Below are 134,858 nucleotides of genomic sequence, written 5' to 3'. Positions count from 1 at the left end.
CCCATTGTCATCACAACATCAAGAATATGCAGTATATCTTCTGCTTAATCTCCTTTTCCTTGAGGCTGCTCCATTCAGGTGTCGCCACAGCCAATTATCTGCCTCCATCTAACCCTCTCCTTTGCATCCTCTTCCATCACACCCACTAACTTAGTTACCCTGAGTAAGTTACCTTGGTCACCATCTCAGTAATGCCAGGCAGCTAGTGTGCGTATTACGTGCTACTTAACATCCATTTCAACTGTAATTTTGTAGCATATCTTATCACCTGTACATTTCTTCTTGTAAATGATGTCCATTGTTCCTGTCGATAGTCTACAATATTCAATGCATATATGCATGTCATATCTGTATAACATTTTTAATTGTATCCTATCAATGAATCATCTGTAAATTCATGACAAAACAAATTGCTTTTTATTTATGATATCTGCACCTTCTTTTGCACTTCTTGTTAAATGTATTGTATTTTGTTGTGTAATGATAATAAATGTATTCTAAGAGGAGTTAGACCCAAAGGTCCAATTCTCCTTCTAGATTGTGTTTTCCGGGTTCTGCGCCGGTCCCTCTGTTCCCATTGATGACCAACAGCTGCATCCCCCAGATATGATATAAACCATCCATCTTCTGCCACTTATCCTGCACTCAGGGTTGCGGAGGATGCTGAAGGCTATTCCGGCTGTCATCAGGCCAATGAGTCAATCACAGGGCCACATATATAGCCAAACAACCATTCAATCACTCAATCCTCTAAGGCAATTTTTTCCAATTAACCTGCATGTTTTTGGACTGTGGGAGCAAACCAGAGAACCCGGAGGAAATCCACGCAGACTCCAGAAAGGGATCAAACAAGGGTCTTTATGCGCTGTGAGGCCAAAGCGCCAACCATTGCGCCACCGTGCCGCCCATAGTATAAATTTGCACATGGCACAACAGTGGTGGGCCCCATCACGGACAACGATGACCTGGTCAACAGCCAGATCCTGAACGCGGATAAGAAAAAATACATTATTGTCGTTTCAGGAAGAACCAGCCCAGCCACACCCCAATTCTCATCAACAACACAGCTGTGGAGGTGGTCAGCGGCACAAAGTTCCTGGGGATGCACATCAGACAACCTCCCCGAGTCTGTGAATACTGCATCACTGGTCAAGAGGGTACAACAGCGGATGTAACTCCTGTTGAGGATGAGATGAGCCCACCTGCCCTCACCCAGCCTCACCACATTCTACAGGAGCACCATCGAGAGCATCCTAACCAACTGTTTCTATTTTGTGAGGCGGCTCCAGAGCCTCTGACTGCAAGGATGTGAGGATCATTGAGACCTCTCTCTCCGCCGTCCAGCACATTGCAGAGAAACGTCGTGTGTCTCGAGGTTGGAAGATCTGCACTCTCCTCACACCCACATATTGCACTGTTTCCACTGCTGGCCTCTAGAAAAAGCTCTCTGACCGAGATGGTTCGGTCATGTACAGAGGAGGGATAGAGAATATATTGGTAGACGGATGATGGAATTGGAGCTGCCAGGCAAGAGGTCTCGAGGAAGAACAAAGAGAAGATTTATGGACGTAGTGAGAGAGGATATGAAGGTAGTTGGTGTGAGAGAGGAGGATACAGAGAATAGGGTTAGATAGAGAAAGTTGATTCACTGTGGCAACCCCTGAAGGGAAAAGCCGAAAGAAGAAGAAGAAGAAGTATCTGATGCAGGACCACTAGGTTCTGTAATATCTTCGTCCCCCAAGCCATCCGACCGGTAAACAATTACGGACAATGCTCGCTGCTTCTGGACATAACTGCAATACTGCAGTAGAAATCATTCAGCTGCTGTACATATTCACCGTCACTGCTACACATACCCACTGTTCAGCTGCATGTGTTGCATATCTTTAGATTTAGATATGTAGATATTTAGTTACCCATAAATGCACATTTTACTGCTGTTACATGTTGTCATTGTACATACAGGTATGACCCACTGCTGCAATTTAACTTGCACTGCACTCTGACCTTATCCCCAAAATGTCTAACATCTCAACATCTCCATCTCTGCTACCTCCAGGTCTGCTTCCTATCTTATCAGCGCACAATTAAAATGAACATTCTTGTATCATTCAATTTCTGGAAATAGAGAAACTCTCGCAAAGTGGGTTGATGGCTGAAAATGAAGACCTGAGGTGTCCATTAAAACATCCTAAAACAACTCTGTATCACAGAAACAATAAAGTCAAGGAACAGTGCAGTGATGTAGTATTTCTGACAAACACAATATTCCGAAAACCCCAAACTCATCTCGGGTTAATGAATTAGCATTTAGTATAGATGAAACTATGGCTGTCGTGCTTCTGTTCCGACTTACACAACCTCTGTAAAGGCTGAGCTGTTTCCCTCAGACTTTCACCTCCTGCTGTCCAACCTCTTGGAAATCTCTGCTCTCCAACATCTCGATGTTATCTTAAACAAATCAGAGCGGACGCAGGGGTCCCAGACCCCGGCTGAATTCTGCAGCGCCTCCTGCTGGAAAGACACCGCACAGGTGCCAGGAGGTGGAGCCAGTTGTTTTCTCAAATTTGGATGGGAGACAGAAACTTTTAGAAATCCAGTTAGGACTAAGATTTTCAAACTGGTCGCATGATACTCAGAGTAACTGAAGCAGCCTCAATTTCTCGAAGAAAGTCTCCTAAAGGAACCAATAAAGGTCTATCCCATCCTATCCTACAGGCGAGAGGACTCGAGGACACCAGGACTCCATTTCAAGTCATTTAATTGGTAATAATCTTCCATCTTAAGCTGAGAGACAGAAAAACGTCCCATTCAACAGATTTCTCTCTGAGGCACAAATAGTTCAGGATACAGGATTAAGAGGACAGGAAAAAAAAAAAACAGTTAAAAAAAAAATCACAAACATGCAGAAAACAGGAGGAAAGCATAATAAAAGATAAACATTTGTTTACAAGAACGCAGGAACTGTAAAATAGGTCATCTGGAATGATCATGTTAAAAGAGCGCAGCGGGATTCAGCGTCATGTGTTGAAGCACCTGAAAGCTTCATGTGGAATATCAAACAGGTGCCATCCTTGTCCCTGGCAGGACCGATTCCACAGCCTCAAGACCTCATGAAAAGTGAGGAGAACCTTAGAGGCCCGGAGAACACAAGCTAACATAATTCATTCATCAGTTTATCTGCGCCTCCTATACAAAGAGACCTCTGGAAGGACAGAGCTGTTTAAAAAAAAAAAGACAAGGTTAAATTAAGAGAACCCTTTTATAAAGGGTTAAAACATCTGGCAGTTCCAGACATTTGATGCCATCCTCTGCAATGGTCCTCTTATTCAAACTCCATCTCATCCAAAAAGTACCATCACACTATTTAGTAAGGACAACTCAATCGTCGATGCCCCTTCTGGTATGACCAGGAGGTCGACACAGACGCCGCCATTGAAATGACATAATCCATGGGGCAAGAACACATAATCAGGCTTAGCCAATGAGAGGGCATGCTTTACAGTTCAAGTCTGTCTAGTGTTTGGTCTTGCAAGAGAGAAAAAAAATCCTCAAATAAAAAAAAAAACTCCCCAATTGTATTTTTTTGTTGACAGATACTGATTGCACCAGTGTTTCTTTTTCAAATATCTCGTTATTTTACCACATATCTGTAGCTATTGAAGCGCATCAAGTGAGACAGAAGGGACAAAAAACACCCGAGCATCCGCTAGAAGCACCCAGCAGAAAGAATGGCTAAACGCGAAATGATGGTTCCAATCTGGTGGCCAGGAGGATTTTCATGATTTTTGTTTTCCAGCAGTTGTTCTCTGTCAGTCCTTTTAGAATCAAATCCAGGGAGCTTTACTTTGAAAATGGAACAGGAGGCCGTTTGCGTCATATTACAACACAGTGTAGGACAAATCAGTCTCAGCACCCTTTGATTTTTACCACCTTTTTTTAAACAAATTTTCAATCGGTACGGGACTCTGCGTGTGTGTGTGTGTGTGTGTGTGTGTGTGTGTGTGTGTGTGCGTGCACGCTTCTGCACCTAGATTACCTAGGTGTCTGTGTGCATGGCGTGCATGTAGTGACTGATGGCCTGTTCCATGGAGCCTTTAAAGGCCTGATAAGTTGAGGTGACGGGCAGCAGAAGGAGGCTGGAGGCAGGTTGACTCTGAGGGAAAAGGCCCACCTCCCCTTCTTCTCCTCCCCACTTCCCCTCCTTTTCTACAGGGCCGAATGTCAGGGGATGGAGGAAGGAGATGGATGGATGGAGGTCAAGACCAATGGCTGGCAGGTCCTCTTTTCCTGTGGAGAAATGAATGAGGTCCTCCAGGGAGATAGAGCTCCTCCCAGCTGAGGAAAGATGAGGAGGGGAAACGTGACGAGAGAAGTACGGGGGACAAGGAGACAAGTGAGTGGGGGGGGGTAACAAGGGATGAGGAAATGACTTCAGAATTCAGAACGTCTGCTGAACACCACCTCACCTTCACAGTCAAACAGGAAGCGCCTCCAGAAGCCGATCACCGGCTCCTCCTTGCGTTTAAGCTTCTCCTGCTGGGAGAGGCTGATGGTGAAGATCCGAGAGAGGGCCCGGGCCGAGAGCTGGAGGGACGTCTCGCAGAAGGTGCTGTAGAACATGGATGGGAAGAGTTGCACCTGCAGGCCACATGATCACAGGTTAAACTGTGGGATCATTGATGTCGCCACTGGAGCGGTCCAAACACAGAGTATGATTTTCCAGGCCAGATGACCTCCAAGACTGTTACCTGCTCAAAGACGCCCAATGTCCGCAGTCCTTCCCGGAACCTGAGGAGACACACTGGCGTCAGACTTGACCCTCCTCTTCCTCATCGACCACACCGAGTCATCTAGTCCAAAACCGAACAGAGCAGAACCCCGCTGGTTGCATCTGCAGGTTTCTTATGTTTATACTTTTCCCTTCAGTGTCGTCTCCTCTGCCTCGTCCATAATGCTGCTCTCACTGTGCATCAGTAAAATCTGTACAGCTGGAACTCGAACTCTGAGAAATGTTTCATGGTGCAAATGAATGTGTGATTAAAATGCATTAATCAAAATAAACGTGTTTAAGTCCTGGCACTAGTACTTTTTCTGATGAACTCATTTCTACAAATACTTTAATTCTACTTTTTCTGTTTTATTTTTACAGCCTTTATTTTTCTGTATTTTTCCTTGGTGTTTCTCTGCTTCCTATATTTTAAGTACATACATTTCAGAAATTTCCAACTCCCTTTACTACTTAAAAGATATGTAATAACACCTAATAAAATGTGTATAAAACACAGATTTTCTTCTAAAACTGTGGATTATTAGATGGACTGTTATTGAAATCTTTCTAAATAGTTAGAAGCTCTGTTTCCAGGTTCTCACCTCTGCAGTGGCATCTGCATTCGGCCGATCAGGGTGAAACACACCAGGTTTTCCACCAGGGGGTCCCTCTCCTCCAGACTACTGATTGGTTGGTTGCAGCCAGCCACTTCCAGGAACTCCCAGCTTGCTGCTGCCGCCTCCTTCAGCTGGTCCAGAGAAGCCGCCTCTGCGATCTGGAAAACCAACTGTTATCAGCCCGGAGTGGCCGTTGCCGTGACAACAGCTATCATCTAGGGGACTCACCCGGGTGACTTGCCGGGCGAGGTGCGAGTCCGGCGTCATATGTGTGATGTCGAGCGGGTGATTCGGAGGGAAGTTGAAAAGACACTGGTAGAGACCCGGAGAGAAGAAGGACAACCCGGGAGGCCCGAGGACCAGTGCCATAGCCAGGAGACAGCCCAGGTCAAAGTACAGGTCCTCACGCAGAGCTGCATGCACACAGACAGAGAAACAGAAAACAGACAACATATGAACAGTAGACACACAAAAGACATAGCAGAAGCACAGTAAACAATTGCACAGCAGGCAGACATCATATAGACACACATACGCACAGCACAGACACACGCACAGCAGATGACAAACAGACCATAGTCACAGAATAGACATACAGACAACAAAGCAGACCCACAACACAACAGACCAAGGCACAACCCAGCAAACAGACACCCAGCAGGCAACAAATGTACAATAGACCCAGACATCATACACAAAAAAGATGGACAACACTGACAACAATTCCCAAAACACAGATGTACAACAAACAAGACACAACACCGAATGAAGAGGCCATTAGAACATCAGATCTGAGCAGGTGTCTACTGATTGTACTGAACATCAGGCGGGTGTTCTCAGTGACTTTGGATTGGTTCAAGATGTGTAAAACATTACATCACATCACAGAGGAAAAAATCCGATATAAATTAAATCTAGATTTCATTTCAGACAGAAGGAGGGCTGAAGTTGACATCACAATTTCACCCCCTTAGCCCCTCGTTGCATCAAAAATCTGAGTGACTAAACATATCCTGATTCCGAAGCATCATGCGATCGCCTCTGCCCTTCCTACCCTGCGAGTCCAGCGCCAGGTTCTTGCAGCCAGATGGACCCTCAAACACCACAGAGTCCTGGATCTGCTGTACTAGCAGTATCAGGAATTCCTGCAGGGGCTCGTCTTTGTGCCTCTGTGTTCTGACGGGCAAAGTCGGACTGGTATCTTTGAACCTGTATAAACACATAGGAACATCAAATATCAACATATCAGTCAGAATGTGATCATTAGCCTTGAAGACCCCAGGGTGCCTGGAGTGAAGAGCTCTGGTGTTCCTGGGTTAGAACAAATTAGCACTCAGTTCATTGGAACTTAATCAGTACCTGACAGAGAATGGGACCGAAGGGTCAAAGTTCGGATTCCTGACCATGTCTAGGGCGGCAATCAGAACTTGGTCCTCGATCACCTCCAAATGAAATTTTGCCGGGCTCCCCTGAGGTCGGGGCGGGGGGATTAGGGCCTGCAGGAGCTGCTCAGGTGACCCCGGGTTGTCATGTAACGGCGGCCTGGGAACATAAGACAGGGTTCCCCATTGTGTCCGTTTTTCGATGTTTTTTGATGGTGCTCATAAAAAATCATGAACCCTGAACTTTTTCCAAACCTTTATATGATTTTAAAGTAACTTCCTGGCATATGTTCAGCCCCCCTGTGGGAGAGAAATTAGGTTTCAGCGTTCGGTTTCCTGTTTGTGGAGTGTTTACCTCTTACAGGTGATTGAAGAGTGGATGGAGGGAAGGTGCCGTTTGGACAGTAGGCTCCTTCTCTGGCCTGCCTGAGGAGACGCCACCAGGGAGGCTGGAATCCAGCAGAACACCATCCAGTCAGAGAACCACAAAGATAGTTTTGTTTGCGGAGCATTGAAAGACTCGGCATATCAGACCCCTTCCATCTGTCGCCATGGTGCATTCGCTGCAGGCCCAGTCTGCGGTGTGCACCTTCAGACCAGAGCACTTCCTGTGAGTCCCCCGGGACCCACACAGGCGGCACCGGATCACCTCAAACCACCTGAGACCAGAGATAGCGGAGTCAAGTAAACACCACAAAATAAGAGAGTGCCACTTTGCTAAGACACACTTCAGTTTGGCAGTTTTCCCATCTTTGTCTGACAAGTGAGTAAAAACATTTGAGGGCTTTAAAAGCATATTAAACTAATGTATTACACAGATTTTTGAGAGGGGTTAATGCACAAAAGGCCAAACAAGAAAAAGAAAGAGAGAAAAGCAAACTATATTCTAAGACAATATATCATTATTTTAGACAGAAAATACCACGCCACAAGGACGTCTTAATAATAATAGAATAGTTTTAATGGTAAGAAGTCATTATTGAGACCAGGGCCTTTGCAAGCTCGACCCCATCGCTCCGATAGACCAGTTTAATAGAAAATGTGTACAAAGACAAAAACCACATGGTGTGTTACCCAGTCTTGGCCGAGTGTGTACGTCCGCTGTTGCACAGACACTCCTCGGCATCACAGTGACTGTAAACCTCCAGCAGCTCTGAGTAGGCATTCGCCTCCAGTTCCCATGATGCATCTCTGCAGGTAGAAGGCAGCTGGAGATCATATAGCTTTTATTCTGAAGGAGCAGAGTCTCTTCTGATAAGAGCTCTGATCTCTGACCTCTCTGGGATATAAATCCCCATCCGCAGCATCTCCTCCTGGTACTTCTCCTTGCTGTTACACAGAGTACACTTGAAGAAGAACAGGCCCGCACTGTGGGCCTGTCGCTAACACACACACACACACACACAAATCTGAATTAGCATTTGAAAAAAAAAACAGCTACCTGAAAGGAAATTGAATGTATGTGTTCAGACACAAACATTTTGCAAAAGGTTGTGTGTGTGTGTGTGTGTTTGTGTTTACCTGCACACAGTCGCGGTGAAACCAGCTGGCATGGCAAGATGGACACTTGAGGACAGAGAAGGACAGAACCGGGTCCAGAGAGTCCAGACACACAGAGCAGGTCTGAGGCAGGCTGAGATCAGAGGTCACACTGATAGACTGGGAGGGGCTATGGGCGGGACAGTAGGAGCTGGACAGACGGGCGGACACACACACACACACACACACACACACACACACACACACGCACGCACGCACACACACACACACACACACACGTGCGCACGCACGGACGCAGACAGACACACACACGCACGCACACGCACGGACGCAGATGCACACACGCACGCGCACACACACACACGCACACACACACACACCAGTCAAATCCTATGATCCTCTTGGATATATTGCTATTCATCCTTAAACGTCATCAATTTTCTGGGAAACAACTTCAGTCAAACTTAATTTGAAAAAAATTCACAATGTAAAGTACAAAATTTACAGAAATTTACTTCACTTTTTAATCTGAATTGTCTACCAGGTGCTCTGATATTGCTCAGAAGCAGTGTGTGAGTTTGTGAGTGTGTGTGTGTGTGTGTGTGTGTGTGTGTGTGTGTGTGACTCACGGGAAGAGACCTGTAAACTGAGAGATAAAGCTGAGTTTCCTTCCACAGGGAAAGTGAACCTTCCTCCTGCAGTTTTTCACACAACAACCAACACATGCGCCCTTCTTGTTACAGCCCAAACATGTCTGAAACACACACACACACACAGGATCTCTAGAAGCAATACTTTAACTTCAGCCCTCACTGGCGACTTCAGGCTACCAAAGGACATCCTTTCCTTCACACAAGGCATCCACAAGAAAAAGTGAATAAAGTCTCTCTCACCAGGCGGGAAGAGCGTTGGACTTCATGCTTAATGTCGTTCACCAGGAAGCCAAAAACGCCCTCATCATCCTCTCCTCGCTGGTAGATACCACAGGACGTCAGCTGGAACCAAGCGCATGTAATTATAGAATTATAGTTCATGGCTTGCATGTTAACACACAAGCATCAACACAACACAGTCAACACAGGAACCCCCAAACTCACCAAGCAGAAGTAGTGGACGGACATATTGTGTTCTTTAAGGAACACTTTTTCCCCAAACAAAGCAGGATCATCATCAGGAAGCCTGCAGAGGACACAATCTGCGCGCACACACACACACACACACACACACACACACACACACACACACACACACACACACACACACACACACACACACACACACAACCATAGTGACTGCCTGCCCCTCCTCTGATTGGTTGATGTCATAATGATGTCACAGGTGTGGTTCTGGGCTAAAACAAAAACCATATTGAGGCTACTGAAATCAAACTCTCACTCACAGGAGGCAGCATCCTCCAGCTTCACCCTTCTCACCTTCCTCTTCATCCTGAAGTGACACCACACACACATGGTCACGATTGATGCATCACATCGCCGTCAAAAGTGTTTGGTCATGTGATCGTCCCCCTCCATTACATCCAATTATAGTGAAGAATCTGGACGTTATATGACACAAGACTGTTGATTTAAAGTAACCAAAATACATTTTCTTCCAAATGTTCGGACATGAACATCTGCCCTTCCAGTTTTGAATGCCTAAACATCTCTGACATTAAAGTGACATCTTCAGTCAGCATGTTAAATTTTTTTTCAAACTCCAGCCATCCATCTGTCTTGACTCTTGACTGAACACGATCATTTCAATTTAAATAAGTCTTTCAGTTAAGGAGACCAAAGCAGTTTTTTCAGTCTGTTATCCTGTTTCTTTCAGGTGAGACGTCTTTAAAGGAATAAAAAAAAATCTACTTCCCACAATATTTAAATAGGGTGAACCATTACCTGTATGACAGCAACCCTTTATAGATATATATTTTTCTATTTGCACATTTTCTGAGCCTTCTTCTCTCTCTCCTTTCAGCTTTTCCCTTCAGGGGTCGCCACAGCGAATCAACCTTCCTGAGCCTAAAAACTTAATAATGTAGCTGATATTGCAACAAAGATTCATTAAAATAATTCAACACAATGAATCCGGTTGAAAGCAAAAAAAAAAAAAAAAACCAACACTCGTTTGAGTGAGTTTCTTGCTCATTTCCGGAAACCCAAAATGTGTGAAAGCCTCATTAACAAGAAAAAACACAAATACATTACATTACATTCACCCCGTTGAGTTTGAAATGATTTTCGCGAATGTGAAAGGGGTTTTCAGAAAAAAATAAGTGAAAAATAAATACGGGAAAATTTTGATGTTAAAGGGACGCCTTTCTCGACGATCTGACACGTCTGTGAATTTTCGTTGGAAACCGAAGAAAGGCTCCGTTAAAAAACGGCCGTAAAATAAAAGAAGCGATAAACCCATTAATTTCTTTCCATTTTCGGACTTACATTACAGCCGGTCAATTGTCAGTCATTTTATTCCTCTTTTTAAACTCGTCTCGCTGATCCTGTCAGATTCAGCCTTGTTTACTAACGTCGACGAAATTTTAAATTTCCCTCTTTCAAAACATAGAGCCTCATTTCCGCTTCCGGTTTCCATTCGCCCTCAGGAACATGGGCCTCGTCTTGATTGTCGCCCCCTTCAGGTCGGAGGAATTTCACCTCCTCAAGAGCTAAACAATTAATGACAATGAAATTTTATTTTCAGAAATTAGATACTGTAAAGGAAAAATTGAACAAGATCTCATCTGCCTCATCTGAAATAAATTACTGATCTGTTACAAAAATAATTAAAAAACGCCAAGTAGTGGAATCTACCCGGAACAGGTCAGCTGTCAATTATCTACCTATTCACGCTCTCATTCATACCCACCTACAATTAAGAGTCTTCAATGCAACTAACTAATAAGGAAACAGTTCTAAAATATCCACAGGCTGGGGATTGTACCACTGTATCTTTGGTTTTAGGAGGATAATTTATAGTTGAGATAGAAAACACTGTGCAACACCATTAATTGATTTATTTTCATTCATGAACCACTTTTATTACAATGTTGTCTATTTAATTGCACCTGGAATATTTGTCATTTTTTAAAATTCATTTTCATGATTACATTTCAAAATTCTGCTTCATTTGAAGGGAAACAAAAATCTGTGAGACCTTCAGTTTGTTTCAAATCATCTTTTTATTCCTTTTTTCAGTTAAACCTTATATACAAAAAAAATATATATATAATAATAATAGTAAAATAATTTAATTTAAAAAACAACATAGAGAAAACAATTTTCTGCCATTCCAAAGAGGAGGGACCGGTTAAGTTTTAATTTAAAAATTTGTTTGTTTACTGTGAAATTCGTAGTGTTCGAAAAAGGAACCAGTTTCTTGACTATAATATTGCTTCCTAACAGTCGGCCATCTTGTCGAGGGCAGCGAGGGGTGCCAGAATGCTTGTCCTGTTGGTCTCAACCACGTGCCCATTCTGGACCATCTCGTCCAGAATCACATGGACCCGATCCAGATTGAACATGATCTGACGGAGTGAGTCCAGGAACCCACACAGGCAATAGTAAGTTTTAATTTGCTTTCAAATCCTTGTGAAATATTTGGCGCTAATGTGCCCACACTAATTCCCCCTCTGGATTATGTATCAAAATCTTTCAAAATAAAAGCATCATGTGATCATCAACCAATAGGAGGCGAGCTTTCATTACATGTGGGATTATGATACAAAATGTACCTGATTTTAAATCACAGAAATGTAAAATATGTTTTTTAATAAGCTTTATATATTTTCCAAATAATCAACAAGTAATTTAGGACCTTTCTGAGGTTGTTTCTTTCTAGTAATGTTTTATTGTGAATTTTTTTATGTCAATCAGTGCAAGCTGCATTATTATTATTATAATTATTATTATTATCCATTTGATCAATCGTAGTGTTTCCGTGTCTCATGGAGAACAAACCAGAAGAGGACACCAGGAGTGTCAGGTGAAGGATACATCCAGTTCACTCTATGGGGGGCAGAGAGGAGGTGAGAGGTCAGACAATCCAGGTAAAAGCAAATGAGTCTTGGATGTTAAATAGAAAAAAAAAAAAAAACACTCACCACACGACTGAAATATTTATCCAGAACCTCCACAAAGTTATGGACCAGTTCGTAGATAGACAACTCATTCTGTAGGACATCAGAGAAAGACTCACTGGGATTTGTTGTTAAATGTGTAAATCTGTTTTTTTCATCTATATCGACTGGTCCAGGGTGCCCCGCCTCCCAGACAATAACAGCTGGGATAGGCTCCAGCATTTCTGCAAGCCTGATTGCAAGATAAGCCATTGATAATGGATGGAAGGATGGATGGATATTTTATCTACCGAACCCCACAGATTCAATGTTGTTTTCAGATTTTGTTAACTTTTGCAATTTAAATAGATGTTTCTTTGGAGAAGTCTAGACACAGGTCACTCCTGCAGGCTGGCAGGTGACCCACCTCCTCATCTGTGATTCCCACCACGATGAAGAGGGCAGCATACTGGCGGTAAACCAGTTTGAAGTCTTTATATTCCACAAAGGAGCACTAGGGAGGCAGAAACAGCCAAGCATCAGTGTTTGCAACATTATTATAGACTGTGAGTATGTGTACGTGTGTGTGTGTGCGCCGAAGATCACCTGGTCCTTAGTGCGGGTCAGGCAGCATCGAACCACGTCAGCCTCCAGCGCTGCCCTGCGACCCACTTCCACTGGTTGGTAATATCTGGACAAACGAGTCTGACCTTGTCGGTTTACCATTAGCACGAAGCTGATCATCCTGACCTGTCACACACACACACACACACACACCATCATTTACAGATTTCTTTCCTTTTCCCCCTTATTTTAATGTCATTTCTTGCTTTACAGGAACTTCTTTTATTCTTTACAATTGTTCCACATTTAACTGTTTTGTATTTTCTTGCAGATCTTTCTCTCGACCTCTTACCTGTGCTTTGCAGTCCTGCTGTCTGTGTGTCCGAGTGTGTGTGTGTGTGTGTGTATGTGTGATCTCTGTGGAAAGCCGATAGAATCAACTGAGTTTGGAAACAAACGTCCTGAGCTCTCGCAAATAGTTCTAACGAGCATAACATCACCGCCGAGCTCACACGTTACTGCTGTTTCTCCGGCGTCTTAAACCTTTAGTGCTGGAATAACACTGCGTCTTTATAACGGGTGTTTAACTCTCCGACAGCTGTTAGCATGTCAAGCATGACAAGCACGAGTTGCATTAGCTTACATATGCTAAAAACAACAGCAAGCTAACCCGTCAGCTGGCTGACTCTCAATTCAGTGTTAAAAAATAAGAGTTCTTGACAAACACTAAATTATAAAATTATATTCAAACAAATAAAATCTTTAAACAATGAAGAGACCACACAGTTCCAGGAAGCGTTTTGACAATCCCGCGCATGCCTAGTGAGCTTATGCCTGGTGCGTTCAGGTCCCCTTAAATTTTGTTCGCCCAGATCAGGGATGTCAAACTCATTTTTAACATTAAGTCCAAATTTTTTCTTTGTTTTGGTGTAAAGGAGGTGAACAGGTAAATTATAAAAATCTTTATATGTAATTATATACTCTAAAATAATAGACGATGAATTAATATTAAAATTGACTATTAAAAACGAATTAATGGAATTACACCCTAAAAATATTGTTGAGTTAAAAGAGAAAATCTTGTCACTGTGGGAAAATTTGGCACAAGAATTTATTAGAAAATAGATTGGTAGCATGTATAATAGGAAGTATACTGTTTACAAAGCTAATGGTGGCTATTCTGGTTATTAAGTCTTTTTAATTTTGCCCGTTTTTTGTTTTTTTTTTTGTTTTTGTTTTTTTTTTTTGCTATCGTTTTTGTGTTTTTTTATAGAAATAGGAAAAGAAAAGATTGTTTTACCAATGTCACTACATGTTTTTTCATCAAAAAAATATTTTGTTTTCAAATTTTGAAGCAAAAAATACATCGCAAAGTTATTTTTTCATTTTTCATTGCCGTTTTTTTTTTTTTTTTTTTTTTGAACCACTATAAAAACCCCAGATGCATGTGAGAAAAACCTGCCGGCTGCACTGACACAAAAATTTGATTTCAGGCACGGGGGCCACAAAAGATTGTTCTGAGGGCCGAAATTGGTCAGGGGGCGGCAAGTCTGAGACCCCTGTCCTAGATCTTTGGGGGTTCAGTCACTAAACAATTACTATAGACACCTGATATGCATCATGATACACAGCCAGGGATTTGTAATAAATAGCAAAATGTAGTGAATGCGTAACAATACGCCGGACTCCAATTATCAATTATCCTTTACTTTTGAGGATTATAATGAATAAGGGGATTGGTCTGTGATGTTTTTGGAGCTATGTAGGTTTTTATTTATCTGTGACACTCAGAGCATTTCACTTTACCTCCATATTTGTACCGATTCGCATTAGATGGTTTTTATGTTTCCCTTTTGCATTTGTGTTTGTTTTCTTGTTGTATCACAACTATTATCTGTTCTCTCTTCTTTGGACAATCAAACAAACATGCATCTTTCCTTTAAATAACTATGTATCTAATTTAAACTTATTTTTCATTCATTTATTTATTTTATATTCATTTATTTTTCATGTTTGTTTTCTTGTTGTATCACAACTATTATCTGATGTCTCTTCTTTGGACAATCAAACAAACATGCATCTTTCCTTTAAATAACTATGTATCTAATTTAAACTTATTTTTCATTCAATTCGTTTTTTCATACGAAGGCAGCAAAGTGATATGTTTGCAAAATATTTTGATGGATTAAGCAGTCATGTCTAAACTTTTGTGATGATTTTATTTCTCCTGAGACTCTTCCTCTCCTGCAATAGCAATTAATTTCATCATATATTTAACAATAATTTCCAAATGTTTCTGTGCTGTATATAACAATTGCTAAAACTGAACATATTAAGCTGGGCTCTATTGTGTGATGCCATTGTATTTTCATCTTGTTCTTGTAACTGTCTTGTATTCTAAACTGCATTATTTCTGTATATTGAGTGCAGAAAAGAGAAATAGAGTAGAACTTATGCACATGCACGTGCGTACACATACATAGCATAGATGAAAAACATTGTACAGAAGTAAGGCACAATAAAATATTTTCCAGATGTTATATATTTTGGTGAAGTATTGCACATGGAGATGGCTGGGCTATTGCATGTGTTGAGGTGGTTATTAAACATGAGGGTGTCAGAAAGACTAAACATGTAGAAGTTGTGGGATTTTATGATGATTTTATAATGAAATTATTATGCATGTTTGGTCGCAACGGAGACGTATTGCAACAGTCTTTTTACAATTTATGTAAATTTATTTATTTCATTTTAAGAGGTGAAGAGACAGGTTCGACCATGTTGGGATGGGTGGAGAAAGGTGTCAGGGGTATTATATGATAGAAGACTATCAGCCAGAATGAAAGGAAAGGTGTACTAGACAGTGGTGAGACCAGCGATGCTGTATGGCCTAGAAACTGTTCCAATGACAAAAAGATGGGAGGTAGAGCTAGAGGTCGCAGAGATGAAAATGCTAAGGTTCTCTTTGGTAGTGACCAGGATGGATAGGATCAGGAATGAGTCTATCAGAGGAACAGCACATGTTAGATGTTTTGGAGAGAAGGTCAGAAAAGCCAGACTGAGATGGTTGGGTCGTGTACAGAAGAGCGATAGTGAATACGTTGGTTGACCGATGCTGGAATTGGAGCTGACAGGCAGGAGGTCTCAAGGAAGACCAAGGAGAAGATTTATGGGTGTAGTGAGAGAGGATATGAAGATAGTTTGTGTGAGAGAGGACGATAGATAGAATAGGGTTAGATGGAGTAGGTTGATTCGCTGTTGCGACCCCTGAAGGGACAAGCCGAAAGGAAAAGAAGACATCATAAATTTATGTTAATCAAAAACACTGTCATATAATGAGTCACAACTAAGTAATGTGCATATTTGCAAAAACTCAGATTCATATTTAGTATAATGTTCTATGAAAAATAAAACAAAATTTCCCTATTTATTGTACTGATTTTTTATAACCCAAAATATGATATGACTTCCCAAGTGTCGTGAACGTCTCGCAGTGTTGATGGACAGTGTATCCCATCATGCATCGCGGGAGGTTTCTCCCTCTGCGATCCTCAGATCCAGAGAGAGAGCGAGAGAGAGAGAGAGAGAGAGATAGAGAGAGAGAGAGGGCAGTAATGGCGGCCGGCTAGATCCACCACAAACACTGCGTCCGCCATCAGCTGCACTCACCGCTGTCCTCCCGGGGCAAGCCAGCCTCACACACCGCGGCGGAGTTCTCGCGACCGACCCGGAGCGGACACGGGGGTCTCGGGGGGAGGGAGGGGGGACGGGGACCCTTAACCGGACGCGCTACTTTTTTTTTTTTTTTTTTTTTTTAAACACATAAATAAATAAATAAAATGGACGAGCACCCCGGCGGAGGAGGCGTCGGAGCCTCGCGTCAGCCTCCGCCGCCTCAGCAGCAGCAGCAGCAGCAGCAGCAGCAGGGGAACAACAGCGGCGGTCATCCGCCGATCGGAGGCGGCGGAGGGAGCGGGGGCGTCATGGTGCCGCACCAGCCGGACGAACTGCCTCGACCGCAGCAGCAATACACGATCCCCGGCATCCTGCACTACATCCAGCACGAGTGGGCCCGCTTCGAGATGGAGAGGGCGCACTGGGAGGTGGAGAGGGCCGAGCTCCAGGTTAGCCTGCTAGCTACCCGACACTCGGTCCGTCCCCGACGGAAAACCGTCCCACTGACCGCCGCTTCCCATAATTACTCTACAAAAACGAAGGCTTTTTATACCGGGTTGCTCCTAAAATCCAAGTTAAATGATAAATATGTCAAATATGTGCGTCGTCGCCCTACTTACTACTCAGCATAAATCACAACAATGCAAATTATCCCTGAGGAATTAAGTGTGTGACTCAGGTTCGGACAAAAACCAGTGTGGATCTAGAATATAGTTTGTAATCAAACATGGAAAGTGGATTTCAATGGAAATGCCAGTCGTAGCGGCTAGGATTCAATGATGTTCCGGGAACAACAACAAACGGGACAGGGTTCAAGTGGACGTCCTGACATGGGGACTGTTCCCGGCGGCCGAGTTTTAAGTGTGTAAATAAGATAGTATAACATTATAAAACTAGTTAAGATTCGGACCGTTGATTGAGATGTTAAACCCTAGACATGGACAGTGTCCCTCCGGGAGGGAGGGGGTTAGGCTAGGCTAACGCGCTGGGTCACCGTTAGCCCCGCAGCTCTGGCAGCCGCTTAGCCGTTAGCATGACTTCTTCCCGGCGTGGGCGCCCCGCGGGTACGAGAAGAGCTCCCCGTTGAGGAGAAGGAGTTTGTTGTTATCACTGGGTGATCCATGGGTTCAGCCTATGGATGGATCATGCGTGTCCGGGGCCGAGTCGCTGGTTACGCCGGCCCCAGACTTAGCCGAGCTGTTAGCCTGCGCTGCTACATAACAGCCGGGCCGAAGGAGGCTGCAGCGGCCGACCGGCGTCTGGGTTCGACCGCCCGGGGAGAAGCCTACGGAGAAAAGATCCACAATATTGAAATTCTAATATAACGGAAAAAGGAACTGAGAGAATGTAGCACTATTGGCGATATCCTCAGGCGGTTATTTAGATTTTCACATGTTTGTAACTTTATAATGCCCCACCACTTCCCCTATGAGAGGGTAATAATAGAATTTAGGGAATTTCTCGTTTGCTGCAATTGTTTCAGTAATTTCTCTATCACATCTTCAGAGGTTTGTTGGTATTTATCAGTAGTTTCTCTCGGATTGTAGAGCTTTTGTAATTTTTTTTGTCCATTCTCTCGGGTTCTTTTAAGTTATTACTCTCAGACTTTTAGGTTATTTATGTTCAAATTATGTCTAGTAGATTTTAGGCCATGTTTGCGTTTTTTTTCCCAGTATTTTTTGTTTTTACGATAATGTCTTGAAGCTGTCTCAAACAGTATCTTGCCAAGTTTTGTTTTCTTCTGGTCTTTTGTGTTCAGGAAGTATAGTTTTAGTTTGTCTGCATGCGTGGGAGTCTCATAGAGAAACAGTGGGCTGATGGAAATGATCCCAGTTGGATGATCCAGGATTTTGGTCTCTGGCAAAACCCTTCCAATCTGACTTGTGTTGACGTCCCACTGATGTTTGTAGGTTCCCCTCGTTTGACCAGTATTGTTTCGGGTGGTGGCCCATCTTTCCACACTTTGGTGTTTAAACACAGCTGTTTGTCTGGTGGAGGTGATAAATCACTGTTCCATCTGTGGAACCAAGAAGAGGGTAGACCCCCGAGTTTTTATTCACCCTGATTTTTATCTGAGCTTTCAACAACAGTCAGAAGTTTATTGATCAGTCAATAGTTATTGATTAAATGTGTGTGTGTGAGATGCTAGGGGAGCTGTCAGGGCAGAGGGAAGTCAACGTGATGGCGGAAGTGTAAGACCACAGTTTCATTCATTCCACTTAAAAGTTTAAAAAGAATGAGCTTTGGTTGTTTGTAATAAGATTTAAAAATGAAAGTACATCCCTTTTTTCCCAGTCTTCACCACGGACCTTAACCTTATTTTCTTTGATTTTCTGGGAAATCCTGGTGAAAATAAAGTCCATCCAGTCAGTGACCTTAGAGCCGGTCATGTGACTGTCAGGTTGGCTTTTACCTTGTTTGTATGTTTTTTTGTGAACCAGCCACAACCAGGGCCGCCTTCTGTTTGTCTCTGGGTGAGAAATTATTAAGAGTTAAAATTCAAGTCAAAATAATTAAATAATAATAAAAAAAACAGAAGTAAATTAATCATGATCTTGAAATAATTAAACATTTGGAAAATAACAAAAAAAAGGTCCAAAAAATTAGAAATTTGTCAGGAAACAATCTGAATCAGGATGTGCGGACTCTCAGGCTGTAGCTGACAATGAGGATATCAGATATTGTTGACAGCAGTGAGTCTGAGTGCCTTCCATTGGGAAGAGTTGACCTTCCTCTCTTCAGCTCCTAGGGCTTTTATTTTGACACAGCAGGGTAGGTAGTTTCCTGCAGACAGGGGACTGCAAACACCCAGAAAACATTTCAAATATGAACCAAGAAATGAGGAAGGAGAGAGCATGAAACCAAATAGAAACCAGTTTAAAATTATTCAAAAGGATAAATAAAGGAAAATAAGTTTCAATAAAGCCAAGTATCATCACGGTCATTTGTTTGAAGTGTATTGAGAAACAGAACAGGAAACAGAATAAAGGGAGCAGATAGAAAACAAGACTTAACTATTTAAAAAAAAAAAAAAAAACTATAAACATTCACTGTAGAAAATTTCAAAAAGGGAAAAAGTTACAAATGCAGTTTGTTCACTGTGCTTCATCCTGCACGAGCTGCTTCTCTTCCTCCCAAACCTTGTTGTCCGTTTTGAAAATATACTTTTGTCTTTCAGTTTCTTCCAGAAATTTGTCATTTTCTTGTGATTTCCCACTGAACAGACATGGTTTGTAGTTCAGGGGGCGGAGCCTATTGTCCCCCCCATACTAAAAGTAGAGCAACCTGAAATAACCACACACACACACAGAAAGCACACTTGACTTCTGACTCTCACATGCTGAAAAGACTTAATGACGCCGTTTGATATTTTCATTGATAGCGCGTGTGTGTGTGTGCCCGCGCACGCATGCGTACATACGTACGTGTACATGAGATGAATGGCCCCAGTGACACACACACGGCTGCCTTTTTATCCTGATCTGTCAGCTGTTATATCTGGGCCACTGAGCTCACTTTTCACACACACACACACACACACACTAAGCACCTGGCCTGCATGAATCAAATGCTCCTTGGAGAGCGTTAGGTCACATTGTGTGTGTGTGTGTTTGCGCGTCCGTGCATGTGTGTTCTGATAGAAACATGATCAGTCTGATGCAGCAGGTTTCATACACTCCTGGATTCAAGTGGGGGAATTTAAAAACTTCCTGGCCCGGTAGATTCAATGACAAGATGCAGCAGGAAATTAAACTCTCCTTTGCTAATTCTGCCCAATCCGGACAAACTGCTCGGAAAATTGCTGGAGAGGGGGATAATTAACCTCAAATGAGTTGATAACCACATGAAAAATTATAATGAAGGAAACTGAGTGGTCTGATTACCAATGTTTATTTTTGATTATGTCATCAGTGATGCTGCCTTTCTGTTGAAACAGACAGCCATGCTGACAGCGCCTGAACTTGTCATCAGTCACATGACCAGAAGGTCAAAAAGCAGAGACCTTAAACATTAATTAATAACATGAACCTAGTTTACCCACAGTCCCCCAAAGCTTCTCCAATTAGGGTCTATTTCAAGAACCACTGCCGGACTACCAGTTCTCTTGCAGTCCTTGAACTCATGGCATCAGGAAACATGTCTCAAACACGGCAACAGATGCCAAGATCATGCCACTCGTTGACATCTTCTCTCCTTCATTTCTCAATAATGCCTGATACAATCTGTCAGGTCATGGCATTTCCCAGCAGCTCAGCATCCACAAACACACCTTGTTTTACAGAGGAATGTTGGTATTTGCAGGACGCCTACTGGCCCCTCACCGTCTCTTCTCTGTCAGTAAATGATACTGACATATCCAGTCCTGGCCACCGCGGGTTCATCCTGCGATTTTTAAAACAAACAAAAAAAAATTGTTATTCATGTGATGCGGCTCCGTCTCCAACATGCATGTCTGACTAAGTCAGTAAGATGTGACTGTAGCAGAAGACATTGTCGCTTGTATGGTATATATAATTAAGACTGGAAAGTAACACAGTGCGTGTTATGCTTACATCAGTTTCCTGTAAATGACTCCCGCTGACGTCACTGTTCTACTTATAGATGAATCCTCCTCCAGTTCTGTTTTCTGTGTGTACAAGCATTCATACATTCACGCATTAATGCCTCTACACACACACACAACAAGAGTCCTTAGTACGTACATGTTGTGATTTGACGCAGTGACTATCAGTCACACATAAGACAATAGTACTGTAGATATTCCTAATGGATTATAACAACCCATGTGTCCATTATGACATGGTGCATATTATTATGTAATATGTTAAAAGTGTTTCACAAAGGCATTCTTACAACATTGTAGTTGTATGCTGTGATAAATGCTCTTGTGATGAATGAGATTGACGAATGAGTGTGTCACAATTAGTTGCCATGACATAACCCCTTGCTTTGACTGTATGGCCGGTCTGTGGCAGTCGGCAGTAGTTGTTTATCTTCGGATCAGGGCCCTTTGGTAAGTTTAGTCTGTTTGTGGCTGCCAGATCCAGTCTTAATGCACTGTAACCACACCTTGGATCTAAGGTTCCGGAACCGTTAACCAGGAGACTGTCCTCAGGGACATGGACCGCCCAGAGACGCAACAAGTTGTGGTTTCCTGTTGTCATGGTGACACAGAGTGTTGGATGCGGTGACCCCAGGGTTTCCTCAGAATCCCCCCGCCCGCTGTGTGTGTGTGTGTGTGTGTGTGTGTGTGTGTGTGTGTGTGTGTGTGTGTGTGTGTGTGTGTGTGTGTGTGTGTGTGTGTGTGTGTGTGTATAAATAGCTCCAGCCTGTCATCAGTGTTGGGTTTCAGCAGCAGCTGCTCAGACTGACAGGTGGACAGTATGATGAAGATGAGGATGAGTAGTTTGGGGACTTGTCTTTGTTGCTACGAATCAGTTTCTGTGTAGGTTTGGAAACACGTCACACAATCCCACCACAGTCCTCCAACTAGCATGTTGGAATGCCAACCAAGCTTCAGAATCAGACGGCGGGATGCATCTCCAGGATGCTTTTGTTTCCGAGACACTTTCCTGTTTGCGAACTTTGCACCCGGGGGGAGGGGAGAGTTGTCATCATCAAACGCCATTACATAATACATGTGACAAGCTAACGCCAGAACCAGCAAGGAAAAAGGTTTCAGCTAATATCTGCCGTTGGCCATCTTCCCCTAATGGTCAGACTCTTAATCTGCTCCTCGGCTGTATTGGCCGATATAACGGGCCCCGCTCTAAATACCCCCAACACCCTGGAGCGTATCACTACGGAGACGGGCAGCCGTGTTGACCCAAACAGTTCAGCGCTGATCGAGATCGAGCAGTAACCTGGAGCGAGGGGGTAAGGGGAGTGACGAAGATGATGGATTTTCTACGTGAATAAAGCATGTTGACGCTGTGACCCGGATGTCATGTTCAGAGATTGCAGCCCAATCACATCAGCACGGGAAGGCTAGCCCCTAATGGATGCTTTACCCTCATTATTCGAGTCACTGGAAGCTAAACATATACTGTGTTTTGTCCCAATTGTGGTCATTTGAAATAAGAGCTCTCCAATTTCCCATCTGTTTAATGAATGTCCAGCTGATTCTTCAAGCATCATCTTGGCTATTTTGATTTAAAGCAGATTCTTGTTAATTTTTAGATAATATTGTCCTCCATTTCCTTTATTAAAATCTTTTCATTTGGATTTAACGCTCTAATTCTGAAGTCGTTGAATTTTCCGAAAACAATTCATAATTTATCTATTTTAAATTTCACGTGAAAAACGTTGCTTGACCTTAATGCTGCTGCTCTCTGGGCCTCGGGGTTAACGTTGTTTCCATGACAGCTTTTACCTCGAGCACTTTTAGAATCCAAGTGTGTCGAGCAGGAAAGATAAATGGGACGTGAACCTCTCTGACTGGGATGCCCGAAATAACTCGTCCCACTTCAGTCACCCTCCTCGCGTATAAGGGTCAGTGCTGCCTCCGCCATCTTGGCGGTGGCATATCCAAGACAACAGCAAACCCCCTGAGCTCTGAACCTTGGTTTCCAGGTTTGGTGTGCATAAGTAAATTGGCCCTTTTTTTGGGGGGCTAGAGCAGTAGAACAACACCAAAGAAGGAATAGACTCCTGGGTATTTTTTTGTTTTGTTTTTTTTTTCAGCTGCTTTATCCTGCAGCTGGCCCAAAGGGTTCAGACCTGGAACAGCAGTCAGATGATGAGTGCCCCTTTGGCGGCACCCATACCAACTCAGGGCTACAGTCAGCTAACACTTTGATTTGGTTTGCTGCTTCCAGCATTTTTTGGTCTGATCAGTTTGATTGAACTCTTAGTCTGGCAGATTGAAATTGAAAAGGAATTCTGAACAACTCCAGATTTGACCGTCAACAACCAATTATCTTGATCAGTAATCTATCGGTATTCAAAGACAAAGTGATCAATGTGATGTACCCGTCAGACTGACGTCACTGTGCACTGTCATTGATGACCACTTACTAATAATGTTTATGTGTGTGTGTGCCCAGGCCAGGATAGCGTTCCTGCAGGGTGAGAGGAAAGGCCAAGAGAACCTGAAGAACGACCTTGTGCGGAGAATAAAAATGTTAGAATATGCTCTGAAGCAAGAACGGTAAGGAAATGCTGGTTCTGTTCACTAAATTGTGATGGGGCAGGGTGCATCCTGGGAAATGTTGGCTGCAGGTTTTTACGAGGAAAACAATAGAACCAAGCACAGGATCATCCCATTTGTGGCTCTAAACATTTGAATCATCTCAAAGTTAGAAAAAAAGGACTTGTAAAGGTTTAGAATATTTCCAGAATTTTGCCTAGGATCTACAAATGATTCAGTATTGATTGTTGAAAAAAAAAACACTAAAGCGAAGGTGTGCGTGCGTGTGTGTGTATCACAGTTAGAACATCATGTTGAAAAATCTGGCTGATGTTTCTGTCTGTTTTCTTTCCCAGAGCGAAATATCACAAGTTAAAATATGGAACGGAGTTGAACCAGGGAGACACGAAGATGCCAAGCTTTGAATCAGGTGAAGGACCTTCCTCTGTCTGGCCCTGTTCCTCGCCAACATGGGGTTCACCTTCATCCCGGAGTCCCCTTTAGCTCTGACCGTCAGCCCAAAGGAGAGGGTGTGACCCTCAAGAACCATGTGACCCCTGGACATGCGAGAACTCAGGGTCAGAGAGGCAGGTTGGGGCACCTGGCTGAGGGTCCGGTAGTATACAGATGCTCATCTGTCTGGACCTGATTTATGCAGCAGAAAGAGATAGTGGAAGAGCACCCCTCTGAGCACCCCTCTGTTGAACGATGGTTGTAGCAGATCAACAAAGATGGCTTCTCTCACCCTGCTGACACCACGAGCTATACGGGGAGCCGGCTCCTCTCTGGTGCTCTGCAGGTGGTCTGTTCTGGGGGTGCTAATGGACCCCCTTCGTAGGGCTGATATCCCTTAGACTCAGGCAGAATCGAGGAAGATTCTCGGATGAAGGTGATCCCACTCAATGAGAGTTATAAAAAAGTCCCATTTCCATGGTGAGATAAAGCAGTGAGAACCCCAGAACCATGGCGAGTGACGTGGAGCTTAAGACCTGCAGGAGTCTCCAGTGGTTCCCCCCTTCGGCATCGACTGTTTCACAGTGAAATCCTATAGAGACTTAGTTGCGTGTGCACAGGTGTTTCCATGGTAAACTTTGCTTAAACGCCTCCCTGTCAAAACACACGAGCAGCAGCAGTCAGAGGAAGTAGGTCTGATGTGACTTCCTGGCCGGAGACAGGTTGTGGACTGACTGATGTGTTTGTGTTCTTATGGTTCAGACACCAAAGACTCTGATGTCTCAGCCGTTCCCGCCAACAGTCAGCTGACCTGGAAACAAGGACGGCAGCTTCTCAGACAGTAAGACGCCTACACGCGTCCTGCGACCCCACACACACTCATACCCCGCCAGCGACACGAAACTACGACCCCTGTGTGTTCAGGTACCTTCAGGAGGTGGGCTACACGGATACAATCTTGGACGTGCGCACCCAGAGGGTTCGCTCCCTGCTGGGCCTCTCGGGCTCCGAGCAGAACGGATCCATGGAGAACAAGAACCTGCAGCACCTTATCAACGGAACAGAGCGCCGCAAGGACAGCAAGAGGTAAACATGAGCACAGGCAGGGTCAGAGGTTTCACAGCGGACACACACAACTCACCGGGGGGATGTGTGTGTGTGTGTGTGTCTGTCCAGGAGTCCTGGTGATGTTCTGGAGACATTTAACTTCCTGGAAAACGCAGAGGACAGTGATGAAGATGAGGATGAGGAGGGAGAGCTGTTGGATGACATCAGCGCCGACAAACACCACAGAGCCAAGAAACACAAGACCAAGGTATTCAGAGGCAGGCACATATGAACTAACACGCACTCACACACACGCACTCAATCACAATCGTACATAGGACGAAGGCAGACATACACTCATCTCTTCGTTTCACACTGTTCCCTGTCCTTGTGGCTGCATGCTCCTCTTCATCTGTCCTTCTCCTCCAGGTGGGGAACGAGGGCCTGGCATCAGAAGATGACCCTGACACCGAGGAGGCACTGAAGGAGTTTGACTTCCTGGTGACAGCAGAGGATGGGGAGGGGGCCGGCGAGGCTCGGAGCTCCGGAGATGGCACAGAGTGGGGTGAGCCGATCAGCCACCACTGTTCAGGGGACCAAGGGCCAAATTGGAAGACAGTTGTTTTTGTAAAGAAATCTCTTCATGGCATCAAATGTGAATGAGGGCATGTCTCCACTCCAGCCGAGCCGCTGCCCTTCCCGAGTGGCGGAGGGAAGTCCTTCCTGTTGGGGGGGTCCGACGACGTCCTGGAGAGCGTGCTAGGGCTGGGCGATCTCGCCGACCTCACAGTCACCAATGACGAAACGGACTACAGTTACGACGTGAGCCCTCCACCACTCTTAACCTGCCCCCAGGTGTCGGTCTGCATCATCACACTGACCGCCTGACTCCTCCCCCCCTCCAGCTGCCCTCCAATAAGGAGTCTTCGTTCAGGAAGACGTGGAACCCTAAGTACACGCTGCGCAGCCACTTCGATGGGGTGCGAGCGCTGGCGTTCCACCCGGTGGACCCATGCCTGGTCACCGTGTCAGAGGACCACACGCTCAAACTGTGGAATCTCACCAAGACCGTCCCCGCCAAGAAGTATGCCACCGCCACTTACTACCCACTTCCTCAGACTGAATATCCTGTTTACTTTCACTCTCACTTCCTGGTTCCTAGTGTCCTTTCACAATTGCTTCCTGTTTCTCCTCATCTCCTTCCATTCTGTTGATCAGTTTTTAATGACCAGCTTGAGGTTTGGTAGACAATGTGTTTTGGTTAGTTAACATGCCGATTAATGCATCAGCATCCTTTCCGGAATTGCCACTGGGTTTGAGATTCAGGAAGTTGTTGAGTTGGTCTAATATCCCAAGTCTCATGAGCATCTGTCAACAATTCATTTAAATCCTGCCTCTGAACCGCAATGTGTTTAATGACAGTCTGAACTTTGCTTTTTCAGAAGTGCCTCATTTGATGTGGAGCCCATCTACACATTCAGAGCCCACGTGTACGTATACACACGCGCACAAACGCTCACATCATTTCGTTGATTTAAATTCCCTTTGGTTTTTCTACTTATTTTTTTGGGATATGCTTTTATTCTGAAAACCCCAGAGAGGTGAGGTTAAGGTAGTGTTTCCTGTTGCAGGGGTCCTGTGTTATCGTTGGCGATGACCTCCAGTGGGGAGCAGTGTTTCAGTGGCGGTATCGACGCCACTGTCCAGTGGTGGAACATCCCAGGTTCAAACGTGGACCCCTACGACACCTACGGTACTCACTGCTTCTTCACTACTACTACGACACAATGTTTCCACATCTACTACTGTACAACATAAAGCAATGAAACAATCAAAAATACAGTAATCCAAAAACATCCCAGCCATATTGCATTACAAACCACACTCTTGAATCCCAGTATTCCCTGCCACCAATACAGTACAGTGTGCACAGTTACGTTACTGATTATGTTGCCATTGTGACACAGTACAAATACAGTGGTTCACCACAGTGTGGACATGTAGTGTTTGTCTAAGACTAACTTGTGTATTCAATATACTGTTTAACACTAGAACCGCCAGGTTCAGATGTTTACTTAAAGCTGCCCTCTGGGTCAAATCAAGCTGCTAATAGAATTCAGGGATTTTCAAGGTTTGTTTACTTGGCATTCCTCTACTTATCACACAGGTGGAAAAAACAGTACATTGATTTACTGTACATTATTAATGTTTGCTTCATTTTTTTCAAAAAGTATTGTCACCTTTAACAGACAATAGTAGTAAAGCACAAGTACCCAAATGTGTTATTTGCTTCAATTTTACTTCAAGTACAGTATGGGTATCATGTCGTAACTGTGTGATTAAAAGCACACATGTACTATTGATTTCACTTTGATATGAGTCTGACCTTACGCCCTCCGCCCTCCTGTCCAATCAGACTCCAGCGTCTTGGCAGGCTCATGGGCAGAGCACACGGACGCCGTGTGGGGATTGGCTTACAGCGGCATCAAAAACCGCCTCCTGTCCTGCTCTGCCGACGGAACCGTCAAACTGTGGAACCCACAGGAGAAGCAGCCCTGCATCAGCACTTTCAATGTCAATCAAGGTCAGCAAGCCACAGCCCCCTCTCCAAATGCCCCTGCACAATGCCAGAGTAACAACGGCTCAGACAGGATAACTGCTCACTGTGTGTTTGCGTGCACTCTCTCAGAACATGGCATCCCCACATCAGTGGACTTCAATGGCTGTGATCCCGCCCACATGGTGGCGTCCTTCAACAGCGGTGATGTGGTGATCTATGACTTAGAAACTTCCCAGAATGCACTGGTGCTGAAGGGCCAAGGAGATGGCAGTAAGGAGACTCACACACACACAAACACACACACACCTATGCTATATGGGTGTCCTGTATCAGACTAACTTTGCCCTCTCCAGCCCTGCCAGGATCAAATCACATCAACAAGGTGGTGAGTCACCCGACGTTGCCAGTCACCATCACCGCTCACGAAGACCGACACATTAAGTTCTTCGACAACAAGTCAGGTGTGTGTTTGTGCACGTACGTCCGTGCATGTGTCTTTGTCCGTCCAGCCGCCTATGCGTGCATGCATGAGTGCACGCGCATGTGTGCAATTCATTTCTTGTTTTAATGAGGACAGTTATCATGCAAACAGGCGAACAGGCTCTTAACTTCGAAAAACAAATGAAAATGTTACTTTTCACTGACTGTTTTTGATGTTTTAATTTTTTTTTTGCATGAAGTGTGATGTAACTATCTTCTGCTCCAGGTAGGCACAGGGCTGTACTGCTACTAGAAAGTTTTCAGATAGCTCTCAACTTTAGAAGGAAATAAAAATGTAATAAGAAAATAATAAAATATTAATTTCAGAAAATCAAAACTTATAATTATCTACTTCATATTTTTATACATTTGATGCTTTGAATATGGCTAATATGGCTATTAAAGTCATGTACGTTTGTTTGCTTGTGTGTTTCCGTGTGCAGGTAAAGTGATCCACGCTATGGTGGCTCACCTGGACGCAGTAACCAGTTTAGCAGTCGACCCGAACGGAATCTACCTGATGTCCGGCAGTAAGTTCAAACACACCCACACATACAAATGAACACGAGTTCAAAATGCTTGGGAGTACCAACACTTCCCCTGCATTCCCCAACACATCTGAGCACTCACACACCTTCACAATAGACGCACACATACAACCATAGTGACGGTGATGCTATGCACCCTCAGGTCATGACTGCTCTCTGCGTCTGTGGAATCTGGACACAAAGACATGCGTCCAGGAAATCACTGCTCACCGCAAGAAGAGCGAGGAGGCCATTTACGACGTGGCTTTCCACCCGTCCAAGGCCTTCATCGCCTCCGCCGGTGCTGACGCCCTGGCCAGGGTCTATGTGTAGGTGGGACTGGGGCGGAGAGGGACTGAGCCTCACGTCTCTTCAGGTCTGAACAGACTGGCGGCAAACGAAGCTGCTGTGACAAACGAACGCCCACACACACCCCGTCACACGGCGACACTCACGCTCTGACCCTCTGAGGACAGACAAGACATTTGGGGAGGTTGGAGCGTCCTGCCGGCTCTGTGATGTCATCCCCCCGATACCCAAACGACACTACGTGGCCCCACCCCTTTCTGTCAACACTAGACTTAAAGGGAAAATCCCCAGCAATCCAATGTCCTTGTTTGAGTCTGAAGACTCAGCAGCCAGAAGTACATTGATACTCTGAGAGATATGCTGTAAGAGTAAATTAACAGGTCTTAAAAGTACATCTGAGGTGTTTGAAATACTTGTTAAGAGAAAATCTTAAACCGCTTTGAAAAATAGATTTGTCTACGATGGACTCGGACTTCCCATTTGAAACACAGACGGAGGTGGCGCGTGCCAATTGTCCACTGCTGCTGTCCATCATGGCATTAAGCCGCCGGCCGACATCGAGGGGATTTTTCCTTTTAATAGAAACGTGATGGTCATTACCTTTCAATTTTTCAATCCAAGCTGTGCATCAGCCTCACATCCTCTCTGGAGGAATACCTCCAGAAATTCAACACAAAAAGGTTTCATCCTCCCCTTTTGAATTTTTCTGAATTCACAGCATGTCCTTTCAGTTTCCATGAAATTAACGCCTCCGCTTGTAAGCAGATTATTTTCTTCTGCTGAAATTTTTCCCTGAAAAAAGAAAAAAAAATTAAGTAATCAGGGAAGAAACCTGTCACCTCTATCAATCCGAACCAAAGCTTCAGGAAAACAAACCCCTTCTGACCTTTTCTTTCGGAGTCGGACCCTGGAGGGACTGAAGACTTCGCCTCTGCTGCTGCCGCTTGGAGCTGATTGGATATCCTCAGCCCCTGGTGGGCCAATCAGAGCCCTGCGTTACGGAACCAGCGACGGGAGCTTCTGTTTGTTTGTTTGTGTAAAATAAATCTAGTTTTTATAATCCTTTTTTATACGCGTGGAGATGCCTCGCACCCGTCCGGCCTCGTCTTAGACCCCACCCACCCAATTCCTGTCCCACCCGAGCCAGAGAGGAAGTCTGACTCCTTCACAACAAAAGGAGGAGGAGGAGGATGAATGCCTGACAGAGAAGTTTCTAAAGCAGAATGCGAATTATTTCTTTTGTTAAATTGATGACTTCACATTTTTCAAAAATACTTAAAATGTCCTTGAATATCCTCCAAATTTATAAAGATGAACTCAAAAAGATGTAAAGGCTTTTAAAAGAAAGTTCGAATTTTTCTAAATTTACAATGGTCATAAAAATTTGAAAAAAAAAAACAAACAACTAACTGGCGTTCAATGAAAAATTGAAATAACTGGCTCATAATTAATTTTGTTATAGTTTTATAGCCTGATCTTGACAGCTGGTCATAGGACATGCCCCCTTCTCTTGAGGCTCTGCCCCCTCCTCCACATCACCATAGTCCCTCCTCACCATCACAACCTCTGACCCTTGTCAGCCCGACAAGCGTCCGTCCGCTATATTTACTGGCAGGATTTAATTCTCCTTATTAGGGAAAAAAAAATCACACAGGAAGAAAAAGGTCCAATCAGAGCGAATCTGCCGCGTGATTAGCCCAATGTCCCGAATTGCGCTGGTTTGTTTAAATCAACCAGATTTTGTTTGGTTGGTTGGTTGTTTTTAAGGTTATTTTTGTAATGCAAGGGATTCGGAGCTCCTGATTGGTCGCCATCTTTCCGGTTGTTTTCAGCCGTGCTGCCACTTCCTGTGTAACTAAGGACTTTTGTTTGTGTACTGCATGATTAATATGATAAAAGTATTTTTTCTAGTCTTCCGAAAAAGGAAAAAAAAAAGTTCTGATCAGTTTGCGAGTTTTGATGAGTTTTGTAATTTTTTTTTTTTGATCTTCCAACAATGAAACGGCAGATTTTAAAGATTGTACCACAAAGCAGATACAACTGTTGAAATGTATATAAAATGTCTATAATAACTATTAAATGGTGTAACTGTACGTCTGGCTCCCCCTCTCTTTGCCACAATAAAAGACCAAAACAAAATACAATTAGAAATAAATAAAATAGTAAAAGCCCATAGTAAAAGCCCAATAATTTAAAGAGTGAAAGATAATTATGACACAACACTGTGTATAGAAATAGTAACGCAATGATTACCTTTAACCAAAATAAAAAGAAAGGTGTTCAAACGCAAAATGTTCTTTAGAACAAGACAATCAAACTTGGATTAATAAGTGACTAACAGGACACAATAATTCTTTCACCTGTCAAACTAATGATGAATGAATGAATGTGTTCATTTACAGCTTGATCAAAGGCTTCCTGTTCCACTGACGATCTTAAATCAGTATTTGACCTTTTCCCTTCTGAGGTCTAAAGGGTCAGCAAGATGGAGGTGTTTTCTCAGCAGGTTGCGTGGGCCGATTGTGAGGGTCTCATTGAATGACTCAGCATGTCTCCTCTCGAGGGAATGACAGTAAGCGGGCCTTGATCTCAGACTCCTGAATCAAAATCAGAAATGCTTGAATGACACAAATTCACCTTTGCGCTGTAAAATCTTGGGATGACGACTCAAAGGCCCACTGCGAGGAAATCAACAGAATCAGCTGACCTGGAGTGTCTTTCCTGTCACAGTGTGTGTTTGATCAAGTGAGCCGCCTCAAGGACTGTGTGACGCTCAGAGGAGCTGATGTTGGAAGCACCCCTGGCGTTGGGAGCGGGACCGATGGTGAGGAGGGCGTGGTTTCTGGGAGTACTGTCTCCGCTGACTGTCATGGCATCCAGGTGTTGGCGCAGCAGCAACTTCAATTGCTGATTGTCACGCCACTCGTCGTCTCTCTGCCTTCTCAGAGCCTCCCGGTGCAGCAGGGCTCCACTGTGGCGCTGCAGCAGCAGATGCAGCTCCTGACATGTCCCTGTCTGATGACATTGGGTTCATTCTATCTGAGACAACTGAGTCTTACTCTTAATGGAATGACATAATTTTGTGTTTTTTTTCCAGCTGAATTTTGAGGTTGGTTTCGCTAATCAGCTCAATTTCTGCTGTTTCTTCGATCAAATTTTCTTGAAAATGCTTCAGTTGTTTTCCAGAAAACCCTTCAGGTTTGACATATTTTGGACAATCTACCTGTGATGTTTCATCCTCATGTGTAGTCGATGAAGTAGTCATAAGCTGTGTCAGAAACACTTCCAGTTGAGTCTCCATCCTGCAACATGCGTCTGCAACCTGCAGGATTGTCTCCCCCTGGAGGTCAAAAAGAAGAAGAGTCAGACTCGACCTACAGCTTCTGTGCCAAGATGGCGGATGGCTGGAGTCTCACCTTGGTGATCACTCTCTGCAGCCTCTTGGTGGCAGTGTCACTGTTGACACTGAGGTCGGCAAGCTGCTTCTTGGCAGTGGCTCGATCTCGAGTCAGCTGATCTTGGAGCAGCCGGGTCTTCAACTTCATCTGGCGACTCGCTGCAATCAGGTCCTCATTCTCCAACACGTTCTCTGCCTCACTGGAGTTCAACTTGGCCCGCAGAGCAACCACGGCAGTCTGTGAACATGAGTACGAGTATGCCCTAGTCATATGAACTCTTCTTTAAACAGGTTTTTACGTCACGTCAAGAGAATGTTATAAAAGCGTTATAAGAAAGGTAGCCTGACCTAATTGTGACTTCATTGAGTTAAAACAAAGACCTGACAAGCAGGTAACAGTACCTGACGGCAGCTCGGGTCTGAGTGAAGCACCACCTGGCCTGCTAACTTCCTGTCTCTACTCTCAAGGTCTATCAGATCAAGCAGAACCTAAGTCTATGATTGCAGAGAGCAGCTGAATAATACCTGAGAAGTTTTTGAAATATCCTGAGAAAAGATTTGACATTTAATAAAACATCTCGTTAGAAGATCGGCAAAAATTCCGAAAACAAATATTTTCAGATAAAACTGATATTGTTTTAAAGGCTGTTTTATTAAACCAGATATTTAGAGAACTCCTTAACCCCAAGAGCAGCTTGCTGACCTGCAGCTGCTGGACATTCCTCATCTCGCCGTCCGTGGTCCTGACAAACCGCTGGCTTCGGGCGACCAGGCGTTCCGTGGCCTCTGCCTCATCACTCAGCTCCCGCAGGGCTTCCTGATTGCGGCTCTGTTTCTCAGCCAGCGTCTCAGCGTTCTCTCGGATCAGCATTGCCATCTGAGGACAGAGGGGGATGAGTCCATAGAGAGAGAAAGGTGGGGATTGAACAGCAACAGGAAGACGTACACGCTCTTGGTGGGCACTCTGCTGTGCCGCCATGCAGGCGCTGAATAGACGGGTGATATCACTCATGACTGCAGCGTCCTGCTGCTCCAGGGCGAAGGCGCCGTCGTCTAGGGCAGCGAGATGTACCCGGGACAGAGACTCCACATGCTTCCTGTGAAACATGGTTTAATCATGACTTGAAGGTTAGTTATGACAAAACCGTCCGCAAACTGTAGTTGCAGTGCAGCCCTTGGCCTGCGGGGGTACCATGTCTGACCTGTCGGTGATGTAAGAACTGCTGATGTCTCGCAGGCCTCCCTCCCAGCGCTGCTTCAGGATAGCCAGTCGTTGTTCTTGAAGGCTCCTCAGACGCTGGAGGTTCTGCAGGTGGAGCCTCTTCACCTGAGCCGTCTGATGCTCCGCCTCCTGTAGGTCGCGTGTCAGATTCTGCAGACCAGAAACAACGTGAATTGGAGGAACAAGGGGAAAAAAAGAACCTTATTAACCAATCCAAGAGAATCTATTGATTAATTTTGACCCCCTTGGAGATGGAGTCTGTCACCATAACAACAGCGTCCAGGCTGTCCAGCTGCCTCTCGAAGGTCCGTCGGAGGACAGCAAGGCACTGGCTCAACTGGGCAGTGCGAGCGCTACGCAGAAGGGCTCGCCAGCCTTCCGTGATCTTCAGCAGGTTGAGGGCAGAGTTGGTCTCCTCCCTCTGTAGCTTGTCCTATGAACATGGAACAAATTCCACTGAAATTCCCTCCATTCCTCTTGGATCATTTCTGATGATTTGGGGTATTTCCTCTGGAATTGTTATGTCTCAATTAAACATCCTGGTCTTGTCTTTGAGCATTAATATTACTATAAGTGGATCACAATATATTAACATTATTTATTTTCAGTTTATTTGCTCATTTTGTTTTTTTCTCTTTTTGTCATTTCATTTTAAAACGTGTTTGCAGCTTTACAACCCCTTGTCCTGAATTTCCCACTAAGTTCTGGGTGTTTGAGTTTTTGTGAAACTTATAAGTGATAATCTGATACTTCCTGACGTAGCAATCATTAATTTCTTAATGTTTTTCTGGAAATATCTTGATTATATTCATTCAGTGAATTCATTTTAAGAAATACTTTTTTTTAACTTATCGAATTAAATTTCTAACTTTTTTACATTTTTAAAATAAATTCTTATCATTTTTGTTACAGCTTTGCCAACTGTAAAAGCTTTATTTTTAACCACTTCTAGGGTTTCTGTGCAAATTTTTAGGTAAACTTCTGATCCCAGGATTTTGTTGTTTTTAATATATAAATATGTTAATATAAATATTATTTTTTCTATGCAGAGTTGTGTGAATAATGAATGTCAATATTAGATATTACAAGTCATTTCTGATAGCTTTCAACTCTTACAATATTACTTGTATAAGTTACATCTACTTCAGTGAATTTCTGACTCATTGAAAATAAAATGATCTCCACCTTCAAGAAGAGGGTCAGTATCTGCTCCATCCTCGTCACCTCTCCCTCTGCCTCAGCTCTTTGCCGCTGATGCTGCATCTTCTCTTTCTCCGTCCTTCCCCCGCCTTTCCTTGTCTTCTTTGGCATCTTCACTGTAGAATATTGACTGTGGACACAGTAATATTGAACAGTTAACCATATATGTTTACTTGCAATCTGCACGTGCGCAGACTCTGTAGGCGGGCTCATGTCTATTGGTACGAATTGCTATCATCACCTGTGCTCTGCTCTTCAGTAAAATAACCAAGTGCTACTCTAATATCTCCGGTCGCCTTTTTTTACGCAAAACACAACATTCACCCTCCTCCTAACCTGGCTGAATGACCAGCTGTATGAAACTCACAGGTGAAACCACAAAGACTTTTAGGAGCAAAATTAATTTCTTTGTAGAAAGATGGCAATGTTGAAATTATTTAAATTCATAAATAACGTTAAATACAATAATAAAAGCTTAAATCGGGGCAAAAGTCCATTTGTTTTAATCATTTGTGCATTACAGATATTACTTATCCTCACTTTGTCTCAATTTATTTCATTTAAGTAATTAACAGTGGAAGTTTTGTGGGGATTCTTCGTCTCTGGCACTGTGTATTGAATAGAATAAAATGAAATAATGACTGAAATCAATACGTAGTAAAACTATCTTGTTTTGTTCGACGACACGACAAAAGAAATCTCTTTTTTTGTAAACGTTAAGTTTGATAAGTTAATTCGTCAACCGAGCTTTTCCAATGAAGCTGCTGTGGCCATCCAAGCTAGTGTTGCTAACGAAGATCTCTCAGCTAAAGAAGCTAACACAGCTGCGACAAACAAACTTAGAACGTTATGAAAGCAATGTAAGAACCTTCGAGAAAGTGTTTTCCACCTGAAAGGTACTTCCTTGTAGCCTCACCTGCGAGAAAACACGATTAAATCAAATTGTCTTTCAGCTGGCCAACATACGAACAGGCTCACAGCCGGTCTGGGGACTGTTTCAATCACGTCTCCATGGTAACAGGTGTTTCAGTAAAGGTCATCACTTCAGGTAACCGCGATGAAGTCGAGCTTCAAGTCCTTCTGGAACTGAACATAATCCCAAGGACTGAGAAAAGCCGGGGACCTTTGTTTTATTTGATTTTTATTTTGATTTGATTGTTTCTACGTTTTACTTCATGGTATTTAATTTCATTCTTTTGTGTTTATGTTATTTAGTTATTTTTATTTTTTTGTTTTATTGTATCTATTTTACTTTGTACTGTTTTTAAAATGTTGTCGTATTTTATTTTATTCTTTTATTTATTTTTGTTATTTTACCTGTTTATCTTATTTTTAATTCACCTTCCGTTGGACTATGAGTATGGATCACTGGTTATTGATCTGATTGGCTGATTCCTCAACGTCTTCTTCTGTTATGTTTGTTTGCTTACGTCATCAACAGATTTTAATTTTTCCAAAATCTACCTTTGCAAGGAATTGATTGCCACGGTGCAAACTATGGCAAGGCAAAAGAGACCCGTTTCAAAATTATGAATGACATCCACCCATCTAAGGAATTACTGAGGGTACGCTTTAATATTGAATATAATATTTGTACCTTTTGTGAAGAAAACATTGAAACCATTGACCATATATTTTTCTCATGCAAAAAAGTAGAGGGTTTTTGGGCTAAAACTCAAAAATGGGTTAAAAACAATTTTCCATTGTCACCACTTTCCTTCTCAAGAGATGACATACCATTTGGTTTACTTTTAAGCGACAAAAGAGATGAATTATGTGTCAATGTTATTTTAGGCCTGGCAAAGTTCTTCATTCACAAAAAACAAATCCAAAAGTGTTCCCCCAAGTGTTTTACATTGTTTATAAACGATTTTGAATTCTATAAAAAAATCCTTAAAACTTATGGAAAAATCCAAAAACAAAAAATTATACAGTTTGATGTCTGAGATTCCTTGTGAACCACCAAGTTAATACATGTTATACTCCCCTTGCAGGTTTTTTTTTCCTCTAATTTTATCTATTTATTTATTAAATCATTTTCTTTTAATTTCGTTTTTGTCTAAAATTAAACATTTCTCACAAACCTTTAACAATGTTAACCTCTGATTACATACAGAACGCATGTCCTTATGTCCTTTGCTTCCTCATCCACGGTTGTTTCATTGACATTTGATTCTACCTTCCCATGTTTATTTGTACATTTGTCTATTTTTTTACGCTATTTGTGTTCAATAGTAAAAAAAAAAAAAACTCAAAAAAAAAAGAAAACAAAATAAAAAGACCTTTGCAGTTTCTCCTGAGATAGATAGATAGATAGATAGATAGATAGATAGATAGATAGATAGATAGATAGATAGATAGATAGATAGATAGATAGATAGATAGATAGATAGATAGATAGATAGATAGATAGATAGATAGATAGATAGAAAAAACGCATGTGGTCAAACAGGCTGTAAAAAACAACTAACATTTATTGGAAACACCAGAAAAAAACAGGCAATAAATACAGAAAAGGACAGAAAAGCCACTTTATTCCCCCAAATCCCATCAGAGCTCCAGTTTATACAAAAAGGTTTCCATCTATTTCCAACTAGGACGAAATACCGCAAGACTTTTTTACCGCCGATGAGACCGACGTTCCTTCTGACCCGAAATGTCTGAGAACCACACAACGTGAGTTTGAAAGGGATTTGTAACTGGTCATGTTATTCGACTCCAGGTTGTTCTTAGATTTCTCAACTTAATTTCGACAGAAAAAATATGATGAAAATCAAACATCTCTGTAATATCACATTGTTGACTTATTAAAAAATATTTTTCTTTTGATCATTACAATTTTCATCTGATTTCGTTTTTCATGTTCAGGGGATTTTTTTTTTCTTTAATTTTACTTTTAAGGTCTCTTGCCGCTGAAATTATTTATAATTTTTATGTCAAATAATTTAAAAATATATTATCACATCTTATTTATTGTCCAAAATAACCTGAAAGACATGAAGATATATAGTCTAATGTATCTAAAAAGTTTCATGTCATTAGTTACAGGAATTTATTTTAGTGAGAAAACACACAGAAATGAGAAAAAAATGTTTAAAAAAGGTTTATTTTTCAAGTTTGATATCTAAAATTCAGATTTTCTTGAAATTAACTTATTGTTATTAATTTTGATTTTTGAAATAAAAAGCATTTCACTTTACACATTTCTTTCTTTTCTTGAACCAGCTTTGTTCCTTCCTCAGTAAAATCACACTTAATTTCATGCAGGCACCTGAAAAGAGTAACATACAAATAAAAACAGAAATTGACCGTATAAAAGAGAAAAGTCAAGATTGAGAATATTTTGAAAAAAGCACAAATCCAGATCATGTGAAAGCTTTGTGAGAAGACTGATACTGAATTTGCCTTTTTTGTCGTATTTATTTTAAAGTCTTTTTTTACTACCGTTCAAAGTCATTAAAGGTTTGTTGAGTTTCCAATTGGTATATTACATTTTCACTTATTTCAGGTTCAGATTCTGACGTTTCCAGTGACCATCTGGACACCTGGCTTTGAGTTAGCCTGTTAGAATTGCATTTAAATGTTGCACGTGTTACTGTGGCGGACTGTCGTGAGTAGGGACAAGCGCGTGCTCAATCGTTGCTAAACAGAAAACATGTGACCCTGTTTCTGGTGTGTGTGTGTGTGTGTGTGTGAAAGAGAGAGAGCGTGCATGCAAGCGTGTGCGTGTCGCTGGATACATGTGAACACAGATATATACAAAGCGTGTGTGAGGTCGCACCTCATTTTTAGCTGAGACTCATTTAAACCCCTTGAACCCCAAAACACACAAGCTGGTCTGAAGTTTTTCAATCTGATTTAAGCACCGGAAGCTGCAAAAATAAAACCCATACTTGCAAAACAAAATATGAGATGTTTGTCAGCCAAACTAGAGATACCATCAAAATGTCCCTCTTTTAAAAATACCAAGAAAATAAAAACTTTGCCAAAAATAGGAGGTCAAAATAGCAAAAAATGGATTGTAATTTCCTGCATATTTTAAGGCCCTCTAATCCCACTCCACCTCGCCACCCCCCTTGCGAAAATTCTGAAAAGACCTGTTTGAACATCAGCGATTAGGAAAGACCAGATCCTGTGTTTGGAAAAAATCAAAAACACTTGCTGACAATCTTGAACGCTTCACTTGCAATTTCAGAGACAGAAGGACACAGATCTAAAGTTAAAGCCATGATTTCAGAGGAAACTAGCGAGTCGGGAAAAAGTGCGCGTTGGAAACACATACGACGTCTCAGGGTTCAGAAGGTAAAAGGTGATGTGTCAGAGAACACTTCCGGTTAGCTCCATCTGTGTTTGCTTCGACCGGCCGCGGGGCCGCGTGCGCCCTCAGTTGTTCTCGGTGTAGTCTCGGCAAATCCCGCGGACCAGAGGGACGATGAACTCGGAAAGACCGCTGAACTCTCGCGTGAAGAAGGTGTGACTTTCCTTGGGCTCTGACGACATGGATTTCAGTTCGTCCTGTGGCGCCCAGGCCACGCCCACTGAGTAGATGATGATATCTGGCGGTTGATGGAGAAGGATAAGGGAGGGGTTAGATGGTGACATCGCACCTGCTACTGCTGAAACATTTTCTTTGCATAATTACTGTTCCTCTGAACAGATAAAGACCAACCTTACAAGATGTAAAACCTTCCTGACCTTACCTAAAGAAGCTCCAGCACCCCCAAAAAACAATACGCCTGATGGAAACTCAAGAAACCAATACTTTGCAGATCTCTAATGCCACAGTCCTGGCTTCCATCAACTTCTCTGGAATGTGACCAGGAACTTCCAAGCAGAATTAAAACAAAACACATTAACCATAACCAATGACACCAACGTTGTAGAATTCAACTTGGCTGAATTCCTGAATTTACACAGACTGGGCCCAATTGCTACTAACTGCCCTCGACAGATCCTTATACCTTCCACAGGAATCATTTACAGGGATAAACTCCGGAGAAGAACCAAACACCAGCCCTTCTGCAGTGGCCTCAACGTCCGATTTTGCCGAAGAGTTCAGCAAAAGAGATGGAAAGGCAAGGTGAGCGGTCTGGCCATAAGCAGGACAGGTGAGGAAACAAGGTCCAGACAGTGTTAAAAAGTCACTATTCCCTCATAAAGGGTTAAAGTCACACCATAGCACAGCCGATCCACACAGATTACCCAATTACACAGTGGGGGACAACAAGTATTTGATACACTGCTGATTTTTCAGCTTTACCCACTTACAAAGCATGAAGAGGTCTGTAATTTTTATCAGATAGTCTTCAACTGTGAGTAACGGAATCTAAAACAAACAACTACTCATCCTTCTTCCTCCAAACATGGCGAGAGGCGTTTAGAACAAAAAGCTCTATTTTTGTCTCATCAGATCGCATGACCTTCTTCCATTCCTCCTCTGGATAATCCAGATGGTCATTGGCAAACTTCAAATGGACCCGAACACGTGCTAGCTTGAGCTGGGGGACCTTGTGTGCGCTGCAGCATTTTAATCCATGATGGCGTAGTGTGTTACAAATTGTTTTCTTTAAGACAGCTCTCCTGTGGTCCAGCCGTAGTTCTGGGCTGATCCCTCATCTTCCTCATAATCATTGATGCCCAGCCAGGTGAGATCTTGCGTGGAGCCCCAGACTGAGGGAGATTGGCCGTCATCTTGAACTACTTCCATTTTCTAATAATCGTGCCAACAGTTGTTGCCTTCTCACCAAGCTGCTTGCCTATTGTCCTGTAGCCCATCCCAGCCTTGTGCAGGTCTACAATTTTATCCCTGATGTCCTTACACAGAGGTTAGAGTTTGTTTGATTGCGTGTGTGGACAGGTGTCTTTTATACAGGTAAGGAGTTAAAACTAGTGCAGTTAATTCAGGTAATGAGTGGAGAAGAGGAGGGCTTCTTAAAGAAGAACTAATAGGTCTGTGAGAGCTGCAGTTCTTACTGTTTGGTAGGTGATCAAATACTTGTGTAAATGAATTATTTAAAAATCATACAATGTGATTTTTCGGATTTTTGTTTTAGATTCTGTCACACAGTTCAAGAGTACCTATGATAAGAATTTCCAAGTAGGAAAAGCTGAAAGATCAGCAGTGTATCAAATACTTGTTCTCCCCAATGTACATATGCAGGGTTTTGGTACCACATCCTTTAATTTGATGAATAACCTGTGAGAAGCCCACTGGTTGATCCTTATCATATAGTATTGACAATTTGAAATTAATTTTGGTTCACATGTCTACGATTGCATCAGAGAACAATTAGCACATCTGAAACTATCAGACTCAACTGAAATTAACAGAATAGGCAGGAATTTTAACCTGGCTCAAGATGGAAGCTGTGATAAACATCCCTCAAAATATCTCTGAAGTCCCCCTATTACAGTATTCAATTACTTCTGCAACAACTGTATCTAGTTTATAGTATCTCATGAATTAGTCCTAATTGTAATCCGAAATTAAGACATAAGTGCTATTTGCTCTCTACATTAATGTGGAAGAATAATGCACTGCACCACAACCAATGTTTTTATTATAAAGACTGGTTTGAGAAAAATATAAGGTGTATAACTAAACTGATGGATGATGATGGTAACATAGATTACAAATAATTCTGCACCAAGCACAGTTTCTACCCTCCCCAATTTGACTCAGGTATGTGATTCACTTCTCAGAGAGTTTGTATTTCTTACTTCAAACACAAGAAAACATCAAGTACGAACGCAGCTTCCCTCACTATCAGTCAAGGGATTTCGGATTAAACCGTTTTTTTTTTTTTTTCATCGGCGATTTATGTTTATTTGTATCTTCTTCTTCTTCTCCTTTCAGCTTTTTCCTTCAGGGATCGCCACAGTAAATCAACCTCCTCCATCTAACCCTATTCTCTGTATCCTCCACTCTCACACCAACTACCTTCATATCCTCTCTCACTACGTCCATAAATCTTCTCTTTGGTCTTCCTCTAGTCCTACAGCCTGGCAGCTCCAATTCCAGTATCCGTCTACCAATATATTTACTACCTCTCTTCTGGACATGACCGCACCATCTCAGTCTGGCTTCTCTGACCTTCTCTCCAAAACATCTAACATGTGCCATTAGACTGAGACTCATTCCTGATCCTATCCATCCTATCCCAGAGAGAACCATGGCATCTTCATCTCTGCGACCTCTAACTCTCCCTCCTGTCTTTTTGTCAATGGAACTGTTTCTCGACCATACAGCATCGCTGGTCTCACCACTGTCTTTTACACCTTTCCTTTCATTCTGGCTGATAGTCTTCTATCATCTCGTAACCCTGACACCTTTCTCCACCCATCCTAACCTGGTTGAACCCGTCTCTTCACGTCTCCGTTGCTCTGTATTGTTGGCCCCAAGTACCTAAAATCTTCCAACTTCTTGATCTCCACTCCCTGTAGCCTCACCGTTCCACCCGCGTTCTCTTATTCACACACATACACTCTGTCTTGCTGCGACTAACTTTCTTTCCTCTCCTTTCCAGAGCATACCTCCACCTCTCTAGATTTTCCTCAACCTGTTCTCTGCTCTCACTACAGATCACAATGTCATTTGCAACCGTCATGGTCCATGGAGATTCATGTCTATTATGTTTATTTGTATCTAAGCTGCCAAAAATAAAAGCGAAAAAAAAAGGAAGAACTCACCTTTAGAATGAGCATTCAGCGCAGGATGTCTTACATCATCGTAAGACTGGCCATCTGTCACCACAATCAGGAAGTTGCGGCCACGTCCAGCCTGCCTGCATAACAAGAGTCTTCATGGTAAAACTGTGACCGTCATCAGTGACGCCAGTGGGATATCAAAAGGTCCTTGATTACTGCAGAAAGCATCTTGATATGGTTTTATTTCTTTTTGATTTTTCAAGATTCACATTATTTCCTCCTTGTCTACAGTTATTTATTACTGAGCTTGTTGTTGTTTTTACAGAAAATGCATTTTTTTTCTTTCAAAATAACACATTTTGAAAATAGATAGCAACCATAACAATATTGCTAATTCTTAAAGAATCAAATTCTTTCTAAGTAGCAATTATGATGACAATGATAATAGAAAAAAAAAAGGATTATTCATTATTATGGTTGTTTTATGACTTAATATAGATTATTAAATCTTCCTTTTGGCTGGTTTGTATTTAACTTTAGACTTTGAAATAAGAAAAATGTTTTAGTTGAAATCGTAAAGCAATGATTCAGTGACATTTCAAAGAAGAAATAAAGCTTCAGAACTGATGAAGCCTCTCGGATGAGGGTTGAAACGTCTTCAAGTGAAGCAACTGAAGTCCAGTTGCCACAACAAGAAGATTTCAACCAAAATTCACCATGACCTGGATGACTGAGAAGCTCCACTTTCAATCTCTAATCTGTTTTGTGAATTAAAATCCTCCAGATTATCTGTTCTTTTATTTATTTATTAATTAGTAATGTTGAAAATGTTGGTATTGTATTCTTTTTTAAATTGATTTATATTTTAACAATCATAATTCATTTTGTTTGGCTTGGCATTACCTGTCTGAGTGTGTTTGTGTTATTTATCTATGTATTTACACATATTGCAGCCTCAGGGCGGCACTGGCCGGTGTCTCTCCAAGCCAGCCTCGGGGAGGCATGGGCCAGTGTCTCCCTGAGCCGGTCCCAAGCCCGGTTAAATGCAGAGGGTTGCGTCAACGTACAACTTTTGCAAAAAACAAACATGCCAATCAACAATAATAACGAGATCATACCGGATCGGTCAAGGCCCGGGCTAACAACGACCGCCATTGGTACCGATGACCTACAGGGAACCAATGGAAACTGGGCTATTGTAGGCCAAAGAAGGAGAGGAGGAAGGCATGTTCGGAAGCAGAGAGAGAAGAGGAAAGGCAAGAGCCTGGGACTGAGAGTAGGGACTTTGAATATTGGGACTATGACAGGAAAAGGTAGAGAGTTGGTTGATATGATCCAGAGAAGGAAGGTGGATATACTGTGTGTCCAGGAGACCAAGTGGAAAGGTAGTAAGGCTAGAAGCTTAGGAGCAGGCTTTAAGTTGTATTATCATGGTACTGACAAGAAGAGGACTTGAGTAGGAGTTATCTTGGAGGAGTTTGTTAGGAATGTTCTGGAGGTGAAAAGAATGTCAGATAGTCTTATGAGTCTGAAACTGGAAATTGAAGCTGTGATGCTCAATGTTGTTAGTGGCTATGCCCTGCAGGTGGGATGTGAGTTTGAGGAGAATGAGAAGTTCTGGAATGAGTTGGATGAAGTGATGCAGAATATCCCCAGAAATGAGAGAGTAGTAATTGGCGCAGACTTCAATGGACATGTTGGTGAGGCAATAGAGGGGATGAAGAAGTGATGGGCAGATATGGTTAACAGGATAGGAACGCAGAGGGACAGATGGTGGTAGATTTTGTAAAAAGGATGGAAATGGCTGTAGTGAATACCTTTTTCCAGAAAAAACAGGAACAAAGGGTAACTTATAAGAGCGGAGGTAGACTACATCTGGCATAGACAAGGTAACCTGAAAGAGATCAGTGACTGCAAAGTAGTTGTAGGTGAGAGTGTAGCCAGACAGCATAGGATGGTGGTTTGTAGGATGACTCTGGTGACAAGGAAGATCAAGAGGACAAAGGCAGAGCAGAGGACAAAGTGGTGGAAGCTGAAAAGGGAGGAGTGTAGCATGGTTTTAGGGGAGGAGTTGAGAAAGGGTCTGGGTGGTCAGGGAGAGCTTCCAGATGATTGTACTACCACAGCTAATGTTATCATGTAGACAGGTAGGAGAGTACTTGGTATGTCATCTGGAAGGAAAGTAGATAAGGAAACCTGGTGGTGGAATGAGGAAGTGAAGGAGTATATACAGAGGAAGTGGGCAGCAAAGAAGAAATGGGATACTGAGATACTAGTCGCAGGAAGACAGAATATGTGTGTGTGAATGAGAGGAACTCGGGTGGAACAGTGAGGCTACAGGGAGTGGAGATCAAGAAGTTGGAGGATTTCTAGCACTTAGGGTCAACAGTCCAGAGCAACGGTGTGTCTGGAAAAGAGGAGAAGAGACGGGTTAAAGCAGGTTGGAATGGTTGGAGAAAAGTGTCAGGGTTACTGAACGATAGAAGACTATCAGCCAGAATGAAAGAAAAGGTGTGCAAGACAGTGGTGAGACCAGCGATGCCGTATGGCCTAGAAACAGATCCAATGACAAAAAGACAGGAGACAGAGATGAAGATGTTGAGGTTCTATTTGGGAGTGACCAGGATGGATAGGATCAGGAATGAGTCTATCAGAGGAACAGCACATGTTAGATGTTTTGGAGAGAAGGTCAGAAAAGCCAGACTGAGACTATTCAGTCATGTACAGAGGAGGGATAGTGAATATATTGGTAGACGGATGCTGGAATTGGAGCTGCCAGGCAGGAGGTCTCAAGGAAGACCAAAGAGAAGATTTATGGACGTAGTGAGAGAGGATATGAAGGTAGTTTGTGTGGGAGAGGAGGATACAGAGAATAGGGTTAGATGGAGAAAGTTGACTCGCTGTGGTGATCCCTGAAAGGAAAAGCCGAAAGGAGAAGAAGAAGATTTATCCATACTATTCTTCAGAGGAAATTTGACTTGATTCACAAGGAACAAGATTCCCAGAGAACGTCTGGTAGGTGAGAGAACGTCTCCATGATTAAGTGATCATCTCTGGTAAGAGAAGTGATTCTCATCCTTGTGGTTTAACCTCAATTGAATGTTTATCCGGAACCTTCTAAGGAGGACTGGACCAGTGAGGCGAGGCCATGGTACCTGAAAAGGTTCTGGGTGGTGTAGGTGATGGCACCACCTGTGGCTGTCCCTCCACTCATGTAAGGGATTCTCCTCAAGGCGTTGATGACAGTGTCCTTGTTGTTGTAGTCGGACAAACCAAACTCCAGACGCTGGTCGTAGGTGAACTGGACTGCACCTGCAGCACAAGCACACACACGGCAACTAGTCAGGGTGCCAATTAACCAATCAATCAATCAATTAATCAATCAATTGTGTAGCTAACCAATACGAGCGCCCACGTCTGAGATGTCAAATTTGCTGGCAATTCCCGCCAGGAAGTCCAGGACCAGTCGGAAGTTTCCCTCGCCGACGCTGGATGAGCCGTCAATCAGGAAGCCAATGTTGACCGAGTTGTAGCAAGTTCTACCTTTGAGATACACACACACACATACACACATACAAATTGTCAGCTTCCCTTCCCTTGGGGTCAGGAGTCCCTCAAGGTTCACAACCAGGGCCGTTTTAATTGCTCTGTTGTTTCTGAAACAAGGAGAGGTCATCTTTTGGGCCATCTGACTATTTGTTTGACAGCCGGTCAGCAGTAAGACCCCCGACCCGAGTCTCTGCCCTCCTCCTGCTCAACAACAAGTGTTTTTACCTGGATGACCTGATGAGGTCACTGCTCTGCCATAAACTGGTGTTTTCATTGGTCAGTTTGGAATTTCAATTAATATCTCAGGGTGAAAATGAACCCTATAACTTTGTGCTTTTGATTGAGAACATCCAGGGTGAATGATAGTTTCTCATTAAGTGATGAACCACGCATCATTTTGTTCAAAGCGCTCTGTTATTCTTGGATAAGTCTGTAGTTTTCTGTCATTTTTTTTTTTAATTTGATTTTTTATCATTTTCATGATTTTCCTAACTGTTTGATAGGATAGAACAGATAGGACTGCATCACTGATGTGTCCCATACCTGGAAAAATCAAAGATTGTGCGTGCGCGCATGTGTGTGTGTGTGTGTGTGTGTGTGTGTGTGTGTGTGTGCGTGTGTGTGTCTCACTGCATAGCAGGCCGTCCAGGGAGCAGAGCCTCTGGCTAAGGGGCTTGACGTGTTTTGTTGTGCTAAACCAGCTGGGAATCATGTAGGAAAAGAAACCGTTGTCTTTACAAACCGCCTGCAGGGGGAGAGACCAAGTCATAACTACAAAATATACAATACACATACTACAATACTACATACAACATAAAATACAAACAAATACAAACTTTCAATATTAGTTTAAAGAAAATGTTAAAAATAAAAAAAGTTAAGTGATATGAAAAAATTACAGGAAAAAAAAAAAATTGAATTATTGCTGACTTAATAACACCAAACTCTGAAAAGTAACCAAATCCAAGTAACTAAATCCATCAAAGTCTGCTTTGAAAAAAATCCCTCTAATCCTTAAATTCTGCACGAGACGCTGTCTCCTGATGAAGAGACACGGGAGTGCACCTTCTTTACGAAATCCTTGTCAGGCACCATGACGAGCTCCTCAGGTGCCGGCTTGGCCACTGACACCACAAAAACATTGACGCCGGCCTCCCGTGCCATCATGGCTGAGCGCTCCAAGTCATCGGACGGCCAGCCGTCAATCAACACCACCATGACGCGGGGGTGTCCCCGCCTCCCGCCGCTTTCCGAGGAGAACATGGTGTTGGCTGTGTGCTGGATGGCTTTACCTGTGGAAAGGCTATATTGAATCGTCATGACAACTCAGCTCATTTCTTGCCAGCTTTGCAGCAGCTCTTGGAGTTTTACATTATCAGTAAAAAATGATTAAATGGTCTTCAAACACAGATGAAAACTTACTGTCTCCAAAGCCAAGATTGACACGTGTGTGTGTGTGTGTGTGTGTGTGTGTGTGTGTGTGTGATTAGCACATGTGTAACCTGTGTTTGTGTTTCCTCCCAGGTGTACCAGCTCCTTCATGGCAAAGAGCAACTCCTTTGGCTGTGTGTAGTTGGTCAGTAAGAACTCGGTCTTGGGAGAATCACTGCGCGCGCACACACACACACACACACACACACACACACACACACACACACACACACATACACACACACACACGCAGAGGAAATGAATCAATAACATATTAAAAACATTTAAATGAAGGGCTTCATGAGCTGCTATTACCTCCTGCTCGTTTCACTTTTCAGGAGTGTGTGTATTTGTGTGTGTGTAAGTGTGTGTGTGTGTGTACCTGGCCTGCACCAGACCAACATGAGGTCCCATTGGTCCAACTCTCAATATGGCGGCCAGTTTGGTTACAAAATTCTTCTGCAGGTTGAAGCGACGCTGACCGATGTTGTTGCTGCTGTCCATCACCATGACAATGTCCATCTGACAATCTATACGTACAGCCGTGCGGGTACACACACACACACACACACACACACACACACACACACGTAATATTGTTTTTAAAGTTCTTTGATTTCAGTTATTTTATTTACCCTCACGGTTAACTGACTGAAGACTAAAATTCTCAAAAAATATTTAAGTCATTTTGATTTAACACAATGGACTTGAGTCACTGGTCTAAAAGAAGGGAAATTCATCAGACATCTCTTTTATATTGGCAGGATATTATTTAAAAATTACCAGGATATTGACCAAGGACGAGGTCAAGAAAAACAAAACAAAACAAATAAAAATGACAGAGAATCCCCTAAACTCAGACACATATAAAAAGTTTTTAAACAGCTATTTGAAGAATTTTTCCCTCCAAGAAATAAAATCCCTGACCTCAGATTGAACATTGAAAAATGAATCTCTTAGTGCTGTTCCAGCATGAAGTACCTTTATTTCCTCCTTGTAGAGCCTTTTTAACTGATGGCTTCTTCAGTGGCTTCTTTGCTACAACTCACACACACATACACACACACACACACACACACACACACACACACACACACACACACACACACACACACAACAGGCAGTGAGTGTCTAGGAGCAATGTATGTGTTAAAGTTGCCTGATCAAGTTGAAAGTCACCGGGTTGTGCAGCTGCTGGCAGGGCAGTAGCACTAGTTTCCCCAATCAATTCCAGCGGAGTATTAACTGGCTCTGAAAACACACAAACACACACACACACACACGCGAACACACACTTTGTCATTTAACATCAGGCACCAACTTTCAACTAAAAGCTCATATGAGACATCCCTCAACTAATCAATCACATTCTTTGTTAAAACTGAGGTGACATTCTGCTTATCTTGTTTGTGTGTGCTAGTGCTAGTGTGTGTGTGTGTGTGTGTGTGTGTGTGTGTGTGTGTGTGTGTGCAGCTGCCTGCCATGTCCCAAGTACCTTGTGTTCCTATATTTAACAAAATCTCCTCAAAAAGCTGTTGGAAAAACAAACAAACAAAGCTCCTATACAAATTTAGAGTTATCTGCACGTGAAGTTTATATCTTTAAAAGTAACCAATGCTAATTAACTGACATTGTACTTTTGATTATCAATTGTTTGAGGACATGTTTACTGGCAACGCCTACTGCTGAGGCTGAAGGAGGCAGTCCAGTGGGACAGGGCCTGGGAGTGGACGCCGTTTGCATAGGAGCTCAGGTAGCTTTGTCGTCCCTGTTGCCGCTGGACCCGGACGGCTCCGCCGGACGGACCAACGATGCCCCTGCAGACACACAAGATCGGTTAACGCTCCCTGCAGGTCTGGGACGTTTAGCATTACTTTAGAAAAACAATCCCGTGAGTTTAATCCATCACCGATGGAGAACAAGAATTATCTTTCTGTCACTTCCTATCAAGTTTCATCTCCTCATTCTTACGTGACCATGAATCTCGTTTTAAAATCCAACAGATCGTGTATATTCTTTGTGAGCGACTTCCTGTCCTGCTCCATCTGTTCTGTGCACACTGAGGCCACCTAGTGGAGCAACATCACACTGTTCATTTTTACAGGACATGTTTGCAGTATTTTTCCAACATGTTGTTTATCTTCTAACCCCCGTACTTGTAACCTGCGTTAGTAGTTTGAGAGTGTGTGTTTGTAGGGTGTCTGACAGAGAGCTTGCATTAGTGGGTTAGTTAAACCTACCGACGTAGAAGGCAGGCTGACACCCGCCCGTGTCTGAGAGCCTGCCCGGAAATCAGAAGAGCACTTCCTGTTTTGAAGGAACACACCGTTTCTTTAAACGTGTTTGTTACCATGAAAATTTAATGAAAAATATATGAACTATCTCAACAGTGGTTTACTATGATAGCCGACCTCAGACGGTCAGAGGTCAGAACCGTCTCCTCACAGCAAGGAGGTTCCTGGTTATGTTCCAGCGACGGACCAGGTTCTCCCCTTGTGTTCTCGGCAGATTCTCTGTCCTACTCAGTAGTATGACTGGCAGCTTACACCCCAGCCCCCCCAGAATATGTTCATCTTGGCGACGTCCAATATGAGAACATGAATCACTGGATTTTGAAATCGGTTCCATAGCGCTCGCCATCCGCCACCCCCCACCGGGACCAGAGGGCTCAGCCCGCTCCTCCCCCCTTCTCCGAGGCCGTTGGAGCCGTGCTGTTTTTCCTCTCGGGGCCCCGGACATCCTTGGCGGAGGAACAGGAGGTCACCTGGGGTTAATCCTCGGCCCGTTCGCATTCCTGGGTGCGGAGGGGGGGGGGGGTTCTGCTGAGGTCTATTGGGCGGCAGGACCAAATATTAAGTCACACAGAACAGAAGCTATGGGAATGGGAAAACAAACTTGGAATCGCTCCTGTAGGCTGGAGAGCTTGAAGCTCCAAAGCCCTCCAGGGCTTCACAGGGGAAGTGAGCGCTTTCTTTTAGGACACATTTAACCAATGAAATCCCTTGGTGTCATGTCTCCGGTTCGTGTTTGGGTCTGTTCAGACGCCTGACAATTGGGTTCGGGGTGACGGTTTCAGGAGGCTAAAGTAGCGCTAACACTTGTCAGGCTAGCTGCTGGCATTAGTATCAAGGTTGCTGTGACCCTGGAATTGTATTTCACCTTAGCCTGGCTGACATTCTCAAACTACAGCACAAACATAACTATGCTAAATGTTCAGAAATATAATGTTCTTCACATCAAAACAAAAAAAATACTGTCAAAAACTTACAACATTTTCCTCAATACCTGAATGTAATTTGCGTTTGTATTTGAAAATATTAAGCCTCGGACATCTTGGTGGAACACATCAGCAGATCAAGACTCCTGATTATACAACTATCAGAGTGCTGCAAGCTTTGTTCACAAATTTAACCAAAAATAGAGGAACGCAAACGCACAGGTAGAATAAAAGTGGCAGAACCCATGAAGGCTACCTGTGCAGGGCAGCTCCACAGATGGAGGAGATGGAGGCATAGATTCCTGTCCCGAACACTGACAACCTCCAGCGGCCACATTCGGGCGGACAAAGGACGAAGTTAGGGTCTCCGGTCAGGTCGGCTCCTCGGGTCATGCACGTCACCGGGACTGGAACTGAAGAACAACATCAGACATTCTCGTCTGTGGAGGTCCTGGGTTATTCCAGATCATGGTAAATTCTTGTCAAAATGTTTTTGAGCTTGATTTTCTATTCTACTTATTTTTGTTCTCTTTGTTCTCACTTGTTTATGTCTGTTTTTTCACTTCTTAAACTCTGCTAAAAGCAGAGTCTCTGAGTCTTGGTGTCCTTCAGGGCTCTGAACTTGAGCCCCTGCTTTTTTTTTCAGTGACCCTCCAGCAGTCTTTTTTTTTTTTAAACTGAAATTGAACCTTAAACCTTAAATATCCAAATTTATGAAATCATTCTACTTTTTTACTTTGGAATAGAAGCTAGTTGTACTGTCCATAAGCATTACTAACTCCCAGATAAATTGTAACATAATAATTATAATGAATGATAATTATCTCACACGAGAAAACATTTCCAATCTGTGAAAATCATCAAATTGAAGCTTGAAATTCTAAGACTTTACTGTAAAATGATGAGGTTAACCAGAAGAAAAAAAAGGATGAAAACCATTCCTTTTGTGTGTTTTCATCTCTCCTGTTTTTTTGTCATTCAGCCACAGCAGGGTTTCTATGACGACACTGTCAGTAAACATGATTTTGAGCCTGGATGTTTGTTTTTTTTCTCGCTGAAGCTAACATGCAACGAAGCTAACAGGCTATCAACAATGGATTGGGATTTTACATCATTATTTTAAAGATCTGATTCAATAAAATAGGCCTTTGACCTCCAAAAATAGGTAAATAAAAGGACTCTGTCCTATGATCCGCCAGATCAAATGATCCTTTCATCTGTTTCATCTATTAAAGAGTTTAAGATTTCAGATGTTTTTTCTTTTTTTTTTTTTTTTTTTTATGATTCAGGCTGAATATAAAGGGGGTCAACAGACAGAAAAGAGACAAAGAGCTCCTGTCTGCCGAGGAGTCATCAAAGGGCCGAGAGATTTGGACTAGCCCCCACCTCCGCTGCCTCCCCTGAACCCCGCCGCCACCTCCCCCGATTCCCCCAACTACCCCCTGCCCTCGGACCAGGAACATCCTGCTTCTCCATCGCAGTTTACCGACACCTCATCTCTTCACAATGCTATAGTTGTGAAATCAATCTCATCCATCGCTGCGGCGACGGTGAAGACCGGAGATGTTTGTATTGGCAGCGTCTCCTAGGCGGAAGATGGAAAGATTTTGAAAATAAATTTTGAAAAGTGAAGCTGCTGCCCCTGCTTCACCTGCCATCCCTGATTCAGATGTCTCCCCCTGTTTCACCCTGCTTGCCTTGCCATCCCAGCTTTACCCTGCCATCCCTGCTGCCGCGGCTTCACCCTGCTCCCCCTGCCATCCCTGTTGCAAACCCCCCGCCCAACCCTCCGCCCCGGTTTACGGTCTCTGATTATCTGTTCTTTAACTGTCCCGTCCGTCCGTCCCCCCATTGACGACAGGTTATACTGACCACCAGCTTCTGAACCAAAGGTCGAGGATAGGAAGAGGAGGAGTCCTGAGGAAGAAGAGAGCAAACATCTGAAAATTTAAAACATTTCAAAGATAAGAGGTTTAAAACCAAAAAAAAAAAAATATAAGTACTTATAAGGCAAAAGTGAAGGATATGAGAGAACCAGGGAGGAGAACGAAGGAAACGGCCGTACCTGTCGGAAGCAGCAACATGTTCCTGAAGCTGGAACACAGAGAACGTTGTCGTTAATAATAAAAACCAACTTCTGTGGATGAGAAGAAGAAGCAGCTTTAATGAAGGGTCTGTGTTTTTATTGAGTTTTAATGAATGAAAACAAACAGTCGGAAGCTGAAAGTAATAAGATTGTTAAGTAACTACCACCCCCCCCACCCCACCCCCCACCCCTAAACCCCCAGATCCCGGTGGCGGCGGCGAGGATCAGCTGACCCACAGTTCCGCCCCCCGTCTGCTGTCAGATCTGCAGTTCCCAAGAAAGTAAACGCAACATTGGGGGACAGGGGGGACGGGGGGGGGGGGGGGGGGGGGGGGGCTGTTGTAACAAAAAAAAAAAAAAAAAAAAAAACATCGATCAACAATTACTGACCTTAATCCACTGTAAGATTGAAAATGTGATCTGAAATAATGAAATGAAGTGTTGTGATTGGAATCCATCTTCATCCATTAAACTCCTTTGACTTTTATCGATCAGCAGGTTAATTAGCAGCGGTGAAACTAATCAATTTCCACAAACTGGATGAACCACCGCAATGAACAAGTAAAGGGACCGTAGACCAGTTAACCAGCCAACAAATCACCCAGGTAACAACTCAACTCATCAACTAGTAAACAACTACTTCACAAGTGTTTGACCCGTAAATTTTAACCACTCTACCAGTTGATAAGTAATCTGATCCCGTCAGTTAACTAATCACCAAACTGACCCACCACAAAACAAATCAGCCAGTCAGGTGGCTCAGTAACAAGTTTGAAATCAGTTGATAAACAGAGTTGGAAAAAAAGGGCTGAACGGCAAGTAACCAGACTTACCAGTAAACCAGTCACGAACCAGACAGCAACTTTAAACTGGGAAACAGTCGGCCAATCAGTCAACGAATCGGCGAAACAAATGGAGGGGGGAGCACAGAAACAGTCGACGGGTTCTAACCAGCCGTTAATCCCGCCATTCAGCTTACTTACCTGGTAAAGCAGTCAGTAAATCGGCCAGCAGGGGGCGCAGCTCCTCGCACAGTCAGACAGGAAGGAAAACAGACTGACTGTTTCTGCAGCAGCTTCACTTTGGACGCATCTATTCCCTGGAAGCAGCAGGATGCTGCCGAGCAAGAGCGCCAGCTCTTTAAATAAGCTCTCTCACACACACACACACACACACACACACACACACACAAACAGATGAACACACATGCTCACACGCAGTCACCCACACACACACCTTGCAGTAGGCAGTGGGAGGGGCCTCGTTGGAAGAAAGAAAAACCTCCCTTCACAGATTTATACTTCATCAAAGTTCATGGAGGAAAGCGTATCTTCCACTTTATTAACATATTATAAACAACGTATTTAGAACAAATGATGGACGGAGAATGTTAAAAGTTAAATTGACTGATCTGACCAGAGAGACTCCAGCATTCAGATGTCTGTCTGGGTGTTTCATACCTGGAGTGGTAGAATCACCCGCTGAGATAGTTGTGCTTCACGTATGAAGTAAACGTGATGACATCTGTGGATCTGAAGGTCAAACAGGGACGAATCGGGGCGAAGTGAAGAAACGACACACTCTTGTGTGGAATACCCCTGTTTTATTTTTTGGTATTTCCCTTGATTTCCTATCGATTTAGATGTAAATCTAATATTCATAGACTGGTGCTAATGGCTAGCGTCTAGAAATTTCAGAGGTCATTTCCTGGCACCAGGACGTCCGCAGGTGAGGTCAACAGACCTTTTCATCTATCTGACAGAAGTTCTTCATCACTTTCATCGCTTTCAGGTTCTCTGAAATTACTGTCCTTCTGGTCCTCCACTCCAGTGTCAGGAGAACCAACCATCTCCTTCATTCTCCAGGATTCTCTTGCAGCTGCTGCAACAAACTAAAAATGATATATTTGGGTTAAGTCCATGGATTCCGCATCTCCGACCGACAGAGTCCAAAGTTCTCATGCAACCTGGACCACTTTGGTCCGCTGATCCGTCTCAAGCCTCGGTTCTTACACAGAGGGTTCCACTGTCTACTACTGATCTTTGACCTCAAGGTTCTCTGGGATCTGTAAAAGTTTGTATATATTGTAGATGTTGGGTTCAGAGATCGAACGGCCTGATGAATCATAACGGGGCGGGGTTTCATCCGAGGGTCGACAGTTAAAACCGAGTAGTAAGAAAATTCCCCTGGAAACACCTGATGTTCCGTCTGGAACGTTTCAGAAGTAATGACGCAAGAATGGTTTCCCAGGAACAAACAGACCTGTCCGATGGACCTCGGGGAAACTTTGCGACAACTGATTGATCGTCATCAGCCTTCTCCTTTGCTCTGATTGACTGCAGGCAGTGCTTTGTCCGCCTGTCACTAGAGTCCAATTCCAACCCCGCTGTAGAACTGCGGGGTGGCTGAGGTTGGGCAAGAGGGTGAAAGCAATGGTTCTGCCAACCTAGACCTGGTGGAGATCCAATGGTGAGTCCGGTTCCACGCGCATCACATGGAACCCGGCTTCTCCCCCGGTTCTAGCTGACGTCTCCCCCTCCTGCCGGCGTTCCCGCCGAGACGGTTCTAACGTTCCTCGAAGCTTTAAATCAGGCATCGCAATAATGGATCCATCAGATTTTTTACTTGGAAACATAAACCATATGTGAAATGTAGGATTTCATGGAAAAGATTATTCTGAAAAGAAAATATTTGGACCAAGAAGAAGTAATAGTGGAGGAAGATGAAGATGAAGATGACGCAGTGGGTGGCAAAGATTCGTTCCTCAACCCCTGCATGAGGCGCATTGCCATGGAAACTTAAAGCAGAAACATCTGCATTTACAGAGGTTTTAAACAACAGCTCATTTTGGGAGCAAAATGAAAAAAAAAAAAAAAGAATCAAATCAACAAAGGAAACTCAGAATCTTCCAGATCTCAGCAGAAGATCAGCAGAACGTCTGGCTTTGGAACCAAAAGAACAACAAAACGGAACGACAAACCGCACCACGTCAGGGAGAGAGCGCTCAAGAAAAACATGCTCAGAAGATGCTCTAAAGACGAACGCAACCTGAACGCGTGTTTATCACCTTTCGTCTTAAATAACAAAATAAAAAATGGCTATTAAAAAAACATCCCAAAGTCTCAGACCAGCATATTTTGGTTTCAAAACAAATTCATGAATTCATCCTTCTGCTCACAGGTTCAGGGGATGGAGCCACCCATTGCTGTCACCAGGGTGAGAGGTGGGGCTTCACCTGGACAGATCAGCTGTCAGTCACCAAACCATTAATTCTCATTCACAACTGCAGACAGTTTGGAGTCTTCATTGAACCTACTGACTGTTTTTGAGTCTGGGAGGAAGACGGAGAACCTGGAAAGACCTGGTCCACCACAGGCATGCGGAACGCCATCTGTTTTGAAGTCTCGTCTCTTTCACTGACAACGACGTGTTTTCGGTGTTCCCATTGTTGGGGCGAAGTTATACATCATGTGACCAATGTTGGTCGGAAGCCTGAGAGCACAACATCATTTCAGTTTTACTTCTTAATTGAAAATGAAACCGGAGAATAAAAGTTCCTCAGTGCCGGCAGTACGTTTGAGAGACGAACACCTCATGCTTAAAGTTCTTCCACTTTTCTTTTGAAAAGACACATTCTTCCCATAAAGAACCAAGAAATTGCCAATGTTTCCATCCTGTTCTTGTCTCCTGGGCCCATGTTGTCCCGGTGTCCTCGCACGGGGAGGGAACCGACAAACAGGTGGAGAAACGAACCGATAAGATCTTGTTTTCTGTTTTGGGTGGGTTCTGGACGCATTCCGACCCGGACGCCGAGGCCAGGATGTTCCGCCGCTGCTCATAAAGGTGCTTTTGTGGAGAAGAAAAAGACGACATGCTGTGACAGAGAACCTGAGTGGCTCGTCTTTCAGAGAAGACGACCCTCGCCAGCTGCTGGAACGCTCCGCGTCAAACCCCGACATATCGTCTTCCCCCGATCCCAATCACTCGGAGACACTTGATCCGCCAACAAATGGCCCTTTGTTCGACTCGTCGCCACCGAATGCTCATCCTGCACGAGCAGCCACTCATGAGGTGGGAGCCAATCAGATGCTGTAAATACAGGGGACGGAGCCTCCACACCCAGAATCACCTGCTGGTAGATTTCACTGGATTGTTCTAGAACTCACTGGACAAACATAGGAAGCTCTGAGAACTACTGAGGACCTTAAGAGCAACTGAGCAGAAATTATATAAAAACCATCATAATAAAACATCCAGAAAATGAAGACATCTGGAAAATCAGCTCAAAAAATGGGGTCGATTCTAGAAAAATGCAAATCTAACTATAAAGATCCAAAAAAAGTTCAGGAAATATCAGCAACAGATAAAAATACAGATTCAAGGATCAGATCTGGAAAAAATATAACTCCAGAAAAGGGTACAAATATGATAGTGGTTATGGGAAGGTTAAAAACTTCTAAAATATTCTAAAATGCAGCTATTTTCAAAAGACATCTCTTTTTGAGTTTTTCCATGACCAAAGGCCGATTGTCCCTAATGAGATGTCCAGGTTAGCTTAGCTTAGCTTAGCACAGAGAGTGGGAGTAGAGGGAAACTGCTAGTATGCTGTTCTGCATCAAGATCAATTTCATTGACTCTTTGAAAACATCATCTTTTCAGACACACAACTATTAGAATTGGAAAAAAAAAAAGTTTCCAATGTATCTCCGTTTATTATTTTGTGTGAAGGTTCCATTGGTGGGTACAAACTTGCATAAGTGTTTTACGATGTTGTCAGACCTTCATCCATTTCGCTCAGAAGAATAGCACCTCCAGGTTCCCGCTCCTCTCCGTCGCCAGGCGATCGTGTCCCGGTGGGCCGAGTCGATTTATTGACCCGCTCGCAACTTCTGGAGCCGGCTCCCCCTGCAAATCTGAGAACGATCTGAGAATCCGCCACAAACGCACCTGTGAATAAATCTCACTTGCAGTTCTGGAGAAAAAAAATAGTTGCAGAACATTGAATGATGACCATTCAAGATTTTCCTACAGTTTTGTCTCCAGATTACAGAAGATCCAATCAGAAGGAAGACATTTGTCTTCCCACCTGCCAGACAGGTTCTCTGGAAGAGAACAAGTGGAACCGCAGGAAGCTGGGCAGAACCAGGCAATCAGAGAAAAAATGGCTAACGGCTGGCCGGAACCAGTTCCAGCGAGTCGACCATTTGTAAACAGGCTAATTCGCCTGTCAGCTTCGGGTTGTGATCGCGTTTCTGTATGTTCTTGTGGTTCTGTGTGATGCTTTTTCACTTTCAGTTGTTGAGAGGGAACCGCCAGATTTTCATGTTCTTGATGACAGAACTGAAGATCGGAATTCCGATAAAGATTTGAATCTTTAAACGGTTTCTTGGCCCAGTACTTTTTCAATTCGCAAAATGAAATTTTTGGCAAAATGTGAAGTACCGCCACCGCAGTGCTGGAGAGACACCTTTGACCCCCTTGACAATGATGACATCGGCGTGACGTCACATCGAGGTCCCATGATGAGATTACAGCTGTAAAATCATCAAGGTGGAACTGAGGGGATTTATGAATTTTCCAGAAGGTCCCCTTCAAAGATGTGCAAATACAGGTGAAGAGCAATAATCCTAATAGGTTGTCATGACAATGGGGGGGTAATCTACAAGGAGATGCGGATGATTTACAGTGTTTCGGCCAGACGTTCATTTCCCAGCCTGGTTACCAAACACTGTGCAGATTAAAATGCCTCGATGACTTAATCCTCTCATTGATCTCCTTGTTTTTGCAGCGACGGCGCGGCAGCAGGAACATGGCAGCGGTGCAGCAGTCCCATGTGGTGCCAGGCTGCCACGAGCATGATGAATGATGATGATGGTGTGTGTGTGTGTGTGTGTGTGTGTGTGTGTGTGTGTGTGTGTGTGTGTGTGTGAAATACCACGCTGGCGTCCGGTTAAAAAAAACTTTCCAGGCTGAAGGAAAAACAGTTAATGAGAGTTAAATGAGGCAGAGATTCCAACCTGCTGGAAGATGTGTGTGTGTGTGTGTGTGTGTGTGTGTGTGTGTGTGTGTGTGTGTGTGTGTGTGTGTGTGTATATATACACTCCTCTCAAAGTTACTTCTCATTTTATAAAAACTCAAACTTTTCTGACAACATTTTTGAGAAAACACTAAACATTTTTTAGGTCTGAAATCATAAGGAGAAGCTCCACATTTGATCAATAGCCGGGACTGCGTGTTTAATCGAAAGGTACCAGTGAGAAGATGTGGAGAGTCTGGGTTTGATTGACAGGCCTGATACGCGTTTTACAGTTTATTGGTGCAGAGACAGTGAGATGTTGATAGAAAACACAGGTCACATGATGGCGGCGTCTTCCTTCGCGACGGGCAGCATCTATGATGGGGGGGGAGTCACTTCTGTCCAAGTTGGGCGAGCTATAAATACGCAAACACACACACGCACTCATAAGAGAGCCATGCACAGCAGTGATGTGTGTGTGTATGTGTGTATCCTTACCTGTTTGATGAATTGAGCAGCGTTGAAGAGTTCACTGCAACCATAAACCACTTTCTTCCCCTGTTTGGACTGAACACACCCATGCACAACACACATGCGCGCGCACACACACATGCACACACACATCTGTTGAGTTTGACTGGATGCAACTCAGCAGGAACTACTACAGGAACTACTTAGTACTGGCAATAGAAGTTGGAGTACCTTGGCGTAGTCCACCAAGTTCTGGTACTCGATGTAGTTTCCCCCTCCGACCACAAACACAATGGCCTGAAAAGCAACCGATTACCCGATGAAGCTGCAACGTCACACAACTTCTCTTACGGTGGACCTGATTTTCAAGTAGAACAAATAATGGAGGCTTTTTTCCATCTCACCTCCTGGAATGGATACTTGTTCCTGGGAATGGAGCTGAGGAAGAGGAGGAGAAGATAAGGTGCCTTACAGCTTCTCTGACACTGACCCTTGTGACCCCACAGTGATGTCAAGGTCATGGTCCTACCTCTCACTGCCTCGCAGCATCTTGGGATCGAAGTACCGATAGTCATCTGTTTCCTGGCGAGAGAAACGTCATAAAAACATCACAACAACCTTCGACCATTCTTTAAAATAGCCTTATTCTCCACACATTCATTAATTTATTCATTATCTATCACTTATCCTACATTTATGGTTACAGGGATGCTGGATCTTATCCCAGCAGGAAACCAGAGGATCCGGAGGAAGACTGCATAGACACGTGTAGAACAGGCAAATTCCACACAGAGAGGATCGCTGTGGGAATCCAACCAGGGTCCTATGCTGCACTCATTTATTCATTTTTTTCGGAGATTATCTATAATGAATTATTCTTATTTGGTCTGTTCTTTAAACTTCCAGTTTCTTTGTTAAATTCTTTATTTAATTTTTTTTCAGTATATTTAATAAGATAATAAACATTCTATTCATGATACACCAGGTGAAACAGTGACCACACATAAACACACACAAGGTCACTGTCTACTTCCTGAGCCTCTGCAGACTCACTGGATGAGACTTCATCTCCATCAGGTTGTCCAGGATTCGAGTCACTGGGAGGTTCTGGAAGGACACACACACACACACACACACACACACACACAAATAAACACGTTGATAGTGGGTGGACTAGAGGTCATAACAAGGCAAGTATTAACATTCTCTAAACAATGTTGGATTCTAACCTCACATTCTCAACTGTGAAATTATGTTCAAACATCAAGCTAGTCCTTGCTTCAAAAGATAAATAACTCATGGAACTAAAGATGATCAACACAGAGATTAACTAATAAACTGATAGCTGAACATCGCCTGTTCGATCCATCAGTTTTACTCTTCTGTCATTCTTCCTCACCATCCTTCTCCATAACTATCACTCATTATTATCATCAATCTTCACAATCATGCTTCTCTATCAAGATCACTCTCCATCATCACTTTTCACCATCAGCACTCTTCATCACTAACACTCCTCACCGTCATTCTTGTCACTATCACCCTTCAACACTGTTACTCTCCGGGGTGGGTAGAATAATAATCAGTGTGTGTGCGTGCGTGCATGTGTTTGTCATGTAAGCAGAGCTACATCTCTTAACTCCAGTTGCTAACAGTAACTGAGGCCAGCTGGACTCACATGCTGCTTGAGAACCAGGTTCTTCACGCCCTCCATCACAAACTGGGAACCTGTATTCATCACTCTGGAGAACAGCCTGTGGTTGGGGGAGGAGGAGGCAGAGGAGGACAGGGTCAGACTGGGGTCTGACAGAAGGAACATTTAGACCTTTTTCCACAGTGTCATTTGTGAAGGTTCCTCTTGGACTTTGCTCTCAGAACCGTTCCACAGGGGAAGAGAGCCAAACATCAGTTCCATAGGGTATAATCGTTCGCTGCCATATTTCAACCGAGCTTCACTCACTCACTCACTCACTCACACGCGAGCGCAAAAGAACTCACCCCATGGGTTTGACGCCGCTGTTGCCATAGTTGGCAGGCGTAGCAGCCATCTTGGTGAAGGCCCTGTGGAGAATAAGTCATCTTAATCAGTTGATTCAACATCAAACATACAAAGGGAGGCTAGGGAGTTGGGGGAGTACTAAGGGGGGGTTCTATCCCACTCACTTCCACTGCTTGATGTAGTTGAGGGGTGAAAGGTCACAGCCGGCGTCCCTCAGGGCGCTCCTGTACTGCTCCAAGTCTGACTGCAAACACAAGGACAATGTTCAGACGACACACAGAAAATAGTTCAGTTTGACAGACAATTTTAAGGTCAGCCATTGATTGGGTTTTACATCCATTTTTTGAGGGTTTTAAGTTGAATGGTTTCCTTTCAGGCATTTTGCTGAACTACGTGTTTGTAATACTCAAGGATATAATTTGCTGGTCTTATGGATTTACTGGCTTATATGTTGATTTTTATTTCCATTTACCACTTCGGGAAACCTCCGGCCTATTATTTTTTCCAGTTATTCTAAAAAAAAAATGTTTCACATTGAGAGAAAACTTCTAAAAATGCCAAGATTCTTCCAGGAGGAACCTTTCAACAGTTCTCTGGGAGTTAAGGCGGGGAACTCAAGCTGGTTCCGATGCTGCAGTTTGTCTCCCTGCGTGAAGACAGAAGCACCCCGAGGACAGCGGCCCCTTGATTTACCGGCGGGCGCTAGATCAAGTCGAGCCTGCGTTAGCAAGGCTGTGATCTTCATCACGGCTGGAAACACAACCCTCTGATCCATGTCCTCAACTCAGAGTTTCAGAAAAACAGATGCTTCAATCTCTGACTGCAGCGAAGGGAAATCATAGCATGAACTTAGTGATCAATCTAGCAGCATGACTCGCTGAAGCCCAACGTGGTCCTGTAGAGTGTTACCATTGGATGAGACAACGAGCGGACCATCTCAGGGCTTCGAGCTGGAACCACAAACTCCTTTGTCGGTTGATGATAATTACAATGGAACAACATGCATTCACCTTTCTTCTAAAGAGACACGAGATATTTCAGTTCGACACCTTATAATTACCTGAAACCCCAGAAACAACTAGGAAGGATCATTGAGAAGGAGCCTAGAAGATTACTTGATCAGGACTTCAACAGAAATGGTCTTTTCTGCAAGTGTTCTCAAAACAAACAAGTCAAAGCAGATCTTTTTTTTTTGGGCCCATTGTTCCACACCATGTTTGTAGTGCCATTAGGGATATTTGTATCAATGCTCTGCCCCATGTTGATGGTTTGTGTCCTTGCCATGAAGTGATGCCCGTTGATTCGTTCAATGATCAGCCTTTTCTTAAGTGGTTTGAGGAACAAAATAGTTCTGCGGCCAAGTTCTTCTAAAACAAGAACTCAAGGCAGGGAGGTGCCCCTTTCTCACCTCTGGACACCTCTGACAATCGCTGGGCAAGAACGAAGATGGCATCTAGTTGTTTCAGTGTATGTCTAATCACCAATCAGGAAGAAAAACATGGTCGGGAGATGGAACCATCCCCACCAGATGTCAAAGCGGAACACGATCAGTCCAGGTTCCATGTTCCACCACCAAAGTGTCAATACGAGACATCAATGTAGAAAAAAACAAATCAAATTGAAAACAGTTGATGTAATGTGACCATCAGGTTCGTGTTACAGTGTCAGAGGAGAACAAGGTTCTATCCGCCGTAACTCAGTGAGAGAACTAACTCCAGGACATCTAGTGCGGCAGGTTCCTGGAAAAGCAATGGTGGGAAGTCAAGCGCCTGATGCAAACTTCCTGCGTAGGGTGAAGACCAAGCAGCGAATAAGATCCAGGGAGGTCGAAGGTTTTAGCGCCGCTGGGACTCAAGAACGACCACGTCTGATTAACGGGAGGAAGAGGAGGGTGGGCGTGGAACCATGATGTCAGGGCGATGAGGAGGGAAGCGTCAATGAAGAAGCTCCTCTTCTGACAAATGTCCTGGAACAGTCTATCCGTCAAACTCAAGTCGCACTGTGATTGGTCTGAGGGTCACATGACTGTCCACCAGGGGTTGGACTTCAAGTGGCTGCTCTTGTACTTAAAATCCTAGTTGTTCCAATTCCAATGCCAGAATGTTACGTTCGAGAAACCGAATACGGTTTCTGAGCATCGGACGGGAAGCTTGGAAACACAACAGAAAGCCAAAATAAACCGCCAGTGGACGCAGATGAGCGGCCAAACAGCAAGCAATTTGTTGCTCACATTTGGATGAATCTGTGGCCACCAGGTATGATATGTTCCCGGTCAAATGAGTGGAACCGCTGATGAATCTTCCAGATTAAGGGGGGGCTACAGTAGGCGACCTCTAACTGATGGCCAATGTTATAGAAACAGAGCTTGTTGCAATGTATTTTAGGCATCCGGCGTGGTCGGTTTCAGACATGGTGGAGGTCTGGAGGTCTAGACACTTAAAGACGGAAAATGGTGGGTGATGGAGACGGTCTGTGTGCTGCTAGTCAATTACATCACTCTCTAAAGTGAGGTGCTAAGGTTCTAAGGCCCTTTGCCGCAAGATCAACACCTGAACACACCGCTGTGGCTTCTGGGCTGAAATTCCTTCTATTTTCTTTACAGGAGAAACAAGAGCAAGGGGAAATTAGGAAACGGGAGAGGAGAAAAACAAAGGAGGTCGAGAAAAAGAATCAACTGGCTACGTTTGTCTCCGACTGAAACATGATCGAGAACCGAGGCGACGAAGATGGAAAAGGGTTCCTTCAAAACAAAGGGTCAATGTGTCAGTCAAACTAAGACACCGATCAGGGAATCAGGGTTCTGATTGGTTCCAATTCCATCAAGGACTATTGGAACAGAAGATTTAAGGACAGGGTTTTTTCCTGATTTAAAATTGACAACACCGATAAATCGACATTAAGTTTCGTGCCACTCAAGTTGTAACAGGCTCCAGAAATGCTTGCCATGGAAACACTGGGTGTCAGTAACTGAATAGTCGGCAGGTGTTTTTCATTTCGGCATTCGTTTTCCAGGTGAAATGTTCAGGTAGATCAATGATTCATATCACACCTACAAAATGAGCAGCGCCAAGAGGGATTATTTTAGCAACAGGATTAATTTTGTGTATCAATGCAGTTTGAGGGACATACAGGCAAGCAGCATCCAGGTACCTACAATATTTCACCTCCTTGATGACAATCAGAGGAGCTTTTTCTTTTTTCTCAAAAATTTGAGTATCTCATGAATTGAAGTCAGCTTCTTCCGGAGAACGTCGTAACCAGGTCAGCGAGAAGGAGAATCAATGACGCTCAGTTCAGACTCAGGCGGGAATAAAATACAAATGTTATTAAGAACATAAATATTAGAATAAATTAAGAAGGTAATAAATATGTGTGTATGTGTGTGTGTGTCAGGGGGACGATTTGTCCAGAAGCCTTAGTGACTGAGTTCCTGTCATCAGAACTGACGATCCAAAACATATTTGAGGAGCTGAAACTGGAGAAACCAGGGCAAGTTCTGCTGTGAAGGTTGCAGCTGTATCTGGTTCAGTTTGTCATCCAAGGGCCTCAAACCCTCCTTTGTGTCTGTGTTGGCGCCAATGCAGGGGGACTTCCTGTGGTTTCTGGTCCGGGGTCGTCCACACGCCACCCATTTATTTAGCCGCCAAGCCCAACATTTGGTGGTTAATTCTGGCTCTTCCTGTTTGGCCCGGCTGAGTTTTCCCTGGCGGTTCTGGAAGTGATGGATGAAACTCTGTATTGTTGTGTTTGACAAAGGTTTGCCAGAATCATCCGGGCAGCAGACGGACCACAGCTCCATGACGGAACATTGGAGGTGTCGAGGGCACCTGGCCTTCTCGGGAAGGTGAGGTCCACTGGTCCTTCAGTTGAAACCTGCACTGAATTCTGGTGAAACCCCAGAACCCCGTCCCTTCCTTGTTCTTTGGGGAGCATCGAGAACTTTCTGCTTCCCGAGTGTCTTAGGGAGGAACTTCCGGAGCTTCGGATTCAACGACTTCCCTCTCAAAAGAGAAGCATCACAATGCTCATTGTTGTTCCAACCTCCATCATCTCCACCCACTATTTAGAATGTTGATTTGTTCTAGCATGTTCTTTCATTCCAGTCTTTGTGAAGACAATGATGATAATACTGGTTTCCATAAATGCACGATGACCCACTGTGTCTGTGGTTACGACTGTTAGCAAAGCAACAACGGTCCAAGTTCTTTGTTTGTTCTGTCTTCCTCCCACAGTCCAAAAACATTCAGTAGGTTCAGTGAAAACTCTAAATTGTCCGCAGGTGGGAATGAGAGGACGCATGGTTGGATGATTGAGAACTGACCCATCCAGGCTAAACCCCGCCCCTCGGATGAATTCACTTATTTGTTATTTTACTTTGAGGGCCGTGACTTGGGCTGTTTAACTTCCGGCAAGGACAGCTGGAGAGCATCTTTCATTTTTGAGCGAATTTTAATTTTCCTTTGTTTTCAGAGTGAAGTCAGAGCTCCTGGTTGAGACTATTCTCTTCATAAGACAAATAATACAACCTTTGACATTTGACAGAAGAGCTGTCCTGAACTCAACCTGCTGGCAAACATCACTTTGTTGCTGCTTTGTTGTAAATAAAGTTGTTGTTCTGGTTACATCTGGTTCCTAAACAGACGATTGACCACTTCTGCCTGACCATCAATTTGGTCACCAGTGTGGTGACCTGCTCCAGACAGAAGGTTCAGACCGATCTCTCAGTAAGTTTCAGGTTCCATGCTGTTTGATCCCCGAAGATATGAAAATGGAACGAACCAGTGAGCAGGAGAGGAAGGTTCTGCTCAGAGAAAATGCTGGAACATGATTTGTTTGCTTGGTTCTCAGGCTGTTTGGTTAGAACCAGAAAGTTCTGCAGGCTCTGTCTTGTTGTTGTTTGTCTCCTCACTTTTTACTCCATTCCAACTTTCTGACAAACTGGAGGAAATTCCCTCCCGGCGTTCCAGAGAGATTGTCTCCACCACACGGAAAACCCCTGGATTGAGTCTCCCATTGGGAGGTGTAAACACATCCAGAAGCCACCCTGACCTTTGAACCCAGTGGTGTCAGCGTCACTGTATTTTGTTTTTATTTCTCAGACTTTGGTTCCTGGAAGTTAACAGTCTCAGAATCCTCTGAGTCTCACTGTGTCTGTCACCGTGTGTGTATGTGTGTGTGTCAGTGTGTGTGTGTGTGTGTGTGTGCATGTGTCTTGGCTTCACAATGTGTGGATCTCATCGATGTGTGAGTGAGGAATGTGGTTGTTGGAGGTGAAGATGAAGATCATGTTTCGGCCCCTCACACCACTCCCGTTAGCTCTTCTTCATATTATTCCTTTGACACCTGACAGGCCTGGAGCTGCAGCCAGCCACTTTCCCTACCCAAACTTCCACCCTGTTATTGTGTTATAACCTTGACATGGAGCCATTTTTCGAAACATTATGGAGGGAAGGAAATCCCTAATGATCAATCATAAGTCATCAAAAATGATAAATACATGACCTGATATTGATCAGCAGCAGAAGACATGTAACCCAATTACAAAACGTGAAAGGTCAGACAGGTGAGTAATGTGAAGTCTTACCTCAGAGGGTGCCTGCTGAGCTGTGATGTAGAAAATAAGAAACAACCTCATCTTGTCTTCAGGAGTCCCAGCTGACACACACACACACACACACAATAAATCAAACTCAGATTAAATTTTTCTATTGCCAATCCTCTGTATTGATCTAAGTTATTCATCCAGTCTCTGCCTGTACTTCTTCTGTTGACCACAAGGGGCTTCAGCGTGTGTGTGTGTGTGTGTGTGTGTGTGTGTGTGTGTGTGTGTGTGTGTGTTGGTGTGTTTGTACCATCGGGGTCACTGATGATGTCCAGCAGTGACTTGTCCAAGGTCGACTTGCTCATCAGTTTCTCTTCATACTCAAAATAAACATCCAGTTTACGACTCTGAGGAGAGAAATTCACACACGAGCACGCACGCAGGAACGCACGCACGCACGCACGCACGCACGCACGCACGCACGCACGCACGCACGCACGCACATATTGTGGTCTCAGTAAACAAGCACTGTTGTTTTGTGTTTCAATTGTTTTTTGTCTTGAAGAGTCTGTTTCTACTCTCTTTTTAAAGTCATGTCTTCTGGTAATGCCCCCCCAACACACACACACACACACACACACACACACACACACACACACACACACACACACACAACTCTCTGAGCCCCCGTCTTCATTTAATTGGTCACAGACATTATAAACATCCACTTTCATTGCAGGAGGGAATATTTCTGCTACTGAGGGTTTTTATAACCTACTGTGTGTTACCACAACCCCCCCCACACACACACACACACCTTAATGTGGTCAAGGACGGCCGTTGCCACATTGGTATGAAGGTCTATCAGACGCTTCTTCTCCAGCAGCTCTGGAAGTGAACTACACACACAGAAAAGCACACATCGTGATACAAGTGATAGATTACATACACACACATGCACAGCACGTAGCCTAAGTGGGCGGGGCTTGGTGTCCAGTGGAAGTGTCAGGCAACATTCTACAGGTACTCTGATAACTTGACTTCTGTTTTTCCCCAAAAACCAGCTGGTCTAAGTTTCTTATAATATGTCTTGGTGTTGACATAAACACACAAACAAAGTAACTTAGTGTGTGTGTATGTGTGTTTGTGTTACCTGACAGCGGAGGTGAGTTTGGCTGTGTTGTCTGACAACATGCTGATGGCACCTTCATCCTCTCCCTCTAAACCCTGATCACACACACACACAAGCACGCACGCATGCACACACACACACACACACACACATACACAGTTGGACTGTAAGGACAATTGATAACTAAACCTCAATATCTGGTCAGCTGAAGTCTGGAGCACCTGGGGGCATTGCAGGCTCTCACTGACCCTCTGCTTCAGGTTTTTCAAACTCAAACATGAAAATGCCCCAGTGAATAATCATCAGAAAAGGCCTAGAAACTCCTTTTAAAATTATTTCCAAAAACCCACAATGTCTCACCATAATGCTCTTCAACCGTTTGACTTCATCCTCCTGGGCTCGGTAGGAGTCCAGCTCCTCCTGCACCGACTCCGCCACCTCTGGGAATGGACTACAGAACAGCCAATCATACCATAGTGCACAAATAGCAGCTCACTGGCAGCCAATCAAAGCGCTGTTCTCACCTGCCCTTGAGTTTCTGCCAGAACTTGTCGGCACCTGTGAGGTCATATGTCTTCCTGCTCTTTCTCTTCGGACGGGCGCCAGCAGGTGAAGGCTCCACCCCAGCGCCCTCCTCCATCATCACCCGGTTCAGGTGGAAGTCCTAAGGACACAGGTGGTAAAGAAGGGGGGGGGGGGTGTCACATCCTTGACCTTTGACCCCAAGGCTACTAAATATAACTAATGCAATAAAACGGATACTCTGTACCTCCTTTGTAACTGTTTCTAACTATTTTCACATTTACTCCTGATAGTAGTGAAATGTTACATTTCTATTCACATTGACAAAACTTGAACAGCTGAAGCCAATCTAATAATAACTGTGCTTTCTCATTTGATTTGATATATTAAATTAGAGATTTAAGGGAAAGAGGAACATTCAGAGTAATGCATTTTAAGTAATCAGACAATGGAGTGTCCTATTGTGACTGCAGATATAGAACGAACTAACTAACTAACTTACTAACTACAAGCAAAATAATTAATCTTTATATATAATTGGTCAAGAACTTCAACTGAAGTGGTTTCTGGTCAAAATGAAAAATACATGACTTTTCACTCTGTTGCTCTGGACTGTTGACCCTGAGTACTTGAAATCCTCCAAGATCAAGAAGTTGGAGGATTTCAAGTACTTCGTCCAGAGCAATGGAGCATGTGGAAAGCAGGTAAAGAAATGGGTTAAAGCAGGTTGGAATGGGTGGAGGAAAGTGTCAGGGGTACTATTCAATAGAAGACTATCAGCAAGAATGAAAGGAAAGGTATACAAGACAGTGGTGAGACCACTGATGTTGTATGGTTTAGAAACAGTGATAATAACAAAGGACAGGAGGCAGAGCTGGAGGTCGCAGATATAAAAATGTTGAGTTTCTCTTTCAGAGTGACATGGATGGGTAGGATCAGGGACTAGAGGGACAGCATATATTAGATGTTTTGGAGAGAAAGTAAGAGAAGCCAGACTGAGATGGTTCGGTCATTTACAGAGGAGGGATAGTAAATATACTGGTAGACGGATGCTGGAATTGGAGCTGCCAGGTAAGAGTAGCTTTATGAATGAAGTGAGAGATGATGTGAAGGTAGTTGGTGTGAGAGAGGAGGATACAGAGAATAGGGTTAGATGGAGAAGGTTGATTCTTTGTGGCGACCCCTGAAGGGAAAATTCAAAGTGAAAAAAAGAACCGACAATAAACCGGAATGCTATTAACATCAAAGAGAATAAAAGCTGTACTTATAGTTTACTTGTTAAACAAAGTCTGTTTTGTGTGTGTGTGTGTCTGACAGCTCACCAAAACATCATGGATCAATGCCTGATAGGTCCAGGTGTGGTGGAGGGGCGTGGCCATGTCCACATTTCGATCCGCCAGAACAAAGAGGGGCCTCTGGAAGCTAGAGGGGAGGAGAGAGGAGGAAAAGGAGGAGTAAGTGAGAGGACAGAGGGGAGAATAGGCAAATAGAAACCAGTTATTAAGGTAGTAAATTAGGACAAAAACAGTAAGTGAAAAGAGTGAAGGAAAGAGATGGAAAACAGGAGAGAGGGACAGAGTTCAGTTCAGGATCATAAACATCAGTCCTGCATGTCACAAAGAGCAAAGCATCCTAGGAAGCTGAGTCAGTTTCTACCTGAACTGTCCAGCGGCCATGTTGTCTCCGGTGAAGAGGCTGTTTCTGGCATCACGTAGGTTCTCACGCAATTTCTTATCTAGCTTCTGTAACCGACATAAACACACACAATCAATTAGGTATTATATATGAAGTTAAAGCCTCCATGGTGACTGACTTGATAAGGTAAAACTGACACTTTGACAGAATTCATGGAAGTGAACTCACCACAGCAACCATCTCTGCTGCATTTCCACGATTACAGCGGATTATGGGAACTGCGCCTGCAACAGAACACAATATACATTGTCATCCATGCAAACTTTATACACACACTTCAAGCGGAGGCAGTGGATGAAGGCAGACTGACCGAGAGTGACAAAGAAGCAAAAGAGGCTGTCGACAATGGTGTCCATGATGGCCTCCATGTCTGTGTCCTGGATGTCCCCTCTGTTTATGGCTCCACAACACAAACACACACACACAGTTAGCCGACACACACTGGCCCTTCATCATGGTGATCCCACAAGTGTGTGTTGGAGTGTATGTTACCATGGTAGGAGATAAGCTCCTTGTTCTGGTGACAGAGGATGAACATGTCGTCCTCGAGAGTGATGAAGTTCAGGTACTGATCATATACCTAAAAAACACAAATACACACTGAATGTTGCTAAAATGAAGTTAAATAGTCTTACAGTTAATTCGATAGATTCTTGTATGATCTTTCAAATTTTACCTTTATTGGTTGACTATATTTAGATTTATCATCAGTTTTGGGTTTCTAGGATTTTAAGAATACTCATCCTCTCAATTTTTTTGTATTTCCTTAGTAACATAGAGTTAATAAAAGAGTGTTTCTTTCTCAACAGTTATGAACCATTTGAGTTCACAACTGTTGACTTACATTTCTGTTGATCATGTGACGAAGTTGGAGCGCTAGGATTGGTGTTTCTGACTAAATGTATTCTGGGAGCTTAAGTTCACTTTTGGCTAAAGATCCAGAAGTAGGTCTTAAGTCTTGATCAGTAACTTGGGATCAAGTGGGTAGTGTGACCTCTGGGAATCACGTGAGAACTGTAACCATGGTAACCTTGGTGACTTGGCTGACAGCGTTGGCGGCAAGAGCAGCACTGGCAATGTCCTCCAGTTTACTACGGCTGATGGCTGAGATAAAGTTCAGGTAATAAGACTCGTACAGCTGATTCCGCAGGTCCTGCGAATGTAAGCATACACACACAAACAAAAAAAAATGGCTCTGAGAAGATTTCCAAAAATTAATTGAAGAGCAAACCATTTACATAACAACTGCTGTGACCTTTGACCCCAGCAGCAAAAGCAGAACCTGATAATATCACTGTCTCCAGATAAAAGAGGGAACCTCACCTGACAGATCCGGTCAATGTTCTCCTCTGTGGGCATTATGAAGTAGATGGCTGGAACATCGGGGATTGGATCTCTGTCCGAGTGAAGCAGCCTGGCACGCGCACGCACACACACAAACACGCGCGCGCGCGCACACACACACACACACACACACACACACACACACACACACACACACACACACACACACACACACAGGTCAGGTGGGAAGAGGTAAAGCCTGCACCTGTATGTGTGTGTGTGTGTGTGTGTGTGTGTGTGTGTGTGTGTGTGTGTGTGTGTGTGTGTTAGTGTCTCACAGGTGCAGTGTGATGCCCATGTCCCTCAGCTCCTTGACTGACAGCAGGGGGGAGATGATGTCCTGACCAAAGCGATCGTAAATCAATACCTTCAGATCAACAAAAACAGAGGTTAGGGGTGGGAGCTGCGCCCCTACTGGAGGATCCACCAAACTGCATCCACCTGTTTTGGACCTGTCCTGTTCTTTTGATCAGTGAATTAATTATCATTTACAATTATGTGACATCTTAATGACAGTTTCCACGTTGAAATTAATCGATCCGTGTGCATGTTACCTTCCATACTGGTTCAGCAGCTGAGTTCTTCAGAGGAGGAGCATTGAAATTCAGCATACGCCTCAGAGCGACTGAAACACACACGCACACACACACAGACACGCACACACACACACACGCACACACACACACACACAGACCTGAACATCTTGATAGGAGATGACATTCCTGCCAGAGATTACTTGTTAATCAGACTATAATTTCATGAGTAAATGAATTGCCTTCTTTGTCTTTGCTTTTACCCCTTTTAAAAAGGGACGTTTTGTGTCAATGATGCCATGATGGGACCCTTTATTTTGACCCAATAAACCTATGTGTGAACATTGCATGCTCGTGTGTGTCTGTATGTATTTCACATCAGCTTTTCCTAAAAAAGAAAGCAATTTTTTTAAACATAAATTTTATAATTGTATCAATTTCCGATGGATTGATTGATTGGTCAGTGAGTCAGTCGATATTTACTCTACTAGATATAACATGAATTGAAAGACGACACAGTTCCTCCAAAATTTTTGAATAATTTGTGAGACGATATCAAAATAAGAGGAAATATTTGTATGAGTACAAATACTGCGATCGCCGCCTGATACTGTGAATTACAACTGCCAAAACTAATATGAGAACAGATCGATATCTCAGTCACTGATCAGCTGATCATCAGATTATCCACCGATCTGTGAATTGGAGACTGGGCTCCTGAGGAGTTCCAGGCCGTTGGCATCCGGTTAGCTCAGCCGGGGAAACCGGAACTTCATGGACAAATAGAGCTTTTAAGTCTTAAGCTGAACGTCGTCATTTCACGGTTTCCATCGTTCACAATCAACGTGAACCGTTTCCACGGTCCCGCGGAGCCGCTGTGTTGGAGCCGCTCGCCGGGGAAAGGGACGGGAGGGCGGCGGCCGGTTCGAGCCGCGGGAGCCCTGAACAAACACGTCCCGTCACAGCGGCGGACGTGTAGACAGCCGAAGACCCGGTAGTGCCGAGAGCCGACCGTAAACCAGAGAAAACCGAGGGAAAAAAGTGAGTTCGACGGACCTGCCTGCTTCTCCCGTACAGACGCCGCCATGTTGGATGTTGTTGGTGACGGAGCCACTGATGACGTGGCAGCACGGTGACGTAGCTGCGTCATAGAAACAAAAGACGTCTCACTTTGAGCAGAATTTTAGGAACCAAACTCCAAGTAAGTATGGGTGATATCTCCTCCAAGTATGGGAGGAGATATCACTCTGACGGTGTTGTCAGGGTGTGAAATGAAAGAGGGTGATGACAGTTTTCAAACTCTGAAATATAAGAAAATTATCGTCGCCCTCTTAAAATAAGAGCTTAAGTCATTTTTTCATACTTTTCAGGAAACACAAAAAACTGAACCATTTGACACATTCTTGACATAGGCAATTTCTACTAAAGGGGTAGAATGGCACAATCTGTTCAACTGAGGATGTAGGCAATTTTGCCAGTGGTAGTCAGCATTATGAGGAGATGATTTAGGCAAAAAAAACATTTTAGTAAAAAAATGACTCAAGCGATTGTTATAAGAGGGTGACATTATGTTTGAGTCTTGATTTAAAATTGTTCTTACGAAACATCAAGTGTTGAATTCATCTCATTTATACTTGGATCAATTATAGAATATATATATGTCTTTATTAATGCTGTCTTTATTAATCCCTTGTGGAAAGTAGTGATCCTATGGATTGACCCAACATGTCTCAGCATCTTGCTTAACAACACTTCCAAAGGCTAACTTGGGAATCCAACCAGACCCAAAATGACCACGCCACCATCTGATCCCCATTACCTAAAATTTAACTTTTAAAGAAGGAACTACATGTACAAAAGAACATAACAATACAAAAGTATTGTTCTGAGGCTTTTATGTCACACACTCACTTCAATTTATTGAAGTCCCTCATCCTTCTAATCCTAAACTGGATTAGAAACTAGAACGTTATTAGTATGAAACAGGTGTACCCTGACCACAGAGTAGGAGGTGTATGTGAGTTTGTTTTCCGGAGGTGAATCCTGAGTGTTTGATAAATGAAAAATAGACCTTATGATTAGTGTGCCAGGCTCCAGGGGAGGGGACTGTTCTCCTGCTCGTTCCAGATTCTCCCCCACATAGAAACCAGCAGCGACAGGAGCAACATAAGGTAAGTTTACCTGCGTTCAGTGACAAATATCTGGACTTGGGAATAAAATGAGTAAAAAAAATAGTCAGAAAACTCAATGATCAAAACACTACTTATTTTTCTCCTTTCGGCTTTTCCCTTCAGGGTTCGCCACAACGAATCGACCTTCTCCATCTAACCCTATTCACTGTATCCTCCTCTCTCACTATGTCCATAAATCTACTCTTTGGTCTTTCCCTCACTACATTGTATATTAAACAGTAAGGCATTCAGGATGAATCAAAAATCGAAATAAATGACATGTTTTGTGTCTCATCTTCTTACGGATTCCTCACAAAATTCTTTACATAAAGTAATTAGAGCAGACATTTCATTGTCCCTCTGTGACATCAGTAAGAACAGGAGAACTCCGGTGCCCCCCACTGGCACCCCGGCTTCCACCACAGACCACAGGAAACTGCTGTCACTTCATACTTTGCAAACATTTTAATGATTATTCTCAGAGCATTACACATTTGAAAATATCTGTTTACCTCAACTGCAACTTGAGTTAAATAAATGTTTATAATATACAAAGAAAATACAGGAGAGCAGAGCTTTTCTCTTCAATGTGCCTCCACAACAGTGTCTGCCTCTACAGCTTCATTGGAGAATACACGGTGACCTCTGACCTCTCAGCCGCCAGACAACCTGGAAAGTCTCTCACGCAGATGTGCACAGGTTGAGCGCGCGCACGCACACACACACACACACACACACACACACACACACACACACACACACACACACACACACACACACACACACACACACACACACACACAGAAAGCAATAAAACAAAATAAAAACAAAGAATAAGAAGCACGATTGTTTGCCAAGAAGTAACTGAAAACAGAAGCTACAAATCAAACCAGGAGCTCAGAAATGAGGAGCGCGCGCGCGCACACGCACACACACATGCACACACACACACACACTCACACACACACACACACACCAGGTGAGGGTGATGAAGAGGAGACGAGGAGGTGAGGGAAGGAGGGAGCACAGCTTTTCTTGGATCTGGTTTCTTCCTCACGATCGTTGCCCGGTGGCTGCAGACTGAGCCTGTCGATTGCACGGCGAGCAGACAGACGGAGCATGCTTGGTGCGGTGGCGGAGGGTCAGTTGAGATGGAAGCCTTTCTCCATAGTGGCGGCCAGCAGACGCTCCCGCATGATGTCTTCGGAGGAATATTCCGGCAACTTTAGGTAGTGAACGCAGGTGTTTACTGAAGGGTAGCTGGAGTCTGTGGCGTCCACCTGGGGGGGGGGGGTTAAGGAGCAGCTTTTCAGATTCAAGAGATCAGGACCATCAGCTGGAAGAAACTACATTCCTAATCTTTGAAGCAAATGAAAAAAACTGAATGAAAGGTGAATAAAATCAGAGGCAGCCAATCGAGCCATACCTTCCTGACGATGGTGAGGCGGGGGTGCAGGTTGGCCAGGCCTCCGGGGGGCAGAGTTGAGCAGCCGGTGGTGAACTGAAGGAAGGCCTTCCTCTCGTCTGACGACATGCCACACAAAACCCTGACAAAGCGCAGGAAGCCGGCGCTGTGGGAGGAAGGGGAGTTACCACCACAGGAGAAAATGGGGAGGAGTGACAGGCACTACAGAAGGAGAAGGCACCTGTCTCTTGTGTAGCCCAGCTTGGGCTCCGTGTAGTTGATGATGTCATCAGCAGTCCAGGACGGTGACTGGTTCCCACAGAGAATCATCTGAACCTCCTTGTGACTGAAGGAGCTCAACTTCTCCATTGGAAAGACCCGGTTAAAACCCTCTGGGGGGGCGGGATAGGGGGCAGAGAGTCAAATGACTTAATTCAGAACATGTAACAGGTATATTATGTTTGTGCGTGTGAGTTACCTCTGAAGGCCTCCATCTGTTTCTGGATACCAGTATGCATGCAGAAGTCGAACATCAGCTCCACATACTCCTCAGCGTTCTCCATGGTAACCATCTACATAAAACACACATGTGGACACAAAGTCAGTGACGATGAGATCTTTCCTGCAGGATGAAAGTGTCTGCGGTCAGAAGGTACCTCGTCGTCTCCGTTGGGCTTCAGGTCCACAGCTGAGAACCCATGGACCTTGGAGGAAGGACAGAACTGGAAGTTCAACCTGGACAAAGTGTGTGGAGGTTAGAGACACACAAACAGGAAGTGACAAAAGGACAAAAGAAAAGGAGACGCGGACACCAACCCGAGGTCCTCGATGCTGAGAGGGGGTCCTGAGCCCAGTGGGTTCCTGAGCATCAGATCCTGCAGTCTGGTGTTCTTTTCATCCTCCGACAGACTCTTACTGGACACAATCTGGCGTCGCTTCACCGCCAAATCCTTGACCTCCTTCAGGAAACTTGCCCTGTCACCAGAACCAGCAACGTTTATCAGCACCTGATCTCTCACTGTTCCCCTACAGCTCAACAACTTGATTAAAATAAACCCACTAAATATAAAGAGCAGAGACAAGAATCTTTTCTTTCCTGTTCTAATTTTCTTGACTGTTCAGGATTTTTATCTTTTATTTATGAAAAAAAAAAAAGGGCCAGCAGTCCAGGCCTCCACCTGTGGGGGTTGACCAGCTGGAAGTCATCCCAGGTGAGAAGGCCGTGGTACCAGGCAGGGGGCTTAGGCTTGGGGGGGTCCATGATGAACTCGGACTTGGAGTCCTCATCGAAGCTGCCCAGGGAGTAGGTCTCTTGGCTCTCCTCGGTTGAGGCCTCTGACAGCAGCAAGGCAGGGTGGGGGGGCTGGGGGTCGCGCCCCTGGCGGTAGAGCAGCTTGCTCATGTTGGATTTTATGTCCCCCATGCAGAGCAGCTTAAAGAAAGGCCGGGACACCGGCAGGTCCACCAGCCGGTTGTCCTGGATGCACTTGGCAAGAAAGACGCCCAGGAAGTGGAAGAGTTTGCTGATCCGCTCTAGCTCTTCGCTGTCCTGGGGGAAGGGTGCCGGGAACAGGCCACACGAACGTTGCACATAGTAGCCAGGCGGCTTCAGGCCACCGCCAAGGTCCACCTGCAGGACAAAAGTTTAAGTCCAGAAACCAGGATTCTGCAGCTGGGTTCAGGTTCTCATCTCTTCCCAAATATTTGTGATCTTTTCTTGGATTGTGTACAAACCTCTGACTGATCCCATATTTTAACTCAATTTCCTGTCAACTTCTTGATTACTTTGATTGTTACCCAGTCTGAGTGTGTTTGTGTGTGTGTGTGTTACCTGTCGGGACTCGTCATCAGGAAAGTCATCGTCACATAGCCAGATCCCTAGCGATGTCCTCTGGAACTCTGCAGCCACCAGGGCATAAAACTCAAGGGTGGGACCCAGACCTGTTCCCTCCTCACCCTGGAACTCCACCTGCGCACACAGGAAGTGATGTCACACCATCTCAACATTTGACTTGAATGTATTCATTTTTTCATTATCTACAGTATACCGCTTCTCCTGCACACAGGGTGCATGAAGGTTGCAACGGTGCTGGCGCACATCCCAGCTATCACTGGGCAAGAGGTGGGGTTCACCCTGGACCAGTTGCCAGTTGATCACAGGGTCACATATAGAAACATACAACCACTCACATGTCTGGGAACTTTAGTCTCAGATGAAACTAATGCATGTTTTTGGACAGTTGGAAGAATCCCGAAACCCAGAGAAAACCCAAGCAGACATAGAGGGAACAAGCAAAGAGATCCCTGTTGGAAACGAACCGGGACGTTCTTGCTGTGCGGTAGAAGCATTAGATACAGCTCCATTGTGCCAACTTGAATATGAATTATTATTTATATTTTCAATTTATTTTAATTTATTTTTCTTTTCAGACATTTTAATCATCACCAGGGCAAACAGACGTGAACAGGTCATATGATCGAACATGTGACGGGGGGGGCTATCATGCTTTGGACAGATACTCAGAAATCATGGCAGTATCAACAACGTTAAGATAAAAGGCATGCAGGCATGCAATAAATATCAATAAGAACATGGTATAACAAAAAAAGGTCAACTGAACAACATGGAAAATAAAGGTAGGATACACCAGTAGGAGGAGCCATCTAGGCATCACTCACCTCAAGCACAGACTTCCTGTCAGCGTGCACTTGCATGACGGACTCGGCCCATTCCATCATGGCTTCTCCTCGCGGGACCTTGACGCGCTCATGTTTGAGGCGTCCCACCCTAAACTCCCCGGGGTCGTCCCTCCGCACCGTAGTGGATGGGCGGGACCGCTCCATTGTGGCCTCTCGTCGGTTCTGAAGCCATACGATTGCCCTGCAGTCAGAGGTCAAATGGTCATGAATTATCATTGCGCTTCACAATTAAAATGGGTGAAAACTTCAAAGTGATGCAAAGACAGGGATCGAGTCTGCATGAGTATGCACCTGGAGGCTCCAAAGGCGGTGCAGGTGAAGTAAAGCTGTCTGGTCTCAAAGGGGATGAGGAAAGGACACTTGGAGGTTAGCTGTTCACACCAGTCAGGCAGAGCAGCGCTGGCCAGAGCAAGAGGCTCCTGGGACACAACAACAGGCGTTACACACCTTTCATCCTCATACACACGACACACAACCCACAAACACACACCTCTATCTGCTGCAGGATCTTGGTGGTGATCTTCTTGCTGGTAAACTCTTCTGGAGAGGCGTTGAATTGCAACTCATCTACATATGAGAAAACAGAGGCAGCTGAGTGTGTGCTTGTCCACCAGTGAGGACATTCACTGCTGACTTTTGAGGGGGTATGTGCGAGGGTTTGTGTGTGTGCACGTACCCTCCTGCAGCGTACGTGTATTGGAGGCAGAGTCTCCTCCAATGATGTAAAGGATTCGCAGCAGCTGCAGAACATCCTCCACTCCACATGCATTCTGGCTGCAGCCCGCCTTGGCCTGCGCCACCTCACGGCTACAGCCCAGGATCTCACTGCTCTGATTGGCTGACAGGGAGCTGGGGCTGAGCCCCCCTGAGCGCCCGCCACCGATGCCATGTTCGCAGAAGTCCTGAGGGGGAAGCAGTCCTGAGGTGAGTGACACAGTGGTTGTCTGGTGCAAGCAGAGTGGGGACTTTCGAATTTTGTGGACCATAAGGCGCATTATAAGGTGCAATATCAATAAACGGGTCTATTTTTATACATAAGGTGCACCGCATGATAAAACATACGGTATATAAAGCAAAACAAAATAGTTTAGTCAAACTTTATTCAACTCATTCACTCGTTCAATAACCCACAATTCCATTTTGTCCTCTAACTGTGGCCATCTTGCTTTGTTCCTTCGGAAAATGTTTGGTCTTCTTTACCTTGCACAGTTAATCAGCTTGCTCCCTCCACTTCCATACCATTGATTCATTAATGTTGAATTTTTCCACAGCTGCTCTATTCCCATGATGTCCCTTAACAGGTGGCATTTTTGGGGGTCCTCACACACACACAAATGTACAGTAATATTCTGTTGAAGCACAGCACATACCTGGTATTTAAAAAAGTGGTGGAGGCAAGTGTACTACGTACTGTTCTCTGATTGTTTTATTGTTGCCAGTGATAGTGGACACCTTAAGTTAGTGTGAGGTTGGAACAACGTTGAATCCAAGCACTACATAATTAGTTATCTAACATTGTCTGACGTGGCAACCCATACTCAACTAAAGAAAGACTTTATTCAACGTCCCTGCGTCAGGTGGGAATAGTCCGACAAACAATCAAGTGGAACGGCTTCGTCACTCAAAGTCGCACGAAAACATTTTGACAGATTTTTGAGAGCAGTGTACCACATTAAATTGTTTTGAGGTCAATAGGCACAACAAGAATTCATACATAAAGGTGCACCGGATTATAAGGCATACAGCTGATTTCAGAGAAAATGAAAGGCTTTAAAGTCTGCCTTATAGTGCGAAAAATATGATACACTGTCCTTCATATAGAGGGGCTGGGACAACGCAGGTGAAGGCCAATAATATTTCAGGATTCATAAACAGGTGACCTTCATCAGACTCACCATCTTGTCACTTTCCTTCTCCTTGTCAGAGTCCTTCAGCTCTCGATACATGATCCTATAAGACGAGACGACAGACCCAAACATCAGATAAACTGACATTGTCCTCTGCCTCTGCCGTCCTACCTGGCCCAGCTTCAGGTGCACGTCTCCATCTCCTAAGTGTCTTGTGTCAGTCTTACGTGTACGTAGGCTCCCAGATGCGGCGCAGCTTGTCTGTCTTCACAGCCCCGTTGCAGGAAAGCTGCAGGAGCCGTTGAACGTAGAAGAAGATGGTGGACTTGTAGTTGGACAGAGGAAGCTCAACCTCTCGTGTCGTCCCCAGACCTGCCACCTGCTCACACACACACACGCGCAAAATTGGCATCATTCATGTCTAACTCTTTTTTTTGTTCCAGGTGTAAATAGCAGACATTGTGATAAGATGAAAAGCGTTTGTGTGTGTACCTTAAGGGTGAGGGCAAGATGGGGAGAAGGAGCACACTCCACCTCCTCCTGCACCTCTGAGAATGGAGTTCCTGAAGAAGAGAAAGATAAATGTGGCGGCAACCCCACAGTGATGTTTTCTGCTGTGACTCAACATCAATATGATTTCGAGGAGTGAAGATGCCCTTTCTTTTTGATTATCCAAGTGTGTTTTGTAGTATATCAAGAGCTTGTTCTAAGATGGTCCACCCTAATGATGCCAGGATGACAAGCTTCTCTGAATGCTTATGTTACCTGGTGTGGGGATCTCCAGGTCGGTGGTCTGCTGGACATTAGTTCTTCCAGGTCGGGGATCGAAGGCAGGCACCAGAGCTGAGAACTGCCTCTTCAGAACAAAGTCATCATCCCACGTCCTCCTGCGACCTCCTTTGGTCTCGTACTCCTCCTCCTCCTGCAGGGCACCGCCACAGCATTCAATACCACTTCCTGTTCCTGCCTGCCTGTCTATCACTCAGAGTAAAGGGCCATGTCCTTACCAGGACCTCCTCATACTCTTGGTCCTCCTGATTGTCATCCTCGTTCTCATCATCGTCATCATCTGGCTCGGGGAGGTCCTCCTCATCGTCCAGCTCGGCCAACAGGGTGTTAGCGCGGCAGCTGTCCAGGAAGTCTAAAGAAAGTTGTGAGGGAGCCAAGAGGAACCAATGACTCACTCAGAGGAGGAAACTTCTATCAGGTAATAACAGGTAAGAAAAGCGGAAAACTGTTTTTTCTTTGTTGATTGAAAAGCTGATTGAGAATCAGGTAGTAAAAATAATCAGCTGCTGGAAAAAAAAAAAAGACCAGGACTCCGTTCGACGATTTTAATGACAAGGTCGCAATGACCGATGTATATAATGAACGAACAATCCAGATTACGTTCTGATTTATTTTATCTTTTTAAGCTTGACTAAATTTGGATGCAAGAGTTAGGAGGCAGGTTAGCTGAAGCAGGCGGAGTGTGAATCTGTGTGTGTGAGTTAGTGTGCGTCTGTGTGAGTTTCCATCAACCAACCGTAGAGTGAGAACTCTGCCTCCTGACCCGTGTCGCTCTCACTGGATGTAGATGTCAAGCTAGTTGTCAGGGTGTTGCTTAGCAACTGGCCCACTGATAGCCCAGTGGTTGCTGTGGCGACGTTGCTGCTGCTGGTGACAATGGAGGTGGACATGGTGACGGTGGACGTGGTGCCAGTGGTGGTGAGGTTAGGGAAGCTCTGAGCCCCCATCAGAGGAGAGGCTGCAACAAACAAACAAAGCTTGTTAGGCTGCGGTCAGCTGGCAGGAAGCGGCTGCAGAATGGCTGGGCGGGCTGTTGCTCAAAACGCTGACACACTCAGTTTATCACCAGGTTTCCGCTTTACAGATATCAGATCGATGTCCAGTCAGTTTGTGTCGACATGCAGCCAAGCGTTTGTGAGACATTTGGAAAAATGGGGGTTGTGACGTCATGTGATTCAGATCCTGACGACACCTGATGTCGATGTTGTTTTGTTTATTAAAACAACATCTTCCTTTTTCATCACCCCATTTGTAACATGTGTGCAATGTTCAACCGACGTCTTTCAGCATTTGGCTATGATTGAGGATCCAACAGCACTGCTGAATTAATAACTGTACATATTTTTACTTCACATTCCTCACACCCATTGTTGTTTTAATATATATATATATATATATATATATATATATATATATATATATATATATATATATATATATATATATATATATATATATATATATATGTATCGCAGATGTCTCAGTGTCATAGTACTACAGCAAACTGCAGTAGTATTAAGTTGTGTTAGTGTTGCTGTAGAGTGTGGTATTAATACAGCACAGTAGCAGTAGTAGAATTGTGGAGTACTACAGCAAAGCAATGCGCTCATGAATCTGCAGTCCAGCCGGTTGCTGGGATTAACGGTGCAACATACTACATACAGTCCCCATAGTACAGTATGGGTACTGTAGTACTGCAGTGGTACTCACTGGCGGTGCTCATGACGTTACGTCCCAATGTGTTGGTGTTGTTGTCACTGCTGCTGCGGCTAAGGTTCATGTTGTTGGTGGCGTTGGTGCGGGACATATTAGGTGCCCGCCGCACAAAGGACTCCATGAGACTGGCCTCACGGGACGACAGGTTGGGGACGCTGGCACTGGAGCTCATGGGGGCACCGGCGGCAAGCAATGAGCTGACCGACAGCCGGGCATTAGCGGCTGAGCAGAGGGGTCTCTGGGATGGCGCATCCTTGCTGGAGGACTCAGAAACTGAGCTGACATCCGGTGAACTGACGCTCACCAGTCCCATTGAGATGGCGGTTGCTGGGTCGGTCACCACCGACGAGTCTCTGTTCCTGGCGTCATCGCCAGTAGTAGGTGCATCAGCTGTGATGGTACCGGAGCTGGACGCCGAGCCAGAGCCACCCTCTATTGTGGATGACAGCACAACAATGGGCTCCTGTGGCTGGCCATCTGGGCCGGCCCCACCCCCCGCGACTCCACCCGGCCCGTGGCCCTGATCAAGCAGCAGCCCCTCGGCCCGCCTCTCTAGCCGTAGCCCCCCGCCGGGCAGCCCCACCGACGAGCTCAAGCTGATGTCAGAGGAGGAGGCGACGCTACAGACGGAGCTGCTGCTGCCCTTCCTGCTGGATGAGCCGGCGCCGCCCAACGACACGGCCCCGCCTTTGTCAGGACAGTTATTTTTCACCAGGCTGCTCCACGACGGCTGCTGCGAGGAAGACGAGGTGGTGGTGGCGCCGCCGCTGGCCGCCAGGGTCGCGGAGGGTCCCACCGCGGAGGAGGCGGGGCCTGAAACAGTGGATGAGACAGGTTTGGGTGACGGCGCTGTGGCAGCCGACTCAGGGTCGTACCCTGGAGCCAGCTTCAGGTCAAACTTCCCCTCAGCGCCCATACGGTAAGAGTTAGAGCCGCCAGCATCCCAGGTTACATCAATCCAGCCTGGATGGACAGAGAGACAGGAGGGAGACGGACGGATGGATGTCAGAGACCCGGCAGAGACGGACGGAGGGGCAGGGGAAGGGGCAGGAAGCAGAGCAACTCCAACCTGGACCTCCAGTATTTTAAGGTTCCTGTCAGGAACTGATGGCATCTATAGTTTCTTATGTCAACAAAGTCAGTTTGCAGAGAAAAAAAAAAAAACTTTCCAAATAAAGAGATTTCCATAAAAATCCCAGAATCAAGGGTTTAATCACCAGACAAGTTACTGAAAAAGTTCATTCTGGATAAATTTTCTTTTGTTCACTTTTACTGACAATGGGAACCCAAGAATGGAATCTGGAATTAATCTTGGTTTTGATGAAACAGATAATGTCAGTGGTTGGGTTTATCAATCCTGATGATTGGAATCTATGGGCAACCTGAGCAGATTGGTCTGGGTTAAAGTCCAGGTGGAGCAGCGAGAGGAACATTTGAACAAACACTGAGAATGACAATAAAGCAAAAGTAGAAACAAACTCTCAAGGAAAAAAAAACTACTATTGATATTTGGTCAAATCAATAGATCAATGAAGCAACAGTGACATTATGTGATCAGGTCATTGGTCAGGTGGACCAGGAGAAACAGAGGAAGGGGAAGATAACAAATTTCCCCACAGGGATTAATGACGGATAAATTATTATTAAAGAGTTGCTTCTTGCTAAATGACACCAGGAAAAACAAAGGTTACTGGGAAAATTTTCAAAATTAAAACCCAAGAACATCTCGAGATTTGTGTTTTTATTTTGACAGTTAGAAGAAGATTAGGCTTAATCTTAAGAGGCTACAACAAACTAGGGGCTTAAATGATGATCAGCAGTGGAAACATCTAAAAGCCACAACAAGAGCTAAAGGAAAAAGAACTAAAAGAAACAAGGATAAGCTATGATGAAGAAAAAGAGGCGGCGTAATTTTGCGCTTCAGGGCCTCAGTGGGGAGGGGACACTGTGTTCTGTGTCAGAGTCACTGGCTTCAGAGAACAACAGAACTTATTGTGGCTGAACAAACAGTCCCACCATCATCTCCTCTGATATCACAAGGGTCAAAGGTCACAGACTGGAGGGTTCCAATTGATCATTCCACTTTTAAACTTGACCCGAGTTAATTTCTGGGCCTGAGAACCTTAAGTTTACCATTTCAAAATCAAACTGAGTCCAGAGGCTTCGATCATCAAACCCTTTCAGAGAAAAAACTAACATTGCTGCCTCTGACTGGCTGGTCCGTCTTACCGTTGTGGGCCTCCCCAGTGACTGTTCCCTCGCCTGCCGGGTTTCCATCCTGGTCACGCCACTTCCAGTCGATGCCCCGGACAACTCTCGCCCCAGGAACAATATACTTCATCACCTGAGAGCGGAACAGGCGCCGCTGACGGCGAAGGTTTGCCTCTGCTTCCTTCACGGCTTTGCCTGACACAAAGTCACAGTTTCTCTTGGTCACTTATTAAATCTTTTGGTTGTTATTTCAAGGTTTAACTACAATAAATTTGACTAAATGTTAACGTGAAAATTTAGGCTGAGCGCTTTTTTTGTTTGACTATCTGATAATGTGTGCTTGCTGATTTTCAGTGGATTTATTTTGCCGGAGCATGCTCACCCAGCTGGTCCTCACAGACGGCGGTGACAGTGCCGTACAGCTCCAGGCCTGACAGAGACAGATAGTGGGTCTGACCGCTGGCGTTCTTCCCCATCTGCTTGATCCTGATGTGTCTCCAGCCCTGCTTCTCCTCCTTTGATGGATCCAAGGGCCATGTGGCCGTCGACCTACAGAAGGAACAGCAGCTTTACCAGGCTGTGGACAGCTTTAATTTAAAAAAAAAAATTACATGACTCATTTCTGGGTTTGGTGGGTCGTACCCCGGTTCATTGAGGCTGCAGTCATCCACATGGGTGTACAGTGTGGTCCAGTTCTGACCATCCTTCGACACCTGGAACACCCAGTTCCTCAAGGCTGAGCGCCCATAACCTCTACAAGATAAGAAAGAGGGAGGAATGGGCAAATGAGAAGGTGAACTGACATAGCAGACACTCTAGCCCAGAGTTTATGAGTTTTGAGTTTATTACCTGGCGTGTCTGAGAGTGTAGGCAGAGGGAATGACCCAGAGGCCGAGGTCAACAGCGAACCAGGCGTTCTTGTCATCATTGGTGTGACAGTTGAGGGCAGAACTATCCCGACTCAGGATGTCCTCCAAGCGCCCATAGGGGAGGTTCCGCCCCTCCGATGATGTCACCACCACCAAGCCGTACGCTGCGGGATTCACCCATTCATAGGCTGTCCTGAAGGTGGCAAACGTTAGAATAGAAGCCTGACCCCCAGGTGGGACTTAGACACTCAGAACTGTAAGCTGTACTTACTTAGCGTTGGTTCCGACCCAATAGATGATACCATTTTCGTCAAAATCGTGTTGATGTCTGAAAGTGAAGGTCTGTCCTTCCCTCAGTTTCCTCACAAATACAAAGGAGGAGCGCTCAAAGTCGTACCACTGCTTGGCCACCTGCAGATTACGGAGTCTTTAGGTCTCTCTATCTGTGAGAATCATTCTACGTCCTTGATCTCTAATCCCAGAAAAAGAACCTTGAGCACAGACACCTTCAGATCCAAATTGTCTATTGGATAGTTTTACTGCCCAAGGCTCCTTTAACTGTGTGTGTGTGTGTGTGTGTGTGTGTGTGTGTTCTTGCTCACGCACCATCTTCAGCAGGTACTGCTCAAGAGACTCCACGGTGGCCAGTGGCTCCATCTTCAACATGCGGCCCGTTCGGTCAATCAGGGCAGTCTCTCCCGGGGCTCGCTCCAGGCGGAAACGCAGTCTCCGGGTCAAAATCTGACACAAACACGTCACTGCAAACAATGCAACACACAGCCCAGGGAGACACACACCTGTGAACCACAAACTAACCTGTAGGTTGTAGGAGGAGCCCGGTGTGTCATACAGGTGCAGAGGTAGACGCTCTATCGACTCCAGCACAGCTATCAGTTTACGGATTAAGGCAACAGCTGGTCGGCTGCACGCACACACAAACACACACAACATGAAGAACAGACTGCAAACTTTTTACAGTTTATCAGTGACAGAGCGCCAACTCCTGGTAAGGGATCGGGGTTCAGAACGGAGACTTGCTCCTTCATTAGATTTGAGTGAGAATAGGCTCGGTGATGTGCCGGCGGACAGCCGCCAAATGGATCTCCGGAGCTCGGGGAACCCAAATTATTAAAGAAAAACAAATTAAAGTCTATTTTATCTTCCCACATAATTCAATTGTGTTTTAATCAACTTTTGTTCCCAGTAATCATGAAAGTGAACAGTGAATCTGTCCTGTGGCACAAACAACGCTGGGCCAGCCAGGGTTCGGGCTCGGGCCTGTTTGCAGAGCCTTATGAAACCACTCTGCTTTCTGCTTATATGGGTTGGTTTCTTTCTTTCTTAGTGTTTTAATAAAATCGGACTTTATCCTTCTGAGTCTCAGAGTTGGTCTTCATCGGCCCGACAGACCCTGAACCCAAGGACAGGAAGATGGACTGACAAGGCCCTCACCTTTCGTCATCTTCATTCTCGCTGAAAGCCGCCTTGAAGACATTGATCCTCTCCATTAAAGGCTTGCAGTTGTGTTTCAGGTCCACTTCCACACTCTGTACACACACAAACACACACACAGTTTACATCTCATTCATGCACCACCTACCGTGGCGTTGTGAGTGGAGACTCACGTTGTTGAGGACGGTGAAAAGCGCCTGGACGAGCCCACTGCTGCACATCTCATATGGGGAGATGGTGTTCTCATCCTTTAACACCACAATCAGGTTCTCCAGGGCCGTCTTCATCAGGTCCCTCCATGTGTTCTCACCCTCGATACACTGGAATACAATGGACACACAACATGTGAGTGGTGGCAGGAATCCCCCAGGCGTCTCAGGTGAGTGATGGGCCAGTGTGTGTCACCTGTCTCTTGGTGTGCAGCTCCCAGGCAGACTCCAGCTGGGTGGAGATGTTCCTCAGGGTCACCACCACCCCCCGGGGCATACTCTCCACTGCTTTGAAGTGGTCATCGTACAGCTCCCTGGCCATGCTCTTCACCTTCTGCTTTGTCTTCTCCAGTTTCGATTTTAGCTTCCTGCCCCGCTTCCCTGTCCAGCCTGTCACAAATTCAGACCCTGCAAACACATTACAACACACAAACACATCACCACATGGCCCACCACTGACCTGAGACAAGACTATCCTTCCTTAACAGGAGTTCATGCAAGAAACTTTTCCAACTAGTTTGAGGTCATTGCTTTCAATGTATACATGGTATTAACTTTATAAATTCAAAATCAAGCAATAATTCTGGGATCAAACTACTGGTTCTGCTGACTCACCCAGTGATGTCTCTGCAGTGAAGGAGTGCTTAGTTCCCCGGTTAGACTCAAATACGAAGCCCGGCAGGTCCTCCTTCAGGATGGTGGCCTGCTGGCCATCAGAGTTGTGGATGGCGATCTCCCCATCCTTGAGGCACGTCAGGGACCAATTCCCCACGGTCAGCTTGGTTGGGCCCACGCTGGACAGGACAGGTTGGCTGGCCGTAACTGGTTTCACCTGACTCCGGGCCCGCTGGAGCTTCTCCAGGAACTCACTGCGAGATTCTGTGGATCCAAAGGTGTGTCAGAGAACACAAACGCCTCGACTTCCACAGCAGCATCTTCACTGTGTGCCGCAATACTGAGTGAGAGCCAGAGGCAGGGTTGTGTGTGTGTGTGTGTGTGTGTGTGTGTGTGTGTGTGTGTGTGTGTGTGTGTGTCAACCACCTATCTACGGCATCTTTACAAGCAGTACTTCATAATAAGATCTTCAAACCTAAAACCAAAGTGACGGACCGTCAGATCAATCACCACTTACAATGGAACTGGAAACATTGAGTGACAGAGCCATTTCCAGAACCCTTGGTTCATAAGATGGTTCATGTAATCATCCAGGGTTTTTTTCCTGACCAGAAGACCAACCTCTAAATAAATAAAATTCAATTTTAGCAGGGCTAAACATCTTTTACAGGATGTTTCTGTGTAACAAACCATCAAAGTCTGGCACAGGAAAATCACTTGCCCCCTACTAACAAGTGGGCCAGGAGGTTCTACAATTGATGCAAAGATATCCATCAAACTACCTCCAAAGAACTGAAGAACACTTTGCAACCAGTGACTAAACATTCAAAGAAAGAAAAAAAAAAACATCGGTCAGCGGTGTGCGTTTGTGTACCTGAGCTGTCGGACCCCCCCTCTGGGCTACCACTTGAGTACATGGTGGCCAGCTTCCCATCCAGGATGAAGCGGAACCATCCATTGGAGCCATTAGAAAGCTCCAGGGCTGCAGCGTCTGACCAGATGTATAGACAGTCTCGCCCCCTGATAATGGACCAGTCTCTCCAATGGTATGGCTTTCCCTGCTGGATCTCCCGGGCATCCTCCTGCACCTCCTCCTCCTGCACTCACACACATGTAAACAAACAGTTTACAGTCACACCCAGCTGAGCATTACAGCTCACTGTGACTATTCTACATATTTCATGTCACTTCTGCTTGTTTTCCCAATGATTTCCAGCAGAATTTCACAAATTCGTCTCCATTTTAGGAAACCTTTTAGTAGGCGGTTCTCATGGAAGCTCTTCTCTTTGTATGATTAAAGTACATTTCCAGTTGGATTCTCTGAACTCCTAACAGACTTCAGAATACTGCACCTTCTCTGGCTTGGCCTCATCCTCGTTCTCGTCGTCCGATGCCGGTCCGGCAAGAGTGGACACCTTGTTGATGACCCCCAGCCGGGCCAGTTGATCAAGGAAGACATCCCCTCCTTTGTCCACCAGGTCTCTGATGATCTGTAGCGCCAATAGGTGACCGTCGTCGTCGTCCTGATGGGACAGTTCATATCGCACATATTTAAAGAACACAGCACACACTCTGTTCCACTAGCACAATCCACAAAGATATTGCATTGAGACACCTATCACAGGAACCACTCCTTTGGCTAGTGAATATACTCAGATTGTTTTTTAAACCAGTATACCCTGAGATTTCCAGTATTTAAATGCATAAATAAATAAAATTCAATTTTTAGCAGGGCTAGCATGTCAACGTGTTAGATTAATTACAGAAAAATGAATGAGTTGAAAAAAATAAAATCAACACAGGTTGATAAGGTCTACTTGTGCTGCAAAGGTAGCAGCTTTGGTAATACGAGCAAGTAGTGTTAACTGTCTGACAAGACAATGTCAAAGCAAATCCAGCAGCTATATGCAGATGGAAAGGAAGTTAAACAGTTCATTTTGAAAAGAACCAGAAATGTGTTTTCTGCACTCATCTACTAGTCTGTATCTTAGACTGATGGGAAAATTAACACAAAGCTCATGTAAATCAGTTCATGCATCAAGCCAAGTTGAATTTCATTTTTCACCTCTGACATATTCAAATGTGATTACTTTCAATTGACTAAAGACAGCGCCCCTAAGCAACAATATTAATTTCTTAAATAGAGTCCAAACCCTACTTTTTAGCAAAACCAAAAAAAAATGGCAACAAAAAGAATCGTTGGAGCTAACTTTGTATCAGAACCGTAGAAATGCTGAACAATGTGTGCAAAACTCCAGAAATAAAAAATGTACAGTGGGGAGAACCAGTATTTGATACGCTGCTAATTTTTCAGCTTTCCCCACTTGCAAAGCATGTAGAGGTCTGTAACTTTTATCATAGGTACTCTTGAACTGTGATTGACGGAATCTATAACAATAAATAAATAAATAAATAGATAAATAAATCTAGAAAAACACATTCTATGATTTCTAAGTAATTAATTTGCATTTATTGCATGACAAGTATTTGATACATCAGAAAAACAGAGCTTAATATTTGGTTGGTAATTAGAGGGATCAGAGGTTTCCTGTGGTTCTTGACCAGGTTTACACACACACACACACTGCTGCAGGGATTTTGGCCCACTCCTTCATAAAGATCGTCTCCAGATCCTTCAGGTTACAGGGCAGTCACTGGAGAATATGGACTTTCCCCTCCAAAGATTTCCTATTGGGTTCAGGTCAGGATACTGGCTAGGCCACTCCAATACTTTGAGATGCTTCTTACGGAGCAGCTCTTTAGTTGCTCCTGGCTCTGTTTTCCAGGTCGTCGTCATGCTGGAAGTCCCAGCCACGACCCATCTTCATGGATCTTACTGAGGGAAGGAGGTTGTTGGCCAAGATCTTGCAATACATGGCCCCATCCATCCTCCCCTCAATACAGTGCAGTCATGCAGTCCCCGCTGCAGAAAAGCATCTCCAAAAACTAATGTTTCCACCTCTGCTTCACGGTTGGGATGGTGTTCTTAGGGTTATACTTAGACAAAAAAGTTCTATTTTTGTCTCATCAGATCACATGACCTTATTCCATTCCACCTCTGGATAATGCAGATGGTCATTGGCAAACTTCAAAAGGACCTTGACATGGGCTAGCTTGAGCAAGGGGACCTTGCGTGCGCTGCAGCATTTTAATCCATGACGGCGTACTGCATTACTAATGGTTTTCTTTGAGACTGCGATCCCAGCTCTCTGCAGGTCATTGGCCAGGTCCAGTCGTATAGTTCTGGGCCGATCCCTTATTTTCCTCATTAACATCCTACGAGGGGAGATCTTACGTGGAGCCCCAGACTGAGGGAGATAGACCATCATCTTGAACTTCTTCAATTTTCTAATAATTGTGCCAACAGTTGTTGCCTTCTCACCAAGCTGCTTGCCTATTGTCCTGTAGCCCATCCCAGCCTTGTGCAGGTCTACAATTTTATCCCTGATGTCCTTACACAGATCTCGGGTTTTGGCCATTGTGAAGAGGTTAGAGTTTGTTTGAGTGTGTGGACAGGTGTCTTTTATACAGGTAACAAGATCAGACTGGTCAAGTTAATACAGGTACTGAGTGGAGAATAGGAGGGCTTCTTAAAGAACTACTAGGTCTGTGAGAGCTGCAATTCTTACTTAAAAATCATACAATGTGTTTTTCTGTTCTTTGTTTTGGATTCCATCATTCACAGGTGAAGAGTATCTATGAGAAGAATTACATACCTCTACATGCTTTGCAAATGGGAAAAGCGAAAACATCAGCAATGTATCAAATACTTGTTCTCCCCACTATGTGTATATTATATTTTGGACAAGAGTACAGAAACCTTGTTCAACCATTGGGACTGACCTCCTGGTCCAGGACAGTGGCGGTGATCTCCACCAGCACAGTAGGCAGGTTGTGTCCTGCTTCACTGTCACACACCTCCTTCAGCAGGACCTCACCGCTGTAGTGGACCATCTTTCTGATCAGAGCCAGACTGGCTTTCCTGCAGGAGAGAGAGGAACGTTGTATCAGCTCTGACTCCACAGAACCAGGCTCAGAAAGTGAGCAGAGTCAATACCTAATAGAAGGCAGCATGGTTTGCTGGAAGGTTTGTGCAAAAACAGGCAGGAGCCTCTTCAGGTAGATCGGGGCCATCTCAGGGTCACCTTTTGGCTCACTTCCCTCCTCCTCCTCTTTGTTCACATCCTTCTTCTTCTTGTCATCTCCTTTGTTGACAGGACACATCCAGTCTCCTGCAACACACAACATTCATCAACGTCTACCTCAAGGATCCCCTCAACACACAAAGGAAAGGTGGAGAAAAAAAAAAAAAAAATCACTCCAGTACACTGGGTGGCACTAGTAGGCAAATGTTGACAAATGCTGACTCCAAAATAAACTCAATAAGAAGACTTTCCTGTTGATAGATATAATACGACAACCATCACCAACTTGCTAAATGCTAAGGTAGATACAGATATAGACCAATATCATCCTCTTTGCGGTTAGAAAACCTGCTAGGATGCTGAGAACTACAGGGTGCCCTGGAGAGCAGTGACACTGGAAGAGAGGATAGTGGTGTGAAATGCTACAGCGTTTCAGGGAGAAGGTTTTGCTGATTCTCCACTAATTCATTGTCCATTTTCAGCTGTTTCAACAACAGCCAATTTCTGTGGAACATCTCATTATAATGTTGGAAAAAAAGGTTTTAAAAAACTAAGTCCATTACTAACAATATTTTCTGGGAAAAAAAAATTAATCATGACTACTGTCAACACATAAATAGAAACAGTTAGTCAAATTATTTATGTTTTCTTAGTAACTTAACGGAAGAAGATAAAACAAAGCTTCTAATGAACTTTCCCCTCCAATCATCTCTGCCCCCCTTCCCTTGGGATATGAGGACCCCTGCAGCCTGAGAGGGGATCTAAAGAAATAACAGAGTTCAAGTTATTTAGCGGAATCACGGGGGGACAGACTTGTCCACTCACCGGGCGACTGCAAGATGGCCACCACTTCACTGTGGCCTCTCTCCCGGGCCTTGTCCAAAGGGGTCTTACCATCCTCATCCCTCAGGTCAGGGTTCGCCCCGTGACGTAGCAGTGTCTACACACAAGCACACACAGATTCAAGATTCAAAGTGTATATGTCAAATGAACCTTCTGGAAACGTGTTTTCCTGTACAATGCAATTCATACTTTGCTGTCCACAATGCATCCAAATACATGTGACAGGGCATTGTAAACATGGCTAACCACTTAGCTGCTACCTGACTGATAGTAAATCAGAGTGACAGGGATGGCTGACACTACTCAGACTCCATGCCCAATCCCCGAGGGTCAGCAAGTGCTGAGGAGGTAGTTAACCCTAAGGAAGCTGAAACCTTTGGCCAAGAGAAACCTTACAATGCTAGTGGGTTTAAGTGGCTGTTGATGTCACATTGATTTGATGAGTTTGGCTCTTTTTTTTTTTTTTTTTAACGTATGAATGTATTTTTTACGTATGACGTTTTAACAAGTATTAAAATGTTGCTACATCAATGAATGTTGTGAAAAGAAGACACCAAGGACTTTGGATTTTATCAGACATCGGAACCCAAGCTTCCTCTTCTTACCTTGGCGACCTGTGGACGTCCGAAGCAGGCAGCATAATGAAGTGAGGATGACCTCTGACCCCTGTTGACATCGGCCCCCCTCTCACACAGGAACTCCACCTGGAACAACATACACTCAGTCAGACAAGAAACAATCAGGCCACCCACCCCGATGCTTTGTGTTCCGTTTCCTACCATTTCCTGTGTTCCAAAGGCCGATGCCCAGTTCAGCAGCGTCTGTCCAACATCGTCCATGAAGTTCACCTCAAATGCTGGAATGCAATGACTCGTGTGACCAAATCACCAAAAACCTGACTTCAGAATGCAATTAATCCCAGTAATCTGAGCTGGACCTATTTCTTATTTCAATCATTTGGAATATTAGTCAAAGTATTTTCTTTCCCAATCTGTTGGACTTCCTACCAGTTCTGAATTGCTTTGACAAAAAGATGAGATAGAGTACATTTTGATCAAACTATTAAGTTTTTCAAAAACACAGTCATCAATATTAACTAGTAAAAAAAAGGAAAGATTGATTCCGTCAACATGTGACTGCAAAGAATCTCAAATCAATGATCTGATATGGCGGTGGCGCACCTCCGGTGTCGATTGCATCGATCAGGGCATCTGTGTCTTTGCTGCGGATACAGTCAATGAGCTGCCGGTGCGACCTCTCTCCGGAGCTGTCCAAGCGCCTCAGGCCCGGGATGCGGCCTGTGGAGCCGGCGGTGGACTTGGGCAGCGCCTTGCGGCCCTCGAACAGCAGCACCAGCAACAGGTCCACCAGCCTCATGGTGTCCAGCACGCAGCGCTCATCCCCACCCAGCGCTGCTTCCATGGAGTCAGGCAGCGCAGAGCGCAGCAGGTCCTGAGGGGGACAGCCAGAAAAATTTAACCAACGAAAGAAATCTTACCGTTCCAGTTGGAATGACGGTGGCCACCTACGTGTGTGACGAGCGGTGAACCGCGGCACAGCGTGGACAGCAGGCTGACAATGGTTGAAACCTGATTGCTCAGCTTGGAGTCAGATGCCGAGGGGGCAGCACCAGCCGAGGTCCGGCCTGGCTTGCAGGCAGAGGCGGGGCCCGACGCAGTGCCACCGGCCGCAGCCATGCGGGATAGCAGCTCCTCCGTCAGGCCATGTTTTGCCAGTGGGGCAGGGTCGACGCCGCGGCGGGTGAAGCGGTCAGCCAGGGAAGCGAAGCAGCGGAGAGCACCATCAGACACCTGGAATACAGGAAGCTATCATTCACATGCGCTTTGTCTTCAACCATTGTAGACAGTTTTGTCATCATTTTCTCTTCAGGTTCTGGGGTCATTCCTGGTTGACCAAAGACCCTTGGTGGTCACCTGGTGGTCTTCATGTTTGAGAAGGCTGGACAGAGACTCGACGCACGTCTCCAGAGACGAGTCCTGAGGCTCCATCTTGCTGCAGAGGCGGGACACAACAGCCATGGCTGAGTGCAGCGTGTCTTTGTGAACCAAGTGTCCACTGTCTCTGATGAAACTCAGCACACAGTTCAATCCACCAGCCTCAAACACAGCACCCGACTCCCGTGTGCAAATCAACTCCAGCACCTGAGGACAGACAGACGGATGGACACACACAAATGTCAAAAATTTGATCCATCCAACGTTTAACGATCAGTTAAAAGTTGAAGCACCGTAACTTGCAAATTCTGGAAACGGCAGTTTATTAGGCATGTGATGTTTTTTTCTGACTTGAATGACAAAAAAATACTTCTGGAGCAATCAGCTGCACTAGACAACCAATAATTGCATGCCAGGAAGACTTTGTCTCTCCTGCCTCTGAAATCCAGGTTTCAAACCTCACAGACCAATCATTACCAGGGGGTCTGTCTCCCCCATGTGGTAAATAAAGGAACACCTGAGGTGTAAAACAACTAAAAATAAAGACAGAGACGTTTATTCATCGGTGGATTCTAGTCCTGGAGGGCAGAACAAGATGGTCCTGGTGAGTCTGGAGATACATTGGGCTGATCTGCTGCCCAACTGGTCAGATGATTCCTTCCTCCGGCAGTGGCGACAGGAGCAGCTGATCAAAGGCCCGCTCCTGGTGACATCACAACCTGCAGCCGCTGCGTCAGCATAATCTCTGCTTGTCTGTGTCTTCAGCCATCTCTGTGAGGGTTAGGCCTAGCAAGAGGTCTCCGGGTAAAAATCAATCTATCGGTGATAACCGGCCTGTTCTCCTCCTCCTGAAGTTACTGATGTTCCACATGAGACCTCATCCCTGAAGCTGATCCTGCTGAGGAGCTTCTCCAATCAGAGGTTCCCTGAGAGGGCAAAACTCACAGGCCTGGTTGCTTTATATTCTCACCTTCACACACTGCTCTGCCAGGTCCCGGCTGGTGCGGTTGTTGAGCTCCACCACCACCAGCCGGTTGCACAGGGCCTTGATGGCGCCATCTACGCCCACGATTCTGCGCGTGCACTCAGCCGACACATCCAGGTAGTAGGTTATGGCGCGGGCCGTGACCTCTAGTACGTTGTCTGGCGCACTTTCATCCAGGAAGATCTTACACAGCGCTGGCAGAAACGTCCGAGGTGGACACCTGGAAAGGGTCAGGGAGGAGTAAGCTCAGAGAGTTTTGGCCCTTGCCTCCCCGGCAAGAAAATTTGAATAAAGGTGACTCACGTCTCAAAACAGCGGTCCACGTTGTCAGACATGAGCAGCAGCATGCAGAGCTGCTCCAGGGCAATGAGCTGCATGTCGCGCTCGTCGCCCTGCCCCATCTGGAGCCACTCTAGCAGGGTGTCAGGGTCCACATCCGCCATGACGACTGACTGAACACAGGCAGGCCAGCACACGCGCACGCACACACACACACACACACACACACACACACACACACACCCCAAAAAAAGAAGCATTTTCATTCTGAGCAAAAATAACCAATTACCGTGTGGATTAATAGTCCACCATATTTCCTGATCTTATATACAACACTGATTTATGAGTCCAGTGTTTCCACAAGGCGTGTCAGATCATATAATTTTGAAGGAAACCTTTATCTGACCAGCAGCCATGGTCACCTGAAATCTCACCTGGCTTGTCGTTGGCTACCCGGTGGGGCTCAGAGCCAATCACTGCTCTTGGATGCGTTGCTCTTTGGGATTCATCCAACCACCCAGATGGAGGAAGAGAGGTAGCGTGGACAGGAAGTAGCGGTGGCTTACAAGGGTTTTTGGGACATGTAGTTTCTTGGCCTGCAAAGACAAGGGCAGCAGATCAGGTTTATACCTGGAACATCATCGATCAGCCGACACCAGTACTGACAAGATCACCACCACCACCCCCCATTCTGACCGGAACTGTATCATCCAAACACTGGATCATAAGTTCTCAGTTACATTCCCCCATGAACGGAGAGCACATGTTGATTCTACAGGACACCTGGCTGGGTTTAAGAGTTCAATAGTTGTGCAGCTCTGTATACAGGCAACCAGTCTCATTTCACTCATCCGATCGTCCGCCTCTCGCCCTAATCCTGATTTTGTTCAAGCCAATCACAGCCAGTTGCTTCACACGAGGGCAGGTCTAGCCAATAGCCATTGAGGAAGAAGTGATGTAGTCCAGAAGCACCTTGACTGAGGGAATTGTCCGTTTAGTGAACCGGGTTCAGTGGCATCATGTCGTCTGGTACACTTTTCCTCCTTCGCTCTGATTGGCCGTTTTGTCAGACGTGCCCCCCTGTTATGTTTGGTGTACAGTTGATCAGAACAGGACCAGCAATTAGATCATCTTGAGAAGATAGGAGCACTGTGAGAGAGAAATGGGGTGAGGTCCCTGCAGCCCAGGAGGTTGGCTCTTCTTGTAGAACACAGCGGCAGAGAACATTGGGAGGCCCTTCTTCACTTTCTTTGGACAAAGTTATCCTCTGTTTGTGACGGTGGTGGAAGAAAGCAGTTCTTGTCTTTGTCGCAGCCTGTAATTTGGCATGCTGGGAGTCTGATTAGGCTCTAATTTGAAGCTGGATATCTGACTGCACAGACAGATCCTCTTATCAGCAGATTAATCATCACTACTTGCCAGAGAGCGTCTGAACCCCCATCAAGCTGTGAACCTGGCCAACGCTGTCAATCACAGGGTTTGGCTCTCACCATCACCACCACCACCCCCAATCCCGTGTCCATATTCTTAGTCCAGATTGAGGTCAGCAGTCTGCCCTTCACACCAATGATGGATGTCAGTTTGGGGCAAACGGGATACACTCAGGGGAGACACTTGGCTTTTTAATTATACTGCATTTTTTTGGATTTGATTTTTGAATAAAAAATATTAACAGATAGAATGAAACTGTTATTTTAAAATTAGGTTTACATGGTGCCATCCCTCACAGTTAATTATTGATCATGTCATGAGTATTAGTGGCCAAATGACTGATCAGTCAAATATTTAGATTAGTATCTACTGATGTCTGGATATGAAAAACACACTGATATTCTACCTGTGGAATCTGATTGGTCATATCTATACTCACAGCCAGTCACTAATGTAAGATGTTTATATTTGGATCGTTGAGCTTCTGATAAACCAAAACAACATCTTCCAAAGGTCAGAACAACCAGATGTTGGTACGACTTACTTCTTGGTTGGTTTTAACGTCAGAGTTGGACTTCTATGTCAAAATGATTTTTATTATCTATAAAATATCATCGAGCCGCAACACATGAAAACCCATTCCAACACACAGCTCAAATATCAGCAGATTGATCTTCACTCCAAAATATTCGTGCAGATGAACATATGGATCATATCGTTGTATCCTTGGTCCTGAAAAACCGGGTCTCTGACAGACAGCTTTGTGATTTCACACCTGGTGGTCCAACACCACACTCTGAATAGCCCTGGGTCAGAGTCTGCAAGTGATAATGTCATCACTGCAACGACGTCATCTTTGCCTTCTGATCATATCAGATGGTAAAACAAGCACAAACACAGAATAAAGCCCGAGGACTTTTATCTGCTCTAACGGCGCCTCCTAGTCCACATCCATGTCACATCACGTCACAGCTGGCAGATGACCCTGGAGGGCTGCATCTGTTTGCTGCCCCTCAGGATCGGTAACAGAACCTTCACAACTCTGTACATCAATCTGGAAGGAGACCTGAGTGTGGTACAACTCAGTGAAGAGAACAAGGGGTGAGTGGGCTCTCACCCCCAAAATTATCATAATTAAAGCCATCCAGTCTACCACTGGTTTCAATTGATGGGTGGGTGGGTCTCTCTCTCACTCACTCACACACACATATATATATATATATATATATATATATATATATATATAAACAAACTTCAGATCAGTTTGCTGAATCTCTACTCCCTGTAAGTTATCGCCATTGAATTGATATTATAAAAGAGATAGTTGTTATTTGGTTTTGTTGCTTTTTTTAATCCAAAACTGGATTTAAATCTCAGTTCATGGAAAGTGTGTCATCTATACGCCTTTCCAAAATTAAATCAGCAGCAGGGGGTTTCAGACATTGGAGGCCATCAACATCACTGACGACAAAATTACAGGAAGTCTGGTGTGCACAGTTGTTTATAGGCCCAGTGACAGTGTCGCAGAAAAAGTTAATAACAATACCAGATTTGGAGGATCACGAATGCTTTTAAGACTCACAGGGCTAGATTGTTGCTCTATCCAAAAGGTAGGTTGTGGTTTATGTTCTGAATAGTTCAAGTATTTTAATCCCCTGCTTCACTTTGTGTTTTGTGAAAATTTCACTCACAGTGGAACAGCAGATAGAAAACATGCTCAAAGTTCTCCTGAGGACCAGGTGAACATAAAAACTGGCATTCAGGACGAAGTCTGTTTCCAGGGAGAGCTGAACCAGTGACACTTGTGTCCTAGCACCATCAGCTCCAGTGAAGAAGATGGTCATCCAACCACCTGCATCCACTCACCAGATCTGGCTGATCGTGTTCAGGTTATTTATTTTGGAGGATCAATTTAACCTCGTACACTTTACATCTTTAGAAACAATCACTTTAGTAAAATTTACAGCCTTTAGTTTCAGGGGATTATCTCAGGTCTGACTGTTTCTGTACCAAATCTGCTTTGGATTTCAGGCTAGACAGAAAAAAAAGAGGAAAAACAACTCTAACAGGTTGTTTCATGACACCGTAGCCTTAAAGGCTCTCGGGTTAAAAAAAAAAAAATAGTTTATCAAATGACAACAAATCTTAGGCATTCAGAATTTACCAGAGGAACGGCTGACTGACGGCAAGATGACAAATTCGGAGCCTCACATTGGTCAGTAACCCGGGATCGGTTCTGAACCCCCGCAGGAGACAAATGCCAATCCGCAAGAAAACACTGCCAACCGTGTGACTTCGAACTTGCACAACGTTGGGAAACTCGGCCCTCAGCTTGTTATGAATGACAGCTCAGCAGCCCTGGCTGCCGAGGCTAAGCTAAGCTAGACTAGCTAGTATGACCCGAACTTACATCACCCGTCCGCTGGAAGGAGAGCCTCCACAATTCATCAGACATAAATCGACATGGAGGTCTAGCGGGTACGCCTTCCTTGAAGAGGCCAGCCTGCGAGACAGCGGTGCCCGGCCGGGGGACCCGGTGTTCAGCGGCCGAGTAGTTGCCCGTTGCTAAGCATTAGCTGTTAGCAATGTTTAAAAGCGAGTCGTTAACGCAGCGATTATTGTCAAGCTCAAGACGGACACTCAAAGTCCACGAAAATGTCTTAAACGCCTAACAGAACACACACACACGCGGGTTTGAATAGAAATACATGGGTAATAAATAAAAATCCAACCCTAAACGTCCAGAGAATGTCCACCGTTAGCCGGCTATCCGGCTGGAGTACAACGCTAGCTTCTCCAATCGCTATCTGATGAAACTTGTTTATAATAAAAACGACATTTTCATTTCAAACGTCGACGAAAACATTCACCTCTGACACGACTTCAACGAGAAGAAAGGAAAGGTGGACACGACGTGGTCGTGTCAAATCTAGAAAGCAGGTCTGAACCAGTCCCACGGCCCAAGACTCGAACCGGGGGTCTCGAGTTCCGGGAGAGCCGGGAGGCCGCAGCCAAGCTCCGGGTCAGACGCCACTAGAAACGCCGGTAAGGGTTTACAGCTGCGGGGGTGAAACACTCACAGATTTTTTTTCGTCGTCGATTACAGAGACGGTCCGCTGGCGTGTGAACAATGCTGGTGCGGATTCGGCTGCGGGATGAATATTTGTATATTTCGCCGACGACCGGGTTTGATTCAGGGGGTTCCCATGTCTCCGTTGCGGCTGTAAAAGGTCAGAGTGGACGGTGGGGCGGAAAACACAATACACCGGCCTGAAATGGAGCGGAGCCGACTCGCTGCGAGGCGTTCAGTGGCTACCGCTCCTGTCGGAAATATCAGACTCCCCCTAACAGCCGGAGGACTAGCGGAAAAAAAAAAATCATTGAATTGTTGTGTTCTAGGAATTAAACCTTCTAAATTTTATGGGAGTATTCTAACTTTATTTCTTGGTTAATTATTTAAACTATTCAATAGTTGTTTCATACCCTTCATTAACAGAATCATTAACACACAGATTGACCACATGCGAATAAATGCAGGATTAAGAGTTTCACTATATGAGTCAAACAACAAGTTTCGGGTGGAGTACAACGCTAGCTTCTCCAATCGCTATCATCAGTACTTTCACTTATCTTCTTCTCTCACACCAGCTAACTTGATGTCCTCTTTCACTACATCCATAAATATTTTCTTCAGTCTTCCTCTAGACCTCCTCTAGTCTTCCTCTGAGGCCGCAGAGATGAAGTTGCTAAGGTTCTCGTTGGGAGTGACCACGATGGATCAGGAATGAGTCTATCAGAGGAACAGCTCATGTTAGATGTTTTGGAGAGAAGGTCAGAGAAGCCAGACTGAAATGGTTCAGTCATGTATAGAGGAGCGAGAGTGAATATATTGGTAGACGGATGCTGGAATTGGAGCTGCCAGGCAGGAGGTCAAGAGGAAGACCAAGGAGAAGATTTATGGACGTCGTGAGAAAGGATATGAAGGTAGTTAGTGTGAGAGAGGAGGATACAGAGAATAGGGTTAGATGGAGAAAGTTGATTCGCTGTGGCGACCCCTGAAGGGAAAAGCTGAAAGGAGAAGAAGTATCGACAGGATCAAAACTGCAGCTCCTTCAGCGATTTGAGTACTCAGGGTCAGTGGCAGGTGGACTCAGGTGATCAAGAGAAAGAGTCATACGTCAGCAAGGCGGTGTCAGCGGTGTGTGTGTGACTGCTACTGGAGAGAAATCAGTCCATCCAGTTTGATCTAATAAGCCTGCAAGGATCCCAGCTGGTTCTGATAGAAAGGTGCTAGAATACAGAATCCGTCTGGGTGTGTTGTTTCTAGGAAGACCATTACCATGTCTCGCATCGAACATGTGCTGTCCCTATGATACTCATTCCTGATCCTGTCCATCCTGATCCTATCCAACCTTGTCACCCCCAAAGGATGGCCTTCCTGACAAAAATTCTTTGCATTTACTCGGGTGTTGGGCCAGCTCCCAAGGATGCATTAGGTTCCGACATTGCAATCAATCCTTACTTACAATTTGTCAGTTTCCAATATCGTCCTTGGGAGGAGATGCAGGTCAAACATGATATTTTCAGGACGTTTATTTGAAATAATTTTTGTGGTTTTTAGCTGTTTTTGGGGATACTATGTTTTTCTGACGTTAAATGCACCATCATCCCTTTGGCCAGTAGGAGACAGTAGTGAGACACCAGGGTCTGAGATTGTCATGTTTCCAGAGAGTCTGATCAGACTTTATTTTCGAAACAGGAAGTGTATTTATATTAGAAAATGAAATCAAATAGAGGAACACACACACACACACACACACCAAGAGTGAAGCGGTGCTTTAAGTTTCGTGTTTATTTCATTCTTGAAGGAAAAACCAAAAAACATTCAAAGTCTCTCCTGCAGATAATACGTAGTGATGATGTCATAGTGTAGTGTTTCATCTAAAGTGCTGACCGCCGCCCTGTCCCTTGCGGGCGTAGTGTTGTGGGTGATTTGTCAGGATACACATAGACTTCCTGGTACAAACAACATCCTTTGACCTCAGACCTGAGCTTCAAACCTCAAAAAGCCAGGAAAGTGAATGCTGATTGGCTCCTGGGTCAAAACAGCCAGCTGAGGTCAATTGCTACGTCGCCTCCTGTCCAGAATATCCATCCAGGACCAGATACCAGTCAAATTAATCTCGTTAGTCTTGGTTCTTGGTTCAGATAGTCTGGAAGACAGTTAGTTCTAAAAGAAAGTACTTTTAATATTTTACAGCCTCTTGATGTGACTAAAATGTTCCTTTGAGGAACCATTAGTGAAGGTCAGAAATGACAGGAGACCCACCTGACCCGCTGTCCCTACATAGGGTTTGGCCTCTCTGAGCCGCCGTACTTCTAATGCTTACAGAAAGAACCTTCAACAAACACAACAACTGGTGTTTTCCCGGGCGTTTCCAGGAAAAGGGGGGTTAATAATCAGCTAGCGGGAACAACAAAAACAAAAGCTCTTTGAGTTGGAATTTAGGGGGACACCTGGAAGAACCTTTGGATCATCCGATGAAGATTAAGATCCTCATTTTTATAGTTTTACGAACCATTTTCTTTTTTTCTTGTTCCTCGGCATCTTTTTGGGCTTAATGTCTGCACAATAATTTCATTTAGTTTATATATTTTTTATTTTCAATTTACTTTAACATATCTAGAGATCTCATTGGGTAATGATTAAACATCAGTATTCAAATATAGAAATTTATTTGATATGCTCGTTTCACTGCTGATATTATTATTTATTATATATTTGATGCTAAAAGTCTATTTTTAAACCTTTTTCTGGTGGTTTCTGCCTGGAAATATTATATATTTGATGCTAAAAGTCTATTTTTAAACCTTTTTCTGGTGGTTTCTGCCTGGAAATATTACAGACATCCTGTTTTCATCTTATTACTCCCTTTTTCTTCTAATTGTGTTAAATCAGTAATACCATGAATAAAACGGGAAAAAGTTAGACCCCAATTTGGTATAATGATCAATATATGGTAAGAGATTCATAAAAGTAAAGCAGGAAACTAAATAAAAAACGATGAGGATGATAAAAGCTCTAGACAATAGCTTTCAATCTGACAAAATAAAATGAAATGAATGAAAATAAAATCTTGCAAGATTTCGAGAGGCCGCCTCCTCGTGTGATGATGTCATTTCATAGGAAGTTGGTCTTGAGCGTGATACTGGGGAAGGCCTTGGTGGCGCCATGGGACGGGGGGTTAGCGCCGCTAGCTTTAGTGCTAAGGCTCTCTTGGTTACCCTTGATGGCAGCGGCCAGGCGAGATTTGAGGTGAGGACACGAGGCGACCAGAGACCTGAGGGGACAGAGCCAGACAGTCATATCAACATTATTGGCTGACAAAGGAACAATATGAGTAAAATTAAAAACAGGATATGAAAATGAGAATTTACATATTTGCCAAGACTGTTTTCAAAATAGCTATACTTTTATTTTTTTTATTCTGCTTTATTTCATCTGCTGAAAATACCAATCTAAAAATATCCAGTATTCTTCTTATCCTTTCAGCTTTTCCCTTCAGGGGTTGCCACAGCAAATGAACCTTCTCCACCTAACCCTATTCTCTGTATCCTCCGCTCTCACACCAACTACCTTCATATCCTCTCTCTCACTACATCCATAAATCTTCCCTTTGGTCTTCCTCTAAACCGGGGGTGGGCAAACTATGGCCCGCGGGCCACATCCAGCCCATTCGTCTTTTTAATCCGGCCCGCCAAAGATTGGTACATAATTCATACTTGATGTGAATGATTCAATGATTGGATCAATGAATGTGGGCGGTCAAACAGGAGATTATTTCATTTTTGGAGCCACTTGAGAACTTTGTTGAGCTGAATGACACAGACTGGCTTTGTGATTTAGCCTTTACTGTGGATATACTGACACACATGAATGAGCTCTACGTGAAGCTACAAGGGAAAAACCGGTTTGTGCATGAAATGCAAGCACACATCAAAGCCTTCAAAACCAAGCTGGTTTTATTTTCAAAGCAGGTGTCAGAAGAGTCTGATATGTAAAGTTAATAAATGTGCTTTTTTTATTTATTAATTCATTTTTTTTATATGTATTGTATCTTGTGCTGACCCGGCCCGTCTGTCAAATTTTAAAAGTCAATGCGGGCCCTGTGCCAAAAAGTTTGCCCACTCCTGGTCTAGACCTCCTGCCAGGCAGCTCTAATTCCAGCATCCATCTACCAATATATTCACAATCCCTCCTCTGTACATGACCAAACCATCTCAGTCTGGCTTCTCTGACAGTCTCCCGCTGCATAGTACCCCTGACACTTACTCTACCCACTCCAACCTGCTTGAACCCGTTTCTTTACCTCTTTTTCACAGTCTCTGTTGCTCTACTGTTGACCCTAAGTACTTATCCAGTAAAAATGTCCAACATCTAGAGGCAGGGTTCCCACCTGAAGACATCGGAGTGCTGCGGCCCGAGTCTCATCAGGTCCCTCAGCGCCGCCTCGTGGAGTGAGCGGGATGCCGGCGCCGCAGAGCCCAGAGCATTTTCATCCAGAAGGAAGGAGATGAGCATTGGCAGCAAGACAGCCACCAGCTGAGGCCCTGTAGGCAGAAAGAGCAGTTGTCATGGTAGCAATGGGGAGAGCAGAGGACAGACTAACATCCCTATTAGACTCACGCTGGGACTCATCAGCCGCCTGGACCAGAACCTCCAGGGCCCGTATCCCCTCCAGAGCCCCCTGTAGCTCCTCCAGTGTCTGAGGGTGACTCCTCTCCACTTTCTGAGGGAGAAACTGCTGATCACTATATCAAATCACCCAATCAATTAGTTACCGCTTGGTTCTGGTCCAGTACCTGGAGGAAGCGAAGCAGCGGGGGTCCAAGGGCCAGGATGTAGGGGGCAGAGACACCTGGAGGAGCCTGAAAAATTGAGGACAGCAGCTGGAAACATCGGCTTACTACCTGCAACGGCAATAAGCAGACAGCAGACAGGGAGTCATCAACCATCAGGCAGGAAGTCATTAACCCTTGGACAAATTATTATCAGAGTTGGTGAGAAACAGTGTCAGACACTATTGTCCTCAGTATCACTTTGACAAAGATATGACCCCATCTCCGCCTCTCCCCCCCCGCAGAAATACCAGCGGGTCCTTGGCCTCCATGCTGGCAGTGAAGCGCTGCAGACAGAGCATGTGCAGAGGCTGGACGGTGCAGATGCCTGGACCAGCAGACAGCAAGAAGATGGTCAGAGCAGTGAGGAGGCTGATCTGGTCCACACTTCCGTCAGCTGAAAACAAATCAACCATCACACACACACACACACACACAGATGTGTTAAGGCACAAATGTTTTTGCAGTCTTTGCAGTGTAGTATAAACTGTGTGTGCGTGTGTGTGTGTGTGTCTGTGTGTACCTGTGTCCCACATTTCCAGAAGGGTCTTCAGACCAGAGCGCAGCAGCAGCTTCCAGGCTCCTCCACTCTTTTCCTGGCGGCTCATTGGTGACGTTAGGATGGTCTTCAGAGCCTGCAGAGCTGCCTGGACCACCAGGTCAACCCTGGCTCTTGCCCCGTCCCCTGATACAACAGCCGAGTCACCTGGGGGAACACAGCCATGAAGTGACAAACAATGATCACTGCGTTTATTGACATCTAAAAAAGTTCCTTTGTTGACCTGCTGTAGCACTGAATCCTGTGTGTATGTGTGTTACCAGAGTGTGTGTCAGGTTGCTGCACCACCTCTCTCAGGACACCAAGCAGCAGGTAGAGGACAGTGGGCAGGATGGACACACTGCCTATGGATGGACAGAAAAAGTGAGACAGTTGTCAGACCAGTCTTCATCCACATCACGTGGAGGAGCACGTGGTTTTCACCTTCAGGAGAGCAGATGGACGGCAGCTCAGAGAGGACAGCCAGAGCAGTAGAGACCAGACTGCAGTCATTCAGTGAGAGAGTCCACAATGAGGCCCCAGGACCTATACACACACACACACACACACACACACACACACACACACACAGATGCACACACACAAGCTGTGTTTAACATCTGATTCCACAACATTTTCATTATTTGTAAATCCAGCATTTGCAGTTCTATAAGGTTCTAATGGGACTGATTTTTGGAAGTGTCTCCACTGGCTGGACCTCTGCCTGAGACCGGCCTGTCAGTAAGTGCGTCAATCATTTGACTAAATGACTCCTGCCACCCTCATCCCCCCTTACCGCTTGGGGCAGTTCCAGCCAGTTTGGGGCTGAGGTGCGGAAGTTTCCGGACTAGCACACAGAGACAGAGCTCCAGCGCTCCGAATACCAACGAACGTCCGGGAAGGAGGCCACCGGTGTCTCTGCCCTCCCCAAACTCAGGCAGCGTCTCCTTCTCCGCTGCTCCATCGTCAACTGTGGAGCAAGAAAATATTTCAACCACCAGCTGGTTCTGGGTCAGATTCTGGATCCAGTTCTAATCAGAATCTTGAAAGATGGAGTGCTACTTCAATCTCCTAAACCTGATGTGTGTTTATTCACCCTCGGCACTGTGGCGTTTCTCCCTGACGTGCTCCTGCGTTGCTGTGACGATCTGCTGCAGTAAAGCCAACACAGCAAGCTGGACGGGGGCCGACTCTCTGGTCACCATCAACCTGTGGAGGACACTGAGGAGCTCCACACTCAGGGCCTAACATGCATGCACACACGCGCGCACACACACACACACACACACACACACGCACAGAGGTTATGGATAGCCTGTTGAGATGCAATTTCTGTATGTTTGCAATGTAAGTCACAAAACAAGATCTTTGTCTCACACAACTATGAGTTACAGTCCCATGGGTTAAGTGAAATAAAACCTCCCTAACAGAAGCAATGACAATGAATGAGAGCAGACACTAATTCAGCTTGGTTTGGTACTGAATTTTGCACCACAGGCAGTGTTTCCAGGTCAGGTGCCTCCAGGATTTCTACTCTTTTTGCATCCCAGTCCTTTGAATATGAAACTTTTTCACCAGAAAACTGTAAGAATTAATACTGCTGTGTAATGGATACTGCTGTATATCATGCGTGTGTGTACACACGCATGCACACACACCAGACTTTCAAATCTTCCGTTTAGATTAGAACCTTATACTAGAAGTCAGCGCCAGTTTTTTACTCACCTGGTCATTGGCTATCCTGGCCCGGGGCCAGGGGACATCCAGCAGCACCTGAAGGGCCTTCAGACAGGAAGTGATGTTCTCCATCTGGTCATCGGAGTGAGGGGAACACAGGAATTCCACGCTGATCCCTTTAGCAGACACACACATATTACCAACAGGGCCAGGCAATAGCAGGCCATCTAGCAGGTGAAGATGCTTCCTACCAAGGAGTAGGTGAAGTCTGTCACTGTTGACATCCTCTGCACTATTGGCTCCGCTCCCTGACCCATAGCCTCCCATGGAGGTGGGTGTGGCCGGCCTGGACAGGTTGGGCGGAGGCTCTTCTGATGTCACAAAACCTGGAGTACAAGGGAGGTGACCACATGACATCCTTCCTCTCCTCACAGTGAACTGAGAGGAAGTAGGGGAAAGAAGAAGAAGCACCAAGAAGAGACAAGAAGGAGCAGCCAGGAGCTGAAAAGAGGAGCGGTCAAGAGGGTTAGCAGGTGTCAGCTGCAAGGAGAAGCGTTGAAGATCCATAGCAGGGGGTCTGAAACTCAATTTAGCCGTGGATCGCTGGAGGGACAGTATGGGTGAGCCTGGGCTGTAATTGAGGGTTCCACAAAAAAAGGATTTCAAGTATTCCAAAAAATTGGACAACTGTCCAGTTTTCTCAATCTTTATTTATAACAGTTCTTCTCAATATAGGCTTACCTACTACTACTTCAACTACCTCTCTTACCTACTCCCTGGAGATCTGGTAGCACTTCCTTTTGCACAACTGAGCCACATTTGGCTGGCGGGAGGAAGTAATTGAGATCCTCAGTATATCCTCCACTATATCTTCTTCTATATCTACCCTGCTTATTTTTGTTTATTTGTTTTATTCATTGCTATTTATTTTTGTCACTCAATGTATATTGTTGTTTAGTTCTAGTTGTGTATTTTTCACCCTCACTGTTCCTTGATGTTGCCAATTGTCATCCCTGATGTGACAAAGGAATTTCCCCTATGGGGATCAATAAAGTTTATCTTATTTTATCTTATCTTATCTTGAAGATGTTTATCGGGAGTTGTGACCTGTATTTTGACTTATTAAAGTTCATGGTGGAGAAGAGATTTTCACACAAATGTGTGCTCCTAAAAAGGCACATGGTCTGCCTTAATATCCTTACAACAACATGGAAAGTTCGGGGAAGGTGTGGGGGCAAATCCCTCAAAAATTGTCCAAGCATGTCTGCTTTTCCACTCACCTCAACCACCAAGTTGGCTTTGAGCTCACAATGGCACTGTAGGTCACTAAGCACCATCAGTGTGGACTTAAAAGCTTTGGTTCCAGTCCCATTAGTTGTTGTAGCGTATACTGGTGTTGCAATTAGGTTCTTACCCCACCCGTTACAGGACCCAAAAAAGGTTGGGGACTGCTGCCATCAGCGATATAAATCGCCTATGGCGACAACTCAGCAAAAAGGTGTATGTGAGAAAAACGTGCAGGCTGAAGAAGAATATTGACTGAGTGGAGGAGCCATTTGGTGGAGCAGAGAGAAGGAACAAGGACGAGCGTGTCAAGGTTATGAAGAGGAGTCAGGAGACAAGAGAGGGAGTGGAGAGGAGATCATGGAGGAGGTCCACTGACCGGTGGTGTGTAGCCACAGGGACGTGGCGTGCAGGATGGAGGCCCAGGAAGAGCAGTAGTGAGGTCTAGCCTGGTTCACTGTCTCCGCAGTGTAAAAGGAGCCTCCTGCAGGAAGGACCAAACAAAATAATATGTGACACCACCGTGCAATAGGAACAATATGGTGGATGGGAGCCTTTTCACCTGCGGGGGGCAGCTGCAACGCGTATTCCGGCGTCAGCGTCAGCAGGGCATGGTCCTGCAGCGCCGCCAGCCACAGCCGGCTCAGCCTGGACAGATCAGATTGGACCAACTTCAGCAGTCCCAGCCCTCCAGGCTCTGCCCCCCTGTCATCGCCCCCTTCACCAAACCTCTCCTTCTGGTGGCCCCTCTGAACGGCAATGATATAAACCTGTGGGGGGGGGGGGGGGGGGGGGGAGAGTTTAAACGTAGGAGGGTCATAAACCCAGGAAACCAAAAAAAAGGACACATTCAGATGTCCCACCTCAGCCCAGGCCTTGAGGACAGCCAGGGTTTCCATGGTAACAGTTGCCTCGTTGTACAGTTGACCTGTGGTCCCCCTCCCTGCATGTACTTTGGCCAGTGAGGAGGCCAGCAGCTGATGGACACGCCGGAGGTCACGGAGGTCGCTGACCACACCACTGGAAATCCAGGCACTGCACACCTGGGCAGTGGGGGGGGTCGGGGACGCCATTACAGTTTTGCCCTCTGAAGGATTCGAGAATCTTCTCGACTAATTACATGCTCAGAATTAATCAGGGGCAAATTCTGTCAAATCAGAGGCTCTGATTGTTCATTTGAAATACTGGTGAGATCTTTTTTTTTTTTTTACTTGAACAGAACTGGGAAAAAAATACATAAAGGGTAACAAAAAGGCTCAGGCACTTTTGAAAACTGTAAACCTGAAAGTTTAAAGATGAACTCATGATTATTGATGACAGATCACCTGGCAGGCCTTAGCAGTGACATCAGGAGGAGCGTCAGCTGAAAAGGCTGGTCTGAGAGCTGCTCCTACCTGCTCACGCACACACGCACATGCATGCACGCCCACACACACACACACACAGATGTTGATGAATGCCACAGCAGAGTAGAGTCCCGAAAGCTCTGGAAAAAGGGCTAAGGGTCTTACATTGGCCTGGTACTGCTCCAGAATCACATGACCTGGGAACTCAGGTTCTGCAACATTTGAGAAGAACCGGATGATGACCAGGAGCGTCTGCAGCCCTGCCAGTCGCAGCGGCTTGCTGTGATCGGTCGCCGCCATGAATGCCATGCGGACCAGATCTCCTAAGTGGAGGACCAGGAAGTCTGCCAGGAGAGGCCAGACGTTACACATGCACACACGTATGCGCGCAAACAACCCCCCCCCCCCCCCCCCTACCCCCACCCCCAAACACACACAGCAGCAGACTAACCAGTAGATTCATGGAGACGGCGATCCTGAGCCAGCGTCATGTTGCAATGGGCCGGGTCATCGTTCACACACTGTGCAATGATACGACACACGCACTCCATGGCGAAACGGCGTGTGGCCCATCGCAGCGCTGTAAACGGGCCTCTGGAATCAGACTGGGCTCGGAACACTGCCGAGTCATCGTGGCTGCTGTCAGACTCTTCCTCTTGGCTCGCCTCAGGGAGTACCCGGCGGTCTGGGAGGGGAAGCGCAGGGTCAGATAGATATTTAGAACTAATATCAAAACAATTTTCTGATGTTTTTTTTTTTAAGTAATTTTCATTTGTTAAATGTTTATCACTATTTGAATAAGTGCCACCATCTGACTTTACACAACATCACACAACCTGCGACAAATAAAATTCACATCCGACCTCAGAACACATGGGAAGCTTTATCTGAAAGTAACCTAAGAATTTTTCTGAACCCTGGATTAATGATCAAGGTTCTCAGTCATCTAGGTTCCGGTCATTCGTTGTCAAATCTTGAAGAGAAACATCAATGCCAAAAAAGATGCCAAACACACAGATAATTATTACCTTCAAACTCGAGAGAAATTTGAAACAGTAAAAACTGCGGCGGACAGAAAAACCTGATAATTCCCGGGGAAAGACCAGAACATTCCTGCTTTGTATTGATTGGCCAACCGGTCAGGCCATGTGACTCACCGGTCGTGGCGGACAGGACGTCCTTGCACAGTTTCAGCCAGTGTCCCAGCTTCCTACTGGTGGTGCTGGATGCCATCATGTGGACCAGTGTGTCCTGGATGTCCCGCCTTAGGCCCGGGTCTGACTCCTGGTCCAGCAGGGAGAAGAGCGCCCCCTCCAGGCCCACCTCTTTTATGGTCACATCTGCAGACAAATAACAGGTGGTTGTCAGATGAAAGATCTCGAAGTCAAAGTTTGACCCGCCTCCACTCACCCAGCTGTGTGTCCTCTTGTCTCGGCAGCTCTTTCACCAGAGCAACAGCGAGCTCGCAAACCTCCGCCGCCTCTCGCTGAACCAGCTGACGCAGACAAGCAACCACCGCTCTCCTGAGGCAGAGGTAGGAGCTGTACAGGTGGGCCTAAAGCGTATACGTGCGCACGCACACACACACACACACACACAAAGAAAACAAACAAACGTCACAGCTGGTAGCTGATTGATATTCCAGGTTCTAACATGCAGTCAGTGTTTCCTCCAGAGTTTCACGGGAACTGTCAAAGCTACTGATCAGTCGATGCAGTAGGACCCCCACACCACCCCGAGCCTAAGGAAACCAAAATCTGGATTGGAAATAGCATCAGAATTTCTGACCCTGTTCTGATGAGAACAGTGATGGTTCTATTGAGTCTAAATTGAAAGGAACTGCAGTGGTTGACGTGAGGAACTGAAAAGGAACCTCGGGAGGGAAGCAACGGGCGACTTCAATCGGCTCCCTTCGAGGCCCGGCTTCCCTTTTGGCAAACCAAAATTTCTAACGTTCCCAGTTGGATGGGCCGGGGAACAAAACTCAGGTCAGCGAACCTTTTCTAGAGGAAACAATCTGAGGTTCTGCCTGCTGCCAAGTGAGAAGGAGGTGAAACATAGTTCATGCTGGAGTAACTCAACAAGAGGTGTGGGAGGAGTTAATGCCAGCTGAGACTGAGGCAGCAGGTCGGAGAGTTAATGTTAGGAACCACAGTGCATCGAGCGGAACCTACCAACACGGAACAGTCCAGTAAAATCTCCTGCAAGACATGAGACAGGGTCAACCTCACCCACACTGCCCAAGGACATCTTCAACCTCACTTCAGAAGCTTCTTCTGAAGGCTCATTATCTGGCTCATGATTTCATCTACAGTTTAATCCAGGAATAACAGGACCTGACTGGATAATCCAACTTTTCTAAAAGGCCAGAACTAGCCAGGGAGTTGTTCTAAAAGCTGCAAACAATTGTCAAGAAATTCAGTGTAATGGGGAGAATTACTTTATACTTTAACTTAGCAACAGCAAAACAAATAGATTCAAACATGAGGGAACTACGTTCAAAGGTTGTAAAACATTAGCAGGAAATCTTTTTTTTTTTCCTTTTTTTTTCTGAGGATATTTTACAAATATCTGCCTGGATACGAGGTAAACATTCGCTCTGGTTAGGAGTCGGCTGATGCCCTGATTATCCCGGAGAAACTAAACAGGTGTGAGCAGAAGATAGTGCTACAGGCCCTTCATGCTTCAACAGTAGCAAAAATACAATACTTAAATTTGTTTTTATAAGTTTAAACTCATTATTCTCACTTTGAAACCCATTAAGTTTAAACAGCATTATTTTGAAGGTCTGGGTCTACCATCAGAGTACTGTCCGATTTGTTCAGCAGCTCTGGGGGTCTCATCTTGGTGTTACTCACACAGAGCGCTGGTACGAGGTGGGCCAGGTCCACGTGTCGGGGCGAGAACATATGCAGCTGCTGCAGACAGGAAATGGCCCGGGCCTGAACTGCAGAGCCAGGCGCCGCCTGCATGGCAGCGCAGCCCAGCAGGCAGCCGGACCGCAGGGCCGTCATGGCCGCTGTCTCCCCTGAAACAAAGATGCGGGTTCAAACCGCCATCATAACGGGCATGCTCGGCGGCAAGGAGGAGGCTCGTACCCTGCAAGTCAGGGCCCAGGCAGGTGATGAGAGCTTGCAGGCAGCGGCCCAGGCTGCGATGCACCTCTGGGTGGGTAGGCGGAGCTGACAGCAGCAGCCGCAGGACCAGCGTTAAGGACGGCTCGGCGTGGACACGGTACAGGCAGCCGGAGAGGTCCACCACCAGGGACAGGCTGTGCAAGGACCAGGTCTAGAACAGAAACCAATAGGAAGTCCACCATGACAAACCCACAGCGAAAACAAGTGTCTTAAAAAAAGACAAAAGTGCAATACCTGGACCTCCGGCGAGGTGGCATCCTGGCTTAGGGTGAAGAGGACACCCACACATGTGGAAAGGTGGGGGGGGGAGCTGATTCCACCAAGGTGGCGGTGCAACGCCCCCAGGGCCAGAGCGAAGCCACTGCGGGAGGCCGCATCCCGTGCCATCTTTAGCCTGGACACAAGGTAAACATTTGCTGCGGTTAAGAGTCGGCTGATGCCTTGACCGCTCCGGAGGGACTAAAGAGGTGTGAGCAGAAGATGGTGCTTCATGCTTTTAACAGTAACTAATACAGAGGCGGCTACAGTTTCTTCACGGTGGAACACACAGGAAACAATTGATCAATCATGTGACCATACAAATTTAATTGAAATTTGTTTTTTGATCAACTGAGTGTTTGGACTGTGGGAGAAAGATGGGGGAACCTGGATAGTGGAAAACCCAGTCCACCACAGATTTATTGTGATAATAACGTCATTCTTTATGTCTGACCTTTATTTGTGCAAAAACCTTTAAAGAATTTCACAAACAGAAACAGTGGAAGTGAAAGGAATCCATGAGCCCATTCAGTCCTGATCCTCCATGAGGTACATAGACCCAGATCCAGGACCTCAGATCTGACAAGGATCTTGTTCAAAGCTACAAAATCAGTTTCACTTGAGGGCTTATTGGGGAGAGCCACCAGACGGAGTCTTTATACGACCCTTCAAAGCCTTGGGTAAGAACAGAGGCCCAAATACCTTCTGTTAGACAACCTACGAGCGTCAGGAGCAGGATGTTCTGGTCATCTTCATTATATTTGAAGAGGTCTGACCTGGTCCTTCAAGGTGACATGTTCATGGAATGTTTGGACACGAGTCAGAGGTTTCTATCTGTATTTTTTTTGGTCAATGCTGGGCTGGCCAATCACATCAAGGGATTCAAAGCGGTCGAACCCATCAAAAATCCGATTACCACGATTAAGTCTTGTGAGGGAAGTGTTTTCAGCCAACACCAGAGTTTCATGGTTTCGTGTGGAAGTCTGGGATGATCACAATGGCTGGAGCCAAATAGGAGAATGTGGCTAGTAGATTCCAGATCAGCAACTACTTGACACAAGACCGTAATTGTGATTTGCTACACAAGCAGGATCCACAGAAGGTCTCGACCTCTCAGAGCAAAGATGGCCGTGGCTGACAGGTAAAAAGTGCACATCAAAATGAGAGAAATTATTCAAAATAAAGGTCCTTTGAAGAAAAATAGAAAGGGATCTGGAGGCTGTACCCTCAACAAAGAAAAGCAATGGTTCTGTCCATCCATGAGGGGACCAATAGACCACATCCAAAAGTCCAATATTCAAGGACGTTCTCTGTGTAGACTGAAGTTGTTGGTGGTTCTCTGGGCATCTTCCTGTGTGACCATGCAGTAAACCAGAACCATGACAATGTAGCCAAGGGAGAAAGACAGAATAGCGTCGGAAAGCAGCGCCCAGCTGGTTGAAGGGACAGTTGAGGTCATGGCAACGGTGGTCTCTGTTGTGTGTCTGATGTCCTCGGACGGGGTAATGGCCACACTGGAATCTGGAAGCATGTCTTTCTGGTCTCCAGAGGAGATCCAATTTCCTAAAAACTGACGCCACCTGGACACTTTTGGAGCCTTTAGAACTTCATCCAAGTGCGTTTTCAAGGATGCAAGGAAAAAGTCTATGAATCTTGTGTCCCTTGAGGATCGCGCACATTTAAATAACATCCTTGTAAACTTGAAATTATTAAAGAGGTCATTGATGACGGCCTCTTTCACGCCTTCCATCGTGCACTTCCTCTCTCTGGCAGCAGCAAAAGAGGCCTGGATCTCCTCAGGCACCTTGTCCAGGATGCGCTTGATGATGGCCTTGATGTCCCCAGGTTCCAGGCATCCTTTGGCCCGTCGAGTTTCCTTGTGCGCAACCAGTCTGTAGACCAGAACACTCACGAGATACCTGAGCGAGTCCTGTGAAAGGATCGCATCAGACCGTGAAGGCGGAGTGAGGGAAGGTGCAGCTGAAGACATGTCACCACTGGAGTCAGGGAGCAGCTCTTTAAAGTCCTTGTCTGAGCTGGATTCCGGTGTTGTGACTTTACTGTCTCCAGATGAGGTTGCAGCTTCAAAAAACCTGCGAATCCTAGACACTTTGGGAGGTCTTAGAAGGGCGTCCAGGTGGGTTTTCAATGAAGTCAGAAAAACCTGAACAAAAGTGGCATCCCTTGACGACCGAGCTGCTTTAAATAACTTCCTCGGGGACGTGAAATTGCTGAAGAGGTCATTGATAACGGCCTCTTTCACGCTTTCCATTGAACACCTCCTCTCCATGGCAGCAGCGAAGGAGGCCTGGATCTCCTTGGGCACGTTCTCCAGGATGCGTTTGATGATGGCCTTGATGTCCCCTGGCTCCAAGCGCTTTTTGGCTCTGCAAGAGTCCTTGTGTGCGACCATGCGATAGACCAGGACACTAACCAGATACCTGAGTGAGTCCCGCGACAAAATCCCACCAGGCTGTAGCATCTTGGTGCTGGATGGCGGTTCAGACAATGCTGAAGCTTCACTGGACTGTGGTGTCTTCACCTCCAGGCACTCCTTGGCAACTTTTGTTTTCACTATCTTCGGTTCCAGGCTTTTCCTTGCGCGACTTGATTCTTCCGGTTCCAGGCTGAGCTCCATGCTGAACGAGGTGAACTGATCAATCCACACCAGACGGGCTAACAAGTCTCTCAGGGACCACTGGGCAATGTTGGTCTTGTGTGGGGTTTCAGGGTGGTCAACGTGCGTGGAGTTGTCTCAGCACCACCTTCAGCGTCTCCTTGAGATAAAACTGTCTTGCTCAGCTTTATACAAAACGCTTCTGCCAAAATATTCACGATGTCATCCTGTAAATAATGATATCAGTAGGACATGACAACATCCTGACAACACTGGAGTCTAACATGTTGTACTTGTCCTCCTGTGAGGACAATCTGTCATGATGTTACTGTGTGGCTGCACCAATAAGCCCAGTCTACTATTCTTCTTGGTCGCATATGTATCATGTTGGTGTTGGTGCAGCCTGTGAGGGGCAGCACTGAGGGGTTCCACACTATGAAGAGTGAAGCTGTGGTCCCACAGGGGAAGCTATGATGGCAAACGGGGAGAGAAAACTGTGATGTCCCGCTGAGAACTGTTCTCTATTTGTCTGTTTTATCCTGCGACTTTTTAAATGTTAAACAAAATCTGTTTGTAGTTTTTATTTAATTCCTAGCAGTTATTAGAGTGAGAAGAGAGTATAACGGATGGGTCAGCTGTAAGTCATCCTTTCATTCACACCTATGGACAATTCAGAGTCTTCAATCAACCTACACGTTGTTTTGGAAACTTTGAGAGGAATATGGAGAAGCTGGAGAGAACACACAGAGAACCGAGGCAGGCCCAAACAGAACTCGGAGAACGTTCATGCTGTGAGGAGACGATTTTGGACTGGCTGTGATGCCAGTGTTTCCTTTCAAACTGGATATTTTCATTTTCCCATGTGACAGTTATATTTGGACATGAAACATTTTTCAGTGTCACCACATTTTCAGAACATCAAACTACGAACTGTGAACACAGCATCACATGCAGCGGGTCTACCAAGACCTGAAGTCTGACTGAAGTTAAAAATAACGGTCACTGCTACTTTTAGAGATGATTTTTTTGTCTTTGTATCAAAAACATTTTTTTTAGCTCATACTTTTTAAAGATCTGTAAACCCAGCAGCCCAAGGCCTTGCTTGGCCCGAGGTTCGTCCTCCTACATGGACAAACAGGCTGATTAAAATAAAGTCTCGTGTTGGAATTGTGACAGAGCCAGAGGGTAGGGAGATGCTCAAAAGACCCTGGGCACCTTTAGATTCCTCACTTCTCTTGGCTCAAAATATTTGCATTTGTAGATCTTTGACTGATCACGAGTCTCAAAACCTTCACTTGATGAGATCTTGCAATGAACCCCAAAACATATTGAAATTGTGAACAGGTGGGGAGGTCGTAACGTAATAATGCATTCAAAATACTCCTTGTTGTTACATAAATGGGTAAAGCCCCGATTTAAAAGGGAGGTCTGTGTGCTGATTTTGAAGTGTTTTGAAAGGTTTCAAAATAAAATATTTCTTACAAATTACAAGTCTTTTAAATCAAACTATAATAAACAATTTAGGAATACGGCTTGGATTGCAGACTTAAAAGAAATTAATGGATATCAGATCTAAATTACAGAAGACAGGGACAATTATGGCGTGTCATCTGAAATCTTCATCAGTCCTAAACTCATTATTTGTGGATTTATCTGATTATGTCAATATGGCAAATATTAAGATTTTCTCCAAACTCAAGGTGAATATACCGGTTATATCTCCAAGTCTGATTTTGAAAGGCGACCCACAGCTAACTGAGTTAACTAGCTTAACCCCCAGCCCTGCTCACCTGTCCAAGCAGAGGAGGGACAGGGACACAGTGAACCCAGCATCGCCCCCCAGCTGCGCCAGGCAGGCCAGGCCTTCTGCTGCCAGGCACCGTAGCAGAGGACTCTGGCTTTCCAGCGCCCCCGTCAGGAGGGCAAGGGCTGGGGCACGAGCCTCCTCTGGACCCAAGGAGCCTCCGACACTGGCCTGGTGCTGAGGATGACCAAACACACATGCTATACTGTTAATGTTTTTATATACACACACACACACACACCAATGTATTTATCATTAATAAATTGATCACTGATCAAGTTCATTGACCAATGACTAGAAGCATGAGGTGTAGTACCTTGAGCAGGCTGCAGAGGGCAGCACAGTAGTGTGTCCGGATGGTCTGCTGACGTTGACCTTTCAGCTGGACCAGCGTCTCCCCAAACTGCTCCAGGATCTTCACCCTGGTAGAGACGGCTTCTCATTAGCAATGAATCTACAGAACAGAGACCAACACCCCGAACCCTACCCGTCAAGAAAAATAAACTGAAATTTAAGATTCATTTATAGAAAAAAAAGGTTCTTATGAGCAACTGACATTCAGGTCAAATAGCAAACGTGTCAGTACAATAGAAGTTAAATAAAACCATTTCCTTTTGTCTGTGGGGCCTGAGGAGAACCCTGGAGGTCCTTCAAACATTGGTTTCACTGTGTGCAAGAGCTGACTGGTTCCTGTACCTCTGGGGGGGGATAATGTGAGGGAACAGGGTCCCAAAGAGGCGTACGGCGGCGGCTGTCAGGGCAACGGCAGGAGGAAGGGGAGCAGGAGCGTCGTCAGTTTTGTCACATAGAGCGAAAGGGTCGTTTTCCAGCGAACCTCCGCCGGCCCCGCTGCTGCCATGAAGCTGCAGGAACAAGGTTCAATGAGTTAATTAACAGAACATTAATTTTGACTGATAGTAACTGTCTGTTCTCCTTAAATTCCAATTGCTTATTTTTCCCCTTTTATCAAATATTATTAAACAATAACAAACAGAAAAGTGAGAAACGTTTTGGTTATTCCAATGACCTGCTCCTCGATGTATCTGTGATTGGTGTCATGTAGGTTCGGGCCGACCAGCGGCAGGTCGTCATGGTGACACAGGGCGGGCAGCAGGGTGAGATCCGAGCACGCCTGGTTCAGGTTATCATGACCCGACAGATCCGAGACTAGCTGGTTCATCACTAGCCCAAAGCTCTCTGACAGTAGGAAGAACACACGACACACAGACAAACCAGACAGGTGTTACAGGAGGGGTGGAAGAAAGACAAACATCCATCACAAATTGGGAAAAAAAAAAAGAAAATGAAAACACTGGGTTACTCAGAATAACATTAGTAAAACCACGGTTTCACTTGTGGATGAGGTGACATCAGAGTGAGGTGTGAAAGTACCCTGGTAGGTGTGAGGGGCAAGCAGGGCCAGAACATCATAGACTCTCAGTCTGAAGACAAGCGACAGGCTGCGAACTGAAGTCCCATAGGTTCTGTAGAGAGACGGCAGCCTGCAGGCAGGCGGGAGGGAGGGCACATGAACACGCGTGGTTCTGACGGACTCCGCTTACAAACCACGCGCTCAGAAGCAGGGTAAGTTACTGGGTCAGAACAAGGACAAACTAAGTAAATAGGTGCAACTTCAAGGCAACCAACCAGGAGCTTACTTGGGGAGAAGGGCAACAGCGCAGGCCAATGGTGTGAGCAGCCGACTGATGACGTCGTCCGTGACCAGCTCCCTGCAGTGCAGCAGCAGGTTCTTGATGGCTGTTGGACAGGAAACTCCATTCAGACGGGTAAACAGTGGCAGAAAGCCAAGGGAGTCGTCAGCCTGAGTGTCACACTGACCGCACAATGCCCCGGCACGGCCCTCCAGCGTAACCTGCCACGTGAAGTAGTCCCCCCGACGCAGCTCCATTTCCTGTTCCCTCAGGGAAGCGGGAAAAACACAGCGCCACATGAGGAGGAGGCGGGGGAGGTGGTGCTCCACAACAGCTGGGCCTACGCACACAGACACACACACACACACACCATGAGGCATCCTTTTGAAATTAAATAGATGTTAGTTTCACAATTTCTTTTCATGAAAACAAGCATGCAATTATAATAATTTATCCTTTATTAATCCCGTGGGGATTTTTTTTCTCTGCAATTAACCCATCATGGATGAACCATGAGATACCATCCACGAGCATCAGCAGTTAGAGGTTCAGTGTCTTGCTCAACAACACTCCAACACAATAGGAGGAGCCGGGAATCAAACCAGGAACGTTCGGTTCCGAAGACGATTTCTCTACCTCCTGTGCCACGCTGTCACCAAATTTGTGTTTATATAAAGCTGTAGAGCAACTTTAACAACAAAAAAAAAAAACACACACTGAAGTCAATAGTCAGTCTGGTCCTACCTAGAGTGATGAGGGAGGAGACCAGCATCCATCCTGCCTCCGTCCTCTGGCGGGACATTCGACTGTTCTGAGAAGCTGACCGCAGCAGGTCCTCAGCTAGATCCAGGACTACCTGTGCAAGTATTCAAACATAAACACTGGTAACTAACATCCAGTTTTGATGGAAATGGCATTAAATCAGGTCTTAGTCACAGATCCCCTCCCCAACAAACACAAACATTGACCAACCAAGAATTTCAGAGGCAACTGGTCCTCTGAAGGGTTTGAGTTGAGGTTAGATCAAAACCGAAAACATAGAAACACCTCAAAAAGTTTTTGCGCCTGTCTGTGAGTGGATACCCACCCGCCCCTGGGTGTGGGGGATCCCCAGGGGGCAGCTTTGCACTGCCGCCACCAGGGCAGTGACAGCAGCCCCGTAACCCGCCACAGCTTCGGGGGACGACTTGAGTGCCACCAGACGCTCAGAGCAGTAGCCCAGCAGAGGGCAGCACTGGGATGGCATCGCCACAGCAACGCAGCGAAGGCACCAGGCAGCTGCTAGCCGGGCTGAGGAGGAGGGGTGGAGGAGGACAGAGACGACAGTGTCCAGGAGAGCTGCGCACAAACACACACACACTTTCATTTCAGTTTTTAATAACACCCATGTGTCAGAAACACTGTGTCTGTGTGTTTGTGTGCGTGCGTGTGTGTGTGAGAGAGTATATGTGTTGTGACCTGTGCTGCTGTCAGTCAGCAGGGGGGCAGCTGTAGATCCCAGCCCCTGGACCAGAGCTCCAAGTTCCAACAAACAGCAGACCAGAACATGTTGACTCGCAGAGATGTCTGCAGAAGAAGCCCTGCTCTCCATGTTGCGGTCTGTCAGAGAAGCCTCTGTGCACACATAACACAGCGACCAGTTATTACATTGTGCTTAGATATCTTCTTTACCGGGGCTATTCAATGACACATTCAACTGGGCCACAATTTGAAATCAATAAATGTTACCGGACACGTTTAGCAATCACTAAGCATCTGGATATGACAAAATTCATACAGACATAAAAAATATGTCAAAAAAAGACAACAATTTTTCCTTGATTTGGTACCAATGGTCTTTTCTGCTGTTTGGGTCTATACAATCTTGATCTTGTCACATTTCAGATCAACGTCCTCTTCTTCAACTGAGGTAGACGCCGGGAAACGGTTACATAATTTCAAAATGAAGCCCTGTTTCACCTCACAGATTTTGGACTTCGCATTATCCAGATGTTTCCTTCTTCTCTTCTCAGGTGACGCCTTTCTGAGCTCGAGTCTCAATTAAGCAGTCAATAGATGGTGATCACTGCATATATTTGCTCCTCTTTTGACTGTCACGTCAAGCATTGATTCTCGCCACTTGTTGACGGTAACCATGACTGATTTACCACCTCTGTAAGGAGAGATGGTACCTCCAATAACAAAGACACATTGTTATTAGGGTCATCACATCCATGCCTTCCTACACTGCTTTCCCAGTCTGTGTTGTCCTGTCCAATTTTAGCATTCAGATCCCCTATGATTATCGTCATATCACACTGAGGAACCTTTGAAACAGTTTGCTAGTTTGTGATAGAACTCCTCTCTGATGTCATACTCTACATCATTGGTTGGGGCGCAGCACTGTATTGTTGTCAAGATATAGTATCAAGAAATGAAGCTTGCATGCAGACTACCACTTATAAGTACCAAAACCTCCTCATTGACTCACCCCGAGTGACATGTTTGTGTTGTGACTGAATTTGATCAAAGCAAATGCTAACAAATACTGACAAATACCATTCTGCTTGACTAATGAATCAAGTGTTTTCCAAAGCATGACCAATGCTGTTCTAGAGACTTTCTGGATCACTTTGTTTGGTGTACCAGAATGATATTTTGATCTTTTCTTACCTTGACAAACTTATCACATGTTTATATATAACTACATAAGGTTTTCCAGTAATTGCTGGAGAATCAATGATGTCAAAATGGGGAAGAATGAGCTTCATCATAGCCCCGGAGAGGACACAAATTGACCCAGGCAAAGTTAGCACAGATGACTGAAGAAAGGTTCAGCAATTCTAACGGTTTAAGTTTTACAGGCAGTCAATCAAACGTCAGTGCCGTAGCTGCACAGCTCTATCCACTCTCATTTGTTCAGGTTCCTCAAGCTGAGGAGGCCTTCCAGGAACTTAAGACAATTCACTACTGCCCCTATTCTCAGGGTTCCCGATCCAAGCTGGCAGTTCATGGGGAAGGCGGCCACAAATGTTGGGGTGGGAGCAGTTCTTTCCAAGTGTTTCGAAAACAACAATAAGCTTGTGGCTTCTTGTCATGGAAACTTTCACCAGGGGAAAGGAATTACGACGTTTGGAGCATTGTGCGGACTACGAAGCCTCCGTTCCAAAGGAATACTCCTGGGATCCCGCTAGCTTCATATACTCAGTTTGGACTTTTATGATTTATGTATGGTTTTGTACTAGTTTGTCTCGTTCCCGTAGGTAAATTTCATGCAGTCAGGATTGTTTGATTTTTTTTCTTTTTTCCCCTCTTATTTCGAATATTTGATAATATTTTTCTTCACTCTGAGCTATTTTCAATATTTTCCAATCAAAGACTGTCCTGTTTGCTTAGCTTTGTGTGTTTTGATTGTCACGTCTAGGGCTGCATGCGTCCCACAGGCCAGCAACTGAATAGGTCTGTTCTGTAGATTAATAACATGGTATTACATATTGTGGTGAGTCAGATCAGATTCGTGGAATTACGTATTTTTCATTATTGAGACTTGGAGACAAACCCAACAATTTGAAGTCAAAGAGACATGGACCTTCAACCACAAAACTAATCAACTTGACATCTGAAAGCAATTTCTACTTCTAGGAAGGCTCTCTAACCACGGTCACATGACCCAGTCTTTCCTCACCAACGGCGGGTTTCTGCGCAGCGATGGCGAGGCAGAGCTGCTTAGCGGCGTTGGTCTGGGCCTTCTCTCCCAGCAACGACCCCAGAGAACTCCTCAGCACAAAGGACACGCAGCGCCGCGTCATGGCCGCGTCGCCCAATGTCTGCGTCGCCCGGCCATGTGACGCCAACTCCATCAGCAAAGACAGGAATGTGGGGAAGTTTGTCTCCAGCCAGGTTCCGCCGAGCATGGAGAGAAAGACCACGCAGGACTGAGGAAGAGGAGGCTCGTGAACATGGTTTGAACTTGCTTGAGAACCGGAGTAAAAATGGCCTCCTGTGACTGACCTGCGTGACCCCAATACGGACGTCCTTGCTAACAGAGCTTGTCCCCTTCAGCATGTCGCCGGATGCTCGCAGGAAGCCTGCGCCACCCCGCAGGAAGCCGCCCATCAGCAGGTCCATGACATCCTCCAGGGAGCTGCGGCCCCGCCCCCCCTGCCGGACGACAGCTGGACAGAAACCAAAAGTCAGTTTATTGCCTCCTGTGGCCTCCACCATGAAGTGCACCTGAGGGGGTCATACCTCCAGGGTGTCGTGGCTCAGCCGCCGCCGCCAACAGCGTTCCAAGCAGTCGGGCAACTGACATGCGCACGTCAGAATTGGAACCCTCAAAGGCGCGAAAGCAGAGCGTGGCCACATTCTCCAACTCGCTGCTCCACAGGAACGCAGCCTCCCGCTGAAGCTCCAGCAAACACTGGTGAGGAGATGATCGGTCAGCCGACACAGGAGGGTTGCATCCGGATTGTGGGGTCGGAGGTCGTTACCTTGGCGGCGGCGCAGCGCACGGACATGGAGCGATCAGTCAGGCACGCCCTTGCCGCCTTGTAGATGTCACGGTGTCCCGACACGGCGGTGATACCCAAACCTCGCAGCATCTTCTCCAGGCTGGACATGATCTCATACCGACCCTGAGACTGATACAGGAAGAAGATCTGAGGCTCGAAAAATAAAACTACTGAACATGCAGACATTGGCATGACACAAACACGCACACACACACACACACACACACACTCCTGATAAAATGGTTTGTTTCAGTTCAGGAGTAGCTAAAAATATCACTTTCAGATGCTAAAATACCACTTTGAGAAATGGAATGCTGAACATTGCAGTTAAAATGAGAAAGTAAAGGTCTAAGGATGGAGTGAAAGAGGACATAACGTTAGTTGGTATGAGAGAGGAGGATGTAGAGAATAGAATAAGGTTGAATGGAGGAAGTAATGGAGGAAGTAATAAATGTTTTGCTGTGACTGAACTGTAACCACAGTGGGGATGTCAAAACATGATCAGGGGAGGACATTCAGGTGAAGTAGGAAGTGACAGACCTCAGGGAGTGGAGATCAAGAAGTTGGAGGATTTCAGGCGGTTAGGGTCATCAGTCCAGAACAATGGGGTGTGTGGAAAAGAGGTTAAGAAACAGGTTGGAGCAGGTTGGAGTGAGTGGAGAAAGGTGTCAGGGGTACTATGTGATAAAAGACTATCAGCTGGAATGAAAGGAAAGGTGTACCAGACAGTGATGGGACCAGCGATGCTGTATTGACTAGACAGTTCCAATGACGAAAAGACAGGAGGCAGAGCTAGAGGTTGCAGAGACGAAGATGTTGAGGTTCTCTTTGGGAGTGACCAAGATGAATAGGATCAGTAATGAGTCTATCAGAGGAACGGCACATGTTAGATGTTTTGGAGAGAAGGTCAGAGAAGGCAGACCGAGATGGTTCGATCATGTACAGAGGAGGGATAGTGAATATATTGGTAGACGGATGCTGGAATTGGAGCTGCCAGTGCAGGAGGTCATGAGGAAGACCAAAGAGAAGATTTATGGACGTAGTGAGAGAGGATATGAAGGTAGTTGATGTGAGAGAGGAGGATACAGAGAATAGGGTTAGATGGAGAAGGTTGATTCGCTGTGGCGACCCCTGAAGGGAAAAGCCAAAAGAAAAAGAAGAAGAAGGAAGTGACAGACCTCGGCGTTCTTCATGGCTCTCAGCAGGTTGGCCAGCGTGTCTTTGAACGAGGCAGCGAGGAGGCGGCCCAGGTGTTCAAACAGCGAACCCAAACAAGCCATGGCAGCCCTGAAACACATAGGAAGTCACATGACACCACGTCCGGGGACTAACGGCTAATCCTAAAAACGAGATGACTCACAGGCGGGTTGGCAGGCCGGACGGCGAATCGTCACGGCCGCGGATGATGTCATTGCACCTCTCCAGGGTCAAGCTGGCAGGGATTGGGTCACCCATCCGAAACAGCAGGGACAGACAGTGCGCCAGCAGCCAACGTGTGGGGGGACCAGGAGAACCGATCAGAATTGACCATAGCTGCTCCACCAAGGGTCGCTGGTTCTGTTTGATGTCAGCCTAGATTTGTTACAAGAGGAGCAGAGTGAGAGATCAACAGGGGGGAAAAAAAGGAGGATGAGGAGGCGGAAGAAACCACAGAACATGAGCGATACCTTCAGGCTGCTGGGCAGCAGCTTCTTCAGCTTGTTCAGCCACTGGAAGACATACTCCGCTCTCTGCTGGTCATTCATCTGACCGAGGACATCCTCGTCCAGCAGGAGACTCTGAGCGTGCTCCATCCTTCGTCCTGTTCTCTCACTGAGGCAGACAAATCCCTCCTCGCTGGCCCTTCATTCCTGTGTGTGGGACATGCAACATTAGAGACAAAAAACAGCTTGGTTTAGGGCGCCGCACATCCACGAGAACCGGCTCAGTGTCACAGGATTCGGGAATTAAAGGGGTCGCGACTTGAGAACATCTGGTTCCAAGGGCCTGCTGTTCTCTTCTGTATTTCCAATGTGTGACCACCAGGGGCGTCTGGGTCAACGTCCCGCTTCAACCTCTGGACAAACACCTGGAGTCCATCACTTTATCCGCAGCCTCCAGGTGAACAGGAGCAGGTGGGACTTTATCGGGTTAAATCGCCAGGTCACGCCATCGTTTTCATGGCTCAGAGGACTTTTGTGGTTTCAACAACCGGAACGGGTTCCTGGCTGGAAGCGTGTGTGGAGGCTGTTGAATAAATCATGAGTGTATGTCCTCGAAATGAGGACAAAGACGTCCCAAGAAGGTTCTGCGGAGCCTGCTCTCATCTCTGCGATGTGGAATCGGATTCCTTCCAGCTTCAATTTACTTTTTTTTATTATATTTCCGCAGGAGCGGAAACAGTGAGGAAAAAATGAATTCAGATACACAGAATAGAATATGTGATCATTTGAAATGGATAGCACCAGTATCTTCTAAACTATCGTCCACACTGCACAGAAAATGGAGATAAAAACACGGAAAATTCAGATTAAAAACCTTCTGACGAACAAAAAAAAACAAACAAACAAACTTCATACCAACTTAAGAAAAGCCTACGAATTAAGACATTACATAAATATCTCAGGTTCAGAGGACATATCGATTTAGGAACGAGTACGTCATCGAACAAAAGTGGACGATAGAAAGCGACAATCCGGTTGAACGTCAGTCGGAAACCGGGTTGTTTTTGAAATTCCAGAAAGAAAAAGAAAAGGTGGAGAGAAGAAACAAGGCGCTAACAGCCCGCTTAGCATCGGGCGGCTATCCGGCGAGCTAACGGGCGTAGAGCTGTCACTCACAGCGGGAAAACGGCGTGTCGGTGTACCTGCGACTGTCGGTGAGGCGGCGGGATCCCGGCGGGGAGACGAGCGTCCCGGAAACACCGGAGAACTTTCTTTCGGTTTATTTCGATGCACAAACTGAGCGCAAACAGCTGAGCCGCCTGCTTATACACGGCGTGTCAAGTTGACGGAAACAGCGGGAAAGTACATCCGGTTTGACATGTCAAAATAAAAGATACGCTCGCTCACCTGAATTTCCGTCCAAATTCTTACCTCCTCCATCCAGCCATCCATCCTCTGCCGCTTATCCGCAAATTCTTTCTTATTTAAAAAAATTGTGTATATCAGAGGAAGAATATCTGTATGGAGGTTCAACAGTACCTTAAGACCGTAAAACACTTTATAGCCTTGACTTTGACACTTTATAGTGTTATTTGTTTTTCTCATTCTCCCCCCTTTTTTTTACTGTTTATAAAATTTCCTACTATTATTTCTTATTGTTGTGTTTTACTTGAAACTCTGGCACAACAATTTCCTTTGGGATGATTAAAGTTGTTCTTATTCTTGTTCTTATGTTTCCGATGCATATGAAATAAATTCTTGAAAGTTGAACTAAACTAATAGAACAATGTAATTTTTATTTTTCATATTTTGTTATATCATTACTAATATTGGCTTATATAATCATATCATAGTCATTATTATTATTATTATTATTATTATTATTGTTGTTATTATTATTATTGTTATTGTTATTATTATTATTTTATGCTCCAGCATTCCCTATGACCCTGAGTGCAGGATGAGCAGTAGATTATGGATAGATGGATGGATTAGTATTATTATTAAAGATTTAATTTTGTTCCAGCTGGGTTCTCGGGTTGATCGTTCCAATTTTGTATAATGTATTAATGTACTGAGGATAAATATTTCAACCTCATCAGTGAATTGAAATATTCTCATTTTATCTCATTCACTTGATCAATGCTCTCTATTAAAGGTCTAACTCTACCTATTCAAACATGTGGTTTGAAAAGAATCGATATTCAGCAAGAACTGTAAAATAAATGAGAAATGTCTTAGGCTGTGGAAGAACAAGCTCGACTAAATTCAGCACATTTGTAAAAAGGCAAAAATATTCTAACAAACCAGGAGAGGAGAAAAATTTGAAGAACACTAACCGAATGTACATTTTATAATCATTTTGCTTTCCTCAGAAATCATCAATAAGTACCACATTATATTCTATTAAGTACTATCAGTGTAAATTGTGTAAATTGTATAACTATCTACCCATGAAGATGTTTCACCCCTCACCCTCAAAGAATTTCAAGACCAGGAAAACGTTTTGACAAGGATTACCTATGATTTGCACAACTGAGAACCTCAATAGACATTGATTACCCATTATTGATTTAACTTGCATGGTCTGAAATCGTAAGCTTTTCCAATGTCCTGTTTTTATGCGACGACTCGTCTTTTCCGGTTACAACCGAAGTCTTTTTGGCCAACTTTACAAATCTACAGGCGTGATCAGCCGAGAGGAGAATGGTCGAACGCCAGATTTCACAAATTAGTTCTTGATCCTTCTGTTCTTTCGGGCAGAAGTACCGATTATATATGTATGTATATTTGTTATTATTGTCTCTATATATCAGTCTTCTCCATTTCCGAAAATTGGATTCATCCGCAACAAACTTGAGCATGAAGTCAAATCTTGTCAACTGAAGACGAAATTATATGACAAGTGAATGAATTTAGAAACTATGAGAAGAAAATTGATATACAAATGGGAGAAAATATATCATATCATTTTCAAATTTAAGCATCGGGTTGTTCTTTATTACACAAAGACATACGTATAGATGTGTGTGTGTATATACATATGGCCGTCAGACTTTAATTCCTCTTCCTTCAGCCGAAGTGACTATTCAAATCTTTGAACTTTTTAAGACCTCAAAACACTTTATAGCCTTAACTTTGACACTTTATATTTTATTCTCCTTATTCTCTCTTATTCTCCCTCCTTCCTATTATTATTTATTATTGTTATGTTTTACTTGAAACTCTGGCACAACAATTTCCTTCGGGATAAATAGAGTTGTTCTTATTCTTAAAAACATGACTTCATGACTCTTGATCAATTTAAGAAATTGCCGTACAAATCGAAAACGTAAACAAGAGACTTGTTGTGAATTAAAAGATCTTTATTTTAAAGCACCATGAATTACATGTCTCATTTCTCTGATTTTTCTCGGTTCATACATTTAATCATCTCTGTGAAATGGCATGTCCATTAACATTAAGTGTCAAAAATAATATTTCGACGACTAAATATTAAGAAATATATCTGCGCTACATCTTTTTATTTCACAAACAGCCAAAACACTTGAAAAAAAAATGAAGGAAATAAAAATTATGTTTACAGTTAGCTCTTCTCCGGGCGGTGGGCGGCAACCAGCCTCGGCCTGTCAGACACAGGTGAGGGCAGCAGTGCAGCTTCAGCCTGCTAACTGTTAGCCAGGTCGGCTTGTCGATGGTCGAGCAGGACGAAACCGCTCTGGAACTTTCCACCTGTTCCCGAAAAGCCGCCGCCTGTGCGACAACCGCGCCGGTAACAGCGGCCACCCTGCTAAACAGCTAAGTTACAGCGTTCGGCGCAGACAGGACTAAACCTCCGCAGCTAGCTTGCTAAGCTAAGCTAAGCTAATCGGCTAATCGGCCGCCCGCATGTTCGGCTGCCTGGTCGCCGGCCGGCTGGTCCAGACGGACCCGGTCCAGGTCTCCTCGGATAAGGTCGTGTTCAACCTGCCAGACTACGAGAATGTAAACCACGTCGTGGTGTTCATGCTCGGCACCGTGCCGTTTCCCGCTGGTATGGGCGGTGCCGTCTATTTCTGCCTGCCGGACCCGGCGGGCAGCGGCGGCCCGGTTTGGCAGCTCCTCGGTTTCATCACCAACGAAAAGCCCAGCGCCATCTTCAAGATCTCCGGGCTGAAGGCCGGGGAAGGCGGCGCCAACCCCTTCGGCGGGATGGCGGCAGCCCCGGCGCCGTCCGCAGCGCAGGTCGGCGTGTCCGTGGAGCCGCTGGAGCAACTGGCCCAGCAGATCCCGGCCACCGGGACCGCCGTTCCCACCGTGGACTCCTTCCTGCTCTTCACGCAGAAGATGCTGGAAAGTCTGTACAACTTCGCGGCGTCTTTCGCGGTGTCGCAGGCGCAGATGACGCCGAACCCCGCCGAGACCTTCATCCCGTCCAGCTGCGTCCTCCGCTGGTACGAGAACTTCCAGCGGCGGCTGAGCCAGAACCCGAATTTCTGGAAGAGCTGAGAACAACCAGATTCCGGTCGAGCTCTAATAAACCCGCATTTTTCACCCTTTGCGTCCATCAGTTTTTTGTTTTTTTTTACCGGGACCGGTGATGGGTCGGAAGTTACCGGAGGATCGACGAGACGAAACACTCGGAAGTTCGCATGAAGCGTCCTGGCATCAGACAATTTGTGAAATGAACAAAATAGACCCACTTCAAGCAGAGTGAACACTTTTCAAACTACTTCTCCATCAGATCTGTGGAATATGTCAAAGTCAGACGGTGTGGCCCTCAGTGCTGCATCCAGGGGACAAACCTCCCTAGCTGGTCACATCTGGACTTGAATCCGAAAGTTGCCTACAAATCTACCATCTTCACCCTGAACACGGCTCCTCTTCATCATTGACAGGGAGGTGTTCCCTAGCCTCACCTTTTTTTTTCAAGTTTCTAGAGACATCGGTGTCCCATTATCAGTTGGAAGAGTGGGCATCCCTCCAATCTGATGGTTGGCAGTTCGATTCCTCCCATCCGCATGTTGAAGTGTCCTCGGGCAAGACATCAAACCCCAAAGTATCCCCTGATGGTTTGGTTAGCGCCTTGCATGGCAGTTCTGCCATCAATCGTGTGTTGTGTGTGAAGGGTGCTTTGAAACCGCAAGGTGTGAAAGTGCTATATAATTTCAGACCATATATATATATACACTGGTCAAAAAAATAAAGGGAACACTTAAAAAACACATCCTAGATCTAAATGAATGAAATATTCTTATGAAATACTTTGCTCTTTACACAGTTGAATGTGCTGACAACAAAATCACACAAAAATGATCAATGGAAATCAATTGTATCAACCATGGAGGTCTGGATTAGGAATCACACTCAAAATTAAAGTGTAAAAACAAACTCCAGGCTGATCCAACTTTGATGTAATGTCCTTTCATTTGATGTAATATGCACTGCTGCCCTCACCTGTGTCTGACATTTTGACTTGGAAGGTCCTTTCCAAGTCAAAATGAATCTGTGTTGCTTCCTGAGTGGACACTATGATTTCACAGAAGTCTGATTGACTTGGAGTTACATTGTGTTGTTCAAGTGTTCCCTTTATTTTTTTGAGCAGTACATATATATATATAGAGCACCTTATCCCACCCGAGTCCAAGTGCCTGTGACAACATGAAAAGATGGTGCTCCAACTAGATGTCAGAATGTTGTGTTGAATGAACTCCACTGGGTTTGACAGTGAAAGAGTTTGTCTGTACCAGTGAGTCTCCATTGCAATAACTAATTGCTAGGTAAATCCATCTCATATGACCTTGGCCAAGACAACTAACCCAGCAAGAAGCAGAAAGAAGCTCAAGATCAGAATCAAAAACACTGGAATCTACACACAAGCAGCTTTTTTTAAACAAATTCTCATATTTCCTCATTTTTTTTCCAGTTTTAAAACTTCTGTTATTATAATTTTTTTTTTTATTGACTCAGTGAAAGATTTGTAAAACACCAAAAAGCGGAATATGTGTCTCAGCTGTCAGAGAAACGACTTGTGCTTCCCTCTGGTGGCCGCAGATGGAAAAAACATCAACATTCCTCTGCATTTATTTTAGGGGAGGTTTTTTTCCTTGTTATAAAATTAAACATGTCGGTTAAAAATGCTCGAAACTGTTTCTGGAATTTTATTCCAGAAGAGATTTATTTATTTTTAAATCTCAAAAGTAATTTTGAGATTTGTAATGTTTTTTCTCAACGTTTTCTTTTGACAGTTGATTTCGGATAAATTGAAGATTGCTATTTATTCTGAAGAAATTATTTTTTATCAATTTTTCCCACTGATCCAAAGTTTATATTCAAATTGTGTATTTTTACGGCTTCCAGTTTTTATTTAGAATCCAAGCAATCCAAAATCAATATTTAATCTACAGAACAATAAAAAGTGAAATAAGTAAATTAGAACCTTTTTTTTCTAATGAATCCGGAAGACTCTTAAATATTGGTAAAGAATGACTGAAAATAAAGAAAGTGTTGGATTTGTGTTCAGGTTTATGGATGAAATTAAGGGATGAACAGTTTGAATGGGAAAAATGTTCTGGCCAGCACAAACACACAGGAGCGCAAAACTTTCAGTCTTTATTAAGCAATAATAATAACAATTATATGATAATAATGATATAATCCTTCAGTCCATCTGCTTATCCTCTTACTTATAAAAATATCTGTCTCACAGGCCCAGACTGTTGATGTTTTTTTTTTTTAAGGTATCACTATGTTGCCCACTGTCATCTGAGCAGTAGGGGATCAAATTGTCAAAAACAAGCAAAGTTGACACACTCCCAGAGTGTGTCTGTTGTGGACTGAGGGGTTTTAGGGTCTCATCTGTGATTTTATTTTGAAAGGATCCTGCCTGACAGGAGGTTCCAGGTTCTGAAATGAAAGAGCACAATTCTGGGTTATCACTAGGTACCGAGGTGATCTGCAGATTTGTGAGGTCAGACGTGGGACTTGGGGGTCTTCAGGGGGAGAAGCAGACAGTCTTGTGAAAAGGGAAACACTGATGAACCGGAAAGAAGAAGATAGAAGGAACAATCATCTAATGTTTGTCCTAGGAGACCCTTTAGGATAATGCTCTTGTTAAGAACCTTCCAAGGGGGTTGTCGCTGAAGCTGCAATTTTACCCAAACCTCGATGTCATCGAGAACCCGGAGGATGGGCTCTGAGAAGAAACGTGTCTGTGTCTGTTACATGGATTTTTAAAAATAAATCAAGTCACATTTGCTGGAAAAACAGAAAGCAACAAGCAAATTAAAAATAAAAGGAAACAGGATTTTCTTGACATTCCATCTTCTCTATTTTTGTAGTTTTTGTTGGGGCTGATAAAACATGATTTTTATTGGTGGTAAAATTTGACAAAAATAAACAGAGAAATTAAAACAATGGGTGCTTGGACAGGAAACAGAAATTAAAACAACCACGGCAATGATAACAGGAATCACACTGAGTAGAACAAGTGGTGAACAAAGTTCTCCTCTCCGGACTCCATTGCTGCCTCTCCTACAGTCAATGATCAAATTCAGATCAATATTTGTCCACAAAAGAAAACTGAAACAAAAGCATCTTTCAAAAACAACAAGAAAAACTGTTCAATATACTTATGGATGTGTCATGGAAAACAAACAGGTACATTTTATTACTTATCGTAATCTGACCGCTCAGAACGCCTGCTTAGATTTACTGATTTAATGCTTGATGAAGGATTGCGGAAATATTTCTACAGGAAAATGTTCCTGCAAACTCTTTTCAGGAAGTTTTGTTTTGAAAGTTTTGGTCAGCTGACAGGTAGAGTGCTCTGATGCTGGGAAAACCAGTTCACTCATGGGTGCTAAGCTAAGCTAAATTAAGCAAAGCTGGGCAACAGTGACCTGTGTGTCTAAAATGTTCTCAACCACAGATTTTGAATCTAGAAAATGATACTAATATGAAGTAGTTGTATGCATCATTTAGAAATGTGAATGCAGTTAATTTACCATTAACTTTATAGCTTGACCAAAATCAGATTTGGAGGGAAATTAAATGTTCCCGAAGAGTTCTCTGAATGGTTCCATCAAATGTTCTGTGTGGCAGGAAGGAGCTCTGTGGATCTACCACTGGAGAGGAAATTCTTCCTGAAGCAATCTGATGCTAAATTTATTTGCTGTTTTTGTGCTTTTTTTTAATAAAAAAGTTTCAAATCCATTTCTTAACATCAAACCCTCTGAAAGTGTACTTCCTGTTTGAATTTGTCCCTATAAATTAAATAAAATCTTAACAAAAAAGTTTAATTTGACCCCCAGTTAAGGACTAAGGACATATGTAAAGACCCTCCCACTCCCCATAAGTCCATAGAACAGCTCCACACGTTTTCTCCTTGATTTAAGGTAACTGATGGTCTCAGGTAGCGCCAAAGTTCTGAAAACTCTCATTTTGAAATACTAAAATAGTTCTGAGACCAAACGCTGCATGTTCTGGAAATTGTTTGAACAAGTTGGAAAACCTGCCGTCCTTCACGACTGGTCCTGGTGAAGTCCAGCAAGGTGTCCAACATCTACACCACAGTCCTCAGTCGCGCCCCTTGAGAAGGACAGTTCCACTTGTTTGTTCCCACGACAACGGCGGTTTCCAGTTCTCCTCTGTGAGTCTGAAGGCACTTGATGTCGTGGCAGAAGGTGACCTTGCGACCTTTGACCTTGAGCTGCCGCAGACAGATGCTCTAAAAAGGTCATGATTTAAAAACTATGCCGTCCATTTGCAGCTGAAGAGACGTGCGTCCAGCTCGCTGTACAGTACTGCTGATCTATGTGTGTGTGTGTGTGTGTGTGTGTG

General features: G+C 44.9%; 9 protein-coding genes and 1 long non-coding RNA gene across 15 annotated transcripts; 2 read left to right on the top strand and 8 right to left on the bottom strand.

Moving 5' to 3' along the window:
- Positions 1 to 3,089: 3,089 nt before the first annotated feature.
- Positions 3,090 to 10,790, bottom strand: g2e3 (G2/M-phase specific E3 ubiquitin protein ligase). The gene is made up of 17 exons (XM_086153405.1): positions 10,712 to 10,790; positions 9,670 to 9,716; positions 9,368 to 9,465; positions 9,164 to 9,265; positions 8,900 to 9,024; positions 8,292 to 8,460; positions 8,046 to 8,152; positions 7,845 to 7,961; positions 7,305 to 7,429; positions 7,126 to 7,219; positions 6,748 to 6,930; positions 6,443 to 6,597; positions 5,617 to 5,801; positions 5,374 to 5,546; positions 4,752 to 4,791; positions 4,470 to 4,641; positions 3,090 to 4,338 (listed from the first exon to the last, which is right to left on the bottom strand). Coding segments are annotated over exons 1-17 (2,193 nt in total). The 5' UTR covers positions 10,714 to 10,790; the 3' UTR covers positions 3,090 to 4,039.
- Positions 10,791 to 11,235: 445 nt separating this feature from the next.
- On the bottom strand, positions 11,236 to 13,705 carry ap4s1 (adaptor related protein complex 4 subunit sigma 1). The gene is made up of 7 exons (XM_086153267.1): positions 13,401 to 13,705; positions 13,241 to 13,305; positions 12,931 to 13,074; positions 12,752 to 12,838; positions 12,370 to 12,438; positions 12,263 to 12,274; positions 11,236 to 11,793 (listed from the first exon to the last, which is right to left on the bottom strand). Exons 3-7 carry the CDS (start codon positions 13,066 to 13,068, stop codon positions 11,665 to 11,667), a joined length of 435 nt encoding a protein of 144 aa, XP_086009393.1. The 5' UTR covers positions 13,069 to 13,074; positions 13,241 to 13,305; positions 13,401 to 13,705; the 3' UTR covers positions 11,236 to 11,664.
- A 2,932-nt stretch (positions 13,706 to 16,637) lies between these two features.
- strn3 (striatin, calmodulin binding protein 3) lies at positions 16,638 to 31,161 on the top strand. Of its 2 annotated transcripts, XM_086151107.1 has the most exons (16): positions 16,638 to 17,012; positions 23,610 to 23,713; positions 24,049 to 24,122; positions 24,908 to 24,986; positions 25,070 to 25,231; positions 25,322 to 25,460; positions 25,622 to 25,757; positions 25,875 to 26,014; positions 26,098 to 26,276; positions 26,635 to 26,682; positions 26,824 to 26,945; positions 27,609 to 27,776; positions 27,882 to 28,022; positions 28,106 to 28,213; positions 28,676 to 28,762; positions 28,923 to 31,161. In XM_086151107.1, the coding sequence occupies exons 1-16, from the start codon at positions 16,728 to 16,730 to the stop codon at positions 29,090 to 29,092; spliced, it is 2,142 nt and encodes a 713-aa protein (XP_086007233.1). In that variant the 5' UTR covers positions 16,638 to 16,727; the 3' UTR covers positions 29,093 to 31,161. The 2 variants fall into 2 exon arrangements, with proteins under 2 accessions (XP_086007233.1, XP_086007224.1); XM_086151098.1 differs by having other exon boundaries at positions 27,609 to 28,022.
- A 435-nt stretch (positions 31,162 to 31,596) lies between these two features.
- Positions 31,597 to 34,998, bottom strand: LOC147237568 (dynein regulatory complex subunit 2-like). The gene is made up of 9 exons (XM_086146931.1): positions 34,873 to 34,998; positions 33,953 to 34,120; positions 33,636 to 33,837; positions 33,412 to 33,518; positions 33,169 to 33,342; positions 32,485 to 32,703; positions 32,292 to 32,408; positions 31,776 to 32,083; positions 31,597 to 31,665 (listed from the first exon to the last, which is right to left on the bottom strand). Exons 1-8 carry the CDS (start codon positions 34,996 to 34,998, stop codon positions 31,793 to 31,795), a joined length of 1,404 nt encoding a protein of 467 aa, XP_086003057.1. The 3' UTR covers positions 31,597 to 31,665; positions 31,776 to 31,792.
- A 2,777-nt stretch (positions 34,999 to 37,775) lies between these two features.
- coch (coagulation factor C homolog, cochlin (Limulus polyphemus)) lies at positions 37,776 to 53,956 on the bottom strand. Its single transcript, XM_086151078.1, has 15 exons — positions 53,801 to 53,956; positions 52,797 to 52,825; positions 52,604 to 52,648; positions 50,988 to 51,144; positions 49,198 to 49,331; positions 48,694 to 48,765; positions 48,496 to 48,552; positions 47,897 to 48,044; positions 47,586 to 47,689; positions 47,149 to 47,375; positions 46,714 to 46,828; positions 45,934 to 46,077; positions 45,690 to 45,846; positions 42,577 to 42,671; positions 37,776 to 39,443 (listed from the first exon to the last, which is right to left on the bottom strand). Exons 2-15 carry the CDS (start codon positions 52,813 to 52,815, stop codon positions 39,271 to 39,273), a joined length of 1,647 nt encoding a protein of 548 aa, XP_086007204.1. The 5' UTR covers positions 52,816 to 52,825; positions 53,801 to 53,956; the 3' UTR covers positions 37,776 to 39,270.
- LOC147237567 (uncharacterized) lies at positions 52,829 to 53,761 on the bottom strand. The gene is made up of 3 exons (XR_015106518.1): positions 53,651 to 53,761; positions 53,208 to 53,237; positions 52,829 to 52,868 (listed from the first exon to the last, which is right to left on the bottom strand). It is a non-coding gene; the product is annotated as an uncharacterized LOC147237567 (long non-coding RNA).
- A 5,158-nt stretch (positions 53,957 to 59,114) lies between the features above and the next one.
- scfd1 (sec1 family domain containing 1) lies at positions 59,115 to 73,208 on the bottom strand. The gene is made up of 25 exons (XM_086151030.1): positions 73,128 to 73,208; positions 72,093 to 72,163; positions 71,817 to 71,905; positions 71,518 to 71,608; positions 71,225 to 71,347; positions 70,687 to 70,774; positions 70,505 to 70,594; positions 70,363 to 70,418; positions 70,156 to 70,241; positions 69,822 to 69,921; positions 68,502 to 68,641; positions 68,338 to 68,428; positions 67,999 to 68,072; positions 67,663 to 67,744; positions 67,156 to 67,252; positions 66,888 to 66,958; positions 61,468 to 61,547; positions 61,303 to 61,365; positions 60,983 to 61,058; positions 60,358 to 60,411; positions 59,834 to 59,886; positions 59,709 to 59,742; positions 59,536 to 59,601; positions 59,332 to 59,400; positions 59,115 to 59,249 (listed from the first exon to the last, which is right to left on the bottom strand). The coding sequence occupies exons 1-25, from the start codon at positions 73,156 to 73,158 to the stop codon at positions 59,226 to 59,228; spliced, it is 1,899 nt and encodes a 632-aa protein (XP_086007156.1). The 5' UTR covers positions 73,159 to 73,208; the 3' UTR covers positions 59,115 to 59,225.
- A 1,476-nt stretch (positions 73,209 to 74,684) lies between these two features.
- hectd1 (HECT domain containing 1) lies at positions 74,685 to 100,918 on the bottom strand. Of its 4 annotated transcripts, XM_086151051.1 has the most exons (44): positions 96,697 to 96,837; positions 96,287 to 96,435; positions 95,969 to 96,203; positions 94,978 to 95,205; positions 94,573 to 94,854; positions 94,225 to 94,495; positions 93,823 to 93,899; positions 93,649 to 93,747; positions 93,026 to 93,140; positions 92,113 to 92,287; positions 91,899 to 92,037; positions 89,408 to 89,578; positions 88,930 to 89,152; positions 88,056 to 88,319; positions 87,637 to 87,848; positions 87,405 to 87,551; positions 87,232 to 87,326; positions 86,596 to 86,701; positions 86,386 to 86,520; positions 86,051 to 86,190; positions 85,760 to 85,972; positions 85,553 to 85,663; positions 85,293 to 85,459; positions 84,929 to 85,105; positions 83,618 to 83,662; positions 82,694 to 83,512; positions 81,720 to 81,941; positions 81,202 to 81,335; positions 80,960 to 81,116; positions 80,687 to 80,757; positions 80,422 to 80,573; positions 80,243 to 80,297; positions 79,024 to 79,249; positions 78,838 to 78,914; positions 78,639 to 78,766; positions 78,327 to 78,528; positions 77,479 to 77,616; positions 76,826 to 77,277; positions 76,464 to 76,622; positions 76,304 to 76,382; positions 76,126 to 76,219; positions 75,889 to 76,039; positions 75,669 to 75,813; positions 74,685 to 75,522 (listed from the first exon to the last, which is right to left on the bottom strand). In XM_086151051.1, the coding sequence occupies exons 2-44, from the start codon at positions 96,424 to 96,426 to the stop codon at positions 75,385 to 75,387; spliced, it is 7,566 nt and encodes a 2,521-aa protein (XP_086007177.1). In that variant the 5' UTR covers positions 96,427 to 96,435; positions 96,697 to 96,837; the 3' UTR covers positions 74,685 to 75,384. The 4 variants fall into 4 exon arrangements, with proteins under 4 accessions (XP_086007177.1, XP_086007193.1, XP_086007170.1 ...); XM_086151067.1 differs by lacking the exon at positions 81,720 to 81,941 and adding an exon at positions 100,774 to 100,918 and having other exon boundaries at positions 82,694 to 83,662; positions 96,697 to 96,858; XM_086151044.1 differs by having other exon boundaries at positions 82,694 to 83,662.
- Positions 100,919 to 102,524: 1,606 nt separating this feature from the next.
- Positions 102,525 to 127,366, bottom strand: heatr5a (HEAT repeat containing 5a). Of its 2 annotated transcripts, XM_086151005.1 has the most exons (42): positions 127,241 to 127,366; positions 126,063 to 126,245; positions 125,756 to 125,967; positions 125,574 to 125,682; positions 124,375 to 124,524; positions 124,133 to 124,304; positions 123,896 to 124,059; positions 123,570 to 123,819; positions 121,364 to 121,519; positions 120,993 to 121,243; positions 120,650 to 120,761; positions 120,093 to 120,245; positions 119,912 to 120,011; positions 119,646 to 119,755; positions 119,281 to 119,450; positions 118,950 to 119,116; positions 118,570 to 118,675; positions 118,240 to 118,430; positions 113,809 to 113,968; positions 113,536 to 113,725; positions 113,296 to 113,465; positions 112,612 to 112,638; positions 111,848 to 111,992; positions 111,595 to 111,777; positions 110,889 to 111,122; positions 110,603 to 110,781; positions 110,417 to 110,485; positions 109,955 to 110,134; positions 109,654 to 109,861; positions 109,471 to 109,575; positions 108,059 to 108,193; positions 107,856 to 107,983; positions 107,227 to 107,374; positions 106,927 to 107,100; positions 106,575 to 106,676; positions 106,412 to 106,495; positions 106,116 to 106,298; positions 105,844 to 105,989; positions 105,557 to 105,664; positions 105,381 to 105,483; positions 105,151 to 105,304; positions 102,525 to 104,034 (listed from the first exon to the last, which is right to left on the bottom strand). In XM_086151005.1, exons 2-42 carry the CDS (start codon positions 126,186 to 126,188, stop codon positions 103,875 to 103,877), a joined length of 6,174 nt encoding a protein of 2,057 aa, XP_086007131.1. In that variant the 5' UTR covers positions 126,189 to 126,245; positions 127,241 to 127,366; the 3' UTR covers positions 102,525 to 103,874. The 2 variants fall into 2 exon arrangements, with proteins under 2 accessions (XP_086007131.1, XP_086007141.1); XM_086151015.1 differs by lacking the exon at positions 112,612 to 112,638.
- A 2,306-nt stretch (positions 127,367 to 129,672) lies between these two features.
- On the top strand, positions 129,673 to 132,722 carry hikeshi (heat shock protein nuclear import factor hikeshi). Its single transcript, XM_086150992.1, has one exon. The coding sequence runs from the start codon at positions 129,927 to 129,929 to the stop codon at positions 130,524 to 130,526; it is 600 nt and encodes a 199-aa protein (XP_086007118.1). The 5' UTR covers positions 129,673 to 129,926; the 3' UTR covers positions 130,527 to 132,722.
- Positions 132,723 to 134,858: the final 2,136 nt, after the last annotated feature.

Source organism: Fistularia commersonii, chromosome 1 (genome assembly GCF_037954325.1).
Source record: "Fistularia commersonii isolate RoL2024-O1a breed Wild chromosome 1, RoL_Fcom_v1.0, whole genome shotgun sequence".
Taxonomy (NCBI): domain Eukaryota; kingdom Metazoa; phylum Chordata; class Actinopteri; order Syngnathiformes; family Fistulariidae; genus Fistularia; species Fistularia commersonii.
Note: the sequence above shows the minus strand (reverse complement) of the source record. Positions and strands in the feature narration are given on the sequence as shown.

What these genes read in the sequence shown, in the direction of transcription:
- g2e3 (XM_086153405.1), bottom strand. An exon ending in GGGATTTATATCCCAGAGAG is followed by an intron (nt 7,962 to 8,045) that starts GTCAGAGATCAG and finishes TTCTACCTGCAG; the next exon opens with AGATGCATCATGGGAACTGG. An exon ending in CATTGGGCGTCTTTGAGCAG is followed by an intron (nt 4,642 to 4,751) that starts GTAACAGTCTTG and finishes TGTGGCCTGCAG; the next exon opens with GTGCAACTCTTCCCATCCAT.
- ap4s1 (XM_086153267.1), bottom strand. Translation starts at nt 13,068, where the DNA reads ATGATCAGCTTCGTGCTAATGGTAAACCGACAAGGTCAGACTCGTTTG. An exon ending in TGACCCGCACTAAGGACCAG is followed by an intron (nt 12,839 to 12,930) that starts GTGATCTTCGGC and finishes CTGCCTCCCTAG; the next exon opens with TGCTCCTTTGTGGAATATAA. An exon ending in TGGGAATCACAGATGAGGAG is followed by an intron (nt 12,439 to 12,751) that starts GTGGGTCACCTG and finishes GATGTCCTACAG; the next exon opens with AATGAGTTGTCTATCTACGA.
- strn3 (XM_086151098.1), top strand. Translation starts at nt 16,728, where the DNA reads ATGGACGAGCACCCCGGCGGAGGAGGCGTCGGAGCCTCGCGTCAGCCT. An exon ending in GGACGGCAGCTTCTCAGACA is followed by an intron (nt 24,987 to 25,069) that starts GTAAGACGCCTA and finishes CTGTGTGTTCAG; the next exon opens with GTACCTTCAGGAGGTGGGCT. An exon ending in GGACCCCTACGACACCTACG is followed by an intron (nt 26,946 to 27,608) that starts GTACTCACTGCT and finishes CTGTCCAATCAG; the next exon opens with ACTCCAGCGTCTTGGCAGGC.
- LOC147237568 (XM_086146931.1), bottom strand. Translation starts at nt 34,998, where the DNA reads ATGCCAAAGAAGACAAGGAAAGGCGGGGGAAGGACGGAGAAAGAGAAG. An exon ending in TGCAGAGAGTGATCACCAAG is followed by an intron (nt 32,409 to 32,484) that starts GTGAGACTCCAG and finishes TTTGACCTCCAG; the next exon opens with GGGGAGACAATCCTGCAGGT. An exon ending in ATGAGGATGAAACATCACAG is followed by an intron (nt 32,084 to 32,291) that starts GTAGATTGTCCA and finishes CAATGTCATCAG; the next exon opens with ACAGGGACATGTCAGGAGCT.
- coch (XM_086151078.1), bottom strand. An exon ending in CTTTGGTTCAGAAGCTGGTG is followed by an intron (nt 51,145 to 52,603) that starts GTCAGTATAACC and finishes GTTGTTCTTCAG; the next exon opens with TTCCAGTCCCGGTGACGTGC. An exon ending in GCTGAATGCTCATTCTAAAG is followed by an intron (nt 39,444 to 42,576) that starts GTGAGTTCTTCC and finishes ATCAACCGCCAG; the next exon opens with ATATCATCATCTACTCAGTG.
- scfd1 (XM_086151030.1), bottom strand. Translation starts at nt 73,158, where the DNA reads ATGGCGGCGTCTGTACGGGAGAAGCAGGCAG. An exon ending in TGTACGGGAGAAGCAGGCAG is followed by an intron (nt 72,164 to 73,127) that starts GTCCGTCGAACT and finishes TGTGTGTTTCAG; the next exon opens with TCGCTCTGAGGCGTATGCTG. An exon ending in CTGCTGAACCAGTATGGAAG is followed by an intron (nt 71,906 to 72,092) that starts GTAACATGCACA and finishes GTTGATCTGAAG; the next exon opens with GTATTGATTTACGATCGCTT.
- hectd1 (XM_086151044.1), bottom strand. Translation starts at nt 96,426, where the DNA reads ATGGCGGATGTGGACCCTGACACCCTGCTAGAGTGGCTCCAGATGGGG. An exon ending in TGGCAGAGCAGTGTGTGAAG is followed by an intron (nt 95,206 to 95,968) that starts GTGAGAATATAA and finishes GTCTGTCCTCAG; the next exon opens with GTGCTGGAGTTGATTTGCAC. An exon ending in CTGGGCTACACAAGAGACAG is followed by an intron (nt 75,814 to 75,888) that starts GTGCCTTCTCCT and finishes TTCCTCCCACAG; the next exon opens with CGCCGGCTTCCTGCGCTTTG.
- heatr5a (XM_086151005.1), bottom strand. Translation starts at nt 126,188, where the DNA reads ATGGAGCACGCTCAGAGTCTCCTGCTGGACGAGGATGTCCTCGGTCAG. An exon ending in CCACCTCGCCGGAGGTCCAG is followed by an intron (nt 113,726 to 113,808) that starts GTATTGCACTTT and finishes TTTCTGTTCTAG; the next exon opens with ACCTGGTCCTTGCACAGCCT. An exon ending in GCAACCTGACACACACTCTG is followed by an intron (nt 106,299 to 106,411) that starts GTAACACACATA and finishes GTGTTCCCCCAG; the next exon opens with GTGACTCGGCTGTTGTATCA.
- hikeshi (XM_086150992.1), top strand. Translation starts at nt 129,927, where the DNA reads ATGTTCGGCTGCCTGGTCGCCGGCCGGCTGGTCCAGACGGACCCGGTC.